This window comes from Helianthus annuus, chromosome 9 (genome assembly GCF_002127325.2).
Source record: "Helianthus annuus cultivar XRQ/B chromosome 9, HanXRQr2.0-SUNRISE, whole genome shotgun sequence".
Lineage (NCBI taxonomy): Eukaryota > Viridiplantae > Streptophyta > Magnoliopsida > Asterales > Asteraceae > Helianthus > Helianthus annuus.
The window spans coordinates 49,719,699-49,863,877 of NC_035441.2; the positions used below are offsets into that span (position 1 = coordinate 49,719,699).

At 36.9% G+C, this 144,179-nt stretch overlaps 2 protein-coding genes and 2 long non-coding RNA genes across 4 annotated transcripts; 1 reads left to right on the top strand and 3 right to left on the bottom strand.

Moving 5' to 3' along the window:
- Positions 1-5,835: 5,835 nt before the first annotated feature.
- Positions 5,836-8,246, bottom strand: LOC110877581. Its single transcript, XR_002557146.2, has 3 exons — positions 7,737-8,246; positions 6,715-6,866; positions 5,836-6,368 (listed from the first exon to the last, which is right to left on the bottom strand). It is a non-coding gene; the product is annotated as an uncharacterized LOC110877581 (long non-coding RNA).
- Positions 8,247-13,125: 4,879 nt separating this feature from the next.
- Positions 13,126-71,260, bottom strand: LOC118481715. Its single transcript, XM_035976926.1, has 13 exons — positions 71,120-71,260; positions 70,769-71,036; positions 70,588-70,684; positions 70,506-70,512; positions 70,106-70,232; positions 69,914-69,998; positions 69,673-69,811; positions 69,436-69,603; positions 69,001-69,261; positions 68,796-68,873; positions 68,592-68,700; positions 13,410-13,477; positions 13,126-13,329 (listed from the first exon to the last, which is right to left on the bottom strand). Exons 1-13 carry the CDS (start codon positions 71,258-71,260, stop codon positions 13,126-13,128), a joined length of 1,752 nt encoding a protein of 583 aa, XP_035832819.1.
- A 51,106-nt stretch (positions 71,261-122,366) lies between these two features.
- On the top strand, positions 122,367-123,006 carry LOC118481882. The gene is made up of 3 exons (XR_004866218.1): positions 122,367-122,453; positions 122,545-122,685; positions 122,944-123,006. It is a non-coding gene; the product is annotated as an uncharacterized LOC118481882 (long non-coding RNA).
- A 9,621-nt stretch (positions 123,007-132,627) lies between these two features.
- LOC110877582 lies at positions 132,628-136,242 on the bottom strand. Its single transcript, XM_022125743.2, has 5 exons — positions 135,458-136,242; positions 135,297-135,353; positions 134,526-134,602; positions 133,603-133,672; positions 132,628-133,517 (listed from the first exon to the last, which is right to left on the bottom strand). The coding sequence occupies exons 1-5, from the start codon at positions 135,676-135,678 to the stop codon at positions 133,343-133,345; spliced, it is 600 nt and encodes a 199-aa protein (XP_021981435.1). The 5' UTR covers positions 135,679-136,242; the 3' UTR covers positions 132,628-133,342.
- Between the last annotated feature and the right edge of the window lie 7,937 nt (positions 136,243-144,179).

A 144,179-nucleotide genomic window follows, 5' to 3' on the forward strand; every position in this document is an offset into this window, starting at 1 on the left:
AAAGATGGAATTATGAGACAAGAAGATGCTTTAATTGTCAAATCAGAGGCCACATTGCCAGAGATTGCCCAAGGAGATCGATGGGAAGATCGAGGGTTGAATCTTAAAGAACGGCAAAGAAGACAGTCAATGTTAAGCCCAAAGAACAGAAGGTTCAAGAACCTAAAGTTCAGGAAGCAAAAGTAAAACTTTCTCAGGGGCAAAAAGACAGACTGCGAAAGAAGAGGAAGAAGGCCAGAGAATATCTGGAAAGGATTTTGTCCTCGGGTTCACCGAACAGATTGAATAAGAGTTCTGATGAATCAACTTCTTCGACTGCAAAGTCAAGCAAGTCAAGTTTGTCAGATGCAAATCTGAGGACAAAAGAGAAGATAAAGAAGAAGGTAAAATTTGGTGGCAATGATTCTGTTTCTTCGGAAACAAAGGAGCCACATGTCGGCGATGAATCTGATAGATCAAAGTCAGACAAGCCACACTCAGGCAATGATTCTGGTGTGTCAAAACCAGAAGAGCCTTTTGTTGAGGTAAAAACCGTCAAACCCAAGGCTGGTCAGGCTTGGGTGGATCTTTTCAAATGAAAAATCCTGACTTGCCGGAGTTCCCAGGTTGGTAAGTGTGGAACAGGTATCGACATCTTTCTTGAGAAATTCACAGGTTGGTAACTGTGATATTTCGAATTACAAAAGACTAATCAAGGATATTAAGTTGTACTTGATTTCTCTTTCCGACAAGTGATAAAATATGGGGTTCTTTCATTGTAAAAATAAAATAAAAAAAAAGAATGTAACAAAGTGATGATCTTGCCCCTACCCGAATTTGTGAAATGACACACAAAACTAATTTTCCGGAAAAACCATTTTGATTAAAACAAACTTAAGTGTTTTGAAATCTAAATGGGAAAATAGTTTGTTGTCAGGGGGAGTTCTGATTGTTTATGCCAAATGAATGGCGAATTGAAGTGATTCGATATCAGTTTGTCATTTTATTTGTACAGTTTTCAAATTTTCCTTGAAAATCAAAATTGAAATATATTTTGATTTTAGGGGGAGAAAAAATTTAAAAAAAAAAATTAGAAAATTTGAAAATTTCAAAAACATTGAAAAAGCAAAAATGAGTTTTGTAGAGAAAAGAGGAAATGATAGAAAATCAGTGGACTATCACAGCATGCTAAGGAAATGAATTGTCAAATGTGATAAACGGTTTCACTGATGATGTGTCGATAGGTTTTCGCACATTTAGTAAATTTATTCAGGATATAAACCTAAAATTTCAAACTTGTGAAATTCGTGGGGAACACTACTTGGATATATAGGTAACCCCTGAAATCTCGTTTGAAAGGTCTCGTATTCTGATATACTAGGTTTTTATACTTAATGATGTCTGGGGTATTATTCCGGGACTTCTGCTGAACGGAAGTTCTGACCTAGTCCTTGGATAATGCTTTGCCTGAAATGCTTGAAACATAGCATTATAGCCCTCAGATTGATTAGACAATAAAATTGATAATCATCTGTTGTAGCTAAAAGATCCTCTAAAGGGGACACACTGCAAAGTCGAAACTGATATCTCTTTGCTGAACGGAAGTTCTGACCTGAGATCCCTCAGTTCTCGCATTTAACTCCTAATTTATGTACAAACATCATTGTAGTGTTCTTGCCTGTAAGACTGAATATTGGGATTTTGGATACGGGAGTATATTCAAGAGGTGGGACACATGAATTGATCTAAGTTCTTAAGACACTTAAACGGTATCCTGAATAAATTGAAAATTGTGTGAAATTTTAAGAGGACGACTATATCGTCAATCGAGGTGAATCGTTTAGAACTTAAAATGATTAAAGCTTAACGGTGCTAGTGACCTGTCTCAAGAACTGATATGATCCTCTTACACAAACTCACAAAAATATTGTTTGTCTATATTTCTTTACTATTTATCATTCAAAAACAAAAATTCAAAAAGATTTTCGACAACTAATAGTGAAGAGCTGATATTCAAAATTCTAAGTGCTAAACATGATGAATTGGATTGGGAAATTTTGTTGAAAATTCTTTGAATGTTATACATAAATGGTTTGAAAGATTGTGTGTTTAGTTAATCAAGGTCATTCATTTGAACTTGATGTAACTAATATGTTTGTTGAAAATGTTGTCTACCAGTAGGTTTACTAAATGAAATTGTTATAAATTTGTGAAACTTATGTTGGAGTAGAGAGTGTGCAGGTTAAGCAGGTTTGGATTTCATTATTCCCGACGGTAGCTAACAGTTAAAGTTTGAACCAGATATCTCAGATTCCAGCATATTGAGAGGGGGAGTCAATGAAAGGGGGAGTCTGGATCAACAATCAAAGGGAAGAAAGAAGTCAGAGCTAGGTTGTGATCTGAAAACCTGTGAAGAATGCTTACGAGGAAAAGACAGAGAGTTGAAGAAAAGACCAAGACCGAAGACTCAGGAGCTGAAGACTGCTGAAGACAACGTCAACATCCAAGGGGGAGTCTGTTGATGCACGGAATGTCTGTTGACTTCGTCTACATCAAGTCTTAGGTCAATATAGGTCAACATAGGGTTTAGAATGTCAAGATCATGAAAAATGTTGATTAGGTTCGCTTTTGTGTCAACCTGTTAGGTCCGCTTTTATGTCAGTCCTTATAAGCGAACCTCTAGCAATATATATACCTGATGATGTTGTTCATTAGAGGGGACCTGAATGATTGCTTGTGGAACGGAACTCTGTCAAATTGTAATCAGAAAGCAATAAAAGAGAAGAAATTAGAAAGGACAAGCTGTTGTAACGTCATATGTACTGATTCCGCCTTTATATGTGATGATGAGCTACTTTGACTGACTTTTCGGGTCAAAACAACGGTCCAACAGGGAGGACTATGACTAGGACCATCCTCCATACCCTCTAGTTTTGGGGGGATGGACCATCCTTGGGAGGACTATGACGTGGCGCCTACGTGGCGGATCATCCTCCCTTAGAGGACCATCACCATACCCTCTAACCTAATATACCTAAAGAGTTAAAACAATGAATAAATATGAGTTTGACAATAAATTGAATGTTATTGATTCAATTTGGTATAATATCAATTGTTGGTCCCGATTAAACATCAATGAGAGTTATAAACCATTTTAAATAAAGGGTTATTAGATTTTATCACCCTCAGCTATTGGCTATTGGCCGCTGCCACATTCAACTATCATTTTGACGCCCGTCACCCCCCAACTTAACACTTAGTCTGTTCTGTCACTACATCGTTAACTGATCACTAACTTTTGATCATGTTGCTACACTTTTTTGGGTGCCATAGAGATCTTGGGAAGGTTTTAGTGATCTTAAAGTATAGTAACATGATCAAAAGTTAGTGATCTGGTGATAGAACACACTTAGTGTTAAGTTGGAGGTGACGGACGTCAAAGTGATAGTTGGGAGTGGCAACGATCAATGACCAATAATTAAGGGTAATAAAATCCAATAACCCTTAAATAAATAAAAATCTCACGGAAGTGTATTTATAACTATCAAGATGTAATTGTGACCATATTATATTGAACTTTGAATAAATCCATTACTATACCGACGTTAATCAAAAGAAACATATGAAGAACAAAAGAGAATCTATAAATGATTAACTTTAAGTGATTTAAGCAACATTTTTTTACGGATAACGAATATATGACTTATCAAAAGATTTTTCGTTGTAACAACTTTAATATTGTACAAACTAGTCAAGTTGTGGGCCACCAATTATCATTTTGTTTTCTTTCACGGTTCATAGAAGCAGTGGCGGATCTAGAAAATCCGCCAAGCCGTAACGTTTTATAAATAAGCGGTAACGAAATCGAAAAAACGTCAAATTTTTCCAAAATTTACACTAATTTTACACTACCGCCGGAACGCCAAGCCGTAGCGGAGGTTGCCCCTACTTACACTGTATGTCCGCCACTGCATAGAAGTTTTGGCTAAGTATTAACTTTGAAGAGTTAAAGCCCTTCAAACAAGTGTTCAAGGTCTCCTTCCTTATAAAATAAAAGACTTTTGGTCCCTTTTGGTCAACACTTTGCTTGCATATACTTCTAACAAAGTATTAAGGTGGGACCTGACAAATCGTTAACAAATATTTCTTCCAGATTCTTTTGTGTTTGATTCACATTTATAAAACTTTCAATTCCTTTACAAATGTTTTGGTTTTTTTTTTTTTTTAAATTGTAGTAACTTTTATAAATAAACATAAGATTGGTTAACTTATTTGGTAACTAATTTCAATTACTAAAATAAATAAACATAAGATTGGTTAACTTCTATCGGAACTAATTTCAATTACTAAAGGTAATTTGTTAGAGTTAAGTTATTTTATAAAGACTCCTAAAAATAAGAAGTGTAAGAAGGCATTATAGAGTAACAAGTGTCCAATAGCCTAAAACCTGAACTCACTACACCACCACACAAAACCTCTCCCCCCCTTCCGCAAAAAAAAAAAAAAAAAAAAAAAGAAGAAACTAACTAAACACCCCCTCCGCCCACGCTCAAACTAATTGCTAAAAACTAAAACATAAAGCGAAAGCCACAACTAAATACTAAAAAAATCTAAAAAAAAATTAATATTTTTTTTTAAAAAAAAAATCGCTACTTTTCATCACCCATTTTTTTGGGTAAGTGGGGGGGGGGGGTGGGGGGTTTAGGTTTTGGGTCGTGGTGGGTGTTTAATTTTTTTTTTTTTTTTTTTTTTTTTTGTAGTGGGTTCATTTTTATGAGCCTTTGTACACTTCTTATTTTTAGGAGCCTTTGTATTTGATCCTAAACCTATAAACATATGATTATGTGTAGAATGTAATCAAAACACTCTTTATAATTTATATCATCATAAGAGATATCAGTAAAACGTTTAAAATTTAGGGTCTGTTTGGTATAGGGTAATGGAAAGGATAAGGGAATAGGATGATCGAGGTAATGGAATGGACAACGGAATGAAATGGATCATTCCATTCCATTATGATGTTTGGTTACTCATATGTGAATAGAATGAATTATTACTTTGTACAATTGATAGACAAAAAAAGACGAAGTAACGAAACACAATTGTATTAAAAATGACTAAAAATATAATTGCCTCAATAATATATAATGTAAGTATCTATAGAAAACCCACTTTAATTTAGAAAACCCGGAAAACTCAAAGCTCCCGATGTTTTTTTTTCTTGAAAAAATTTACACATGTTATACATGTTTTTAAGGGTTTTGGGCAAAAAAAATCAAAAAAGCGCCAAGTATATATTTTTTAAAAAAATAAACAAGTTTTGGTGTAACACATGTTACAAATATGTCAGATGAATGTAACATGTGTTACACCAAAACTTGTTTATTTTTTTTAAAATATCTATTCGGCGCTTTTTGGATTTTTTTTGCCCAAAACCCTTAAAAACATGTATATAACATGTGTAAATTTTTTCAAGAAAAAAAACATCAGGAGCTTTGAGTTTCCCGGGTTTTCTAAATTAAAGTGGGTTTTCTATACATCATTCCCCTATATATATATATTAGTGGTAAAAAAATTAATAATAAATTTTTTGATATATATATCAATATTAGTATTAACTAGAAAAGTAACCCGCCGCAATGCGGCGGGGGCTAGATTTATATTTCCATCAAGTTAGATACATGAGCTGCAACCAAGAGTTTATGCCTAGATTTGTATATGTATTATGGTCGCAACTTAGGTTGTTAACACCAGCCGCTAATACGAAACGGATAGTAGCTAGATTCAGAACAGAGACCACAAAGAGATTTTTGTACAAAAGGGCTAATACTTGTAAGATTATTAACGCTTGGCACGGAACAACAATAAACTGTTTGTTTTATTGATCATCAATACTTGCAATACAATACATTTTGAACAACACAGGACTCAAATGTACATATATTTATAACTTTAGCCATTGTTTTATCTAAACAACCCTACAATCTAAACACTGGTGGTAGGCAACCTTAGCACCCAAATCATGCCAGGGCCAAAAAATATAAACTAATGAATACAAAACTTAATTCATTCCACAACTTAGGCTTCTTCATCAGATAGCTTTCGTCTCTTCAGTTCTGGTTCACTCAACTGCAAGCTTTTCTTCCGACCTGTTTCTTAACGACGACCGGTGAATCTGCAAATTTGAGTTTTCATACGTCCCCATTTGATGTGAAGGAAAGCTTGATATGAATTGATGTTCAAAGTTAGGAGCTGCATCGATACCACTTTCCACATGAACTTCAGAGGGGCAAATTGGTCATTTAAATTAAACGATAGATGATTTTCTTCTGTTCTTTATGCTAGTATACACTTGTAAGAAGATGATTCGCCAACTGGACAATCAAGCCCTGCTGATGTTGATTCATTATTTTGTTCTTGCAGTGCAACTAAGTTGATAAAGAATCGACTAAGAAAGACAGAACTGGTGCTAATAAATAAAGACAAAATTGAAATACGAAACACATACTAATCACACTTAGTTAATATTTGTTACAAAGAAGGGGAAAAAGGTTAAGAAAGTCTTACGAAAAGTATCATGATCATCCCATAACATCATACTATATCAAAGAATGAATTCACATTACATGCTCTAAATGTATGATATCAAGTCTGCCACCAAGTTCGCATTTTACCTCTTACAATAACATTTGATGATAATTTCAAAAAATATAATAATAAAGACGTAAGTATCACCTGTCGTTATGGGACTTGATTCTGATGGCTTCTCGGTTGCTTCGACGTCCATTGCCATAACATCGTGGACGTTAGTTAGCATCCACCTTTGTCATAATTTCATCCTTGTTTGCTGCCATTGCCACGGGTGAGGCTCCATTCTCCACCATTAGCTTTGAACAATAAAAGAAGTTTATATAATAACAAATGTTGATAACCCTTAGCAACAGTTTAGGTTTCCATGTTTTCCATAACCAGCATTTGCCGGTCTTCAAGAATTATTTTCCACGCTGAAGACACCTACTCCCATCGTTTCAATTATGAATGATGCATTTCTTGCTTAGAGGCCAAGGTTTAAGAAATGTTTTTTTTCTCTTCACATTTTAACTATTTTCAAATAAATTATATAAATGATCCTTTAAGAATTATTACTCTCCGTATATAAAGGTGTGTTCATCTAGACCCCTTGAATATATTTTTGTGAATAAGCCTTTAAGGTATTAACCTTAACCGGCCTTATAACCTTATTATGACCCAGGTGTCAAGTTAAAACCAGGTTATGAATCAAGTTTCAGTGGTTGATATTTATATATATTAAAAACTAATATAGGTTGTATGTCAACATGATAAATTAAATTTATAACCTGGCCTAGTTGAAAAAAAAGCCAAACACTCTACAATAAAAAAAACACATGAAGACCACTAAATAAGCATTGCCAACTGGAAAACAAAAATATGATAAACAAAACAACTTTCTATTCAAGAGGATCTAACCCAACTTAAACATGAGCAAAAGTATATCCACAAAATAAACCATCTATACGAAACATATACACAACACCAACATACACAATACTTCAGCACTATAGACATAAAGCAATTTCAAGAATTCTGAGAACAGAAATTAAACAACTTTTTAACTAAATTAGAAGATTAACTTTTTTAAAACTCCCTAAAGACAGTAGATCAATGTTGCTATACGAGCTTTAAAACTTAATAAGTGAAGGTTAGGGAAAATAAGAAGAAATGGAGTAAGAAGATACCTAAATCAATGCAAACAGTTGATTGAGAAAGATGATGTTCATGTGGTGAATGAATAAGGTTGCTAACACTCCAACTTTCACCAAGCATCACCATCTTCCATCATTTACCCGGCAGCCGGTGGCCATGTGCGTCGCCGATATTCGAGAACCATTTAGGGCCAATAAAACTTCAGTTGAAGATTTGATTCTTGAGCGACTTTGGCAACGGCGAAATGAGTCATGAATTGTTAATTCCGGATGCGTGTTTCAAAACCCCTAAACTGGACAACCAGATTGCAGACGTCCTCAACACCTTGACGATCTGGTTTCAAAACCCCCAAACTGGAACCCTAGCCGCCATCGCTGCTTGTCGGAGTCGTCGCTATCATCACCTTCATCGGGTTGGGGTGATCCGCTTCCTCTTCCTTTCATCGGTTTCTCTCTCACGTCATTCTCTCTCCGTCTCTCTTTCTCTATCTAAATGTGTGAGTATGAGTTTAGGGTAAAGTGAGTAAAAATGAGAAACTGCTAGAAGACCAGAGAACAACGTGGCAAACAATGTATCCACAAGTTATAAAGAAATACCAATTAAGCATAGGGTACAACCTCTAATGCAACAAAATGTTGCAAATTAGAGTATTATATAATAACAATAATATATTTATTTCCATTCCTTGAAGGAATGAAAAAAAAAACATTCCCTTACCAATGAATGAAAATTGTTATATTTGAAAGGAGTTACATTCATTTGGAATGCTTCATTCCATTATCACATGATAATCAAACATGTTTCTTTTCATTCAATTTCACCTTCTATTCTTTCACATCAAGCGTTACCTTAGATACTTTATTGATGACACATTTGACAATTATAAAGTTATTTTGGAAGAAGAAAAATCCAACTTAGGATGTACGCACATTTGAACTTAAAAGGATTTTTGGCATAATGTTAAGAAGGTATTGGATACTTTAGTTTGACATGGTCATGTTTTTCGATTTCGTTATGTTTCATAGTTATTTTGCCTGTTGATTTATATCCGAGGGGTTATGTGTGACCCAATTAACTATTTTTATCCAAATTTGACGTGTTTTAGTTGTTTATCTTGAATGGAGATCCTTAAAGTGTGTATACTTTACGTGTTGTAACTTGCCTTCGTTAACTTTTCTATACTAAAGGTGAGCATCTATGCATTCCGCAAGATATGATATATGCACTTAGCCAACCACAAAGACATCATTATCATATTAATGTTATTGTTAATTTGTAAACTCTTTATATTAATTAGCAACCTAACATTAGGACGATGGCAACTATGTTTTAGACCACTTATCCCCTTTGAATAACACAATTTTGTTTTTCTTTTATTTATTGTATGAGACAAAACAAGTTGTTTAACATGTATATTTTATATGTTAGAAATTTGCTTTCGTTAATTTTTCTATAAAAGTTTATGTGTTATGGGCGTTAACCATGCCACCTTAGTAGGGTGTGGGGCGCGAACACCATCATGGAGGGGCAATAGAGGGGGCACATGGCGGGTTGGCTAGAGTGGGTGGCGTGGGGCAAGTATTCTACTTTTTTTTAATCTTTTTTAGTAATTAATGTATAAGCTGATGATTTGAAGACATCTAAATTTACAATTTTACATAAACCCCAATAAAACCTTTTAATACACCGTAGTGATGGTGTGAATGATAGAAAAAGATTCGTCTATGTGATACCACTTATTTTTCTGATAAAGCCCTTAAACCATGCAGTGTGAGCGTTTAACGCCGGCATGGTTGCAGTCAACGCACACCAAGCCACCCCGTGGCCAGCCTTTTGAACAGCATTGTGATTTGGGCTTCAAGTTCTCCACCGACGTTGAGGGCAAACGGCTAACGACGTGTTGGCTTGTTATTGGTGGTTTCAAACTAGTCGTTCAACGACTAGTTTGACCTAATTAATTAATTTTTTTTAAAATAACACTATATATATCACATACTCACCCCATTTTTAAAAAACCACACACCCAAACATCCATTTATCTCTTCCCAAACATATATTTTCTTCCAATTTTTATAAATTTTTATAAAAAATGGAAGGATCAAATTCCACGTGTTCTTCTTCTTCTTCGCCGTCGTCGTCTGAGCTTGAGAACTTTATTTTATTCTCGAACGACAAGGGACCGACACTTTTCATTAAAGCGGTTTAAAAAGTAATTGAAACTATAATGGAAGACGAAGGGTGCTCCTCAGCACCAAAGCACCAAAGAGGGGGAAATACATAGTACGCGACAGTCACCGCACACGATTTATTGGTAAGTGACTATTTTTCACCCAACCCGACTTATGATAATAGCACTTTTAGGCGTCGCTTTTGTATAAGCCGTGAATTGTTTCTTAGGATATCAAACGATTTATCAAATAAATATGAGTTAAACTTTCGTATAAGCCGTGAATTATTATGAGGATGCGAGTTAACCAAACACCGTAGAATTAAGTGATCAAGAGAAAGAAGAGAACTTACAAGAAATTAAAGATAATACAACACATCACAACATTCAAGCGGATTAGGTTGAACACATCTAGCGCGTTCCACGGCACGACCTTGACGAAGACGATGATTAAAGTTTATGTAATTTTATTTTAATTTTATGTAATTTTTTAATGTTATGTAATTTTAAATTTATATTGTTTATGCAATTTATATTAATGTTCATATTTAAATTTAATTGTTTTTTAATTTTAATACTAGCAATAAGACACGTGTGCAAACACGGGTCGTTTCTTAGAAACCATGCATAACATATATTGAAAGAGAGTAAAAAAAATAATTAGTGCAGACTTATAAAATTGATATACACTAATGGTCAATAGGTTTATTCAACAGCAATTCCATTATGTTGATAGCAAACCACTGTTGACTATTAACTGTTAAAAACTTCTGTTGCTTTCCAACAGACTTTCCTAAAAACTGTCATCCATTATCTCCAACAGAGCTTGCCAGATGGATAGATAGTAAGTATCAGATGTTAGAAAACCATGCATAACACAGATGATAGAACATATAGATATGTGTATAGATATTGTACCAAAATGTGTTATCTATTATAACCAAAAGACAACTATAAATATGCATCATCAGTTAATATAGAAAATACATATGAGTATTTCCATTGTCCTATCCACAAAAAAAAGTAGCACCCACCCATTGACAATGAAAGCTGTTTATAGACATAACTACATATAGAACATGTCTAAGAAGCAAAATTAGTACCACCGACGAACCAAATGTACAACCACAAACAATCATGATATGAAACTAAGAGGACTTAATCTTTGTCACGGTATGCACAACTTTTGTTAAATTCAGCAATTGAGTAGACTTGTGAAACTCTAACGAAAGTTAATCACCAAAAGCAATATTGCAAGATCTCAGATAAGAAGACCATCCAACAACAGCGTAGTTGAATCCAGTATTGGTTTTTTGAGATGTTGTAAACAGTTCCTTGACTTCACATTTGAGATTGTGGATCTTGATAGGCTTAGGATTATCAGTATGCAGATCCAACGCAGAAGATACATATGATGGCAGATGCTAAAAAACAGAAAATTGAATAGTGAATTTTATAAAATATTGATATATAACTGAAATTGTTGAAATAACGAAACAAAGCAATGACTGCGAAAGCTTACAAGTCTGTCTTCAGCATGTATGGTGAAATGTAAGACTGATTCTGAAGTGGATGATACTAAACGAACCTTTTGAACTTTACACGGTCTATCAACAGCTTGGTTATCCTCTACAATTGTCTTGCCACAAAGTTTGTGCATCTTATCCACCTAAGTAAATTAATTTAGAATATAACAACTCTAAATTCTTTGAAATTTTATAACTTTCTTTATCAACACAAACTATCTTCTCAACTCTGCTTTGAAGTTTAAAACTCAATCATACAGAAGAATATCAATATATTGAGACAATAATAAAATAGATAGTATAAAACTAATAAACGCTTACATTAGATACAACACTTGAAGAGGCAGAAATGTCACGAACAGGAAAATCTTTATACTGTAGTTGAGGATCGTTAACATCATCAGCTATTTTTACAGAATGATCTTCAGGCTACAACAAAGTTTAAAAAAAACCCTTCTTATACTTATTATAAAGTAAAATATATGCGTAGAAAATTATAAATTTACAACATTTTTAACATCTTACTCGTCAACCAGATGCGCAATCTTTGAATCAAATAGCCCATCATCAGCAAACTATATTTATAAGAAAGATCATATATAAGAAACTATATCTTAAATCATAATAATATATAAATATTACATGTGTATATATACATTAAAAATATCCTCAAAACTCGTAAACTGCTTAGAATTACCAACCGAAGCTCCAGTATCCTCATCATCCAAAGCAACTTCCCCGGAATCCAGAAGCTGTTTGTGTTTAGCCTACAAAATGAGATTTCAAAAGTTATTAGCATAATATAATAAAAGTTACTTATCACCGTCATGTTATCAAACAATGTATTTTATCATCAAAATTTTATACCGCAGCCAATAAATCAAACCCATCATCTCCATAAACTGAATCATCCAAAATAACTACTTCAGCTTTCTTGAAGGAAACCTCAGTTCCAGTCTCGGAATGGAAAACAGAAAGCTCAAACGCTTTAGATGCAATCATGGTGAAAACCAACCAAGATTCAACTGCTATGGGAACTTCTTAAATCAATTTTAACCATCCCTTAGTAAATCCACATCCATCAGTCCATCCTTTCATCATCACATTCCAAAACCTTTCGCCAACATAGATAGTTGTCATCCCATAGTCGTAATTTTTACCATAGAATTGTTTCCAAAATTTGTCAGCAATTAGCTATAGAAGAAGCAAAGGAATATTTAGCGCAGACTTACAAATTTAATATGAACTAATGAGCAACAGAAGTTACAACGGATTAGTCAACAAAAGTTAAAATGAGAATTACTCAACAGGGTTAGTCAACAGTAGTTACAGTATTTACACACAACCTAACCACTGTTTGGCTATCAACTATTAAATACCTCTATTGCTATCCAACAGAGGTTTGGTAACAACTGTCATCCATTATGTCCAGCAGAGGTTGCAACATGGACAGATCTTAAATATCAGATGTTAGTCAACCGAGGTTAAAAGACTTAGTCAACAGAAGTTAAAAAGGTTAGTCAACAGATGTTAAGATTATAAGGAAACAGACGTTAAAAGGGCAAACAGATGTTAGCAAGCTGTTGAGCTAGCAAAAAATGTTTACAGTAAGTAACAAAATAATATATCGTTACTTACAATCATGCCAACTTCAGGGCTAATATTTGCTGAAATGTAAGAGTTCTCGTAGACATTTTCTTTAAAACATGAGACAACGAATGACAAACGTCAAATAACTTTCACCAATACAACATCTTTCGTTTTCAAACAACAATCTCTAACAAACTTTGTCCATCCATCCGTAAATATACAATGATCATCTCTCTTCCTTACTCTTACTAACCATGATTTGTCACCATCAAGTAACTCTACAATTTGCCCATACGGGACCTCCTTGCCCCACAACAGAGTCTGAAAATCAAGTGGTATATTCTGCAACAGTAGTTAACAAACATCTTACATAAAAAATTAACGTAGAATCCTATTAGTAGCAAAAAAGTTAAAAAACATACCAAAAATATAAAATCATCTTCATTGAGGAATTGTAAAAAGGATGGTGTTTGATTGGATAGATTCATATCTGCAACAATTTAAACTTACAAGTTATAAAGATGAACAACATCCAACAAAAGTCATAGACAAACAACATTATAAAATAGACATCACTAACATCCCTTAAACTAAATCAGCACTTAAAAAACAAAAGTACCAAATATTAACCGGACTATTTATATAATCACACACTTAAGGTATTATAAAAACAAAGCACAAAACGAAAATCATCATCTCTCACAACAGTTAAGCAAATGAGCATCAACCAAAAATTATATGGTTGATTTATCAATCGTAATGTAGAAGACAACATCACGAAGATGCATGCACAAATTGTGACAGAGAATGCTATCAGTGACTTCATTTAAGTTAATGCAGTACTTAATCAATAAAAATACACCGGATTACAGCAACTATTATTTGCTTCAAGAGAGAATATGAAACGCCGTCAATGACAAACACATACTCATAACATCAAATAATGATTAATCTAACATATATAATACAAACAATAAATTCAAAGAAACAATACTTGATTTTATAGCGTGTAATCTATATTATGCAATAGAACCTTGCCGATTTTGATAAGAAAGTTATTTGAGAAAACTTCCGAATATGTTTTCTGGAGCTTATATTCAATAATGGGGATGAAAAGTATATTAAATGGAGTTAATACAGATGTTAAATTTACACTGGTTGGTTGAATTAAGTTTTGTAAAATTTATACTTTACCCCCTTTTACATTAAAACAGTGCAATTTTTGCACAGCAATAACCACTGTTTGACTATAAATTTAAAATGTTAAATACGAAAAAACTTATCTATTAATTTAATATATATTTATATATTTATATTTATATAATTAAAAATAGTTTTTAAATCCTGATATTAAAGATTATTATAAGTTAAATAAATAAACAATTACAAGTTAATAGATAAATATCTTATTTTCAACAATCCCAATACAATCTCACCTCTTCTTCTCCAGCGAAAAAACTCTACAGTTTCTTCTTCTTCTTCAGACTTGACGATCAGAAGTTTAAAGTTTTGGATCACGTATTTTTTTTGTTCTCTTGTGTATTTTATAGGTATGCTTTGACATGTTCCTTTCAGTTTCCTCATTTCAAATTATATAAACATCAAAATCATAATCTACTGATGTTAAAATAGATAAACTTATATGAACTTGATACAAACATGCATATATGAAAACTTTATTGCCATATAATACTTCTTTATTATACAAGAATATAAATTTGATCTTACACAGTGTTAGATTCATATAGTTGGTTGTAGGGACCATATTTGTCACACCCCAACCACATAAAACAACAAATCGTGGCGGAAATTTCGGAGAGTGTCGTAACAGAATCATTGTTTCATAACACATGGAAATTGAAGTTTTGTTTTATTAAATTTCAAGAGGTTACAAAGTGTTAAAAACAAAGATACATAACATAATCAACTTGTCTTGCATCTTTTATTGTCACTAAGGCCCTCGTCCAATCCTATGTTTGCATCATAATCATCTAACAACATCACCTGAAACACATGTGAAAATAGGTACGTTAGCATAAAAATGCCTGTGAGATACATAGGTTTTATTATAATAGGTTTCATTACTTGTAAGTTTAAAGAAAAATATTTAACAAAAATAGTCATGAACCTTAAAATATTTTCTTTTAGAAATCATACGAAAATTGATATGAAAACAGATGATATAAAAGAATAATGCATGATTAAATAAATAATCAAGTAAAAATGAGTTTGTAAAAAATATGTTGTTTGTAAAACAATGTTTTGTAAAGATATGATAATTGAGTAAAATGTTATATGTCAAAATTGAAATGGTTTAAATAACGCTACGATATGTAATATCATAAAAGCACTTATATATAGGAAGTACTAGCGGCGTATCCACCATGCTTTTATCATATTACACACGCCTCGTTATTTAAATCACTTACCCAAACAAACCACCAATGTAAAAATGTTCATGTATAATCAGTTTATACTTTGATTTTGTAAATAACATATCAAATTATGCTTTGGTTTTGAAAATAACATATCAACTGTGTTTTAATTTGAAAATAACATATCAACTACGTTTTGGTTTGAAAATAGCATATCAACTATGCTTTAGTAAATAACAAAATATATGTTGGTTTTGTACATAATATATCAAATTATACTTTGGTAAACAATATCACATATGGGAGCATATCAAACTATACTTTGGTAGTATATCAAAATATACAAAAGAAAATGTGATTTAGTATTCATTCAAACCTTAGTGCATCAAACTTCACCTTGGAGACTATAGAAATACCACAAAGGCAATTTCTATTTGGTAAAAATTTGGTTTCTGACATTCCATACAAAGGAATGGGGTGTCTAGTCCTATAACGCTATATCGTACTACCAATCGGTTTGGTGAATGTATAAAATAAGTACAACCCAACAATTAATTTTATAATCTTTGAAAATTAGTGTTTGAACCATAGATAATCATACAATTTGTCAAAATATATGTACTAGCATGTATAATCATATAGTCGAAATCATGAAAATAACGAATAGGCACACATGTTTCACCCCAAAATATTTGAAAACAGTAAAAGAGGGGACTATGTACTCACCTGAGAATGCTTAGAAGTCTTGAATAACAACCAAGCAAAGCTCGAGGGATCACGGAAATCAATCGGCACCTAATATAAGTAACTACGTAAATAAACCGGACGTAAATCGGAAGATCAGATAGGATGAGGTTTCGTAAACCAAATGAGTATTGGAACTCATATGATATGGTTTAACAAAGCCTACATACTAAATTGAAACCTTACCTAAGTGCTTACGGCCCATTACGACCCGCTTAGGTAGCTTACGATACTTTAACGCGTCGTTCGCGTAAAACGCGTTCGGACCGCCTAAGTAGTCCTGTGACATTTGTGCTTGTAATCATTGTGAACAGTTCAGTTATCAATAAAACAATGCTATTTTATCCCAATGTTTGTTTGGTTGTGTTTTACATTTTTCATGTTTTGACTTTTGTTCAATATCAAACTCTACATTGCTTTCTGGAGGGTTATACGCTAACTGGTGCTTAAACGTACTCAGTTTAATGCGACAAATACTCCGGAACATCAACATATACTCAACATACCTTAAATAACCTTTACATAACTTAGAAATAAGTTTTGAAGGCTTTGGTATGGCAAAAACAAGTTAATTCGCTTACAGGGACTAAACTTGACAAACTGCGAAAGTATGCCAATACGAACTGTAACGAACATTCCGGAACATGTCCATAAGTTAAACATACCATAAATATCCTTTACATAGCTTAGAAATAGGCTTTGAGGGGTTTGGTATGCTAAAATAAACTTTTGGATCATTCAGGGACTAAAAGTGTCAAAAAGTGCACAAGTTTGCACTTCCGCGCATAACTTAGGTTCTGAATACATCCGGACATCCAAAAATTTATGTAAGCATCCTTATATTATGCCTTAGTGTATGGCATGAGAAAAATCCATTCGTCGCGCAATTTGGATCGTCTTTCGCGCTTATGCGCATTCCGTCGTAATTAACCGAACATCGCGACCGTACGGCCAAACGAACCGACATCCGACATATTTTTGAGCACATTTTAAGTTCCCTATACTTTAAATTCATTTTAGAGCTTTGAAATGAGGTTAACGGGGCTTAAACGTGCCAAAAACGCATCAAATACCAAGTTTTGGAGCTGCAGGGACCAAAACTGTAAATCTGCCAAACTAGGGGCTTACGGACCGTAAGCCAAATCCCATACGGTCCGTAAGGGGTCCGCAGTACAGCAGATTCAATGAACCCAGCTGCTTGCCCCTTCAAATGATGAATGGTCCAAATGCCCTTTCACCCAATCAAAGGCCAAGGGCCATATTCAGTGACCATAACATTGTGACATGTGTACGCACAAGATCGTGGCACGTTATTCGAGAAACGATCCTAACGGTTCCACTTTTCCTATAAATACCCCCCCCCTTGTTGCCAAAAACCCACACAATCTGATCTAAAAAGCTCTAAGTTGAAGTATTGCTTCATACCTGAGTTTCTTTGATCTAGATTAGCTTTCGGGGATCCTTTGTAAGTGTTCCTTCGTTGTTTTATCGCTTTTCGAGTCCGAAAGTCGAAATATGTTTGACTTTCTGCATTGACCAGTGGTACGTGCGTGACTACACATATTTTTACAAGGAAATTACACACGAATTGGTTTTAAATTTATAAAAGTGATTATTACTTTTACATCAAAACACACACGAAAGGGCAAGTGTACCCCGTCATATATGTAGTAAAGTATCGGTAAGAACCAAGTATCGATCCATGGAAATGGGCGGAGAAATAATACTAGACCTTTGCCACTAAATTACCGGTAAAAACATAAATGGTATTGGTTTTAATTAAACTAAAGTAAGCATAAATAAAAACTTATAAAACATAGTAGATTATATATAAATAGCCTTGCTTAATACACAACCACAGCATGTTAACTAAGTCAGTTTTGGCACTAGAAGCATTCGGTCAATTTTCCATTTCGAGACAATTAGTATCCCTTTCGGGAATCCTAACATGACAACCATTCGGAAAGTTAAAACGATAAACACACTTTAACCACCTAAAATTGTTCTTTAACGTGCAATTGATAAATGTCTATGAAAATCTCCTAAAAATAAGTTAGTCATCCGTTAGGAGTTTTCTAACCTCACTTAATCAAGGAAAGCAACACCGATAAACACAATGCAACCACCGAGACAAGCATAAACTAGATTAAATCACAACCGAGTTCATTTTACAAATCTTGCACATAAATTCACCAAGATAGCAATTTTGGCCGAAACTACTAACTAAGCTAACAAATCATGGCAAGAATTCATAACAACACCATCTAACCCATTAGAGTCCTTCCGTGAAGGCAAGCTTTCTTGATTAACAATAATTACATTTTATTAAACCACTAACCCGTTAGAGTATCATGGTGCCCACATTTTAACCAAGTTAAACAAGTTAACCAAATTAAAAGTTTACTAATACATGATTAAATAAGCTTCATTTTGCAACTATCTTACCTAACCAAGCACCAATCATCCAACACAATTACTTATAATCAAGAAATCAATATCAATAACAAGGTTGCAAACTAATCATCAAAGATAATCATAGAAAACACTTCCAAATTTCATTACAAACACAGATTAACATACTAATGGTTATAATCAAGCAAGGGATTGTTGTGTTTTTGCCCAAAGGCTACAATAATACATAAATATTAATCTAAATGCTTGAAACATTAACAAAATTCTGGAAAGGGTAGAAATCCAAACCATAAACAAGCACAAGATTAAGAATCCGGATAGTAAACGAGCAAAACCGGGCAATGTGGCTTGAATCCGAGTGAAAGCAGAAGCCTTCAGAGCCTCAAAATCGCCTGCAGAGCTCTCCAAAATTCCAGAGTTACTACTAAAATGGTTCTGTTCTGTTTAAATGCTTTTTCGAAGTTGCACGGCCGTTCTCCCGATCGCACGACCGTGCACTTTAAGCATTATTGGTGGTGGGCCACCATATTGCATGACGTCACAGATCGTTGACTGGTCTTCGGTCACGCACGGGCGTTCCTCATTTGGCACGGGCGTTCCTTACCAAGGTCTGAGTTGCACGCTTGGTTCCTTGGTCGTTCAGTTCCGAGGTTATGTTTGATCTCGGATCCGCACGACCGTTCTTCACTTGGAATGACCGTGCCGTTTCGGGTTTGGCCTTTATCTTGGAGTTGCACCCTCGTTCACCGCTGGTCTTCATGGGTCATCGGATATGCACGGTCGTGCATATGGCCGCATGACCGTGCCAAACGCCCAGGTCAGTTTTCTTCACAGAATCTTCGCAGCCTTGTCGTTTTGTCCGGAAAGTCCTCGTTTTCGCTATCATCTTGTCTGGTATGCTGTTTTAGGCCTGTAAACAAAAATGTAGATAATTAAGTATCCGAATGACGGTTTTACGGCCGAAAACACATAAAATGGGGGTAAAACGGGGGACTAAAATATGTGTAAATTAGCGAATATCAACCAGTTTATGGTCGATGCGAAGTTCGTTGGAACTTCATAACGTGAGCGTAATCACGATGGTTATAGTCCTTGGCGACTATACCTACTGATTACCACGTTATCTAGGCTCAGTGACGAGTCGTAGTTTCGGCCAAAATGTGCATTCTTGCATATTTTGTAACCAAACTACTCGTGAGCATCAAAGCCGTTTGTTTTGATGCCAAACCTGTTTTCTAAACTTAGTTAAGCATGTTCTAACATGCTTAGCTCGTCACTTTTAGTATAGTGCTTATATAGGGTCGTAAGGTAAGCGATCTAAACCATCGCTTATACTTTCGAACCCGACCCATTTGGTCGATCGTTAGGATCCGACCAAACACATTAGGTGACCATAGCTATAACCTTCCGAGGTTATACCTTGTGGTCACAATGTTAGGCGTTCCAAACGCGTTCTACGCGAACGACGCGTTAAGGTAGCATAAGCTACCTAAACGGGTCGTAATGGGTCGCAAGCACTTAGGTTAAGTTTCATTTTAGTATGTAGGCTTTGTTAAACCATATTTCACGAGCCTCCATACTCGTTTGGTTTACGAACCCGCATACTATCCGATCCTTCCGTTTTGGTCCGGTATATTAACATAGCTACCTATTAGGTGCCGTTTGATATCCCGTGATCTTTAGCATTATCTGGTTATTATACAAGGAATTCAAAGCAATCTCAGGTGAGTACATTGAACCCCTCTTTTACTGTTTTCCAAACTGTTTTGGGGTGAAACACATGTGCCTATCTGTTACTTTCATGCTTTCCATGTTTTCACATCGTATATCTGCTATGCTCATTAGTACATTATAGTACATGATTTCATTACATTTTATGCTATGTATGCCCATTGTGTGCGTACTTAGTACATTGATTTACATTACATTTCTGTTGCATATGTTTACTCAGCATATGGACACATTGATTTACATGAACATTTCTGTTGCATATGTTTACTCAGCATATGGACACATTGATTTACATGAACATTTCTGTTGCATATGTTTACTCAGCATATGGACACATTGATTTACATGAACATTTCTGCTGCATATGTTTACTCAGCATATGGGCACATTGATTTACATGAGTACTTCTGCTTCGTATGTTTACTCAGCATACTTAGTACAATTGTTTACATCACATGCCTTCATTTTGTTATGACATTTGGTTTGTTTAACATGGGACAATACATTCATTAACATTGATCACGCCGTTCGTTAGTAGGTAGTGGTACCATAGGAATTGACAACTCCCGTTTCTGAAATCCTGGGTTTGATAGGATTGGAAGGAATGACCGAATTCGATATACATAACTTAGATAAACCTTTAATTTGTTTAAGGGTTTATCGCCACAGTCTCAAGGCTTGGATGTATGCATATTTTACAATACCGCATAAATGTTAATATCAATAGAGCATGCATTTTTCCACAGAACATAACGTTGATTTAAACCACGTTTTACTTCAACGACTTGTTTTGTGCATTTTACATATGGTTTAAGTTGATACATTTCGCTTACCATACATGATACATTTTGGGATACACATTACATGATTTACATTGAACATAAACACGTTAACATTGACATACACATTTGGTGGTTTACATTGAACATAAACATTTGACATGGTTTACACAATAACACTTGACATTTGGTTTATACATGAACAATTTACATGGTGGATTGGTTTGGGTAAATGGTTGGAGTAACGTGCCGTATGTAATATGATACAAACATGGTGGATACGCCGCTGGTACTTCCTATATATAAATGCTTGTATAGTATTACATATCGTAGCGTTATCTAAGTCATTTCAGTTTAGACACATTACATTTTACACAAATAACATATTCTTCGCAAGACATTATTTTCACAAACAACTTATCTTATTCAACTCATTTTACTTGGTTACTCGTTTAACCTTACACTTATCTATACATATCATCTTATGTTATCGTTTTTCAAATGGTTTACAAAGCAAGACAAATTACAAGGTTCATGACTGACTGTTATTAAAACATTTCTTTAAACTCAAGTCATGAATCCCACTTTCACAAAACCTATGTATCTCACAGGCATTTTTATGCTGACGTGCCTACTTTCACATGTGTTTTCAGGAGCTGTTCCATAAGATGTTGATCACGATACTAGGGCGGACCTGTGCCTTAGAGCCTAAAAATGAAGATAGGCTAGTTTAAATATGTTATGAACTTTGTATTTCTTGTTTTGGAACAATGTAGCACTCTTGTTTATAAATAAAATACAACTTTGTATGCCATGGTTATGAAACAATTAATTCTGTCCGCAACACTCCCCGACTTTTTCCGCCGCGGTTGCATGTTACACGCGGTCGGGGTGTGACAGAAGAGTTGGTATCAGAGCTATTGGTTATAGGGAATTAGGTTATTAGTAATGCTTTGACCTAGACTATAACTTTCTAGGACCCTAACACAAGTTATCTTGTGTTTAGAGTTTAAAACATGCACATCACCTATCCTTAGGTGATAACCACAACGGGAACTTCGGTTCCGAATCCGCTTTGAAAATTAATCATCTGTTCTAGGATGATTGCTTACTAGGTTTTGAACCCTCTGTTATAAGGTTTTGAACCCTCTGTTATATGGTTTTGAACCTCTTTGGATTTCAAAAATCCCGTCAAAGTTTTGGGTTAATAGTGTGAACACGTGCGAACTGGAAGAGTGAATGCCTGTACCCTGGGTTTTCTGTCTAAGGCTAGAGTGTTCGTACAAATCCACATAATCGGACCAGTCACTCTTACCTGGGAACTCTTGGGGTGAGTGTTCACTTATAGGCGAGCATGTCTTCGCGATACACTAATTCTGACCCATTTACTTTGACTAGACATTTCGTGTCGCTTGTTTGCTTTGCGATGCGTAACCACCATCTTTGCTTTTGTTAATTTTGCTTCATCTCATTCTCTTCATCCAATCATCTCACTCGTTTCATTTCATGTTTTTCTCTTCTAGAATGCCTCCTCGACGCGACAACCAGATAGCTGCTGCCGAGCTGGCAGAAATAATTGCGCAGCAGATGGCTGCTCAATTCCCAAATCTCTTTGCTCAATGGAACCAGGCCAACAACAACAACAATGGTACATGCAAATACAAGGATTTTAACTCGGCTAAGCCACTCAAGTTTAGTGGTTCTGAGGGAGCAACTGGGCTTCTTCAGTGGTTCGAGAGCATCGAGAACACTTTTCGCCACGTGCAGTGTCCGGATAATCGCAAGGTCGAGTTTTCTTCAAGCGTGTTTCAGAAGAGGGCTCTTACATGGTGGAATGGGGTTATGAGAGATCAAGATGCAGAAGTTGCTCTAGCTCAGACATGGGCTGAACTAAGAGCTCTTATGATGAGGGAGTTTTGTCCTCGTCATGAACAACGAGCGTTGGAGAAGGAATTTGATGTTTTGAAGCAAGATAGTGGCGAGCACAGGGCTTATACTGATAGGTTTGAGGAGTTGAGTCTGCTTTGCCCGACTATGGTTACCCCACTCGATAAGGCCATCGAAAGGTACATCGACGACCTACCTGACTCAGTACAAGACATCCTCACTGGTAGCAACCCTACCACACTCCGTCAGGCAATCGAGTTATCAGCGACACTGACTGAGTCGCAGATTCGAAAGAATAAGCTACACAGGAAGGGCGACAAGGGCAAGAAACAGTCGGCTGACAAGGAAGATAGCAAGAAAGGTCAAAACAAGAAGGGAAAGGATTCTGGTTCCTCAAGGGGGTCAAGGAAGCGTAAGGCTTCCCAAAACTATGCTGTCACTGCCCAAGCTAACCAGGCAGCTCCCAACCAGCCTCCAGCAAAGAAGCCCTATTCAGGAAGTGCACCTTTGTGAAATCAATGCAACAGTCACCATCAGCCGCAATATCAGTGCCGTTTCTGTACTAACTGTGGGAAGTCGGGTCATCTTGCCGATGTTTGTCGGTTTGCTCAGAATCGTGTAGTTCAGAACCCTGCTCAACAAGTTGCTCAGCAACAGGATCAGGCTGCACGACCAAACTACCCACCAGGTGCTTGTTATAACTGTGGGGATCTGACCCACTACAAAAATCGGTGTCCAAGACTAGTCAACCAGAACCAGAATGCAAACCAGAATCAGGCACAGGCTCGAGGTCGAGTCTTCAACATGAATGCACAAGAAGCACAAGCAGACAACGAGGTGGTAAACGGTACGTTCTTTATTAATAATCAGCCAGCATCTGTTCTTTTTGATTCGGGTGCCGACAAGAGCTTTGTGTCATTGTCTTTTGAGACAATGCTTCGCGTGTCTAGAACGAAACTAGGTAAACCTTTGACAGTAGAGGTTGCCAGTGGTGAACCCATTGTTCTTAATTCTGTCCTACGCAACTGCCAGTTGAACCTTAACGACCATATTTTTCCTATTGACCTCACGCCAATGCAACTTGGAAGCTTTGACGTTATTGTGGGAATGGATTGGTTATCTAAGCATCGTGCAGAGATAGTTTGTTCTGAGAAGATTGTTCGTGTGCCGCTGTCGACAGGCGAGATCCTACAGGTTCGTGGTGAGAAGCCTGCCAGTGGTCTCAGACTTATGTCTTGTTTTAAAGCTCGGAAGTATCTGCGAAAGCACTATGTGGCTTTCTTAGCACATGTTACAGCAGATAAAGGCAAGGGTAAGACCATTTCAGATATTCCTGTCGTTCGGGATTATTCTGAAGTTTTCCCTGAAGAGTTACCTGGTCTACCTCCAGCACGCCAAGTCGAGTTCCGTATTGATCTCGTACCTGGTGCAAATCCTATTGCCAGAGCTCCATACCGTCTTGCGCCGTCTGAGATGCAAGAATTATCTAAACAGCTTCAGGAGCTCTCCGACAAAGGTTTTATCCGTCCTAGTTTTTCACCTTGGGGTGCTCCCATTCTCTTTGTAAAGAAGAAGGATGGATCTTTTAGGATGTGTATCGATTATCGTGAGCTTAACAAGCTCACCATCAAGAATCGATATCCCCTACCTCGCATTGATGATCTCTTTGATCAATTGCAAGGCGCTTCTTATTTTTCAAAGATTGATCTGCGATCCGGATATCATCAACTTCGGGTGCATGAAGAGGACATCCCCAAGACAGCGTTCCGCACTCGTTATGGACATTATGAGTTCACAGTCATGCCATTCGGTTTGACTAATGCTCCTGCTGTTTTCATGGACTTGATGAATAGGGTCTGCAAGCCTTATTTAGATAAGTTCATCATCGTTTTCATCGATGACATTTTGATATATTCTAAGACGCGAGCTGATCATGAACAACATCTTCGTCTTACGTTGGAACTCCTAAAGAAAGAGCAGCTTTTCGCCAAATTCTCCAAGTGTGAATTCTGGCTTAAAGAGGTTCAATTATTGGGTCACATTGTCAACGAACAAGGTATTCATGTAGATCCCTCCAAGATCAGTGCGATTAAGGATTGGGATACACCTACTACTCCTACTGAAGTTTGTTCTTTTCTTGGCCTAGCGGGTTATTACCGCCGCTTCATTGAGAATTTCTCAAAGATTGCAGTTCCTCTAACTGCTCTAACTCAGAAGAACAAGCCATTTGATTGGGGAGTCAAACAAGAGGAAGCGTTTCTGACTTTGAAACAAAAGCTTTGCGACGCGCCTGTCCTAACATTGCCTGAGGGCAATGATGATTTCGTCGTTTATTGCGACGCATCTAAATTAGGTCTTGGCTGCGTCCTGATGCAAAGAAACAAAGTCATAGCATACGCATCAAGGCAGTTGAAGATACATGAGAAAAACTACACCACTCATGATCTTGAGTTGGGTGCAGTTGTCTTCGCTCTCAAAATCTGGAGACACTATTTGTACGGTATAAAATGTGTGGTTTTCATAGACCACAAAAGTCTTCAACATATCTTCAATCAGAAAGAACTCAACATGAGACAACGACGTTGGGTTGAACTTCTAAACGACTACGACTGCGAGATTCGCTACCATCCCGGTAAGGCGAATGTCGTAGCTGATGCATTGAGTCGCAAGGAACGTACTAAGCTTCATTGTGTACGTGTCCAATCTGTTATTCAAACCGATATCCAAGCTCGTATTTCTCAGGCTCAACAAGCTTGTGTTTCACAAGGTTTGATGGATAAGGAATTTCCTTATCACATAACACCTGCTCTTGAACTGAAGGACAATGGATCGTATTACTTCATGGACCGTTTGTGGGTCCCGAGCCAAGATAATCTTCGTACCTTGCTTATGGATGAAGCCCATAAGTCTCGTTATTCTATTCATCCTGGCTCAGATAAGATGTATAAGGATCTTCGTATACAGTATTGGTGGCCTGGTATGAAGAAAGACATTGCCTTATACGTATCAAAATGCCTTACTTGTCTTAAGGTTAAGGCTGAACATCAGCGTCCTTCTGGTTTATTGGAGCAACCAGAAATCCCAGTTTGGAAATGGGAAAACATTACTATGGATCTCATTACTAAACTCCCGCGCACAAAGAAAGGTCACGATGCCATCTGGGTAGTCGTTGATCGTCTTACCAAGTCAGCGCATTTCTTGCCAATCCGTGAGGATTTTTCTGCTGACAAACTTGCTCAAATCTACGTAGATGAAATTGTAGCTCGACATGGTGTTCCTTTGAACATCATTTCTGACAGAGATGCTCGTTTCACTTCTCATTTTTGGAGAACCATGCAATCTGCTATGGGGTCCCAACTTAATCTGAGCACAGCTTATCATCCGCAAACGGATGGTCAATCTGAAAGAACAATCCAGACACTGGAGGATATGCTTAGAGCTTGTGTTATCGATTTTGGTGGTAGTTGGGATTCACATCTTCCGTTGATTGAATTCTCCTACAACAACAGTTATCACTCCAGCATCAACATGGCTCCTTTCGAGGCTCTCTATGGTCGAAAATGTCGTTCACCAGTCTGCTGGAATGAGATCAGTGAGGCTCAACTTACTGGGCCTGCCCTCATTTTAGAGACAACAGAAAAGGTAAAGAAAGTTCGTGATAACCTTCAGACAGCTAGAAGCCGTCAGAAGAGTTACGCGGACCTAAAACGCAAACCCTTGGATTTTCAAGTCGGTGATCGTGTATTACTTAAGGTCTCACCTTGGAAAGGTGTGATCAGATTTGGAAAGAAAGGAAAACTTGCACCTAGATACGTTGGACCATTCAAGATCGTCGAAAGAATCGGTAAGGAAGCCTATAGACTTGAGTTACCTCCTGAACTTGGAAATGTTCATCCAACCATTCACGTGTCCAATCTCAAGAGGTGTTTAGCTGATGAGAACCTCCACATACCGCTTGACGAATTCGTGTTGATAAAACACTGAAATTTGTTGAGAAACCGGTAGAAATCATGGAACGTGAAGTCAAGTGGCTTAAACGCAAGCGCATTCCTTTGGTCAAGGTTCGATGGGAATCTAAACGTGGACCCGAGTTTACTTGGGAACGTGAAGATCAAATGAAGGCAAAATATCCACATCTTTTTCCACGAGTTTCCTCTAAATAAATTTCGGGACGAAATTTCCACAAGTAGGGGAGACTGTGACATTTGTGCTTGTAATCATTGTGAACAGTTCAGTTATCAATAAAACAATGTTATTTTATCCCAATGTTTGTTTGGTTGTGTTTTACATTTTTCATGTTTTGACTTTTGTTCAATATCAAACTCTACATTGCTTTCTGGAGGGTTATACGCTAACTGGTGCTTAAACGTACTCAGTTTAATGCGACAAATACTCCGGAACATCAACATATACTCAACATACCTTAAATAACCTTTACATAACTTAGAAATAAGTTTTGAAGGCTTTGGTATGGCAAAAACAAGTTAATTCGCTTACAGGGACTAAACTTGACAAACTGCGAAAGTATGCCAATACGAACTGTAACGAACATTCCGGAACATGTCCATAAGTTAAACATACCATAAATATCCTTTACATAGCTTAGAAATAGGCTTTGAGGGGTTTGGTATGCTAAAATAAACTTTTGGATCATTCAGGGACTAAAAGTGTCAAAAAGTGCACAAGTTTGCACTTTCGCGCATAACTTAGGTTCTGAATACATCCGGACATCCAAAAATTTATGTAAGCATCCTTATATTATGCCTTAGTGTATGGCATGAGAAAAATCCATTCGTCGCGCAATTTGGATCGTCTTTCGCGCTTATGCGCATTCCGTCGTAATTAACCGAACATCGCGACCGTACGGCCAAACGAACCGACATCCGACATATTTTTGAGCACATTTTAAGTTCCCTATACTTTAAATTCATTTTAGAGCTTTGAAATGAGGTTAACGGGGCTTAAATGTGCCAAAAAACGCATCAAATACCAAGTTTTGGAGCTGCAGGGACCAAAACTGTAAATCTGCCAAACTAGGGGCTTACGGACCGTAAGCCAAATCCCATACGGTCCGTAAGGGGTCCGCAGTACAGCAGATTCAATGAACCCAGCTGCTTGCCCCTTCAAATGATGAAAGGTCCAGATGCCCTTTCACCCAATCAAAGGCCAATGGCCATATTCAGTGACCATAACATTGTGACATGTGTACGCACAAGATCGTGGCACGTTATTCGAGAAACGATCCTAACGGTTCCACTTTTCCTATAAATACCCCCCTTGTTGCCAAAAACCCACACAATCTGATCTAAAAAGCTCTAAGTTGAAGTATTGCTTCATACCTGAGTTTCTTTGATCTAGATTAGCTTTCGGGGATCCTTTGTAAGTGTTCCTTCGTTGTTTTATCGCTTTTCGAGTCCGAAAGTCGAACTATGTTGGACTTTCTGCATTGACTAGTTTATGGTCGATGCGAAGTTCGTTGGAACTTCATAACGTGAGCGTGATCACGATGGTTATAGTCCTTGGCGACTATACCTACTGATTACCACGTTATCTAGGCTCAGTGACGAGTCGTAGTTTCGGCCAAAATGTGCATTCTTGCATATTTTGTAACCAAACTACTCGTGAGCATCAAAGTCGTTTGTTTTGATGCCAAACCTGTTTTCTAAACTTAGTTAAGCATGTTCTAACATGCTTAGCTCGTCACTTTTAGTATAGTGCTTATATAGGGTCGTAAGGTAAGCGATCTAAACCATCGCTTATACTTTCGAACCCGACCCATTTGGTCGATCGTTAGGATCCGACCAAACACATTAGGTGACCATAGCTATAACCTTCCGAGGTTATACCTTGTGGTCACAATGTTAGGCGTTCCAAACGCGTTCTACGCGAACGACGCGTTAAGGTAGCATAAGCTACCTAAACGGGTCGTAATGGGTCGCAAGCACTTAGGTTAAGTTTCATTTTAGTATGTAGGCTTTGTTAAACCATATTTCACGAGCCTCCATACTCGTTTGGTTTACGAACCCGCATACTATCCGATCCTTCCGTTTTGGTCCGGTATATTAACATAGCTACCTATTAGGTGCCGTTTGATATCCCGTGATCTTTAGCATTATCTGGTTATTATACAAGGAATTCAAAGCAATCTCAGGTGAGTACATTGAACCCCTCTTTTACTGTTTTCCAAACTGTTTTGGGGTGAAACACATGTGCCTATCTGTTACTTTCATGCTTTCCATGTTTTCACATTGTATATCTGCTATGCTCATTAGTACATTATAGTACATGATTTCATTACATTTTATGCTATGTATGCCCATTGTGTACGTACTTAGTACATTGATTTACATTACATTTCTGTTGCATATGTTTACTCAGCATATGGACACATTAATTTACATGAACATTTCTGTTGCATATGTTTACTCAGCATATGGACACATTGATTTACATGAACATTTCTGTTGCATATGTTTACTCGGCATATGGACACATTGATTTACATGAACATTTCTGTTGCATATGTTTACTCAGCATATGGACACATTGATTTACATGAACATTTCTGCTGCATATGTTTACTCTGCATATGGGCGCATTGATTTACATGAGCACTTCTGCTTCGTATGTTTACTCAGCATACTTAGTACAATTGTTTACATCACATGCCTTCATTTTGTTATGACATTTGGTTTGTTTAACATGGGACAATACATTCATTAACATTGATCACGCCGTTCGTTAGTAGGTAGTGGTACCATAGGAATTGACAACTCCCGTTTCTGAAATCCTGGGTTTGATAGGATTGGAAGGAATGACCGAATTCGATATACATAACTTAGATAAACCTTTAATTTGTTTAAGGGTTTATCGCCACAGTCTCAAGGCTTGGATGTATGCATATTTTACAATACCGCATAAATGTTAATATCAATAGAGCATGCATTTTTCCACAGAACATAACGTTGATTTAAACCACGTTTTACTTCAACGACTTGTTTTGTGCATTTTACATATGGTTTAAGTTGATACATTTCGCTTACCATACATGATACATTTTGGGATACACATTACATGATTTACATTGAACATAAACACGTTAACATTGACATACACATTTGGTGGTTTACATTGAACATAAACATTTGACATGGTTTACACAATAACACTTGACATTTGGTTTATACATGAACAATTTACATGGTGGATTGGTTTGGGTAAATAGTTGGAGTAACGTGCCGTATGTAATATGATACAAACATGGTGGATACGCCGCTGGTACTTCCTATATATAAATGCTTGTATAGTATTACATATCGTAGCGTTATCTAAGTCATTTCAGTTTAGACACCAAATAACATATTCTTCGCAAGACATTATTTTCACAAACAACTTATCTTATTCAACTCATTTTACTTGGTTACTCGTTTAACCTTACACTTATCTATACATATCATCTGATGTTATCGTTTTTCAAATGGTTTACAAAGCAAGACAAATTACAAGGTTCATGACTGACTGTTATTAAAACATTTCTTTAAACTCAAGTCATGAATCCCACTTTCACAAAACCTATGTATCTCACAGGCATTTTTATGCTGACGTACCTACTTTCACATGTGTTTTCAGGAGCTGTTCCATAAGATGTTGATCACGATACTAGGGCGGACCTGTGCCTTAGAGCCTAAAAATGAAGATAGGCTAGTTTAAATATGTTATGAACTTTGTATTTCTTGTTTTGGAACAATGTAGCACTCTTGTTTATAAATAAAATACAACTTTGTATGCCATGGTTATGAAACAATTAATTCTGTCCACAACACTCCCCGACGTTTTCCGCCGCGGTTGCATGTTACACGCAGTCGGGGTGTCACAAGTCCTATGACAAGTATTATATGCCTTAACATATCTAATAATGTTACCTAATCAGTTTAGATGTCAAAATTTAGGTTACATATGCTTAAAATGAATTTATGCGTAAAAAGTGCATTTTGGTCATTTTCTTAAGGCATATAGATTACCTATCATACAACTAACTAAACGAAATGACCATAAGGTATAACCTTGGAAGGTTATTCCCTATACAACTATGATCACAAAATATGTTTGGTCGAATCCTAATGATCGACCAAACGGGTCGGGTTCGAAAGTCTAAGCGGTTGTTTAGACCGCTTATCTTACGACCCTATACAAGCACTAAACTAAAAGTGACGAGTTAAACATGTTAAAACATGTTTAACAAAGTTAGAAAACAAGTTTGATATCAAAACAAATGGTTTTGATACCCAAGAATAGTTTGGTTGCAAAATACACATGAATACGCATTTTGGCCGAAACTATGACTCGTCACTATACCTAATCAACGTGGTAATCAGTAGTTATAGTCACAAGGGACTTTGACCATCGTGATTACGCTCAAACGAACTTCATGTTGACCATTGACCGGTCAAAGCAGAAAGTCAAACACTGTTTAACTTTCGTGCTTGAAAACGCGTAGAAGAATGAAAGAATACTTACAAAAGGTCCAAGCTTGAAGATTTTAACTCAATTTGCTCAGGTATGAAACTTGAGAGCTTCAACTTAGAGCAAGAATGAGAACAAATATGAGGATTGCAAATGTGGAAGGTGGGTATTTATAGACAGTGAAGAACCGTTAGGATCGTTCCTCAATAATTGAGCTTCGATCTGGACCTTACACATAAGACACATGGTTTTGGAATACTAGGGGTGCCCAAAACCTTAACACGGTATTGAGAAAAGTTACACAAAAGACCCCTAAGTTCAACCTGGTTGTCAAAATGAAGTTTCTGCCCAGATGAGGCCATGGCGTAGTGCCACGGCAAAACCATATATAGTGGTGGCGCAACGCCACCACCTACCAGCGACCAGAAACTTTGATAAATTGTCAGGTTTCGTCCCTGCAACACTTTTGAGCCATTTTCGATGCGTTTAAACCCTGTTAACCCCATTTCAAGGCTCTAAAATGAAGTTAAAGTATAGGGAACATGAAATATGCTCAAAAACATCTCGGATGTCCGTTCGTTTGGTCGTACGGTTGCGTTGTTCGGTTAATTATGACGAAACACGAACGGACGCGAAAAATGATCCAATTACGCGACGAATGGAATTTTATCATGCCATTCACTAAAACAAAATATTTTAATGATTACATAAATTTTTGGATGCCCGGATATACTCAGAACGTGAGATATGCGCGAAATAGCAAACTTATGCACTTTTTGACGCTTTTAGGCCCTGTTGATCAAATAAGTTTATTTTTGCGCACCAAACACCTCAAAGCCTATTTCTAAGCTATGTAAAGGATATTTAAGGCATGTTTAAATTATTATCATGTTCCGGAATGTTCGTTACAGTACGAATCGGCATACTTTCGCAGCTTGTCCAAATTAGTCCCTGTAAGCGAATAAACTTGATTTCGACACACCAAACCTTCCAAATCTTATTTCTAAGTTATGTAAAGGTTATTTAAGGTATGTTAAGCCCATGTCACTATTCCGGAGTGTTTGTTGCATTAAACTGATTACGTTTACGCACCAGTTCGCGTATAACTTTCCAGAAAGCGATTTAGAGCTCGAAATTGAACAAGAATTGATATGTGCACATGATACACATATTTATATAAATCCAAGTATGAAACACAATATTTCATTGATTTGGTATTTGTTTGATGGATGTGGAGGTACATATGTCACAATATTGAAGTACACAACATATAAGTTTGGTCCTACAGAGTGTTGGCTTTTTTTTATACCTTAAATAGAATGCTTTTCAGATTCAATTGATTTTATGTTTTAGTATTTAACTGTTATTGTATTTTTTACTTTCAGATGGAGTTTATGATAATTATCAACGTCTCTGAACTGGCAGACCTAAATGAGGGATTGATAAGCTATATTCTTAGAACAAATTAGCTCAAATCACAACTGTATGCTAAAAACTGTATTTATAAAATTAAAGATATATTAAATGTTTGTATTTTATATACATAGGTACTTCCAAGGATAATGTGTAACCAATTACCAAGAAAGTGTGAAGTAATAAAGTTGGTTGATTATACGGGTTTTAAGTATAAGATTGCAGTACAGAGCATCGGTCAGAAAAGTAAGAGGATAAATGGGCCAGAATGGACTCGGTTTGTTGAAACTTATAGAAATAACAACATAGACAAGCTGTGTTTAAAAAAATTGAAGGAAAAAAAATTTGAGATAAATATTTTGAACAATGAGGGATTGGAGATTAGAAACCATAGCTCGAATAGAGATTATGTTCATGGTTGCTTGATACAGGCTGAAGAAGAAACATGCTGCAAACAGGTTAAAAATTGCTGCCTTATTTTTTATATATTGGTAGTGTATCTTTTGGACTGTTAGAAAAACTTCTAACTTATTTTTTGTATCCTATATAAAATATAATATGACATTTCTGAAATGTATGAAAATTATAGCATTTACCACACGATTTGTTGAAGCTGTTGTCAGAGAGGAGATTAAAAATTGATAACTTGGTTGCAAAAGTACATGGACCAAAGCAGAGCAGTAAAGTTGATGTGTATTATGTTTTCCCTCCTAAAAACAAAAAGGGATTGGCTGCTGGTTTTATGGGACCAGGATGGACAACATTTTGCATCGAAAATGACATTGAGGAAATCTGCCAACTGCTGCTTCAATGGATGGGAAGTACTCCTGAAGACGACTTTAACTTCACTGTGAAGGTTTTTAACAAAGATGGGATTGGACTTCACAGGGAGACTAAACATCACTGCAGCCGTACTGTCACACCCCCGAAATCCACCATGCGAAGTATCACCGCTTGGAGGCGTGACATGACCAGGATCAAGCCACCAAACATATTGAACAACGTATCTAAGTAAATAAAACCAACCACAATACAATTGGTGACCAAAAGGAAGTTACCCAAGTTCAATATAAACAGCGGAAGCATATGACGTTAAACCAAAACATGAGTTCGTAGTTTAAAAGTTTAAAGACCCAAAACATAAGTTTCATAAGTTCCTAAAGTTTATTTATTAAGTACGGGACATAACAGTTCGCATTCCACAACGACCACCTCCTTGTGCAAGCCCCATGGTATCTAGCGACCTGCAAAGCATGTAACAACGAGTCAACAACAAAGTTGAGTGAGTTCACGGTTGGTTGTCCATTTTAGAGTTGTTTCCAAAAACGTAGTTTAATCTCGTTCGGCTATCCAGCCGTGGGGGTTACCCCATAATTCGAAAATGTTTATTAGTTAACCATCCCATGTCCACCTTCCCTGGCTATCCAGCCTGGCACTCCGGCCGTGGGGGCTACCCCATTATCTAAACCACCAGACTCGTTTATCATATCGACCACTAACGAAAATTACTTGTGCCCTAGCGTCGGTGTCTATCATCACCAACGTTCCATAGTCCATTAGTACACGCCCGTCCGACTGGCACGGTGTGAGGTTTGTTAAACTTAATAGCGCTATTAAATAATGACCCGCTCGCCATAGCCTCGGCGATTAAGTCGATATAAAGGGAGAGACTTCGCTGATAGAGTTCTAGTCTAGTAAGTCTAATTCTGTCCCAACTGGACGAGGAATTCTCATTCCTGAACACGTCCCAAGGACGAGGAATCCCTATTCCTGAACCCATTCCCATTCCCACCGGGAATTACCATGCTTTGTAGAAAAGTGTGAACTCACCACGGTTTGCTCGGTTAGGCTCTCAAAAATAGCTAACAGTCAAGGTCGGTCAATCACGTCCTAATATGATTACCAGTTAGTCATTTAGTGGTTTCAAATAGAGCACAAGTTCCTACACGTATCTACTACATAACATGCATTCACTTTAATAGTTCACGCTCATATAAACATTCCACCTATAGCTACTCAAGAACAAGCATACGATATTGCACATATTACTTTCATTGACATATAACATGTTAGATCATCCTCAGATAACATACTCGACATTTAGACACGCAATTTACTACTTATGTCATTTCAGCTTTAATATCCAAAACTGGGCTGTTTTCGGGCATTTTAATAAAATAGTTATCTTACTCCAAAAATTCCCAACTTTTTACAGAAGGTGCTAAACTATCGAAATATTACTGTGTAAAAATCTCGGGATCCAATACTGTGACAACTGTGCTCTTTAATCGATGAACAATGTGAAACAAAGTCAATTATCAATAATACAGTGTGTTTTGATCCCAATGTTTGTCATTTATGTTTGGTTTTGTGCCCATGTTGATTTTTGATCGATTTCAAACTCTATATCGTTTCTGGAAAGTTATACGCGAACTGATGCGTAAACACAGTCAGTTTAACACGACAAACACTCCGGAACATCATCATAGACTTAACATACCTTAAATAACCTTTATATAACTTAGAAATAAGTTTTAAAGGCTTTGGTATGACAAAAACAAGTTTATTCGCTCTCAGGGACTATTTGCGTCAACTTGCAAAAGTCTACAGATTCGTAAGGTAACGAACAGTCCGGAACTTGATCATAAGTTAAACATACCATATATAACCTAAACATGGCTTAGAAATAAGCTTTGATAGGTTCGGTGTGCGAAAACATGCTTACATGATCTTACAGGGACTAAAAGTGTCAAAAACGGCGTAAGTTTGCATTTTCGCGCATATCTTACGTTCTGGACACATCTGGACATCCAAAATTTTTGTACACACTAAAATATTTTTATTTTAGTGATTCGGATGCGAAAACGCCATTCGTCGCGCATTTTGGATCGTACACACGTCCGTTTGAGTTCCGTTGTAATTAACCGAACAACGCGATCGTACGACCAAACGAACCGACATCTGAGATGTTTTCGAGCATGTTTTGAGTCCCCTATACTTTAACTTCATTTTAGAGCCTTGAAATGAGGTTAACGGGGTTTAAACGCATCGAAAAAGGCTTTAAACACGTGCAGGGACAAAACTGTAATTATTTGAAACTTGCTGAATCAGACACATGGTAGCGTAGCGCGACCAACCCCTGCCTATGCCGTCGCGCTACGCGACGATCACATCTGGGCAGAAAGTTTGTTTTCAGCATCAGTTTGTAAATTCAGGGGCCAATCTTGCAATTTCTTTGTGTGGTAGCCAAGTTACCACCTCTCCAAGGCTTTGCACCTGCTCCTAACACTTGTATGGTTGTGATTCATTGCTTAATGGCTAAACAAACCACTTGGCATGATCTTGTTGATCACCAACAAGTATAAATAGTTGGCCAAACTCCTCAATTCTTTGCTCATTCCTCTCATTTCTCATCTTTTATCTGATTTGGGAGCTTTCTAATCTGCTTGGAACTTTATTCTTTGTAGAAAAGATAGCTAGGACCCTTTGTAAGTCTTCTTTCATGCTTGTTCTTTATGTTTAAGCAGAAAGTCAAACAGTTTGGCCAACAGTTTGACTTTCGGTTTTGACCATCAATTGGTCAAGTCAAAGTTCAATTGAACTTTGAAACGTGATTGTAATCACAATAGTTATAATCCTTCGTGATTATAGCCGCTGATTACCACGTTAGCTAGTTATAGTGTCGAGTCAAAGTTTCGGTCAAAATGCGTTTTAGCACGCATTTTGCCTCGGAACTACTTTAGGGTATCAAAACACTTTGTTTTGATACCAAATCAGTAGGTTAGACATGTTTTGACATGTCTAACTCGACACTATTAGTTTGTGCTTGTTTAGGGTCGTAAGGTAAGCGGTCTAAACAACCGCTTTTATACTTCCGAACCCGACCCATTTGGTCGATCTTTAGGATCCGACCAAGCTTAGTTAGTGATCATAGTTACATAGGTAATAACCACTGAGGTTATACCTTATGATCACATAGGATTGGTTAGTCATATGCTTGTTAGCTTGTATGCCCATAGGAAATGACCAAAATGCCCTTTTGAAGCATAAATCCGTATTTTGACTATGTGAACATAATTTTGACATATAACCTAATTTAGTAACATGTTTAGGGATTATTGGGCATGTAAGACTTGGCATAGCACATAGTTAACCATCCGAACATAGTTTTACGCTAACGACGTCTTATAGTAGCTTATGTTACCATAATGTGTCGAAACGGGTCAAAAGCACTTAGGTAGGCTTTCTAATCAGAATGTTGGGCCTATTAAATCATGCCATATGAGTTCAATTACTCATTTGATTTATAGAACCTCATTCTATCCTATCTCCCGATTTAGGAGCCGATTTATTAACATAGTTACCTATACTAGGTGCCGGTTGATTCCGTGACCCTTGGAGCTTAAATTGGTCTTATTCTCAAGACTAATTAGCAATCCCAAGTGAGTACATAGTTCCCCTATTTTACTGTTTTCAATTGTTTTGGGGTGATTCATATGTACAAAACGAATTTCAAGGTTTAAACGATAATTTCAAAAACGATGGTTTATACTAAACTAATAACGATTTCAATAAGGTGAACAAGACTTGTTGGTTGTGATTACATAACGAATGACATTCATTAGCTTTGGCCGAGCCGACCAGTATTAGGTTATGGTACCATAGGATCTGACAAATCCCGTTATCAGACTACACCCATGGTTATGTGTGGGGGTTATGTAGGTAACGACTGAACCTGATGATTGTTAACTTACCCTTTGGTGGTTTGTTAATACGAAACGAGAAACGAGTTGACGAGTCACGAAGGTTTGAATGTTGTTAACGAGACGACCAAAAGTAGTTTCACTATTAAAACGAATACGATTTTGGGACGAGTTAAACGATTTGAAACGAGATACACGATTTGAAACGAGTTAAACGAATTAAACAATTGGTTTTGGGTAGTGATTAGATAATGGGACGGGTGTAGTATGATAGAATCATGGTAGATACGCCGCTGGTACATCTTATATATAAGTGCTTCTATCATGTTACATTGCGTGTCATTATTTAGTTCACTGGGGAAACGATTTTGAAACGATGTCACACAACGAGGTTTTCGAAACGATATAAACCATACGAGTTTTATTAACGAGTTTTTACGAGATGTTTACAAGTTATTATACTAAAGCAAATGTTTTTGGGTTAAGAGTCATGGCTACGAGATTTTATAAACTATAACCAATTAGATTTGTGTTGGTTATTTATGTTGCAATACACTTTTCAAAACAAGGTTTGTATTTTGACTCTTGTAGTCTAACGAGATACTGCAACATATAAACGAGCCATGAATCCGATACTCCCATAAAACCTATGTACTCACCAGCATTTCTTTGCTGACTTTAATTTTACATATGTTTCAGGTGGTATTGCTTGATGTTGCTTGCTGATGTGTGTAAAATGCAACATATAAAACACATCAATTAAGGCATAAAACTAACCCTTTTTAAGTACTAATGTTGGAAAAAGAGTGTTTTTGTCTTCCTTTTGTATTTTCAGGATGAAATGAGCTCAAAATCACAAAAGAAGCAAAAAGACCACTAATTCTACCATAAATACAAGAAAAGGAACAAAAGTAAACTGCCCGGACCCTCAACGGCACCTCCCAAGACAAAGAGAAGAGAACAGAAGTCTGAACACGCCCCGTGTCCAGTGAACACGGGGGCGTGCCCAGGAAGCAGCAGAAAAGACAAACCAGTAGAAGCTTCCATTGCTCACCACGGGGCCGTGCCCAGCGGACACGGGGGCGTGTTGAAAGTACAGCAGGCGCATTAATTGTAATTCGCAATTACAATTAATGAAGAGAGAGAATGTCAGACGGGCACGGGGCCGTGTCCAGCGGACACGGGGCCGTGTCCAGCGTTCTGTTCAGCCTATAAATAGAGGAGCTTGGTTTCATTCTCTCTCATCCCTTGGCACACCACCTCTCTCACACTTCATCCACCACCCATCATCACCATAACACCATCATCCACCACCATCATCCATTGTCGATCATAGAGTGTGTGAGTCGTCTCGGGATCCAAGATTGATCGTAAGAGTTCTTGACAATCAAGGCCATGTTTGCCTAAGTCTCTTACATCACTTGGTGAAGACAAGTGTTTAGTATAATACTTTTTATTTTTAATCTTTTGCACTTTTTATTTGGTTTTGTATTAATGACTTTAATAACTAGTTACTTATGTTGAAGGTGATCTTTCCTTATCGTTTGTCCGTGGTGTCTTGGCATTATTTTACTGTCTATATAAAATAAAAGATTTTCACCATTCATATCTCCACGGTCTATATGGAGGTATGTTGGCTACCTGGTCGGGGGTTAAGGGAACGGTTTGGTAAAGGTCTTGCCCTTGTTCAGCGTTTAGAGGTCCTGCTTGGGACCTGGGTCAAATTTAGTAGGATCTCCTTCAATGCCCATAGGTATTGGATGGCGGGGATCCAAACTCTTTGACCCCCTCATAAGCTAACTACTATTAATACTATAACCCGGCTATTTAGGACTGTATCCCTGCTGACTCAGACTACTTAGCCGAGGGTAACGTCACCGCCAAAAGCGGGGCCTACCATAATTTGCATTAATAACTTAATTCATTATCTTTCAATAATCCGACCCTTTAGGATTGTATCCTTGCTGACTCAAACTACTGGGTTGAGGGTAACGTCGCCTTCAAAAGAGGGGCCTACTACAATAACTAAGATAATCTCTTAAACAAGTGCAAAAGTGCGAAAATAATCAAAGGTTATACTAATATACGTGTCGGATCCAAGTGATTCATCTTGTCTATCTGTTTTTATTTATTTTATTTTTCAGCATTTAGTTAGTTTTTATTTTTCTTAGTTTAAAATATTTTTCTAACTTTTTGATTTGATTAGACGTTGAGGATAAACCGGTATTAAAAGCTCTTGTGTCCTTGGACGACCTCGGTATCTTACCAACACTATACTACGTCCACGATGGGTGCACTTGCCCATATGTGTGCTTAGTGTTAGTAAATATCGTGTTTTATAAATTTAAAACTTGGCTAAAAGTGTAAAAAGGGCTTAAATAAACATCTAAAAACATATATACACTAACACGCATCAAGTTTTTGGCGCCGCTGCCGGGGACACAAGGATTTTAAGAAAGTTAGGAATCAACGGCCTAATCATCTTTTTATTTTTCTTTAATTTTTAGGATTTTTTTTTAGATTTTTCAGCTTCTGCAGAGCTCAGCACGGGGCCGTGCCCGCTGAACACGCCCCCGTGCCCAATCATTGGAACTGGCAATCCTGTTTTATATCAGACAGTAGGCTGAACACGGGGCCGTGTCCACTCAACACGCCCCCGTGCCCAAGATTCAGTTACTGAAAACAGAACCGTTTGATCCCGGCGGTTGGTAACTTCTGATACAAACATGAGTAATAGTGATTCTTTTTACTTTCGGCACTCTTATGGTTTGTGGTGTCAAATATGTGGAGGCGAACACGAGGAATTAAAATGTTTCTTCCTCACTTATAGGCCACACTATATAGACCCACCAATTCCTTGTAGCCTTAAGAGGGGCGAAAGTAAAAATAAACATTATTTCTCCCTCGAATGCGCCCAACCGGATATTCTAGGAGATATGCTCCTTGACGAGCTATTTCAACTAGAAGAACTACTTCTAAATTGGTCAAAAGAACTTAGGAAGGATTTCTTAGATCCATCCCAGGATGATGACCATGAGGAAATGTTGGAACCGCATTCTGACAACCTCGTTGCTCCCAAAAATACCTTTCTTCCTAGACAAAACGTGGACGATAGTCGTCCCTGTGCCGATTGTGCCGTGAAGGACTCCCCATCGACCTCGTTCGGTGCATACATAGACCTGAGCGATTCGGCACACACCTTCTTTAACGAGAGCCCGGGAAAGGGTTGGACTTGTCCACCTAGAATGAAAATAGGAATTACCCTCACCGACAACCTCTTGCGTTCTCGCCTTAGTATAGGACAATTAAGGTATCTTAGGCACTATGGGGTTGTTCCAACAAGTCAGGAGCCACCCGATAAGAATTAGCTCCTTAATAAAGACAAAACTTCATAAATCAGCTTTCCGACACGGGGCCGTGCTCGGCCAACACGCCCCCGTGTCCATCAAAAGATTCCCTTCTGATCATGACGTCAGAATACGGACAAACTGTGTCAGAATTTTCTCTGCACACGGGGCCGTGTCCAGCGGACACGGGGCCGTGTTCAGAGGGCTGTCATTTTCTATAAATGCAGCCAAAAATCCTGCACATTTGGACCAACTTGGAGGCAGAGATTTGAAGGAATCTTCTCTCAAACAATCCTAGGTAAGTCTAAAAGAAGTTTCCAACAAACCATCTTGTCTTTTCCTCTTCTAGACATTTCCTTCTTCTTCATCTTTCTTCAAAAACCACCATGAGAAATTTGAATTTTCAATCTTCATGGTAGGAAACAAGGAATTTTGGTCATGGAATCTTGGTAAAAACATGTTATGTAACATTGTTTAGAGTTATTTACCGTCAAAAAGCTTGCATAAACCCAGAAAATAACTTAGAAAACCAAAATTCCTTGCTCCAAAAATTCTGCAGAAAGATGAACACGGGGCCGTGCTCAGTGAGCACGGGGCCGTGTCCAGAAGCTGTTTAGTCTTATAAACTATTTTTGGTTTATTTTTCGTAGAATGGCGAGTGAAAACAGCGAAACATCATCCGTTCATTCCTCAAACAGCCGAAGGGGAAGGAGGCCCTCCGTTGAAGCCACACTTGTGCACTACGTGATAGCACTAAGAGAGGCTCTCGACGAAATGACGTCCGTAGAGGAGGTCCTCATTGACCGTATCAACGATCTTACGATGGGATTGGAAAGCAGCTTCCAAGAGATTAACCTTTTGCACCAAAGGTTAAACATTTTGGTGGCACCTCCCATGGAACCAGTCCTTCCACAACAAGACTGGAACTTAGCACTCGGTATTAACAACCCTACCGGGTGGGGAGACATCCCCGCGGAACCTCCTATGGAAATCCCACAAGAAGTCCCGGCGGAAGTTGAAACTCCTCAAACAAATGCAAACGAGCCTTCCTTCCTCCTTCCAAGGGAGGTAGAGGAGTGGCTTGCCGACATATGAGGAGAAACGTGTCCGAAAGGTGGAGCTCTACAATGCCTTATCTAACCAAGATCAGTAGATTCTTGGAAATTTTGCTAGCATTAAAATAAAACATAGGGCTAGAACTCCATAAGTTTACTATCTATGTAACTTTTTTTATGTATTATCTCTCTATCAGCAATGTTATGATGGTTTTTATGATTTATGGACTCATGGTGGTAATGGATGAAAAAGGGAACGAGAAAAAATGGAACCATGCAGAAGAACAGAACAAACCGACAAAAATCTCCATAACAGAAGGCTCCACACGGGCCGTGCCCAACCAACACGGCCCCGTGCTGAGCCCCCTGCAAGAAATCACCCAGTTCAGGTAACTGGACACGGGCCGTGTTTAGCGAACACGCCCCCGTGTCCAGGCTTCTGTTTCATTTCTATAATTTTTGTTACTGGCACTTGACCACGGGGCCGTGCCCGGTCAACACGGGGCCGTGTCCAGAGCGCCAGTAACACAAATCTTTGTTTTTAAACACACTTTTACATATTCTAATCAACCAAAAACTTTATTTTTGGACACATTGAGGACAATGTGTAATTTAAGTGTGGGGGGGATGCTAAAACCTTGGAATTTTGCAAAATCCTAAAACAAGCCTTACACAAAACTCTATTGGAACCGCTAAACACCCCAAATTTTTTCAAAAACTTTTTCATTTTTTTTATTTACTTGTCTTAGTTTAAGTTGGGAATAACAAGTTATAAAAGGGTTATATTTTTACAAACTTACAACCGATAGCGTCGTGATAAAAAGAACTAACATAAGAAAATTATGAACCGGTATAACAAGTCTAGCTAAAATTCGATTATATATGCTTGGTCACATTAAAAACCCATTCCCACAAAAAGTGAGTTTTGAGCCTTTATTGAGCATAAAAATACACATATTTAGATTAAATGCTCATTTTTCGTTTCTTGTGTGAATAGCCGCTCGGTCTTTACAAATCTAGAACTTGCCACGACGATACATTCCCGGTCCTTACCAACTTAAACCCAAGTAAGTAAATGATGGAGGCATTAGGACTAACTATTTTCTTTCAAAACCATTATTTTTCAATTTTTTTTTACCTACCCAAAACCCCCCTAGAAAACCCCTTTGAGCCTAAACTTTTCATTTCATTACCCCCAAAACAATTTTTTTTTACCCACCAAAAACCTTTTTCATTTTTTCACCTTTATTTTAGTAACAAACTCGGTTTTTCATAAACATACCCTTTACGTGAAAAAAAAAAAAATGAATGAAGTCAAAAACAAACATAAGCTACAAAAAGCTTGTTTGGAGAAATACTTCAAAAATAAATGTCACCAAAAATAAGGTATTTCACGAAAACCGACACTTGTTACGATTTTCGCCCTTTTTACTAACCACTAACCAACCACCCACCTTTAAACCCAAGCCTTCACCCCAAAAGACCTCTTGATATTTACAAAGGTAAAAAGTTAAAAAGGAGGAGGATTGATCGCTTGGCAAGCATATGGAGAATGTAAATCCGTGCCGCTCTCGAGCGATTCACTTAAATATACACCTTCGGCCGAGTGATTGAGTGATCTCCCGTGAGGTATGTGAACTTGTATATAAATGGAATTTTAATAAGGCATGCTATGCCCAAATAAGTAGTTTATCTTATGAAAAGTTCAAAATAAGCCATGACGAATAAGATTGTAAATAAAATAAAAATAGAACCTATACAAACCTTGGATTCCCGACACTCTAGGACAAGTTAAAAAACTTCTCTTCTACCTATTCCATTTGGTAGTGTAAGCCACATTAAAAGAGTTTTGCTTGAGGACAAGCAAAAGTTCAAGTGTGGGGGTATTTGATGTGTGTAAAATGCAACATATAAAACACATCAATTAAGGCATAAAACTAACCCTTTTTAAGTACTAATGTTGGAAAAAGAGTGTTTTTGTCTTCCTTTTGTATTTTCAGGATGAAATGAGCTCAAAATCACAAAAGAAGCAAAAAGACCACTAATTCTACCATAAATACAAGAAAAGGAACAAAAGTAAACTGCCCGGACCCTCAACGGCACCTCCCAAGACAAAGAGAAGAGAACATAAGTCTGAACACGCCCCGTGTCCAGTGAACACGGGGGCGTGCCCAGGAAGCAGCAGAAAAGACAAACCAGTAGAAGCTTCCATTGCTCACCACGGGGCCGTGCCCAGCGGACACGGGGGCGTGTTGAAAGTACAGCAGGCGCATTAATTGTAATTCGCAATTACAATTAATGAAGAGAGAGAATGTCAGACGGGCACGGGGCCGTGTCCAGCGGACACGGGGCCGTGTCCAGCGTTCTGTTCAGCCTATAAATAGAGGAGCTTGGTTTCATTCTCTCTCATCCCTTGGCACACCACCTCTCTCACACTTCATCCACCACCCATCATCACCATAACACCATCATCCACCACCATCATCCATTGTCGATCATAGAGTGTGTGAGTCGTCTCGGGATCCAAGATTGATCGTAAGAGTTCTTGACAATCAAGGCCATGTTTGCCTAAGTCTCTTACATCACTTGGTGAAGACAAGTGTTTAGTATAATACTTTTTATTTTTAATCTTTTGCACTTTTTATTTGGTTTTGTATTAATGACTTTAATAACTAGTTACTTATGTTGAAGGTGATCTTTCCTTATCGTTTGTCCGTGGTGTCTTGGCATTATTTTACTGTCTATATAAAATAAAAGATTTTCACCATTCATATCTCCACGGTCTATATGGAGGTATGTTGGCTACCTGGTCGGGGGTTAAGGGAACGGTTTGGTAAAGGTCTTGCCCTTGTTCAGCGTTTAGAGGTCCTGCTTGGGACCTGGGTCAAATTTAGTAGGATCTCCTTCAATGCCCATAGGTATTGGATGGCGGGGATCCAAACTCTTTGACCCCCTCATAAGCTAACTACTATTAATACTATAACCCGGCTATTTAGGACTGTATCCCTGCTGACTCAGACTACTTAGCCGAGGGTAACGTCACCGCCAAAAGCGGGGCCTACCATAATTTGCATTAATAACTTAATTCATTATCTTTCAATAATCCGACCCTTTAGGATTGTATCCTTGCTGACTCAAACTACTGGGTTGAGGGTAACGTCGCCTTCAAAAGAGGGGCCTACTACAATAACTAAGATAATCTCTTAAACAAGTGCAAAAGTGCGAAAATAATCAAAGGTTATACTAATATACGTGTCGGATCCAAGTGATTCATCTTGTCTATCTGTTTTTATTTATTTTATTTTTCAGCATTTAGTTAGTTTTTATTTTTCTTAGTTTAAAACATTTTTCTAACTTTTTGATTTGATTAGACGTTGAGGATAAACCGGTATTAAAAGCTCTTGTGTCCTTGGACGACCTCGGTATCTTACCAACACTATACTACGTCCACGATGGGTGCACTTGCCCATATGTGTGCTTAGTGTTAGTAAATATCGTGTTTTATAAATTTAAAACTTGGCTAAAAGTGTAAAAAGGGCTTAAATAAACATCTAAAAACATATATACACTAACACGCATCAAGTTTTTGGCGCCGTTGCCGGGGACACAAGGATTTTAAGAAAGTTAGGAATCAACGGCCTAATCATCTTTTTATTTTTCTTTAATTTTTAGGATTTTTTTTAGATTTTTCAGCTTCTGCAGAGCTCAGCACGGGGCCGTGCCCGCTGAACACGCCCCCGTGCCCAATCATTGGAACTGGCAATCCTGTTTTATATCAGACAGTAGGCTGAACACGGGGCCGTGTCCACTCAACACGCCCCCGTGCCCAAGATTCAGTTACTGAAAACAGAACCGTTTGATCCCGGCGGTTGGTAACTTCTGATACAAACATGAGTAATAGTGATTCTTTTTACTTTCGGCACTCTTATGGTTTGTGGTGTCAAATATGTGGAGGCGAACACGAGGAATTAAAATGTTTCTTCCTCACTTATAGGCCACACTATATAGACCCACCAATTCCTTGTAGCCTTAAGAGGGGCGAAAGTAAAAATAAACATTATTTCTCCCTCGAATGCGCCCAACCGGATATTCTAGGAGATATGCTCCTTGACGAGCTATTTCAACTAGAAGAACTACTTCTAAATTGGTCAAAAGAACTTAGGAAGGATTTCTTAGATCCATCCCAGGATGATGACCATGAGGAAATGTTGGAACCGCATTCTGACAACCTCGTTGCTCCCAAAAATACCTTTCTTCCTAGACAAAACGTGGACGATAGTCGTCCCTGTGCCGATTGTGCCGTGAAGGACTCCCCATCGACCTCGTTCGGTGCATACATAGACCTGAGCGATTCGGCACACACCTTCTTTAACGAGAGCCCGGGAAAGGGTTGGACTTGTCCACCTAGAATGAAAATAGGAATTACCCTCACCGACAACCTCTTGCGTTCTCGCCTTAGTATAGGACAATTAAGGTATCTTAGGCACTATGGGGTTGTTCCAACAAGTCAGGAGCCACCCGATAAGAATTAGCTCCTTAATAAAGACAAAACTTCATAAATCAGCTTTCCGACACGGGGCCGTGCTCGGCCAACACGCCCCCGTGTCCATCAAAAGATTCCCTTCTGATCATGACGTCAGAATACGGACAAACTGTGTCAGAATTTTCTCTGCACACGGGGCCGTGTCCAGCGGACACGGGGCCGTGTTCAGAGGGCTGTCATTTTCTATAAATGCAGCCAAAAATCCTGCACATTTGGACCAACTTGGAGGCAGAGATTTGAAGGAATCTTCTCTCAAACAATCCTAGGTAAGTCTAAAAGAAGTTTCCAACAAACCATCTTGTCTTTTCCTCTTCTAGACATTTCCTTCTTCTTCATCTTTCTTCAAAAACCACCATGAGAAATTTGAATTTTCAATCTTCATGGTAGGAAACAAGGAATTTTGGTCATGGAATCTTGGTAAAAACATGTTATGTAACATTGTTTAGAGTTATTTACCGTCAAAAAGCTTGCATAAACCCAGAAAATAACTTAGAAAACCAAAATTCCTTGCTCCAAAAATTCTGCAGAAAGATGAACACGGGGCCGTGCTCAGTGAGCACGGGGCCGTGTCCAGAAGCTGTTTAGTCTTATAAACTATTTTTGGTTTATTTTTCGTAGAATGGCGAGTGAAAACAGCGAAACATCATCCGTTCATTCCTCAAACAGCCGAAGGGGAAGGAGGCCCTCCGTTGAAGCCACACTTGTGCACTACGTGATAGCACTAAGAGAGGCTCTCGACGAAATGACGTCCGTAGAGGAGGTCCTCATTGACCGTATCAACGATCTTACGATGGGATTGGAAAGCAGCTTCCAAGAGATTAACCTTTTGCACCAAAGGTTAAACATTTTGGTGGCACCTCCCATGGAACCAGTCCTTCCACAACAAGACTGGAACTTAGCACTCGGTATTAACAACCCTACCGGGTGGGGAGACATCCCCGCGGAACCTCCTATGGAAATCCCACAAGAAGTCCCGGCGGAAGTTGAAACTCCTCAAACAAATGCAAACGAGCCTTCCTTCCTCCTTCCAAGGGAGGTAGAGGAGTGGCTTGCCGACATATGAGGAGAAACGTGTCCGAAAGGTGGAGCTCTACAATGCCTTATCTAACCAAGATCAGTAGATTCTTGGAAATTTTGCTAGCATTAAAATAAAACATAGGGCTAGAACTCCATAAGTTTACTATCTATGTAACTTTTTTTATGTATTATCTCTCTATCAGCAATGTTATGATGGTTTTTATGATTTATGGACTCATGGTGGTAATGGATGAAAAAGGGAACGAGAAAAAATGGAACCATGCAGAAGAACAGAACAAACCGACAAAAATCTCCATAACAGAAGGCTCCACACGGGCCGTGCCCAACCAACACGGCCCCGTGCTGAGCCCCCTGCAAGAAATCACCCAGTTCAGGTAACTGGACACGGGCCGTGTTTAGCGAACACGCCCCCGTGTCCAGGCTTCTGTTTCATTTCTATAATTTTTGTTACTGGCACTTGACCACGGGGCCGTGCCCGGTCAACACGGGGCCGTGTCCAGAGCGCCAGTAACACAAATCTTTGTTTTTAAACACACTTTTACATATTCTAATCAACCAAAAACTTTATTTTTGGACACATTGAGGACAATGTGTAATTTAAGTGTGGGGGGGATGCTAAAACCTTGGAATTTTGCAAAATCCTAAAACAAGCCTTACACAAAACTCTATTGGAACCGCTAAACACCCCAAATTTTTTCAAAAACTTTTTCATTTTTTTTATTTACTTGTCTTAGTTTAAGTTGGGAATAACAAGTTATAAAAGGGTTATATTTTTACAAACTTACAACCGATAGCGTCGTGATAAAAAGAACTAACATAAGAAAATTATGAACCGGTATAACAAGTCTAGCTAAAATTCGATTATATATGCTTGGTCACATTAAAAACCCATTCCCACAAAAAGTGAGTTTTGAGCCTTTATTGAGCATAAAAATACACATATTTAGATTAAATGCTCATTTTTCGTTTCTTGTGTGAATAGCCGCTCGGTCTTTACAAATCTAGAACTTGCCACGACGATACATTCCCGGTCCTTACCAACTTAAACCCAAGTAAGTAAATGATGGAGGCATTAGGACTAACTATTTTCTTTCAAAACCATTATTTTTCAATTTTTTTTTACCTACCCAAAACCCCCCTAGAAAACCCCTTTGAGCCTAAACTTTTCATTTCATTACCCCCAAAACAATTTTTTTTTTACCCACCAAAAACCTTTTTCATTTTTTCACCTTTATTTTAGTAACAAACTCGGTTTTTCATAAACATACCCTTTACGTGAAAAAAAAAAAAAAATGAATGAAGTCAAAAACAAACATAAGCTACAAAAAGCTTGTTTGGAGAAATACTTCAAAAATAAATGTCACCAAAAATAAGGTATTTCACGAAAACCGACACTTGTTACGATTTTCGCCCTTTTTACTAACCACTAACCAACCACCCACCTTTAAACCCAAGCCTTCACCCCAAAAGACCTCTTGATATTTACAAAGGTAAAAAGTTAAAAAGGAGGAGGATTGATCGCTTGGCAAGCATATGGAGAATGTAAATCCGTGCCGCTCTCGAGCGATTCACTTAAATATACACCTTCGGCCGAGTGATTGAGTGATCTCCCGTGAGGTATGTGAACTTGTATATAAATGGAATTTTAATAAGGCATGCTATGCCCAAATAAGTAGTTTATCTTATGAAAAGTTCAAAATAAGCCATGACGAATAAGATTGTAAATAAAATAAAAATAGAACCTATACAAACCTTGGATTCCCGACACTCTAGGACAAGTTAAAAAACTTCTCTTCTACCTATTCCATTTGGTAGTGTAAGCCACATTAAAAGAGTTTTGCTTGAGGACAAGCAAAAGTTCAAGTGTGGGGGTATTTGATGTGTGTAAAATGCAACATATAAAACACATCAATTAAGGCATAAAACTAACCCTTTTTAAGTACTAATGTTGGAAAAAGAGTGTTTTTGTCTTCCTTTTGTATTTTCAGGATGAAATGAGCTCAAAATCACAAAAGAAGCAAAAAGACCACTAATTCTACCATAAATACAAGAAAAGGAACAAAAGTAAACTGCCCGGACCCTCAACGGCACCTCCCAAGACAAAGAGAAGAGAACATAAGTCTGAACACGCCCCGTGTCCAGTGAACACGGGGGCGTGCCCAGGAAGCAGCAGAAAAGACAAACCAGTAGAAGCTTCCATTGCTCACCACGGGGCCGTGCCCAGCGGACACGGGGGCGTGTTGAAAGTACAGCAGGCGCATTAATTGTAATTCGCAATTACAATTAATGAAGAGAGAGAATGTCAGACGGGCACGGGGCCGTGTCCAGCGGACACGGGGCCGTGTCCAGCGTTCTGTTCAGCCTATAAATAGAGGAGCTTGGTTTCATTCTCTCTCATCCCTTGGCACACCACCTCTCTCACACTTCATCCACCACCCATCATCACCATAACACCATCATCCACCACCATCATCCATTGTCGATCATAGAGTGTGTGAGTCGTCTCGGGATCCAAGATTGATCGTAAGAGTTCTTGACAATCAAGGCCATGTTTGCCTAAGTCTCTTACATCACTTGGTGAAGACAAGTGTTTAGTATAATACTTTTTATTTTTAATCTTTTGCACTTTTTATTTGGTTTTGTATTAATGACTTTAATAACTAGTTACTTATGTTGAAGGTGATCTTTCCTTATCGTTTGTCCGTGGTGTCTTGGCATTATTTTACTGTCTATATAAAATAAAAGATTTTCACCATTCATATCTCCACGGTCTATATGGAGGTATGTTGGCTACCTGGTCGGGGGTTAAGGGAACGGTTTGGTAAAGGTCTTGCCCTTGTTCAGCGTTTAGAGGTCCTGCTTGGGACCTGGGTCAAATTTAGTAGGATCTCCTTCAATGCCCATAGGTATTGGATGGCGGGGATCCAAACTCTTTGACCCCCTCATAAGCTAACTACTATTAATACTATAACCCGGCTATTTAGGACTGTATCCCTGCTGACTCAGACTACTTAGCCGAGGGTAACGTCACCGCCAAAAGCGGGGCCTACCATAATTTGCATTAATAACTTAATTCATTATCTTTCAATAATCCGACCCTTTAGGATTGTATCCTTGCTGACTCAAACTACTGGGTTGAGGGTAACGTCGCCTTCAAAAGAGGGGCCTACTACAATAACTAAGATAATCTCTTAAACAAGTGCAAAAGTGCGAAAATAATCAAAGGTTATACTAATATACGTGTCGGATCCAAGTGATTCATCTTGTCTATCTGTTTTTATTTATTTTATTTTTCAGCATTTAGTTAGTTTTTATTTTTCTTAGTTTAAAATATTTTTCTAACTTTTTGATTTGATTAGACGTTGAGGATAAACCGGTATTAAAAGCTCTTGTGTCCTTGGACGACCTCGGTATCTTACCAACACTATACTACGTCCACGATGGGTGCACTTGCCCATATGTGTGCTTAGTGTTAGTAAATATCGTGTTTTATAAATTTAAAACTTGGCTAAAAGTGTAAAAAGGGCTTAAATAAACATCTAAAAACATATATACACTAACACGCATCACTTGCTAGGAAGCGAGTTCACTTAGGATCTGGACAAGGCCTTAGTGACTTAAAAACAATTATAAACAATATGTAGTTTGTTTATTTGGTTTAATGACAATGAACATTTCATAATATTTCAATAAAACAAAACCTTTAACTACCATGGTTGTGGAACAATAATTCTGTCGCCTCACTCCCCGGCGTTTCCGCCGCGGTTTGTTGTTTTAACGCGGCCGGGGTGTGACAGAAGAGTTGGTATCAGAGCTAATGGTTATAGGGAATTAGGTTATTAGCAATGCTTTGACCTAGACTATAACTATCTAGGACCCCAACACAAGTTTACTTGTGTTTAGATTTTAAAACAATACCGTCACCTATCCTTAGGTGATAACCACAACGAGAACACAATAACGAATCCGCTTCGAAAATTAATCATCTATCCTTGGATGATTGATTACTAGGTTTTGAACCTTCTGTTATGAGGTTTTGAACCCTTTGTTATATGGTTTTGAACCCTTCTAGTTTGATCCATCTTTGGCTTAGTGCCTTTTGAGTTTTCTAAATCCCGTCAAAGTTTGGGTCTAAATAATGTGAACATGTGCAAACTGGAAGAGTGAATGCCTGTACCCTGAGTTTTCTGTCTAAGGCTAGAGTGTTCGTACAAATCCGCATTATCGGACCAGTCACTCTTACCTGGGAACTCTTGGGGTGAGTGTTCACTTATAGGCGAGCATGTCTTCGGTGATACATTATTATGACCTATTTACTTTGATTTGTCACTGCGTGTCATTTGTTTGTTCGAGGTAACGAACGAATGATCGCCTTCCTTGTGTTTTGTCGGTGTTTTCATTGCCTCTTTTGTTCCTCCAATTGTCAACCTCACTCGTTTCCCATGTTTCCTTGTTAGACAATGCCTCCTCGACGTAATGCTCAAACTTTTACTGCTGAGGAAGTCGCAGCCCTTGTCTCTCAGCAAATGGCTGCTGTACTTCCAGGCATCGTGACCCAAATCCACGAGTTATACAACAATAACAATAATAACAACAACAATGCACCATGTAATTTCAAGAATTTCAATTCTGCGAAACCGCTTAAGTTTTCTGGGTCACAAGGAGCAACCGCGCTCCTGCAATGGTTTGAGAGTATCGAGAGCACATTCAGACATGTGCAGTGTCCGAATGCGCGCAAAGTTGAGTTTGCATCTAGCGTGTTTGAGAAGCGAGCTCTTACATGGTGGAACGGAGTGATGCGTGATAGGGGTGCCGAAGTGGCACTAGCACAAACTTGGGAAGAACTCCGAGCTCTCATGATGAGAGAGTTCTGTCCTCGACACGAGATTCGAGTGTTGGAACGAGAATTTGACGATTTGAAACAAGTCGAGGGAGAACACCGTGCTTATACGGATCGATTTGAGGAGCTTAGTTTGTTGTGTCCCACGATGGTTACCCCGTTGGATAAGGCAATCGAGAGGTATATCGATGGTTTACCCGATTCCATTCAGGACATCCTGACTGGCGTTAATCCTACTACAGTTCGTCAAGCAATCGAGTTGTCTGCTACCCTGACTGAGTCCCAAGTCAGGAAGGGTAAACTCACCCGCAAGGGTGATAAAAAGGAGTCAACTGATTCTGATAAGGAAAAGGGTAAGGGTAAGCAGCAGGGTGAGTCTTCGAAAAAGTCAAGGAAACGCAAGGCTTCCCAAAACTTTGCTGTCACCAATCAAACTGCTCAGAACCCACCAACTCAACCTCCTGCGAAGAAAGCATATGCTAGTACCGCACCTCACTGCACTCGATGTAATGGTCACCAAGTTTCCCAACAGGCCTGTAAACAGTGTGCTACGTGTGGTAGGCTTGGGCATTTGGCCAATACTTGTCGTTTTGGTCAAAATCAGGCTGCCCAGGTTCCAGCTCAAGCTCAAGGGAATGTTGCGAGATTCCCACCTGGTTCGTGTTTCAATTGTGGAGAAATGGGTCATTTCCGCAACAATTGCCCGAGATTGGTAAATGCGAATGCGAATGCGAATGCAAATGTTAACCCAAATCCGAACGCGAACGTGAATCCCGCTCGTGGACGAGTGTTTAACATCAACGAGGCGATCGATGATGCAGCTATAAACAATTAGGGTTTTGTATTTCTTTTGGTAATTATCTTTTAACATTTAAAGACAATGCGGTTGTTATATAAATAAAATTTGTGATTTTATTTTAAACTACTGCAATTGTATGAATGTTTGATGCAACCTTGTAATGTCAACACAAAGACAAACTGCTCGTGTGGTTCTGTCATTCCCATGATCACTTGTGATCTTCCCTAAAAACCTTAAACGATCTTTTCGAATGTGTATCGATTTTCATGAGCTTGATAAGCTTACCATCAAGAATCGATAGTTCCTACCTCGAATCGATGATCTCTTTGATCAGCTGCAAGGTGCTACCTATTTTTCCAAGATCGACCTGCGTTCTGGGTATCATCAGCTTCGTGTATTCGAAGAAGATATTCTCAAAACTGCTTTCTGCATGAGATATGGACACTATGAGTTTACTGTCATGCCTTTGGTTTGACAAATGCTCCAGCTATCTTTATGGACTTAATGAATAGGGTATGTAAACCTTATTTAGACAAGTTCATTATTGTGTTCAATGACGACATTCTTAATTATTCAAGTCTCGAGCCGAGCATGAGCAACACCTTCGTTTGACTCTCGAACTCCTAAAGAAGGAACAACTTTTTGCTAAATTCTCCAAGTGTGAATTTTGGCTTAAAAAAGTTCAGTTCTTGGGACATATAGTCAACGAGCAGGGTATTCATATGGACCCATCCAAAATTGTTACAATTAAGGATTGGATTACACCTTTGACACCCACAGAAGTTCGTTCTTTTCTTGGTCTCGCTGGTTATTATCATCGTTTCATTACGAACTTCTCTAAGATTGCGATTCGCGAGGATCTATCTGCTGATAAACTTGCAAAGATTTACGTTAATGAGATTGTATCACGACATGGTATTCCTTTGGATATCATTTCCGATCGTGATGCTCGACTTTCATCCCATTTTTGGAGAACCATACAATCTGCTATGGGAACCCAACTAAATCTAAGCACTGCTTATCATCCCCTAATAGATGGACAATTTGAGAGAAACGATTTAAACTTTGAAGGATATGCTTAGAGCATGCGTGATAGACTTTGGTGGTAATTGGGATTCTCATCTGCCATTTGATCGAGTTCTCTTACAACAATAGTTATCATGCTAGCATCAATATGGCACCATTCGAAGCTCTTTACGGTCAAAAATGTCGTTCACCTGTCTGTTGGAATGAGCTCGGTGAGGTTCAGCTTACTTGACCTGAGCTCGTTCTAGAAACGACAGACAAAATCAAGAAAATTCACGATAATCTTGTGACAGCTAGAAGCCGTCAAAAGAATTATGCGGATTTACGACGCAAGCGCTTAGAATTTCAAGTCAGAAACCATGTCCTACTCAAGGTGTCACCTTGGAAGGGAGTGGTGAGATTTGGAAAGTAAGGAAAACTTGCACCTCGATACGTTGGACCATTTAAGATTGTTGAAAAGAGTTGGAAAGGTTGCCTATCGACTAGAGCTACCTTCAGAGCTTGGATATATCTATCCGACTTTTCACATGTCCAATTTGCGAAAGTGTTTATCTGACGCTGATCTTCACATTCCTCTCGACGAGATCCGAATCGATGAAACGATGCACTTTGTCGAGAAACCTGTGGAGATAGTAGACCGTACACTCAAACAGTTGATGAACAAACGGATTAAATTAGTCAATGTTTATTGGGAGTCGAAACGTGGCCCAGAGTTTACTTGGGAACGTGAGGACCAAATGAAGGCGAAATATCCGCAATTGTTCTCACAAGTTTCCTCTAGTAAAAATTTCGGGACGAAATTTCCTAAAGTAGGGGAGACTGTGACAACTGTGCTCTTTAATCAATGAACAATGCGAAACAAAGTCAATTATCAATAATACAGTGTGTTTTGATCCCAATGTTTGTCATTTATGTTTGGTTTTGTGCCCATGTTGATTTTTGATCGATTTCAAACTCTATATCGTTTCTGGAAAGTTATACGCGACTGATGCGTAAACACAGTCAGTTTAACACGACAAACACTCCGGAACATCATCATAGACTTAACATACCTTAAATAACCTTTATATAACTTAGAAATAAGTTTTAAAGGCTTTGGTATGACAAAAACAAGTTTATTCGCTCTCAGGGACTATTTGCGTCAACTTGCAAAAGTCTACCGATTCGTAAGGTAACGAACAGTCCGGAACTTGATCATAAGTTAAACATACCATATATAACCTAAACATGGCTTAGAAATAAGCTTTGATAGGTTCGGTGTGCGAAAACATGCTTACATGATCTTACAGGGACTAAAAGTGTCAAAAACGGCGTAAGTTTGCATTTTCGCGCATATCTTACGTTCTGGACACACCTGGACATCCAAAATTTTTGTACACACTAAAATATTTTTATTTTAGTGATTCGGATGCGAAAACGCCATTCGTCGCGCATTTTGGATCGTACACGCGTCCGTTTGAGTTCCGTCGTAATTAACCGAACAACGCGATCGTACGACCAAACGAACCGACATCTGAGATGTTTTCGAGCATGTTTTGAGTCCCCTATACTTTAAATTCATTTTAGAGCCTTGAAATGAGGTTAACGGGGTTTAAACGCATCGAAAAAGGCTTTAAACACGTGCAGGGACAAAACTGTAATTATTTGAAACTTGCTGAATCAGACACATGGTAGCGTAGCGCGACCAACCCCTGCCTATGCCGTCGCGCTACGCGACGATCACATCTGGGCAGAAAGTTTGTTTTCAGCATCAGTTTGTAAATTCAGGGGCCAATCTTGCAATTTCTTTGTGTGGTAGCCAAGTTACCACCTCTCCAAGGCTTTGCACCTGCTCCTAACACTTGTATGGTTGTGATTCATTGCTTAATGGCTAAACAAACCACTTGTCATGATCTTGTTGATCACCAACAAGTATAAATAGTTGGCCAAACTCCTCAATTCTTTGCTCATTCCTCTCATTTCTCATCTCTTATCTGATTTGGGAGCTTTCTAATCTGCTTGGAACTTTATTCTTTGTAGAAAAGATAGCTAGGACCCATTGTAAGTCTTCTTTCATGCTTGTTCTTTATGTTTAAGCAGAAAGTCAAACAGTTTGGCCAACAGTTTGACTTTCGGTTTTGACCATCAATTGGTCAAGTCAAAGTTCAATTGAACTTTGAAACGTGATTGTAATCACAATAGTTATAATCCTTCGTGATTATAGCCGCTGATTACCACGTTAGCTAGTTATAGTGTCGAGTCAAAGTTTCGGTCAAAATGCGTTTTAGCACGCATTTTGCCTCGGAACTACTTTAGGGTATCAAAACACTTTGTTTTGATACCAAATCAGTAGGTTAGACATGTTTTGACATGTTTAACTCGACACTATTAGTTTGTGCTTGTTTAGGGTCGTAAAGTAAGCGGTCTAAACAACCGCTTTTATACTTCCGAACCCGACCCACTTGGTCGATCTTTAGGATCCGACCAAGCTTAGTTAGTGATCATAGTTACATAGGTAATAACCACTGAGGTTATACCTTATGATCACATAGGATTGGTTAGTCATATGCTTGTTAGCTTGTATGCCCATAGGAAATGACCAAAATGCCCTTTTGAAGCATAAATCCGTATTTTGACTATGTGAACATAATTTTGACATATAACCTAATTTAGTAACATGTTTAGGGATTATTGGGCATGTAAGACTTGGCATAGCACATAGTTAACCATCCGAACATAGTTTTACGCTAACGACGTCTTATAGTAGCTTATGTTACCATAATGTGTCGAAACGGGTCAAAAGCACTTAGGTAGGCTTTCTAATCAAAATGTTGGGCCTATTAAATCATACCATATGAGTTCAATTACTCATTTGATTTATAGAACCTCATTCTATCCTATCTCCCGATTTAGGAGCCGATTTATTAACATAGTTACCTATACTAGGTGCCGGTTGATTCCGTGACCCTTGGAGCTTAAATTGGTCTTATTCTCAAGACTAATTAGCAATCCCAAGTGAGTACATAGTTCCCCTATTTTACTGTTTTCAATTGTTTTGGGGTGATTCATATGTACAAAACAAATTTCAAGGTTTAAACGATAATTTCAAAAACGATGGTTTATACTAAACTAATAACGATTTCAATAAGGTGAACAAGACTTGTTGGTTGTGATTACATAACGAATGACATTCATTAGCTTTGGCCGAGCCGACCAGTATTAGGTTATGGTACCATAGGATCTGACAAATCCCGTTATCAGACACACCCATGGTTATGTGTGGGGGTTATGTAGGTAACGACTGAACCTGATGATTGTTAACTTACCCTTTGGTGGTTTGTTAATACGAAACGAGAAACGAGTTGACGAGTCACGAAGGTTTGAATGTTGTTAACGAGACGACCAAAAGTAATTTTATTCAGGTTTTTAGTTATGACTAAAAATACAACACATATTTTCTGCAGTAAAAACACAGCTTGAGCTGCTGTCCAAAAACAGTGCTTTAAAAATAGTGAACGACCTCGAAAAATTACGATTCCAGTGCCATTTGATCCGTTTTTCGAAAATGCATAACTTAGGCTTCCGAAAATCAGTTTTTCGATTAATAATGATCCAGTTATAGCCAGTTGAAATTGGCTGAAAATGCTAATCAGCATGCTTTTTATAGTGTAAATGTTACTGAAAACGCATCAACAAGTGTCTTAACAACGGGTTTATCAATAAATTAATGATCAAACAACATGCATGCCTATACCAACTTAATCCAACCAGATTTAATGTAAGTTTATGTCCATTTTCTAGTTCATTCTCTTTTATGTTCTTGTTTTACACATCAACTACAATCTTTCGAATAATCAACGTAAAAGTGACCAAAAGTTAAGTCGAGGACTTACAACTAGCACAAGGGCTAGGGATGAACTTGTGAACAAAGAGAAATGATGATGAAAATGGCGTGAAAAAGCAAGATGTGATGTTTCTTGAAGACTCCAAGCTCCAAGCTTCACAAGACTTCTTCTAGCACTTGTTTTGGACTTGATAATGGATCAAATGAGTGAGCGTTGATGTGATGGTGGTGGTGGCGGATATATGCAGCCGAGAGGGAGAGAGGGAGTGAGAAAAATGGTGGAGTGAACTTGTTGGTGAAGGTGAAATGATGAGATTAAGCTCTAACCCAACCTATTTGTAATGATTGTGATATCTTGGCAATTGTAGTGAATAAAAGAGGTCCAATAAAAAATAGAAGGAATATTTGGTAGGGGATTTGTAATGATTAAGGGTGGGTCCCCTTGCTTGAGCTGAAAATTAGAGAGGGGGGGGGGGTTAATTGTAAGTTTTTATTATAAGTAGGTGATTATTTAGAAGGTTTAGGGTATTTTCTAAAGTAGTAAGTGTATGACATATTTATATAGTGTGTTGGGATTTTTGAGACCATAATTAGTTAAAAATAATAAAATAATGTTTCTGACAAAATTTTGGTGTCCTGGGTAATGTCCGGTTGTTCGGTTAAGTATCGTTCCATTAATGTGTTAAATTGTATCGTATAGTGTCTTTTATGCATCTTTTGTAACACAATTAATTCTCAACACATAGAAAAGTGTACAGGATCATTTAGTCAATTTTTCTGCACAATCAATAAGCACAATTTAATATTAATTAGTCGTACGGATACATGTAATTATGAGGGTTGTCACATTCTCCCCATGTTTAGAAAATTTCGTCCCGAAATTTAGCACGTGGTTACTGAGGAAGCTAGTTAAGTTGCGTGGTTTACTGGTTTTCCTGGGGTGTCACATCATTCCCCCGTTGGCTTGGAATTTCGTCCTGAAATTCTGCAGTAGCTTCGGTCTCAGTAGTGGTTGCACTTTTCTTAAACAGCTGGGGGTACTTGAGTTTCATTTGGTCTTCTCATTCCCAGGTATACTCTGGGCCACGACGGGAATCCCAACGAACTCGGACAAGAGGTATTATGGTACGCTTGAGAATCTTAACATCTCGATCAGTAATCTCTACTGGTTCCTCGACGAATCGCAGCTGGTCGTCGATAGTGAGCTCCTTTAAGGGAACTATGAGGGTCTCATCTGACAGACACTTCTTCAGATTCGACACATGGAAGACATTGTGAACTCCACTGAGTTCTTCAGGTAGATTCAACCTGTAAGCGACTTTGCCAATTTTCTCAATGATTTCGAATGGTCCGACATAACGCGGATTGAGCTTGCCTCGTTTGCCAAAACGAACTACACCCTTCCAAGGTGAGACTTTGAGTAGCACTCGATCCCCAACCTGGAACTCGAGTGGCTTTCTTCGCTTATCAGCATAGCTTTTCTGACGGTCACGAGCTGCCGCCATTCGTTGTCGTATCTGAGCAATCTTCTCGGTTGTATCTACTACGAGTTCTGGGCCAGTGATCTGACTGTTGTCAACTTCTGCCCAACAGAGAGATGACCGGCACTTCCGTCCGTACAATGCCTCGAACGGAGCGGCCTGGATGCTGGTGTGGTAACTGTTGTTATATGAAAACTCCACTAACGGGAGGTGCTTCTCCCAACCATTACCAAAGTCGATTACACATGCCCTAATCATGTCTTCAAGGTTCTGGATGGTGCTCTCAGTTTGCCCATCCGTCTGCAGGTGATAAGCGGTGCTCATATCTAAACGTGAGCCAAAAGACTTGTGCATAGCTTGCCACAGTTCAGATGTAAAACGCGCATCACAATCAGATATAATAGAGGTTGGCACTCCGTGCCTTGATACCACTTCCTTTAGGTAAATGTCTGCTAGAGTAGAAAACTTATCCGTTTCCTTGATAGCCAGAAAATGTGCAGACTTGGTCAGTCGATCCATGATCACCCAAATGGTATCGTTTCCGCGTTGAGATATGGGGAGGCCAGTAACGAAATCCATGGAAATTTGCTCCAATTTCCATTTAGGTATCTCTGGTTGTTGAAGTGGGCCTGATGGTTTCTGGTATTCGACCTTGACCCTAGCACAAGTCATGCATTTATTGACGTAGGTTGCTATGCTGGCTTTCATACCAGGCCACCGGTATGTAGACTTTAGGTCGCGGTACATCTTATCCGAACCAGGATGTACTGAATAACGAGACTTATGTGCTTCATCCATCACAAGCTCGCGTAAGTCTCCATAAAGTGGAACCTAGATGCGTCCGTTAACATAGTAGGCGCTGTTTTCCTTTCGTTTTAGCCGCTGTCTCGATCCTCGTAAGGACTCGGCACTGATGTTCTCTGCTTTCAATGCTTCAACCTGAGCATCGCGAATCTGAGCGGGAAGGTTAGATTGGATGGTAAGCTGTAACACACGTACATGCTTAGGTATAGTATCCTTTCGGCTGAGGGCGTCGGCCACAACATTGGCCTTGCCCGGGTGGTATTTGATAGCGCATTCATAATCATTCAAGAGCTCGACCCATCGGCGGTGACGCATGTTTAACTCCTTTTGCTTGAAGATATGCTCGAGACTCCTGTGATCGGTGTAAATGGTGCACTTGGTACCGTACAGGTAGTGTCTCCATATCTTAAGTGCAAAAACAACTGCTCCCAATTCCAAGTCGTGCGTAGTGTAGTTCCTTTCGTGAACCTTAAGTTGGCGCGATGCGTAGGCAATGACCTTGTCACGCTGCATCAATACGCAACCAAGCCCTTGGATGGAAGCGTCGCAATAAACCACAAAATCATCTGTGCCTTCGGGCAATGAGAGGATAGGCGCGCTACAAAGTCAATCTTTCAAGTGTTGAAATGCGGACTCCTGTGCATCACCCCAACGATAGGTGACACCCTTCTGAGTCAGTGAAGTGAGAGGTTGCGCAATCTTGGAGAAATCCTTGATGAATCTTCTATAATATCCGGCCAAACCCAAGAATTGGCGGATTTCTGTTGGTGTGCGGGGTGCAGGCTAGTTCTTGATCGAGTCAACCTTGGATGGATCAACATGAATCCCATCCTTGTTTACTACGTGGCCTAGAAAATGGACTTCGCGAAGCCAGAAGTCACATTTCGAAAATTTGGCATACAACTGCTCTGTTCAAAGAAGTTCCAAAATAAGCCCCAGGCGTTGCTTGTGTTCTTCCTGACTCTTAGAATAGATCAGGATGTCGTCGATGAATACAATGATAAACTTATCCAGGTAGGGCTTGCACACTCTGTTCATGAGATCCATGAAGATCGCAGGTGCATTCGTTAATCCGAAAGGCATAACCAGAAACTCATAATGGCCGTAACGAGTTCTGAACGCTGTTTTGGAGACGTCCTCCTCTCGGACTCTCAGCTGATGGTATCCTGATCTCAAATCAATCTTAGAGTAATAACTCGACCCTTGCAACTAGTCGAATAAGTCATCAATGCGTGGAAGAGGATAACAATTATTCACAGTCACCTTGTTGAGTTCGCGGTAATCAATACACATTCTGAAGGTACCGTCTTTCTTCTTCACGAATAACACTAGAGCTCCCCAGGGCGAAGAGCTAGGATGTATGAAACCCTTTTCCAAGAGTTCCTATAGTTGCGTGGACAGTTCTTCAAGTTCTGATGGAGCTAGACGATAAGGTGCTCGAGCTATGGGCGCTGCTCCAGGAGCTAGCTCGATTTGAAATTCGACTTGGCGATGAGGCGGAAGACCAGGTAATTCCTCAGGAAATACCTCAGGAAAATCACGTACAATAGATGTGTCTTCTATCGTCCTTTCTTCCGCGGATGAATCAGAAACGAGGGCTAGAATAGCGGTGTGGCCCTTTCGCAAACACTTCTGGGCCTTAAGGAAAGAGATGATGCCTACAACAGCACCACCCTTGTCGCCACGGATCACGAGGGGTTCTTTTCCAAAACGAGGGATACGGACGATTTTCTCTTTGCAAATAATCTCCGCTTGGTGTTGAGATAACTAATCCATCCCAATGACAACGTCAAAACTACCCAGAACGATAGGAATGAGGTCGATAGAAAAGGTCTGATCGGCAAGGACAAGCTTGCAACCCTTAACTACATGTGTAGCCTCTAAACTTTTACCATTTGCTAACTCTATGATGTGCTTGGTGTTCAAAAGTGTTGGAGTACGCTTAAGCATCTGACTAACTTTTAAGGATACGTAGCTAGTATCGGCACCCAAATCAAATAAAATAGTAACAAAGAAATCATCTAGAAGAAACTTACCCATCACAACGTTGGGATCGTTCCTTGCATCACCCTGACCAATCACGAATGCACGACCCCTTGCCCCATTACCATTGTTGTTCCCCCATTGCCGTTTCCATTCCCCTGATTGTTGTTGTTCTGGTTCTGATTTAGCTGGGGGCAGTCTTTCTTGAAATGACCTTCAGCACCACATTGATAGCACCCTTTGTTGTTACCTTGTTGTTGCTGCTGCTGGCGCTGATTTGGTGGGGCTTGCTGATGCTGCCGGTTCTGATTCACCGGACGCTGACTCCTGCAATCCCTTGCAATGTGACCAGGCTTGTTGCATCGATGACAGTTGCGTTTACTACATGGCCCGCTGTGGTGCAAGTTACAGCGATTACATTTGGGGTGATTTCCCTTGTACCCACCCTGACCTTGATTCCCAGAAGACTGCTGACTGGTGCTCCTGTACTCATCTGTCTATCGCTGCTGGGACTGAGCTGAAGTAGAACCCTTGCCCAAATTTCCATCCCACTTGCGCTTATTATCATTGGGAGCATCAGACATAGTAGCGCTAATGCGCTTGGGCAGCCTGTTCTGCTCAACTGCCTGATCGGTGAGACGATGAGCCAACTTGTTGATTTGTTGAATGGTGCCAAGATTAGCTGAGGTTACGTGACTCTGAATCTCTGGTACAAGACCCTTGAGGTACAGCTCAATACGTTTGATGGGAGGGTCCACCATTGTAGGACACAAGATGGCCAGCTCGTTTGACCTCTTCGTCTATGCCTCGATCTCAGACCCCGTCATCTTCAAATTGAAAAATTCCACCTACAGCTTGTGGATGTAGTCACGACTGCACTACTCTTCCTTGATCAGTTCTTTGAAGTCGTTCCATGGGGTGGCATTAGCAACCACCAGCCCTAACAGTTGAACCTGTGCTTTCCACCAGGTTAACGCAGCACCTTCGAGCGTTCCAGTAGCAAATTTCACCCTACGATCCTCGGGGCATTCACACATCTCAAAAACAGACTCAAGCTTCTCGAACCAGTGGAGAGACCTACGGCTCCTTCTGTGCCGCTGAAAGTACTGGGTCGGCCATCCATGAATGTTTTGAACGTGCACACGGGAGGCTGTGCAGGTTGACCTGTTGTGAGAGTAAGGAAGGACAAGGTTAAGCACGAGGGTTGGTTTGCGAAGGTAGGATCTAAACGTCCTAAGATGAGTTGATATGGCAGGTTATACCTCCTGCAGGGACAGCTGCGAGTGCCTCAGCAACTCGTTCATTGATCAAGGTCGTCAACTGGGCTTGAGTGAGGTTGATACGTCCACCGTGTCCACTCATGATCTTCACAACGAAGCAACGTATGTGAGAAAAGTGTCGCGAAAGTGCGTAAGTGTGGGACGACAGTAGAGAGTAAGCACACAGGGTTCAAATAGCAATTATCATGTTAACTAATACACAGTGTGAACTATCTAACCGACAATATAACATAAATCATACCACCTATTGTGTCGAGTCTTGCACGTGGAGCGAAGCGACGTTGTGGATCGTTGAGCACGGTACAGGTTATAGTCTGGTTTTATAAAAAAACTTTTCCCTTTTTAAAACCAAGTTCATTATAACCAATGGCTCTGATACCAATCTGTCACACCCCCGAAATCCACCATGCGGAGTATCACCGCTTGGAGGCGTGACATGACCAGGATCAAGCCACCAAACATATTGAACAACGTATTTAAGTAAATAAAACCAACCACAATACAATTGGTGACCAAAAGGAAGTTACCCAAGTTCAATGTAAACAGCGGAAGCATAAGACGTTAAACCAAAACATGAGTTCGTAGTTTAAAAGTTTAAAGACCCAAAACATAAGTTTCATAAGTTCATAAAGTTTATTTATTAAGTACGGGACATAACAGTTCGCATTCCACAACGACCACCTCCTTGTGCAGGCCCCATGGTATCTAGCGACCTGCAAAGCGTGTAACAACGAGTCAACAACAAAGTTGAGTGAGTTCACGGTTGGTTGTCCATTTTAGAGTTGTTTCCAAAAACGTAGTTTAATCTCGTTCGGCTATCCAGCCGTGGGGGTTACCCCATAGTTCGAAAACGTTTATTAGTTAACCATCCCATGTCCACCTTCCCTGGCTATCCAGCCTGGCACTCCGGCCGTGGGGGTTACCCCATTATCTAAACCACCAGACTCGTTAATCATATCGACTACTAACGAAAATTACTTGTGCCCTAGCGTCGGTGTCTATCATCACCGACGTGCCATAGTCCATTAGTACATGCCCGTCCGACTGGCATGGTGTGAGGTTTGTTAAACCTAATAGCGCTATTAACTAATGACCTGCTCGCCATAGCCTCGGCGATTAAGTCGATATAAAGGGAGGGACTTCGCTGATAGAGTTCTAGTCTAGTAAGTCTAATTCCGTCCCAACAGGACGAGGAATTCTCATTCCTGAACACGTCCCAAGGACGAGGAATCCCTATTCCTGAACCCATTCCCATTCCCACCGGGAATTACCATGCTTTGTAGAAAAGTGTGAACTCACCTCGGTTTGCTCGGTTAGGCTCTCAAAAATAGCTAACAGTCAAGGTCGGTCAATCACGTCCTAATATGATTACCAGTTAGTCATTTAGTGGTTTCAAATAGAGCACAAAGTTCCTACACGTATCTACTACATAACATGCATTCACTTTAATAGTTCACGCTCATATAAACATTCCACCTATAGCTACTCAAGAACAAGCATACGATATTGCACATATTACTTTCATTGACATATAACATGTTAGATCATCCTCAGATAACATACTCGACATTTAGACACGCAATTTACTACTTATGTCATTTCAGCTTTAATATCCAAAACTGGGCTGTTTTCTGGAATTTTAATAAAATAGTTATCTTACTGCAAAAATTCCCACTTTTTACAGAAGGTGCTAAACTATCAAAATATTACTGTGTAAAAATATCGGGATCCAATTCATTACCAATCTTTTAAATAAAATCATTTACCAAACTGAAATCAGATTTGTCACTTTCTGAGTGCAGTCTGCGGAATAATTCGCTTAAAATTCATCATAGGTCCGATTAACGAAATTCCAGTTGGAGAATCACCGCCGTAACAGTGATCATCTACATTAAAAATTCCATGAGCTAATTCTACTCAGGTTTTAAGTTATGACTAAAAATACAACACACATTTTCTGCTGTAAAAATAAAGCTTGAGCTGCTGTCCAAAAACAGTGCTTTAAAAATAGTGAACAACCTCGAAAAATTACGATTCCAGTGCCATTTGATCCGTTTTTCAATAATGCATAATTTAGGCTTCAGAAAATCAGTTTTTCGATTTATAATGATCCAGTTACAGCCAGTTGAAGTTGGCTGAAAATGCTAATCAGCATGCTTTTTATAGTGTAAATGTTACTAAAAACACATCAACAAGTGTCCTAACAACGGGTTTATCAATAAATTAATGATCAAACAACATGCATGCATATACCAACTTAATCCATCCAGATTTTATGTAAGTTTATGTTCATTTTTTAGTTCATTCTCTTTTATGTTCTTGTGTTACACATCAACTACAATCTTTCGAATAATCAACGTAGAAGTGACCAAAAGTTAAATCGAGGACTTACAACTAGCACAAGGGCTAGGGATGAACTTGTGAACAAAGAAAAATGATGATGAAAATGGCGTGAAAAAGCGAGGTGTGATGTTTCTTCAAGACTCCAAGCTCCAAGCTTCACAAGACTTCTTCTAGCACTTGTTTTGGACTTGATAATGGATCAAATGAGTGAGTGTTGATGTGATGGTGGTGGTGGCGGATATATGCAGCCGAGAGGGGGAGAGGGAGTGAGAAAAATGGTGGAGTGAACTTGTTGGTGAAGGTGAAATGATGAGATTAAGCTCTAGCCCAACCTATTTGTAATGATTGTGATATCTTGGCAATTGTAGTGAATAAAAGAGGTCCAATAAAAAATAGAAGGAATATTTGGTAGGGGATTTGTAATGATTAAGGGTGGGTCCCCTTGCTTGAGCCGAAAATTAGAGAGGGGGGGGGGGGTTAATTGTAAGTTTTTATTATAAGTATGTGATTATTTAGAAGGTTTAGGGTATTTTCTCAAGTAGTAAGTGTATGACATATTTATATAGTGTATTGGGATTTTTGGGACCATAATTAGTTAAAAATAATAAAATAATGCTTCTGAAAAAATTTTGGTGTCCTGGGTAATGTCCGGTTGTTCGGTTAAGTACCGTTCCGTTAATGTGTTAAATTGTATCGTATAGTGTCTTTTATGCATCTTTTGTAACACAATTAATTCTCAACACATAGAAAAGCGTACAAGATCATTTAGTCAATTTTTCTGCACAATCAATAAGCACAATTTAATATTAATTAGTCGTACGGATACATGTAATTATGAGGGTTGTCACATTCTCTCCATGTTAAGAAAATTTCGTCCCGAATTTAGCACGTGGTTACTGAGGAAGCTAGTTAAGTTGCGTGGTTTACTGGTTTTCCTGGGGTGTCACACGTACCAATCACCAACACCGCAAAAAGCGTCCACACTATAAAAAACAGTTTGAATACCATGTTTTAGAGACACATATCTTGGTATTTACATATCTACTTTTAATATGGTTGATTTTACTTATAATGTTGGATCTATCTTTTATTACTTAAAGTATATGTTGTTTAGAATGAATAACCAAAGAAAGAATTTTCCTTTACAGGAAATACCGAGGAACTTTGTTCAAGAACACCAGCTAAATGATTACCGTAGAGCTGTGTTGTCATTTGGTCATGTGAAATTTTTGGTACAACTGGTTGTTAGGAGAGATCCTAGAAGACCTGACGACAACAACCATCTAGTGATGCATACAAACTGGCAGCGTATCATGGATGAAACGGGAATATCTGTGGGGGAAAAGCTGAGGTTTGAGATAGTCGAAGAAAAAAGTGTAACAGGAGATAAAATACACTTTGAAGTTTGTTGACATAGTCTTTGAACATCTTTTCAGCCTTTAATAATTTATGTTTTAGTTGACATGTTTGATGGACAAATTTCTTCTTTGAAAACTAACTTAAGAATGAAGTTATGTAGTCTTAGTATATACTTTCAAAACTGTGGTTTTACCTTTTTATATTTTTCAAGTAAACATTACTATATTTTGCATCTAAACATTACTATTTCGATTACATTTCCCGGTCACTCAACAAAAAGAAATATAAGACTCAAAATTAATAAAATAGTATACAACTTGTAATTACAAATAACAGTGTTTTTAAAAACTGCTCCTACCAAAGGGACAAACTCAACATCTGTTTCGCTAAACTTTGCTAACCAAAACGTCTGTTGAAGACAACCACTATTGAAAGAAAAGTTTGTTACTTAAACCAAACAACCTCAGCTCATGAGCCAAACAAACTCTGATGATGAACCAAAAGGTCTGTTAACACAAAGACTGCTGAAACAAAGGTCTGCTACAGAGAACCTCTGCCGATGAAGCAAAATGTATGATGAACCTAAGTTCTGCTGTGCACCAACAGATATTACACAATTCAACAAAAGATCTATAATATAAGATCTTTAACAGATGATGATCAACAGCTCATAAGGTCTGTTGAAGCACGCTATAACAGTGCTTAGCCTTTAACAAATCTTTAACAGTGCTTAGGGGTTAACAGATGTTAGCACGCTATAACCTCTGCTGATGAAGCAAAATGTATGATGAACCTAAGTTCTGCTATGCACCAACAGATATTACACAATTCAAGAAAAGATCTATAATATAAGATCTTTAACAGATGATGATCAATAGCTCATAAGGTCTGTTGAAGCACGCTATAACAGTGCTTAGCCTTTAACAGATCTTTGACAGTGCTTAGGGGTTAACAGATGTTAGCACACTATAACAGTGCTTAGCCTCTAACAGATGTTAATGTATCTCAGACCCCAACAGTTTTTCGACTAACCAATTGATTAAATTTTCATTCATCAATCTAACAATAATATACAACCCTACTACTTATCCAGTCCATCAATATCACCAAAAATGTATAAAAAAGGTTAACCTTACTTGATATTCAACCCATAGACATTACATACCATATTCATCATTGTAGCCCTTACAAACCAAACTTTTAACCACAGTTTGTTAAAACAACAGTTAACAGACATAAATATAAACCACAAGGATTCTTCAAAAATAAGTGGTTTCTACTTATCTCTCATAAGAATTGTTTTTTAGAAGGCTGCATCTAATTGTTAAGCTTACTCAGCTTCTTCCGAGTTCTTCTCACATTAGTGGATAGCTCACCAACGTTGACAACATCAGCATCTTGAGCCATCCGCTTTCCATTGGGACTTGATCCAGAATCCTTTTCAACTTCAACGGCTGAAGAGTCGGCCGTAACAGAGACAACATCCTTGCAACAGATCACAAAACAACTATTGATCTCATTTAATAAAATAATGAACTCTTTTTAAACATACTAAACATACTTTAAAAATAAATACTCACCCTTAAAGTTCGTTCAGCAGACACCTGGGAATATTCTGAAAGGTTAACATCTTTAACGTCAGCTACCTCTTGAGTAACCTAAAGGATCATAATATATGATATCATATAAAAAGTGCAGAATCTAGTGTTTAAAACTCAAAAGAAAAATAAATAGATTGAAAGAGTATTTTATATGCTACCTCATCAGTATTTTCATCACCATTACCATCTCCACAACCAACTCAGAAATTATTACTGGATCATCACATGTTTTTTGCACCGTATAAACACGATAGTCATTTTTAAGATTGAACTCTAAAACATCAATCTTAAAAGCAGCCTTCTTATCAACCAATCGAAATATCTCATGAGGGAATCCAATATCATTGGCTTTAACCTGCCTCTCTCTTATGTCACTCGCCGCCAATCCAAGAAGCTTCTGAACATCTCTATCAAACATAACAAAAGATACACTACCACTCTCATCCTACACCCGCACTTGCACCTTGAACCTAAAATATACACAAATAACTAAGTAAACTGCAAAACTATATTCAAATATCAGTCTTAGAATGTTACTTATATAAATATAACACTAAATAATCATCATTGCTTACTTTGTTGTGATCGATGTACATTCACTACGACATCTGAGACAAACCAAAGAAGTCGCAGGCAATCGAACAATATCATCTGAAACATTTTCAACATTCTCCAAGTATTCACTTTTACCCATCACCTTCTTGAAACACTTACGACAGGCAGCATAAAACCAACCATACTCTTCTTGCACAATCTTAATTGTCGCAACGACAACACAAGACATTTCCTGTAAAAACAATATATGAACTTGCGAACATGCAGGTGACAAACCAAACTATATACAAAGATGTGAAACCTTTTCTATCTCGCTAATCTCATCAACATGTTTCTTCACACCTTCAGTTACAAATTCTTTATGTAATGGAAAAACACTCTGTGACGATAGTATCGTTTGAGAAGTAGGACCACTCCCTTGTCCAAACTTCAGTATATGCCTTTTGAATACCACAAATGATTAGAATTAGTGTACAAATTACATGAAACCAAGTATTTGACTTGAACATCTATATACAATAGAAATTACATTGAGAAATTACCTCCTTCTTAGCTTATCAACTTCATCAATTTCTTCATTCAGAAAAATTCGTGTGGCAAACTTATCACTTTGAACAGTATATTCACCTACATGAAAAAATATATAGATATTTAATGTATAATAGTCATCACATGCTCATGAGGTAACAAAAATAAACAGTATAGTTATGTTTTGCAGGAAGTAACAAAAATACCTTTCCATTCCTTACACTTTCCATGCTGTATAACAGCCATCACATGCTCATGAGGTGGGATTTTAGAAATGAAGTCCTTAATTTGCAGAGCATAAGCATTCCACACAGTACAACGCAAAACCTTACCCTTACATGAAAAGAATATTCATATGACGATATACTAAAGACTAATTTATGACCATTTCTTTAAAAATCCCTAATATCAAAACCACATTGAATGAATAAAAAAAGAAAATCAAAGGAAAATTATGACATTTATTAAAGTAGCAAATGAGCCATCAATTAACTAACAAATTCACTAAGAATAAACTATAGACCTCATTTTTTACCATGATTCAGCATTAGATACAAACACTGTAGATCTCATTTATTACCATTACCATGATCCCACATTAAATACCAACATTCTTCATCTTATTTATTAACATCATTAAATACAAACAATGATCAGTACATGACTGCACATGTAAACAACAACTTACTCCAAGTCTTCAATATCAAAATTCATTTTCTTAGTCTCCTTTGGAGGTCGACAAAAGATTTCAAGATCTCCACAAGAAATCACAGATCCAACAACATCTATATGATCACATTATACAAGAATATAAGTAAAACTCTCTAATATTATACAAGCAATACATGATTACAAAAATTATACAATACCAACACTCAAAGCGTTTAACGCCTCTCCTTGAAGAATATCTTCATAAGCTCTGAAGTTGAAACCATACTCAACACCTTGCCAATATCTCACACGAGTAACAGTTGTGCGTCTATAAAAGTTGATTTTATAAGGCTGCACTACTAGTTTATATAAATCTTTATTCTCACCAACACCAAACTTTGACAGAATCACAACAGCATCTTCTTGAAGCTGTCCATCAAAAACAGGTATCAAATGACTCTTAATACCTGCTTGAATCTTAGCACCCTGAAGAACATTTAAAGAAAGTATCTTCTTAGCATACACCACTACATTCTCTAATAAAACGGAAAAGCAGAGATACAAATTACCTTTTCATCAATGAAGATGAGATCCATCTTGTAACCCTGATTCCATTTTCGAATAATTCTTGCTTTCATATTCCACATATCTTTTCCAGGATTCAAATCGTTAACAAAACTAAGATTGTTACTGTCAACTGATATTGACATGCTTCTAATTCGGAATTCGGATTGTGATTAAATTTCAAATTTCAAAATCAGAGAAGATGAAAAGCGTGATGAAATATGAAGAGGGGAATGAGAAGAAAAGTCTTATATAAGAAGGATGATTGACATGAGTTTCTGAGTGATATGCATTAATTGCTAATTACTTATTCCCATGCATTTTTGAATTTGAATTTCCCAGTAATTAGCCTTAAACATCTGCTGATCTAAAAGCATTACGGAAGATAATAACAACTGCTCCTAGGTATTAAAGTAAACTCACATATAAATGAGCAGATGTTTGCCCTGGCAGAGGCTTAGGCCGAATTTTAAACTGATTTATATATTAGGCTTTATGTGGGCAGACCTTTCCTCAACAGACGTTTGGATTTTGAACGTGGGCCAACATTGAATTTTAAAGTGATTTATATATTAGGCTTTATGATGTAATAATGACATAAGAAAAGCCTTGTTGGACAGCCTCTCCTGCTGACACATCAGCTTTTCTTATGTCATTGGGATTTCTCCTTTTATAGAAAGTATAGATAAAATAATAACAAAAACTAGGTGCCATGTGTCGAATAACGTCACTCTTTCACGCCCTTTCCAGGGGTGCAACTTTCAAGGGGCAAGGGGCGCCGGACCCCTCGAACTTTTCGATGCGTAGTGTTATGTATGTACGTCTCGTATAAATTTTTTTTAGGTATATACGTTTTCGACCCCCGGTTTTATAAAAAAATTACTTATATAGAATTTTAGGTCTGATGACTTCCGACCCCTGGTGGAAAATTTCAAGCTTCTTCACATGCCCCTTCCCACCAGGGCCGTCTTCGAAAATAAAAAAGAATTTGGCCCTATGCAAAATAAAAATTTGGGCCCTATTCGCAAAGCCCTTGATTCGATGTTCCAAAAAATTCCTGCACCGATGATGATGATGATATCCTGGTTAACCCTCAATTTCGCCCTTAAACAAAACCCTTTACGTCGATGATGATGATCACCTGGTCTGGTCACACAGCGTCACAGCGAACACAACGTCTGATGGTCTTCTTTTCCCACACAGTCGCACAATGCCCTGCGCCCACTAATGGGTTTGATTTGAAATATGTTTGTTTATTAACCTGGGCCTATTAAACTGTTATACTAAGGCAGACCCATTTCAATTGGGTTTATTCATTTCTTGTGCACACACCCGTACACTAGTTCATTTAAACACAGGCCTATTTAAACTTAATAAACAGACCCTGTAACACTTAAACACAGGCCTAGTAGTTTTGGTGTTCCTGCACTAGAAATCGTTTCAGGAAGGAGTAATATGAAATATCGGCCAATTGAAGAATCTATTTGTCTTGTTGATTGGGTAAAAGCGCTTTGATTGAAACTACAGTTTTATATTATCCTACCCACAAATCCCAGCTAACTCACAATCTTATTATCTTTATATTTCTTCCATTCTTAAGGTTATTAATCTAAAACAATAAGGGGAGTTTTATGAACTTGGTGGATCCAAGACTGGATTCTGATTTTAACAAAAGGAGAGTTTGATGGACTTGGTGGATCCAAGACTAGTTCATTAACACATGCCCATTTGAACTTAATAATCAGGCCATGCAACATTTAAACACATGCCTAATAATTTTTTTTATAAAAACATACAGAATTTTTTTAAATATATATATAAAAAAAGATTTTGGGCCCTATATTGGTTTGGGCCCTGTACACAGGCCCATTCTGCACTTGGCCATAGACGACCCTGCTTCCCACACCCACTGTGTTTGCACCTTGTCCCGTTTCTAACGCGCACTGATGTGACGTCCATGTATCAAATAACACCCCAAATTCAAGCCCCTCTATACCTAAGGGTCAACGTCTATGGAGGGGCGCATCATTTAAGGGGCGGGGAGGGGCGCCCGACCCCCCGAACTTTTCGGTTAGTAGTGTTATATGTACTTTTCGTATAGGATTTTGTAGGTATATACATTTCCGACCCCCGGTTTTAATATCTTTTATTTATATACCGAATCAAATCACCGACGTTCGACCCGAACATACACCTAGAAACTACACAATAGAAATTTTTTTAAGTCCGTTACCTTCTCACCCCCGATGAAAATTTTCAAGCTTCGTGATAGCATCTATGCATTCCATAGGATATCAATGCACGTAGCCAGTCACAAAAACATCATCATTATTCTACCTCTGAAAACAAATTGAATTTATTTAATTGTATCAACAAATTTCTTTGTTTCTAACCAGTTCATTCATATTTAAGTTAATTCAACTCTTATAAGGTGTTTTTTATGTTCAACTTTAACTAATATAATCTAACAATTTCCCAACTTTTTCCTCAATATTTAACCAATATTTTTAAATATTTAGCTATATAATTATTACTGTTGAGCTTTAAAGGTTTAGGTAACTAAATATGTTTTAAGGTATTTTTTCTGATAATTATTATTAATTGAACATATATTTATATTGATGTTTATTAGTTGTACACGTAGACACATTACTTAATTTTATCTATGTTTGATACAATGCATTTTTACTTTTCTCTATCTACATTTCGATGTTTACAATCCAAGTCGTCGCAACGCGCAGTCAAAACCTACTAGTTTATATTAACGAGTTTTTTTGACCCGTGTATTGCGACGAGACTGTCAAATTTAAACCAAAACTTAGATAAGTAAGCAAAAACCATAAGAATTAAACCAGTTCACCGTGCTTAACCGCCAACTTTCACCACCAAATATCACCGAATAAAACGGTCCTTCACCATCTAATGTTTCTGATTTCTAGCGTTTACTTAATATAGGTTGCTGCCAAAAAATACTACCAAATAATCCATCACCCATGTTCTAACATCACCATAATATACCTTCATTGGGCACTGTTTAGCCGCTGAAAATTCTATCGTATCACTTTCCTTCTATAAGACCACCCGTAGTGGGGGGTTGTTTTGGCAAAAAAAGGCCCAACAACGGCGCATGACCGCCCCCGAGGCATTTTTTTTGAAAAAAATGGAGGAGCGTGCTTTTTTAAACGCCTTCTTTTTTTTGTTTGGCCAATAAAACCGTTGCTAATGGTCCAAAATAACGGCTAGGTTAATTTTTTTTATTTCATTTTTATATATATACTTACCTTACACCCCAATTTATACAAACCAAAACCAAAAGACCTACACATACAACCTCAAACTACAAACCATTTCTATAAAAAATGGTTTCCCCCACTTCCTTGTCGTCCGTTGCAAATTTTTATTACAAAGAGTTTTTGGCGGATGAGGGTGACTCGACCGATGAGGAGGTCGAGCAAGAGGCGGTTAAGAGTGCGTGCGAACTCACGTCATGGTATATGAAGCATTGTAGCCGGCCTCAATGTGAAATTTTACCAAGAGAATATATTGAACGAGACCGACGTGCGGCAAACGGTCGGTTGATGAAAGATTACTTCGATGAAGCGCCTACTTACCCAAACCCAGAAGTTTTAGGCTTCGTTTCCGGATGAGTAAACGTTTATGGAAGCCCACACGGTACGACCTTCAACAACTTTACGAGGTCCATTCTAATCTCCATGGTTTACCGGGCATGATCGGGAGCTTGGATTGTCGTCATTGGCACTGGTATAATTGTCCGACCGCATGGCGAGGTCAACACACACGAGGTGACCAAGATGGACCATCTGTTATTTTTCAAGCGGTTGCCTCACAGGACCTTTGGGTTTGGTCAGCTTACTTTGGTGTGGTAGGGACATGCAATGATATAAACATTTTCGAACAATCTCCATTGGTAGAGAACTATATTTTTGGTAGAGCTGCAAAAGCATCTTTTTATGCAAACGGAAACTACTACCCGCACGGATACTATTTGTGCGATGGAATTTTTTCTAGGTATTCGACTGTCGTGAAGACGTTTAGGGACCCGTACGATGAAAAAAAAAACTTACTTTAAAAAAGTTCAAGAGTTTTTGCGAAAGGACATTGAGAGATGCTTTGGGGTTCTTCAACAACGGTGTCATTATTTGAGAAATCCTTGTCGTGCATGGATGAAAGGCCCCTAAACTGGGCACCTCATAGTCGGGTCACATCACAATGTACTGTTTAAAAACAACTAGTTTCTCTAAAATATGCAGCGGAATTTTCGATTAAAAAATAATACAAAGTTATTTTAAAAACTACATTTGTTTACAAGTCTCTAAACGTAACGAATGCCTTTCCACCACTATCATGAGTAATCCCTTCCGCTAGCCAAGAGCAACACCGACTCAAGTTACACATCTGCAAAACAATCTACCATACATGCAAACGTCAGCTACACTGTGTGAGTTCTAATAGTTTAAGTTGAAGCATTTAAAATCGGTCGTAAATAGTTTATTTGAAAACCAAACACCATCGTTGTAAAATCACCAACTTGAAAACCAAACACCATCGTTGTAAAATCACCAACGTTTATTAAAATATAGTAATTCTCGTTTAAAGTTAGTTGACGTCACACATTAATCGTATCCATATTACCAATATACAAACCGAACGCATAAGAGAAATTCAGGGCATTACAATGGACTAAAGAAAAAAATGAGAGATGCTATGTACGCTTGTATAATGATGCATAATATGATATTGGAAGACGAAGGAAAAGCAATATGCCAAAACTATGTAACCGAAAGCTGTTCAAGAATATCCCCAAGCAACAATGGAAGACAGAGTGAAGAATGTACATGAAATGCGGTCTTGTTGGACCTTTCTATGACCCGAAAAGTCAGTTAAGGCAGTTCATCTTTGCGTATAAAGGCGGAATCAATGTACACTAAGTAACAACAGCTTTTCCTCTTTAATTCCTTCTCTATTGATGCTTTCTGAATTGATTTTGACAGAGTTTCGTTACACCAAGCATGACATGATTTCGCTCCACGTTACAAATGAAATCACACACTAAGGTATATATAGTTGACTGATTTCGCTCATATGGTTGTCCATATAAGCGAAACCCCATGTGACGAATAAGCTAAATCACCTAAAGACCCTAAGAGCGAAACCCCTATGTCCTAATAAGCGAAATCACCTCTAAACATGTACATAAAAGCGAAATCTCAGTATTAAACCTAATTTTGACTTTCAAGCTCCAATCTAATCTATCTTGACCTAAGACTTAATGCAGACGTAGTCAACAGACATTCCGAGCACCAACAGACTCCCCCTTGGATGTTGACGAAGTCTTCAGCTCCGATTCTTCAGTCTTGGTCTTTTCTCCAACTCTGTCTTTTCATCATAAACATTCTATCTTCATAGGTTTATGATCTTGTCCTGGCTCCATCTTCAAACTTCCCTTTGACTGTTGATCCAGACTCCCCCTTTCACAGACACCCCCTCTCAATATGCTAGAATCTGACATTTCGTCTGATAAATGAAAATTCCCCCAGGTAGTTGTTCAACTTGTAGTCCCAGAAAGAATTTCATCTCCCCCATTGATGACATTTCGAATTTTTGCTTCATCACCTGTTCGAAATCTTTGCATAGATTTTCATTCGTCGACCCAAAGATTATATCATCCACATAAATCTGAACTATCAGAAGATGGCCGTCGACCTCTTTAGTGAAGAGAGTGGCATCCACTTTTCCACGTATGAAACTGTTGGCTAGTAGGTGTTGAGACAAAGTCTCGTACCAAGCTCTCGGGGCCTGGTGTAAACCATACAGCGCTTTGTCCAATAAATAGACCTTGTTTTTGTGGATTGGGTCAGTAAAGCCCGGCGGCTGACCAACATAAACCTCCTCTTTAACCTTCCCATAAAGAAACGCCGATTTTACATCTAACTGATATACTTTGAAGTTCTTCTAAGACGCAAATGCAAGGAAAATTCTGATTGCCTCTAGTCGTGCCACAGGAGCATAGACTTCTGTAAAATCAATCCCCTCCTGTTGACTAAAGCCCTGAACAACGAGTCGAGCTTTGTTCCTTACAACAACTCCTCTGTCGTCTCTCTTACACTTGAATACCCATTTCGTATTGATTTTCCTTTGACCATCCGGCAAATCCACTAACTTCCACACTCCCAACTTTTCAAACTGACTCAACTCTTCTTGCATCGCAATGACCCAAGAGTCTTCAGTAAGCGCCTCTTTATACGTTCTCGGTTCGATCTGCAAGATAAAACAACTTAATGAAAATTCAGCTTGTAGAGGTGCTACTGTAGAATAAAAACATGTTAAGCCCTGGTCTATTTGACATCTTGTGCGAACGCCTGAATGCAATTCTCCTATGATCAACTCCTCTGGATGATATGAAAGAGTTCGCGGCATTGCTTCGCTTGGAACATCCACATCACCTTCCAGATTAGTAAATTTTTATTTGCACTTTGTTCACCAACTTGGTTTATTTGACTTAAATCCTGAATCTGCTCCCCCTCAGAATCTGAATCTCCATGATCAAAGATCGGCATGTTCTCAGATTCTTGATTATCATTCTGATCCGACTGATTATCTTGAGCAACTTCATTCTGTTAGACATCATCGTGTTCACCAGCATTACTCGGACCTGCTTCATCGTCATTTGAAGTTTCATGTGGTCTTCTAGAATACTCAGCTGGGAACCTTTGCTGTGACTCGTATTCGCGCAAAATATCCAACTCATCAAAGAAATCTTCTTCTTCTTCTTCCATCATGTCAAATGATTCCCACAACTTATCATAATGATATCGCCATGAATCTCCTGGACTTTGTGGCGGCATAGTATAACCTTGACATTCAACATTCGCAGCTTCAATAATCCGCTTCTCTCTTGGAACGAAGACACGTCGTGTAGGACTTGAATATCCAACAAATATACCCTCAATGCACTTTGTTGGACCGTGTTCTGACCCTAAACAGTCAGTTGAGAACGTTCATCTTCACGTACGAAAGCGGAATCAACGTAAATGAAGTTACAACAACCATTCCTTTCAATTCCTTCTTTATTAAAGCTTTCTGATTACAATTTGACAGAGTTTCAACACCAAAAGCTCTCAACAGTTTCGCTCCTACATACATGAACCACTGATATAGTTTCGCTCATCTATGCTATATATAGTCCCTGGGGTTTCGCTTATTCGTCATGACAGATAAGCGAAACTACCACTTTACCATATAAGCGAAACCTATAAATGACATAAGAACGGAACTATTTCTAACTTATGACACATAAGCGAAACTATTTCATAAAACATAATTTTGACTTTTAAGCTCCTATACTGACCTATCTTGTCCTAAGACGTAATGTAGACGTAGTCAATAGACATTCCATGCATTAACAGACTCCCCCTTGGATGTTGACGAAGTCTTCAGCTCCGAGTCTTCAGTCTTGGTCTTTTCTCCAACTCTCTGTCTCCTCATTATAAGCACTCTATCTTCACAGGCTTCAGGATCATTGCCTGACTCTAACTTTCATCTTCCCTTCGACTATTGATCCAGACTCCCCCTTTCACTGACTCCCCCTCTCGATATGCTAGAATGTGAGAAATCTTGTTCAAGCTTTGACATTTAGCTTCCATTGGGAATAATGAAGTCCAAACCTATTACTCAACCAATAACATTACAATCTATCTTTTCAAAAAAAATAAATCACAAACTTAACCAGCTTTAGAAATCCACTCAAGTACTCAGGTCTAAATTAATGACCCTGATTACTCAATTAATCTGCCAAGTTCAACTCAATGACCTTGGTTGATCATTTGACGAATCAAACTGATTTTTTAAAAACATTTTCACATTTTCTAAAAAACAATGTCACAAGCATCAACTTAATGAACTTGTTTTAACTTTGAAAACATCTCAATCTTTGACAAAGTAAGCTCTCCTCATTCTTCAGCTTAGAACTTTCCTGCATCTGCTTCAATCTCCAAGAATCTAACGATCAACTCTCCACTTTTGGATTTTAATAACGTGTTCTAAACTACGAAATTAAATGCAGAAAACTTAAATTGCAGAAAATAAAGAAATTGAACTATATACAAACTTATTTTTGGCGAGCGTGTCAGGGAATCATATCAGCTTTTTCACACAAATTACTAGTACCGTTAAGCTTCATTTCATGCTCAGACTTAAACAATTCACTTCGATTGTTGATATACTGATCCATCTTAAATTCTCACACAGATTTCAATCTATTCAGGATACGATTTAGGTGTTTTATGAACTTAGCTCAATTCATGTGTCCCACCTCTTGAATATACTCCCGTATCCAGAATCCCAGATATTCAGTCTTAGAGGTGAGTATACCACAAATGATATCTGTAAGGGGTTAAATGCGAAGGCCGTGAGAGCTCAGGTCGATACTTCCGTATACGCAGAGAGATGACGGCTTCGACTTTCTGGTGTGTCCCCTTTAGAAGATCTTTTAGTTACAACAGCAGCGACTATCAATTTTATTGTTTCATCAGCTTGCTGAGGGCGATACTATGTTTCAAGCATTTGCAGAAAGTATTATTCGGGGACTAGGTCAGTACTTCCATACAGCAGAAGTCCCGGAATAATACCCCAGATATCACTGAGTATAAAGACCTAGTATCTTAGAATATGGGACCTTTCAAACGAGATTTCAGGGGTTACCTATATATCCAAGTAGTGTTCCCCACGAATTTCACAAGTTTGAAATTTTAGGTTTCTATCCCGAATAAATCTACTAAATGTGCGAAAACCTATCGACACATCATTAGTGAGACTGTTTAACTCATTTAATCTTTACAAATCTTTAGCATACTGCAATTGTCTAGCCGATGTACTATCATTTTCCCTATATACACAAGCTCTTTTTCAATTTTATCATGTTTTTGTATTTTTGTATTTTTTACTGTTTTTGTATTTTCTGAAAATATAAACTATATACATCTATCTATCTACTCCCCCTAAATACCAAAACAAGTAAAAAATCGACAAACCATTGCAGATTGTTTCTCATCTTCATCCGCAACAGTACTCTCATCAACGCCAATAATGCCATCTGACACCGAAAGAAGCTTCATACCATTCAGTTTTAACAAATATTTAAACCGATTTTTATCAAAAGCTTTGGTATGTAAATCAGCTTTCTGTTCGTCAGTGTGGATTTTCTCAATTCGTATCAACTTTTTCTCGAAGCAATCGCGAATAAAGTGATGACGAATTTCTATACGTTTAGTTTTAGCGTGATGTACTGGATTCTTTGTTATATTTATTGCGGCCTCGTTATCAACAAACAGAGGTGTGTTAAGAAACTGCAAACCGTAGTCGCGCATCTGTTGCTGTATCCATAGGATCTGAGAGCAGCAACTGCTAGCAGAAACGTACTCCGCTTTACATGTAGATAACGCCACAGACGTTTGTTTCTTACGCTGCCAGGTAACCAATCTAGGTCCAAAAAACTGGCATCCTGCAGTTGTTGATTAGGTATTGACTTTGCAGCATCCGAAATCCGAATCGGAATACCCTTCGAGCGTAAAGTTTCCTTTTCTAGGATACCACAACCCCAATGTGGGTGTTCCTTTCAAGTAACGTAATATCCTTTTGACAATAATCATGTGCGAAGCTCTCGGGTTAGATTGATATCTTGCTGCGAGGCACGTTGGGTACATGATATCAGGACGTGAAGCAGTTAGATACATCAAAGAACTTATCATGGAACGGTAGAATGTTTCATCAGCCCTGTCTCCGGTGAGATCTGGGTGAATCCCGTGATTTGTTGCAAGTGGGGTAGCAGCTGGAGTAGAACTTGACATTCCAAATTTCTTTAGAATATCATGCACGTACTTCGTCTGGTGAATGAAAATTCCCTCAGGTAGTTGTTCAACTTGTAGACCCAGAAAGAATTTCATCTCCCCCATTGATGACATTTCGAATTTTTGCTTCATCACCTGTTCGAAATCTTTGCACAATTTCTCATTCGTTGACCCAAAAATTATATCGTCTACATAAATCTGAACTATCAGAAGATGTCCGTCGACCTCTTTAGTGAAGAGAGTGGCATCCACTTTTCCTCATATGAATTTGTTGGCTAGTAGGTGTTGAGAGAAAGTCTCGTACCAAGCTCTCGGGGCCTGGTGTAAACCATACAGCGGCTTGTCCAATAGGTAGACCTTGTTTTTGTGGATTGGGTTAGTAAAGCCCGGCGGCTGACCGACATAAACCTCCTCTTTGACCTTCCCATAAAGAAACGCCGATTTTACATCTAGCTGATATACTTTGAAGTTCTTCCAAGACGCAAATGCTAGGAAAATTCTGATTGCCTCTAGTCGTGCCACAGGAGCATAGACTTCTGTAAAATTAATCCCTTCCTGTTGACTAAATCCCTGAACAACGAGTCGAGCTTTGTTCCTTACAACCACTCCTCTGTCGTCTCTCTTACACTTGAATACCCATTTTGTATTGATTTTCCTTTGACCATCTGGTAAATCCACTAACTTCCACACCCCCAATTTTTCAAACTGACTTAACTCTTCTTGCATTGCAATGACCCAAGAGTCTTCAGTAAGCGCCTCTTTATACGTTCTCGGTTCGATCTGCGAGATAAAACAACTTAATGAAAATTCAGTTTGTAAAGGTGCTACTGTAGAATAAAAACATGTTAAGCCCTGGTCTATTTGACGTCTTGTGCGAACGCCTGAATGCAATTCTCCTATGATCAACTCCTCTGGATGATAAGAAAGAGTTCGCGCCATCACTTCGCTTGGAACATCCACATCACCTTCCAGATTAGTAACATTTTGATTTGCACTTTGTTCACCAACTTGGTTTATTTGACTTGAATCCTGAATCTGCTCCCCCTCAGAATCTGAATCTCCATGATCAAAGATCGGCATGTTCTCTGATTCTTGATTATCATTCTGATCTGACTGATTATCTTGAGCAACTTCATTCTGTTGGACATCATCTTGTTCACCAGCATTACTCGGACCTGCTTCATCATCATTTGAAGTTTCCCATGGTCGTCTTGAATACTCAGCTGGGAACCTTAGCTGTGACTCATACTCACGCAAAATATCCAATTCATCAAATAAATCTTCATCATCTTCTTCTTCCATCATGTCAAACGATTCCCATAACTTGTCGTAATGATATCGCCATGAATCTCCTGGACTTTGTGGCGGCATTGTATAACCTTGACATTCAACATTTGCAGCTTCAATAATCCGCTTCTCACTTGGAACGAAGACACGGCGTGTAGGACTTGAATATCCAACAAATATACCCTCAATGCACTTCGGACCAAACTTTCCAAAAGGCTCTATAACTGTACAGGGTGACCCGAACGGTTCTAGATACTTCTAATTCGGTTTGCGATTATTGATCAGATCAAAGCATGTTTTGTTGAACTTTTTGACAGTGAGAACCCTGTTGAGCGTATAGCATGCGGCGGAAACAGCTCAAGCCCAAAAATTGATTGGTAACTTTGAATCTGCAAGCATCGTTCTAGCCGTCTCGATTAGCGTCCGGTTTTTGCGTTCTGCGACTCCATTCTGCTGCAGAGTGTACGGAGCACTAAACTCATGCAATATACCTCTTTCATCACAAAATTCTTCCATTCTGCTGTTCTTGAATTCAGTACCATTATCACTTCGAATTCTTTTGATACGCCTCTGGTACAGATTCTCAATCTTCTTGAACAACGCCATTAAACTGTCAAACGTTTCGTCTTTCGTCTTCAAGAAAGAAACCCACGAAAATCTGGAATAATCATCAGTAACCACAAGACAATATTTATCTCCCGTAATACTCTTGACATTCACCGGACCAAACAAATCCATGTGAAGTCTTTCCAAGGGTCTTGAGACTGAATTGACTTGCTTTGTAGGGTGTGACTTTTTCTTCTGCTTGCCTTTTACACAACTAATGCACTCCCCTTCCAGATGAAAACCTTTGACATGAACTCCTGTCACCAGATCATTATGCACCAAAATATTCATTTTTCTAAGATGTATATGCCCCATCTTCCGGTGCCACAATATCGATTCTTTCTCTGTTGCTTTGGACACGGAACAATGAGCCTGACCCGTGGATGTAGTAGCTACGCTCATATCCAACACGTACAGAACATTAACTCTCGGTGCCCTCATGATAATCCATTCCTCAGGGATAACAAATCCTGGTTTCAAGATCAAACATTCTTTATCAGTGAAGTGAGTGGTGTACATCCTGTCACAGATCTGCGAGATACTCAGCAAATTGTTCTCCAGCTCAGCAATGTAGTTAACTCTTTCAAACATCACAATCCCGTTGGATATCGTTCCTTCACCAATAATCCTTCCTCCTTGATTACCCGCAAAACGTACGTATGCTCCATTTATGTTTCTCACGTCATACAGCAACGCGGTCTTCCCTGTCATATGTCGAGATGCTCCACTATCCATGATCCATCTAGATACAAGTTTTGGAAGGTCCTGCACATAACAAACATTGACTTAACCAACTTCAATCAAGATGTCGATTCCTGCTTCGCGATCAAGGAAGCTCCGGCAATTCAAACTGCTTAGTCAAACATAGTGTCCACCCAGCCCTCATCAGCCTTAGGTGTAGCCTTGACTGTTTTAACTCTTGCAACTTGAATTTTAAAGTTTTCAGCCTTCAGAGGTGGAAAATTCGCATCATAATCAACTTGAATTGATTCCTCAGAAGGTGAAACCTTTTTCTCGGTTTTCGGTTTCCAAACTTGTTGAGATAATGCAACCCGTTTGTAAAATTTGTCATTTTTAATTACCGACTTCTTTACGGGTTCATTTTTCACTTTGATGTTATCATTTTTCAAACTCTTTTTCTCAACAACGATTGGTGTTTTACCCTTCACATCAACTTTCTTTTGTTGAGTCTTCACAGTTTCAGTCTTAGGCTTCATGTTGGTACACTTTCGTGCAATGTGACCAACTTGATTACTCTGAAGCAAGTTCGAGTGTCAGCCATTCGACTTGTGCCTTCAGACTGAGACTGAGAAGCTCTTTTCTCAAAGAACTCTTTGTTTGATTTTGAAAAAATTTCTTTTTCCTCATCAGCAAGTGAACTTGAACTATTCACAAACTTTTTCTTCTCAACAAACCTCTTGTTTGGAACATTTCTTTTCTGATATGGCTTACCCCCCTGATAACCACCCGACCAATTGTTTATGTTGTTATTATAAACACGTGGTGGGTTAACAGTTTTCTTGTTGTAACCTTTTTCTTTCTCAAACCTCATTTTACTTTTCTTTTGACTCAGATTGTTCACTTCTGACAATTCAACTTCAACCAATTTGAAAACATTAGTTAATTTGTTCATGTTTACATTCTCGATCGGAAACTCTGAATCCGAAAACAACTTATCCGAACCCAACATCTTGTACATGACAAGATTTGATTCTTCATTTAAGTTGTTCTTGGACTTTTGTTTCGGAATGTATTTGTCCAAGAAACACCCATCTTCCTCAGTAGTGTCACTATCCGTTTTTAGCACATTTTCAACAACACCTTTTACAATATCATTATGGACACTATCGTCATTGGAAGACGTGAACGTGACATCAATGTTCTCCGGAAGTTTAACTTCACTTTCTTCCTCAATTTCAACCAACCCCGATTGCTTTTTAGTGTAGTTATCAAGAACAGGTGGTGGAACTCTATGAAAACCCACCCCGGTTCCATCAGAATACACATCTTCGCCAGCTTTGTTTTTCCCTATGGGTTTGGGAACAATGTATTGCAAAACAAAACTTGCGGAGCTGTAACTGTTAAGCTTCAACTGGATTCGCTCATTTTCAATTTCAGCCTCTTGAAATTTAAGTTTCAATTTAGCGATTTCATCCAGTTGTTTGTTGATTGATTCTTCTTTTACTCTCAGCACTGCTTTTAAATGCTCGTTTTCTTTAAAAGTTTTACCATTTCGATCATCACTATCTTTCACTGTGCTTTTGAGTTTTTCAAACTTTTCAGAAATCTGACGGTTTTCAAGAATTAACCTTTCATTTTCTTGTTTAACTTTTTCATGTTCAATTTTATCAGTTTCAATTTGAGCAGTTAATTCTTTAATCCATTCAGTTGAAGCTTTAACTGTTTTGTCACGATTGAGAATTTGATTCTCAACACTTCTGACCTTTGCTGTCAGATCATCAACTTTCTTTCCGTTGAGATACGTGACTGTATTACAAAATTTGCACTCTTTGTTGCAATTTTTGCAATCAACATTTCCATCAATTTTCTTACTTGACGCATTTGTTGACACGTTTGAACTGACCTGGCTTTTTGACTCAGACACGGAGTTAGAGTCTACCTCAAGTGCCTTAGCAGCCAGCACTTTATCAGCCATTTTTCCCAAGTTCTCAGCAGTCAACTCCTGCGTTGTATCAATAACCCCAGTATCAATCTTCTTTAATTTTTCCATTTCTTCTTTCTCCTTTTTCTCTTTCTCTTCTTTCTCTTTTTCGTCTCCAGTTCCCCACCATTTATTCTGCCAACACTCATCTTCTTCTTTTAACTCCTTGATTATGGCTTCGATATCAAGCATTTTGTCATCGATCGCAATGTTTCCATATGGGTCAAGATAACACTCTCTGTCCGGATCCCATCTTCTCGCTCTCCTTGCTTCTACATAAACGCCAGAAATTCTAATGATTCTGTTTTCAGCAATCATTTTTCTGTATCTATACTTCTGCTCTTCAGTTCGGTTATCTTTCCAAGGAATAGGTTCGTTGTTTTTGCCATGAATGCGTAACCAATCGCATCTTCTTCTGGTAGAACCTCTTGACTCCAATCATACCCCTCATCATCATAAATCACCGCAAGAGCTCTAGATTTCTCTTTGTTGTCTTCAACCTGCTTCAATCTAGGCGGCTCGGATTTATTCTGGTGATAAATCGCCTTCTTGTAGTAATCATCTCTGAAAGGGTTCTCGGATTCATCAGCATATGCGTTTCTGCATTCTCGCTTGAAATGACCTTTCTGCTTACACTTGAAGCATGTCACTTTGGATTTATCGAACCCCAGCTTGGTAGATGGACCACCAATTGTCTTCCTGCCGGTGATTTCCATAAAACGCTGTGCTCGACGAACAGCACTTGCCATAGCCCAACGAATATCGATTAACTCCATTTCTTCAGGATCTATTTGATCATAGTCCTCTTTCGTTAGGTTGGTGTTGCCTATCTTCCCAGCTACTAACCCTTCATATGATTCCAATACCGATGCTAGGAAGATCATCTGCTGTTAGGCCGACTCCTCATCAAAATTCTGAGCATTCTTCAAGTCTATTGCAATATTGCATTGAAAACGATTCTTTGCATCAGAATGACTTGCAGATGATGAAGATCCACTATGATAACCACTGTGATTTCCACTGCTTTGACCACTTTGACTTTCTTTGTTTGATGTAGACACATTCTCAGCAGAAAACGCAGTTTTGGGAGAAGTTTCTTTTGGCATCATGCTTTTTGGAGAATACAAATCCAAATTCTGCTGATAGGATGAGTGATTGACTTTGTACGTCTTCTTCAGTTCCAGCTCGTGACTTTCAAGTCTCTCAATCACCAAATCCACAATCAACTTTTTAGGCTCAATAGTGTTTTTCAGCATCTGCGCATAATATCTCCAATCCATCTCGTCTGGTAATGAATCGAACAGTTTGTCGACAAGATCTTCATCAGAAAATCTGATATCATGTCTTGCTAATTCCAGCTTCAGATGACCAAACCTTTCTATCATTTTACAGACTGACTCATTCTTTAGACAACCAAACATATCAAACTCTTTCCTAAGAAGTTTCTTTTTACTTTTCACAATTTCAGTACTTCCTAGACATTTCTTTTCTAGCTTTTGCCAAAGATCTTTTGCATTTAAATAATCGATCAAAGAGATTATGTCCTCCCGAACAGACTGAAATAACAATGCCACACATTTTTGCTCAGCTACAAATGCATCAATCTCTTCAGCTGATCTTAACGTTTCACCATTTTTGTTTCCATTTTCATAACCGTTTTTCAAACTTTTCCAGCTGGGAAATGCGAATGCCATCAACCAATCTTCAAACTTTCTAGACCACCGACTGTATTCCTCGATAGCCATTAGCTTTGGAGGTTTATTGAAGGTTCCAAAAGCACTTTCTGATTCCCAAGCTTCCTTTTTCTTTTCTTTTGGCGGATTCTCATTTTCTTTGCTTGATGAAGTATCATCGTTTCTGGAATTTCCCGTGAACGCGTACATGTCGCTGAACGGATTCAAGAATATATCATCCATCTTGAGTATACCTGCACAATCAGCCAACAATTAGAAAAATTTTCGAATTTTTGAAAAATGTGACAAATGAGCGAAACTATATTTGACCGAATGAGCGAAACTATAAGTTGTCCTTATGAGCGAAAGTGAAATGTCTGTATAAGCGAAACTCTCAAGTCCGTATGAGCGGAAGTCAGTTGTTCTTTCAAGCGAAAGTCAATTATCCGTTCGAGCGGAACTATAATGTTCGTATGAGCGAAACAATCAAGATATTACGAGCGAAAGTACCGTAAAAGCGAAATTAACAGGTTGTTTTTGAGCGAAACTAATGTATTACGAGCGAAACCTTCGATGTACGTAAAAGCGGAACCAAGTTTTTAACTGATTTTAACCATTTTTAAGCCGTGTTTTAACCTGAAACTTTCTAGGGTTTGTTAATTGTATGTTTCGCACGTTATACTAAAAAATCAGGCCATTTCAACCGTAGAAACCAGTTCAAATCAAAAACAGTATGAGAGAAAGTGAGTAGAAATCAGAGAATTCGGTAGAATCAAGCTGTAGTAGTATGAACTCCTCGTCCTGAGCTCTGATACCACTTGTTAGACCGTCTTCCGACCCTAAACAGTCAGTTGAGAACGTTCATCTTCACGTACGAAGGCGGAATCAACGTAAATGAAGTTACAACAGCTATTCCATTCAATTCCTTCTTTATTAAAGCTTTCTGATTACAATTTGACAGAGTTTCAACACCAAAAGCTCTCAACAGTTTCGCTCCAACATACATGAACCACTGATATAGTTTCGCTCATCTATGCTATATATAGTCCCTGGGGTTTCGCTTATTCGTCATGACAGATAAGCGAAACTACCACTTTACCATATAAGCCCAAACCTATAAATGACATAAGAACGGAACTATTTCTAACTTATGACACATAAGCGAAACTATTTCATAAAACATAATTTTGACTTTTAAGCTCCTATATTGACCTATCTTGACCTAAGACGTAATACAGACGTAGTCAACAGACATTCCATGCATTAACACACTTCGGACCAAACTTTCCATAAGGCTCTGTAACTGTACAGGGTGACCCGAATGGTTCTAGATATTTCAAATTCGGTTTGCGGTTATTGATTAGCTCTAAGCATGTTTTGTTGAACTTCTTGACAGTGAGAACTCTGTTGAGCGTATAGCATGCGGCGGAAACAGCTTCAGCCCAAAAATTAATTGGTAACTTTGAATCTGCGAGCATCGTTCTAGCCGTCTCGATTAGTGTCCGGTTTTTGCGTTCTGAGACTCCATTCTGCTGCGGAGTGTACGGAGCACTAAACTCATGCAAAATACCTCTTTCATCACAAAATTCTTCCATCTTGCTGTTCTTGAATTCAGTACCATTATCACTTCGAATTCTTTTGATACGCCTTTGGTACAGATTCTCAATCTTCTTGAACAACGCCATCAAACTGTCAAATGTTTCGTCTTTCGTCTTCAAGAAAGAAACCCACGAAAATCTGGAATAATCATCAGTAACCACAAGACAATATTTATCTCCCGTAATACTCTTGACATTCACCAGACCAAACAAATCCATGTGAAGTCTCTCTAGGGGTCTTGAGACTGAATTGACTTGCTTTGTAGGGTGTGACTTTTTCTTTTGCTTGCCTTTAACACAACTAATGCACTCCCCTTCCAGATGAAAACCTTTGACATGAACTCCTGTAACCAAATCATTGTGCACCAAATGATTCATTTTTCTAAGATGTATATGTCCCATCTTCCGATGCCACAATCTCGATTCTTTTTCAGTTGCTCTGGGCACGAAACAATGAGCCTGACCCGTGGTTGTAGTAGCTACGCTCATATCCAACACGTACAGATCATTAACTCTCGGTGCCCTCATGATAATCCATTCCTCAGGGATAACAAATCCTGGTTTCAAGATCAAACATTCTTTATCAGTGAAGTGAGTGGTATACATCCTGTCACAGATCTGCGAGATACTCAGCAGATTGTTCTCCAGCTCAGCAATGTAGTTCACTCTTTCAAACGTCACAATTCCGTTGGATAACGTTCCTTCACCAATAATCCTTCCTCCTTGATTACCCGCAAAACCAACATATCCTCCATTGATATTCTTCACATCATACAACAATGCAGTCTTTCCTGTCATATGTCGAGACGCTCCATTGTCCATAATCTATCGTGAAACTAATCTCGGAAGATCCTGCACATATAATAACATGATTCAAAACTTCAATAAGGATGCCGATTCATGCTTCGCGATCAAGGAAGCTCCGGCAATTCAAACTGCTTAGTCAAACATTGTGTCCACCCAAGCCTCATCAGCCTTGGGTGTAACCTTAACAGTTTTAACTCTCGCAACTTGAATTTTAAAGTTTTCAGCCTTCAAAGGTGGAAAATTTGCATCATAATTAATTTGAATTGAATCCTCAGAAGGTGAAATCTTTTTCTCAGTTTTCGGTTTCCAAACTTGTTGAGATAATGCAACCCGTTTGTAAAATTTGTCATTTTTAGTTACCGACTTCTTTACGGGTTCATTTTTCACTTTGATGTTGTCATGTTTCACACTCTTTTTCTCAACAACCATTGGTGCTTTACCCTTCACCTTAACTTTCTTCTGTTGAATCTTCACAGTTTCAGTCTTAGGCTTCACGTTGGTACACTTTCGTGCAATGTGCCCAACTTGATTACATCTAAAGCATGTTCGAGTATCAGTTACCCGACTCGAGCCTTCAGACTGAGCCTGTGAAGCTCTCTTCTCAAAGAACTCTTCATTTGATTTTGAAAAAATCTCTTTCTCTTCATCAGCAAGTGAACTCGAACTGTTCACAAATTTTTTCTTCTCAACAAACCTTTTGTTTTGAACATTTCTCTTTTGATAACTCTTACCACCCTGATAACCACCCGACCAATTGTTTCGATTTTTTTATTATAAAAACGCGGTGGAACAACAGGTTTCTTGTATTTTGTTAGTATGATTTATCTTTTCAAAATTCATTTGTCTCTTTGTTCGACTCAAACTGTCCACTTCTGACAAATCAACTTCAACCAACTTGAAAACATTTGTCAATTTGTTCATGTTTACATTCTCAATTGGAAACTCAGAATCCGAAAACAACTTATCAGATCCCGACATCTTGTACATGACAAGAGTAGATTCATCATTTAAGTTGTTTTTGGACTTTTGTTTCGGAATGTATTTGTCCAAGAAACATCCATCTTCCTCAGTAGTGTCACTATCCATTTTTAGCACATTTTCAACAACACTTTTTACAACATCATGTTGGACACTATCGTCATCGGAAGATGTGAACGTGACATCAATTGAATCCGGAAGTTTCATTTCACTTTCTTCTCCAATTTCAACCAACCCAGATTGCTTTTTCGAATAATTGTCCAGAATCGGTGGTGGAACTTGGTGAAAACCCACCCCAGTTCCATCAGAATAAACATCTTCGCCAGCTTTGTTTTTTCCGATGGGTTTGGGAACAATGTGTTGCAAAACAAAGCTTGCGGAGCTGTAACTGTTAAGCTTCAACTGGATTCACTCGTTTTCGATTACAGCCTCTTGAACTTTAAGTTTCAGTTTAGCGATTTCATCCAGTTCTTGGTTGATTGATTCTTATTTTACTCTAAGCACTGCTTTTAGTTGAATGTTTTCTTTATAAGTTTTACCATTTCGATCATCATTATCTTTCATTGTGCTTTTGAGTTTTTCAAACTTCTCAGAAATCTGACGGTTTTCAAGAGTTAACTTTTCATTTTCTTGTTTAATTCTTTCATGATCAATTTTATCATTTTCAATTTGGTTAGTTAATTCTTTTATCCGTTCAGTTGAAGCTTTAACCCTTTTGTCACGATCAAGAATTTGATTCTCAACGTTTCTGACTTTTGCTGTCAGATCATCAACTTTCTTTCCGTTGAGATACGTGACTGTATTACAAAATTTGCACTCTTTGATGCAATTTTTGCAATCAACATTTCCATCAATTTGCTTACCTGACACATTTGTTGACAAGTTTGAACTGACCTGGCTTTTTAACTCAGACACGGAGTTAGAGTCTACCTCAAGTGCCTTAGCAGCCAGCACTTTGTCAGCCATTTTTCCAAGGTTTTCAGCAGTTAACTCCTGCGTTGTGTCAATAACCCAGTATCAATTTTCTTTGACTTCTCTTTCTCCTTCTTCTCTTTCTCTTCTTTCTCTTTCTCGTTTCCAGTTCCCCACCATTTATTCTGCCAATAATCATCCTCATCTTTGAACTCCTTGATTATGGCTTCCAGATCAAAAGTTTTGTCATCAACCGCAATATTTCCATCTTGATCAAGATAACACTCCCTGTCCGGATCCCATCTTCTTGCTCTCTTCGCTTCTAAATAGATACCAGATATTCTAATTATTCTGTTTTCAGCCAACATTTTTCTGTATTTATACTTCTCCTCTTCAGTTCGGTTATCTTTCCAAGGAATAGGTTTGTTTTTCGCCATGAACGCATAACCAACCGCATCTTCCTCTAGTAGAACCTCTTCATTCCAATCATACCCCTCATCATCATAAATCACCGCAAGAGCTCTAGATTTCTCTTTGTTGTCTTCAACCTGCTTCAATCTAGGCGGCTCGGATTTATTCTGGTGATAAATCGCCTTCTTGTAGTAATCATCTCTGAAAGGGTTCTCGGATTCATCAGCATATGCGTTTCTGCATTCTCGCTTGAAGTGACCTTTCTGCTTACACTTGAAGCATGTCACTTTGGATTTATCGAACCCCAGCTTGGTAGATGGACCACCAATTGTCTTCCTGCCGGTGATTTCCATAAAACGCTGTGCTCGACGAACAGCACTTGCCATAGCCCAACGAATATCGATTAACTCCATTTCTTCAGGATCTATTTGATCATAGTCCTCTTTCGTTAGGTTGGTGTTGCCTATCTTCCCAGCTACTAACCCTTCATATGATTCCAATACCGATGCTAGGAAGATCATCTGCTGTTAGGCCGACTCCTCATCAAAATTCTGAGCATTCTTCAAGTCTATTGCAATATTGCATTGAAAACGATTCTTTGCATCAGAATGACTTGCAGATGATGAAGATCCACTATGATAACCACTGTGATTTCCACTGCTTTGACCGCTTTGACTTTCTTTGCTAGTTGTGGACACATTCTCAACAAAAAACGCAGTCTTGGGAGAAGTTGCTTTTGGCATCATGCTTTTTGGATAATACAAATCCAAATTCTGCTGGTAGGATGAATGATTGACTTTGAATGTCTTCTTCAATTCCAGCTCATGACTTTCAAGTCTCTCAATCAACAAATCAACAGTCAACTTTTCAGGCTCGATAGTATTTTTCAGCATCAGCGCATAATATCGCCAACCCATTTCGTCTAGCAATGAATCGAACAATTTGTCTACTAGCCCATCTTTTGAATACGTAATTTCATGTCTAGCTAGCTCCAGTTTCAAATGCCCAAACCTCTCGATCATCTTTGACACTGATTCATTCTTTAAACAGCCAAATAAATCAAATTCTTTCCTAAGAAGTTTCTTTTTACTTTTCACGATTTCAGCACTTCCTAGACATTTTGTTTCTAGCTTTTTCCAGAGATCTTTTGCATTTGAATAATCGATCAATGAGATTATGTCTTCCCGGACGGACTGAAATAACAATGCCACACATTTTCGCTCAGCCACAAATGATTCAATATCCTCAGCTGATGTTAAAGTTTCACCATTTTTGTTTCCATTGTGATAACCGTTTTTCAAACTCTTCCAGCTGGGAAATGCGAATGCCATCAACCAATCTTCAAACTTTCTTGACCACCGACTATATTCCTCGATAGCCATTAGCTTTGGAGATTTATTGAAGGTTCCAAAAGCACTTTCAGATTCCCAAGCTTCCGTTAACCTTTTCTTCGACGGGTTCTCATTCTCATTGCTTGACGAAGTATCATCGTTTCCAGAATTTCCAGAGAATGCGTACATGTCACTAAACGGGTTCAAGAATATGTCATCCATCTTGAATGTACCTGAAAAATCAGCAAACACTTAGAAAAATTTTTGAAATTTTGAAAAACTGTGACTAATAAGCAAAATCAGCTTTGATGACACACAAGCGAAATCAGTAACTGACTAATAAGCGAAATCAGTGTCCTTATCAGCGAAATTACCAACTTGTGTCCCTATGAGCGAAATTAGATGTATCTATAAGCGAAATCAGATAATTCAAGTCCCTAAGAGCGAAATCTGATTTTGTCTAAATGAGCGAAATCTGATTTTGTTTATATGAGCGAAATCAGATGTTCAAATGAGCGAAATCAAGCAATATTGTGTCCGTATGAGCGAAATTAGGGTTATTTCAAGCGAAACCCTTCGATTGACCAAAAAAGCGAAATCATATTTTAGCCAATTTTTATCATTTTTAAGCCGTATTTTAACCTGATTCTTTCTAGGGTTTGTTATTACTATGTTTCACACGTTATATTCAAAATTCAGGCCATTTCAACCATAGGAACTAGATCAAATCAGAAAAGTATGAGAGAAAGTGAGTAGAAGTAAGAGAATTTGGTAGAATCAAGCTGTAGTAGTATGAACTCCTCGTCCTGAGCTCTGATACCACTTGTTGGACCGTTCTATGACGCGAAAAGTCAGTTAAGGCAGTTCATCTTTGCGTATAAAGGCGGAATCAATGTACACAAAATAACAACAGCTTTTCCTCTTTAATTCCTTCTCTATTGATGCTTTCTGAATTGATTTTGATAGAGTTTCGTTACACCAAGCATGACATGATTTCGCTCCACGTTACAAATGAAATCACACTCTAAGGTATATATAGTTGACTGATTTCGCTCATATGGCTGTCTATATAAGCGAAACCCCATGTGACGAATAAGCTAAATCACCTAAAGACCCTAAGAGCGAAACCCCTATGTCCTAATAAGCGAAATCACCTCTAAACACGTACATATAAGCGAAATCTCAGTATTAAACCTAATTTTGACTTTCAAGCTCCAATCTAATCTATCTTGACCTAAGACTTAATGCAGACGTAATCAACAGACATTCCGAGCACCAACAGGCCTGAAGCCGCACATACTGTGTTAGTGGTTGATTTGGTTGAACATGCATGGTCGGTTCGGTGTATTCCAAACGAGGGTGAGGAAGAAGTGGATGACGAGGAAGATGAAGATGACGAGAATGACGAAAGCGAATACGAAAATTATGACGACTAGTGTTATGTGTTTGTATTTTATGATTTAATGTAATTTTTATTTAATTAATAAAATATTATTTGTTTTAGTTTGAAAAAATAATAATAATTAGGTAATGATTGGTTGAGGTATTATGGGGCATTATTCCACTACACCCCTTTTAACATCATGTCCACATGCTGACTGTACCGTCACATAACGCAAAACACTCAAGGATAGAGGCATCATCTTCCCCTCCCACTATACATAGTCTAACCACCAAATAATCTGTCACACCCCAACCGATGGCAGAATCATCGGGGCGCGGCACTAGGCGAATCAGATTGCTCAAGAGAATCCATAACAACTATAAAGCGACAATATTTATTACATTTGTTATCCCATACTAACAAACAATACAATCACATAAGTTATCACAGATTTCTTGCCCTCTCGAACAATACAAATCCGACAACCTAGATTTTAGGTGAGTTTCTAGACTTCCTAGCTTGATTTGATGTAGACCGCGACTAAACCTGCAACATACGTTAAAACAATGTCAATACAAAAGTATTGGCGAGTATACAAGTTTTGATAGAATAGCGTAAATAGATAAAAAGGGTTGCGAGTTACCATATACATAAACGAGATACCTCAACATATATAAATAAGACAGATACTACCAGCTAAGTCACTCGAGCTGCGTTTTTGATTGCTATTCATCCTAACTAGAACCCGTCGGGTACTATAGTACTATACTAGTTAAGGCGGGACCTCGCGAGTAAAAGTCCTAACACATATGTAACTAGCATCATGTGTTAATATGCATAACAGTTATTCGCAAGTGATAAACAGTTTGATTGAATAATTTGTTTTGATAAATTCGATTTGGTAGGAACGTATGTTACACCCAAAATGCGATAAAAAAGGTTCGAGTATACTCACAGTCGGTGTTTAACAAGTAAACACAACTTGGTTGGATTAAAGGGAGCGCTGAGAGATTAGCCTGAACAGTTAACGATAGCATAAGCGATGAACGGCGCGTTAAAAGGGGAAAAGTGACTAAGTGTCGAGTGGTAATCCGATCGGATGTCAATCCGTTCGGATGGTCATCCGATCGGATGGCCATTCGGTTGGATTGACATTCGTTTGGGATGGATGTGTTTGTGTATGATGGCTTTGAAGTTTTCATTGTAGCATTGTAAAATCAGAGAAGTATCTCTACCTTTCAGGTCGATCGATCGAACGGTCGATCGATCGAACGGTCGATCGATCGAACGGTCGTCCGATCGGATAGCGATCCGATTGGTGAGACATTTCAGTTGAGAACAAGTTCAGCAGGATGGTCATTTGATCGGATAGCAATCCGATCGGATGGTAATCCGTTAGAAACTAATGATCTTTGAAAGTTACGAAAAATGTTTAAGTGTTGGAGATCCAAACGTCAACTGATCGGATTGTCGTTCGATCGGATGGCAATCCGATCGGACGACAATCCTTTCGACATTCGGATCCTTTGAAGTTTGAAAATTGTTTAAGTGTGGAAGCTCAAGTGCAATCAGATCGGTTTGTTGTTCGATCGGATGGCAATCCGACATCCGATCAAACAACAAACCATCACAACGATCTGATCGTCTTGAAACTTGATCATTTTGAAAAGTTTGCGGTTTGATCGAGACGGTATGACAACATATTAAACAATGGAACTCCACCAAGGCCAAGTCATCAGATCGGATGGGAATCACCCCGTCCGTTCAGTTAACTGTCCTTGACGGTTGTTCGTGTTCAACCCGTTAACCGGTTATCTCGTCGATAGAAATCAGTTCTGAAACCGACACTTCACTAGAGAATGAGTAGAAGGCCTGAACGAGCTCCGATTCTATCGGTTTTGAGTAAAAAGTTAAGAAAGTTTGAAGAAAGCTTGAAATACTTAGACTCGGCTTAGATCTAGGCGAGATCAGTGCTTACACACCGTGGAATCCATTAGATCTGAACTGTTCTTGATAAGATGAGGTCAAACTTCATTGTCCCTAAGAACTCCATGATGACATCACCTTAGAATGGCCCAAATTAGAGGATTTTAAGGTGAAAAGTGAGATTTGGTGGTGGAAAAGATGAAGGAGTGCGTGTAGTCCATAGAAGTACAAGATTTGAGGTAGAAACTTACAAGAATCGCGAGGAATCGAGAGGAAATAGCCCCAAAGAGTGCTGGTCGAACGAGAGCTGTCACATCACTGTTTAAGTGATGTGACAGGTGCTATTGAAAGGTGAAGAGGAGAGAAGGTGATGGAGTGCAGTGGATCGGATGGCCCTTCGATCGGTGGTCTCCGGCGAGTTGCGTTTCGATGTTTTGTTTTGTTCGTTAGGCGTTGCGATAGTTTGTTTACACATTTTCATACACACAAATATATACATTTATTATGATTAGTCAGAATACGTCGTATATAAATATCCACATTTTCAAATCTGCGTTGCGATAATCAAGTTGCGCGTTCCGAATACGCGTTGCTTTGCGACATATCCAGCTATCGAGGAGGGTAGAATAGGTACTCACTCAACGTCATCGTGAGTGTTAGTGAGTGCGATGTGATGTATTATAGCGATAAAGTATGCGTAATATGCGGGTATACTGCGAAGTAGCAATGTAAGCGATATAGTTATATTTTGATCCGAATCTCTGGTTCTTAGGCGTAACGAGTGTAACGAGTAGTAACAACACACGAACGTGCGGGTTGTTTCATAATCCATCAAGTCTCTTCTCGCTTTTCTAGCAAAAGAAAAAGGAAATTTAAGTGAGGGTGTGATGAAGTAGTGATGTGGACCAATCAAAACTAAGAAAATTGAACAGTGTAGAAACTTGTTAATTAATATAGAGAAAATTAGCAACCTAACCTTAGCACTATCATAACTTTGTTTTATACTACCATTATCCCTTTAAATCATACCTTATGTTTGTCTTTATAAATTAAAGTGTGTGTGGACAAAACAAGAAGAAAAAAATGTATTATTATAAGAGATCTTAAGTTAAAAATAACACATTATTAATATGTATGCCAACAAATGTCATAGAATTAAATTTATAGTTTAATGAAATTGGATCAAATTAGGGATGATAATTCATATGGAATTCATGTTATGCGGTCGGTGACATTCAAGTATTCAACCCTGGTAACAACCAATTAGTTAACAGTATTGAAAAATTAAAACAAAATATCAACACACCTAACCCATGTTCGACCATGATTCATTTATTAAGTTTAACTAACGTGTAAATTAAACGGGTTATGACGAGATGGTGAAACTAAAGGATTTTTTTTTTGAGAAATATCCTTGGTTTTGGAAACCGGATCGGACTGACCGGTCAAACTGGGGACCGGTGGTTTGACCAGTCCAGTCCACCCTATCAGACCGGATTTGAGTCGGACAGGGGAACCGGGTGGTCCTACTGGATTTTGTTATTTTGTTTTTCATTTTTATCCTATTTATTTTTATAATATTTACGGCATATCCCAGTTCTTACATCCGATTCGACTGACCTAACCAGTGAACTGGTGATGAGACTGGTTCAACTACCCCCCCCCCCCCCCCGGTCATGAAAACATTGGAAATATCAAAGTACATGTAGTTTCTCTTTTTTTTTTTTGTTCAAAAAAAAAACATAAAGTGTCTGTTTAAAAATATACTATTGGCTTATGCCTGTGCATTGGAGAAACATGGTTTGAGATAGAATTTATTTTAAAATGTAGATAAAAAATAAGTATATACTTAAAATAAAACTTATATAAAAATAAGAACAATTTAATAGAATTTAAATATTAGAAAGCAAGGAGCATAAAGTTGAATGTCACAGTTTTGCAAACACAGATAGATTGGCAATAATAATATTAATAATAGCAATAATAATAATAATAATAAACAAAACTAACATTAATTAAAGCAAAAGTAGTAATAATTAAAATATAAAACTATAACATGCCCAAAAAGATATCATAACGTGCTTTATATCGACAACTAGTAGATAACACCCGCGCTTCGCGGCGGGTATATTTTTATGTTAACAATAAGGAAATGCCGTAAATATAGAGGGCTGAAAGTTGTAATAAGCTTATCGGTCACTGTTGAAGTCGTTGCTTTCAAGGCAAATTTGAGTTTCAGAATGCCTTCTATACACAAGGTATAGGCAATTTGTGAAAGTTAGTGGTGTATTGAGGCAATGTGCTTTCATTCGTTCATGGTATATATGTTCATGGTATATATGAATATATATTGACTGAAAAGTTGATGTTCAATGAATGTGTAGAAATTTATGTGAATCAAGACCATGTAAACAAAAAGAAGCTTTGGCATGCATATCAAATAGGATATCTATAGCAAATCAGAAAACAACCGACCTCGGAGTTTTATTCAATGTGACACTTTGACGCTAGTCAGTCCAAGTAGTTCCTTGTTTCACTTTCGATCTTTGCTTCTTCTTCTCTACACAATGACAAACTATCCAAATGGTTGTTTAGCAAGTAAAGAAATGCAACACAGAAACAATTGCATACTTGTTTTACTTTACGCTCGTTCATACTTTTTATACTTTACGCTTGCTGTTAAGATTTGTTTTTCTTGACTTAGCACACGGGTATTTAGTAAAAGGTTGGCCAGTTTCAATACCTTACATTAAAAGGCAACATTTTATCAAATACGTAACATGAATAAAACTAAAAAAAAAGCTCCACCGAGCACCACCAGAATCCAGACCGCCTATAACCACTTCTGATCAGCATGCATTACCTTTCACCAGTGGTGGAGACACGCCGGTAATCACCACACGACCATCATTACTTCCACTCTTAATCAACAACTATCACCATTGAAACACCACTATCTACCGCCACTATCCACCATCTGAACACCACCTGTCGTTTATCATCATCACCTATACACCACCATCTCAAAATCAATGTTCACATAAAAGTAAAACAACCACAACCCACAAACACAGACAATTGCACCTATAATACATTCAGTTAACCCTCAACTTCTAAGTAAGTAGAGCAACTAAAGTCATAAAAACTGAACTCAGTACCGGAATCTTAGAAAAAGTCTCGCTAACGCGTGTTGTCGTCGCCTGTCACCTATCCGGCTGGTTACGGAAGAGGACAGGACAAGTGCCGGATGGGGTTGTCGCCAAAGCACTGTCGTTCCTCTTCCGTACGCCGCTGAAACTTGATCGTAATCCTACTTCATCTTCGTCACTGTTTGAGCTATGGCAGTCTTCGATCTAAAATCCTTCGATAATTTCTACTCGTGTACCATCACAACCTGCTCGTAGCCACCATGGACCACCGTGAAAAGTGAAAACCTAATCTACCTCTTGAACCACCATCACCATAATCATTCCGATGACTGACGAATTTCTGATCGCTGGTTGTGTAGAATCTCTCCCTGATGATAGTGATGCCTATGTCTAGGTCTTTTCAAACTTAGGGGAAAATTGTAGGAGGTAGGAGTGGCAAAAGAAAAAATCAAAAAAAGTTGGTGGTCAATATGAAAAGGCACAAAAAGCCCCTGGCGTACTGTAGCACTGCTATAGTGAACTTGAGTTGTTTTTTAATATATATAATAAATTACAAAACTATTGAATATTGAACATTAAAATGAAAAATACCAAACACTAAGGAAATGCTAAATATATAGTAACTTTTTTTTTGAAAGATAAATATATAGTAACTTAATAATTCAATTGGGTCTTTATGTATCATATCAAATATTTATATCTAAATTGTTATAAATGCAAGTTTATATATTAAATAACAACATTGAGAAATAAAATTTTAAATTATTAAATATCATTAAGAATATAGTAGTTTTTAGTTTTTTTTAAATTAAATTTAAACCACTTCTAATATACAAAATATCCATACATAAATAAATACTATAAAAAGTAAGAAATGTATATACACATGCATAAAATATAATATAAAAAGAAAATAGAACTTAATATTATGAAATAAGAAAACAAATATTAGTTAACTATGTTAGAACCCCGTGTATTACACGGGTTGAATAAATGTAATTTTATATATTAAATAATAAAAAGTTATATCTTTATGAACCTCGTATATTGTACGGGTTAAATAAATGTAATTTTATATATCAAATAACAAAAAGAGTTATATCTTTGAAAACCATGTGTATTACACAGATTAAATAAATGTAATTTTGTATACTAAATACTAAAAACGTCGTATCTTTAAAAAACTCGTGTGTATTCGGGTTGAATAAATCTACCAAATAATAAAAAATTACAACCTTAAAAACCCCGTATATTACACGTGTTGAATAAATCTAAAAAAGAGTTATATCTTTAAAAACCATGTCTATACACGGATTAAATAAATGTAATTTGTATTAAATACTAAAAACGTCATATCTTTAAAAACTCATGTATAGTCGGGTTGAAAAATCTACCAAATAATCTCAACTATTCGTTGTTGGCCGCCAACAGTCCCAACTTCAAAAATAACCACTGGCGGTACCAGCTATTAACATATTGGCCACCAATGGACCCTGACAAACAGAACCCTAACGCCGTTAGTCTCCTGTGGCCGGAAAACCGTTTTTGTCTAGAAAAAAGTTTCTAAAGATCCGATCTAAGGTTACAAAGAGGTTTGGGACGAAAATATTGAGTTTTTCGGCCAAAAAGAAGTTTTCCGGCGACTTTAATAATTGGGGCTTTTACTAGAAGAAAAGGTTCCCAAATGTCCACAATAAGGTTACAAAGAGGTTCGGGACGAAAATGTTGAGTTTTCCTGCCAAAAATGAGTTTTATGGCCAGAAAACGTTTTTCGAGCCACCGGAGACTAATGACGTTAGGGTTCTGTCAGTCAGGGTCCATTGGAGGCCAATATGTTAAAAGTTAGGACTGCTAGTGGTTATTTTTAAAGTTGGGACTGTTGGCGATTAACGACGAATAGTTTGAATTATTAAAAGGGTGTGCCTATTGGCACACTAATGTGCCTATTGGCACACCAAACCCTAGCAAAACTAGGGTTTATATACGCAGCGTATAGGTCAATACGCAGCGTATAGGGTTAACCCTCTACGCTGCGTATTGACCTATATGTTGCGTATATAAACCATGGATCTCAGTGCCTAATAACCAATCATTGCACAAAAAACAAGGTTTATATACGCTGCGTATAGGTCTCTAAGCAGCGTATATAAACCATCTGAAAATTTGGGGTCATTTTGGTAGGTTTGAAGCATCAGTTTTTTACAAAGTTTGTATACGCTGCATACAGACCTATACGCATCGTATATATTTTTTTTATAATTCATAATTATGTATTATTTTTTATTTTTATAATTCATAATATTTTTATTATTTTTAATTTTTATAATTCATAATATTTGTATTATTTTTAATATTTATAATTTATATTTGTATTACCAATAATATTATTTTTTTTATAAATAATTTTCTTTTTTTTATAAATAAACAAGGGAATACACAAAAAAATACAAAAATGGAGCTTTATATACGCTGCGTATAGATCCCTACGCAGCGTATGAAACAAAAATGACACAATTACCCTTGTATTTGGCTTCGTATAGCCTCAACACAAGGGTATAAAGGACATTTTCAGACCTTTATATACGCTGCGTGTAGGTCTATACGCAACGTATATACACTATAAGGGTTAAAAAGATAATTTTACCACAGGTTTGGGGTTAAAAATAAAAAACTACCCTTTATATACGCTGAGTATAGACCTATACGCAGCGTATATAAAGGTCAGAAAATGTCCTTTATACACTTGTGTTGAGGCTATACGAAGCCAAATACAAGGGTAGTTGTGTCATTTTCGTCTCATACGCTGCGTAGGGATCTATATGCAGCGTATATAAAGCTCCATTTTGTATTTTTTTGTGTATTCCTTTGTTTATTTATAAAAAAAAGAAAATTATTTATAAAAAACAATATTATTGGTAAATAATACAAATATAAATTATAAATATTAAAAATAATATAAATATTATAAATTATAAAAATAAAAAATAATACAAATATTATGAATTACAAGACCTACAGGGAACCTATACGAGACTTATACGATATGATATAACACCCATATAGGCCTATAGGTGTGGTTTAGGTCCCGTATTGACATCGTATAAGCCTATAAGTGTGATATCGTATCGTATAGGTGTGGTATAGGTCTCGTATTGACCTCGTATAAGCCTATAAGTGTGATATCGTATCGTATAGCGTAGTATTGGTCCCGTATTGACCTCGTATAAGCCTATAAGTGTGATATCGTATCGTATAAGTGTAGTATAGGTCACGTATAGACCTATAGGTGTGGTTTAGGTCCCGTACTGGCCTATAGGTGTGGTTTAGGTCCCGTACAGGCCTATAGGTGTGGTTTAGGTCCCGTATAGGCCTATATGCATATACAAGACCTATAGGAAACCTATACGAGACTTATACTATACACTATATGATACGATACGATACGATACAAAACTATACTATACAATAACACCCGTATAGGCCTATAGGTGTGGTTTAGGTCCTGTATAGGCCTATACGGGACCTAAACCACACCTATAGGCCTATACGGGACATATACTATGCTATACGATACGATATCATACTTGTAGGCTTATACGAGGTCAATATGTGACCTATACTACACCTATACGATACGATATCACACTTATAGGCTTATACGAGGTGAATACGTGACCTATACTACGCCATACGATACGATATCACAGTTATATGCTTAGACGAGGTGTAGTATAGGTCACGTATAGGTGTAGTATAGGTCACGCATTGACCTCGTTTAAGCCTATAAGTGTGATATCGTATCGTATAGGTGTAGTATAGGTCACGTATTGACCTCGTATAAGCCTATAAGTGTGATATCGTATCGTATAGCGTAGTATAGGTCAAGTATTTACCTCGTATAAGCGTATAACTGTGATGTCGTATCGTATAGCGTAGTATAGGTCACGTATTAACCTCGTATAATCCTATAAGTGTGATATCATATCGTATAGGTGTACCTCGTACAAGCCTATAAGTGTGATATCGTATCGTATAGCGTAGTATATGTCTCGTATAGGCCTATAGGTGTGGTTTAGATCCCATATAGGCCTATAAGTGTGGTTTAGGCCCCGTATAGGCCTATTGGCACACTAGTGTGCCTATTGGCACACCTAAACCACAACTATAGGGCTATACGGGTGTTATTGTATAGTATAGTATCGTATCATATAGTGTATAATATAAGTCTCGTATAGGTTTCCTATAGGTCTTGTATATGCATATAGGCCTACACGGGACCTAAACCACACCTATAGGCCTATACGGTACCTAAACCACACCTATAGGCCTATACGTGACCTATACTGCACTTATACGATACGATATCACACTTATAGGCTTATACGAGGTCAATACGGGACCTATACTACGTTATACGATACGATATCACACTTATAGGCTTATACGAGGTCAATACGGGACCTATACCACACCTATACGATACGATATCACACTTATAGGCTTATACGAGGTCAATACGGGACCTAACCCACACCTATAGGCCTATACGGGTGTTATATCGTATCGTATCGTATCGTATAAGTTTCGTATAGATTCCCTGTAGGTCTTGTAATTCATAATGTTTGTATTATTTTTAATATTTATAATTTATATTTGTATTATTTACCAATAATATTGTTTTTTTTATAAATAATTTTCTTTTTTTATAAATAAACAAAGGAATACACAAAAAAAAAATACAAAATGGAGCTTTATATACGCTGCGCATAGCTCTATACGCAACGTATATAAATCCTTGTTTTCTGTGCAATGATTGCTGATAAGGCTTTGAAATCCATGGTTTATATACGCTGAGTATAGCCCTATACGCAGCGTATAGGGTTAACCATATACGCTGCGTATAGACCTATACGCGGTGTAGGTAAACCCTAAGTGTGCAGATAGCCAACCAAGATGTGCAGATAGTTTGGCCCTATTAAAATCCAATATTCCATAAAAAATTATATCCTTAAAAAGCCATGTGTATTACATGTGTTGAATAAATCTAATTTTACATAGCAAATGATAAAAAGTTTTATTTTTAAAAACTTTGTGTATTACACGGGTTATATAAATGTAACTTTGTATAGAAATAATAAAAAAATTTATATTTATAGTAAATAATAAAAAAATATATTTTTAAAAAGCCTCGCATTTAACACGAGTTGAATAAATATAATTTTGTATACCAAATAATAAAAAAAATTTTTTTTAATAAATTAGGATAACATTTAATATTAATTTATTAATTATATATTTAATATAAGATAAGTAGGAAAGAGAGGTATTTATTTTAAAAATACATTAAATTAACAATTTAGATTTGAGGATAATATTTTATTAAAGTACGGTAAGATTTAATACTAATTTATTATTTATTTATTTATTTAATTAATATAAAATAAGTATAAATTTGAGGACAACTTTAATGAATGAGATGTTTAATTATAGTAGATAGAAGATTTAATAGGATACGTAGTTAATTTATATAATACAAACTTTGGTCTGTTGAGGTAGTTACTAATTCGATAATTCAACTAACCCATTATCAGCTTGCATTATTACCATTTTACCTCAATCACATTTTCAATTGAAATTAACAATTTAGGGATGGCAAAAAAAATCCGAGTTGGTGAGAACACCTGAAACATCTAGGCCTAGTATTGGGACGGTATCCGGATGTAGGATTGAAAAAAATATAACTATACTGGCATGGAACGGGTATAAGATTAGGTGATACCAAGTCATCTACTTAAATATATGTACTCATTTACCCGTTCCATATACATGAATCATATACCCAAAAAATTAGTAATCTTGTTTAGCATTGCAGCCAGGAGAAGTAAGAAAATATAGCATTATAATTACACCATGACTAGGGGTGCAAACGAGCCGAGCCGAGCCCGAGCTCGACCAGGCTCGAGCTCGAGCTCGTTTAACATATGAAAGCTCGAGCTCGGCTCGTTTAACATATGAAAGCTCGAGCTCGGCTCGATTCGAGCTTTATTTCTAAAGCTCTAGCTCAGCTCGAAGGTAATTTTTCAAACTCGAGCTCAGCTCGGGCTCGACTCGTTTAGTATTTATTAATTAATTTATATTAATTATAATTATTATACATATAATTACGTTATTTTTTTATATTTATATAAATGATAATTATTATTATATAAATATATGTTTAGTATATTAATAAAAAATCTATAAACAGAAAGCTTGTTTAGGCTCGCGAGCCGGCTCGAGCTTGATAAACGAAGCTCGAGCTCGTTCACTAAAAGAGTTTGTTTTTTAGGCTCGGACTCGAGCTCGTTTAAGCTCGTTTAAGCTCGGCTCGTTCGAGTTTTTTTTCGAGCCGAGCTCTAGTAGCTCGGCTCGTTTGCACCCCTAACCATGACTATATGCACTGGAGTAAATTGCCATTTTAGTCCCTGAGGTTTGTCCAAATTTTTCATTTTAGTCTAAATAGTTTTTTTCTACTCTGGGTACCTGTCTTTTCCCTTTTGTTGCCATTTTGATTACATTACCTAACTTCGTCCAAAAACCTCATTTTTAACCAGGGGTATTTTGGTGATTTTCAATTTAAATCTTTCCAGATGACATTTTGATCACTTTTCATCTGGAAAGATTTAAATTGAAATGGAATCTGAAAAGATTTAAATTGAAAATCCCTAAAATACCCCTGGTTAAAAATGGGGGTTTTGGACGGAGTTAGGCAGTGTGATCAAAATGGTAACAAGAGGGAAAAGTCAGGGACCCAGAAGAGAAAAAACAACTATTTGGATTAAAATGGAAAATTTAGACAAACCTCAGGGATTAAAATGGTAATTTACTCATATGCATTGGTTCATCAACATATCTTTGTTTCCCATATGGACATGGCGATTGATTGTAAGCCTCGAGAAGCATACAATCAAATATGAGTCATGATCTTCCTCACTTACAACATCATCAAACTAACTGGTACATTAACGGGTCAAATAAATGAAAAAAATCCATATATTCGGTTGTTCAAACGACAAGTTGGTGGCTTTGGAGGTGTCGAAACAAGTTTATATTCCAACAGGAGCAAGTGTATTTCTAAAAGATCATGGAAGACATTAAAACCTTCGGCTTCTTGTGGCTCAAAAACTGCTCAAAAGTGATGAACCTTACCGAGAAGTGGGTGGAATTTGATTTAACAAGTCTGGGTGTGTAATGTTTGGTGTCCCACTGTTTTTTTTCTTTGGCTTGTTGTACAGTTGGGGTAATTTCCGAGTTAATATTACAACTACTAGGCTATCACGCCTATAAGTGTCTTTTTAAATATACACTATTAGTATTGGCTTATGCCTGTGCATTGGATAGGCATGGTTTTGAGATAGAATTATAATTATAAACTATAAATTAGCAACTATATCTTGCTTTATGAAGTTGTACCTATGTATGGGAGTTTTCAAAAAAAAATATTTATTTTTTTATTTCTAACCCAATTCTTTTCATCTTTTTGCAATTTAATCTTAATACTTTTTTATTTTAGTCTTTGGCCTCTCATAATTTTCAACTTTCACAAGTTATTCGTTTTACGTTTCGTTTTAAATTTTGCAACACACGCCGCAACATGCGCACCATTTTTTGGTAAATCTTTTCCCATTTGACAGGCCCTCGTAACACGCTTATTTTCCCCGTTCAACTTAGTTATTCTTTTCTATGTTTTACGTTTCGGTCTAATTTTTCGCATTAACGCACCGCAACGGGCGTGCGTGGTTCAACGATTTTACGTCTGCTTTTCGTTTGGTGTTATTTTTTCCTTTTTTATTTATTTTATTTTTACGAACTTTTCCAATGTTGGGGTCGCTAACAGTGGTGTGGCATTGGTGCCACTTGGCACGGTTTTACGAACGTTTTTAACCTATTAAGTTTTTACTAATACTTCGTTTCGAGTTTACCCCTATATACTTCCTTGACTTAAAAAACTATTTTTACGTGCATATTTTTATTTACGTGGCGGTATAAATATGATTTGCTCTACGTTTCAACGTAAACTTTTTCTGGAAAACGAGTCAGATCAAATATAATATATGTTCCATTATAAAAAAACATTTTTACGTGCATATTTTTATGTACTATAAATTTGAATTGGTTTACGTTTTGATTTGGGAGTGAGTCAGGACAAATATCATATGTATTCGTTCGTATTTTATGTATGTTACGTAAATTATGTTTCGAACCGTGTGGAGTCAAATTGTAATTTCTTTTCTATTTATGAGTTGGATCACAAATAAATTCTATTTACTTTACATTTTGATCAAATCGCAATTCTTATATAGGTTATATCAAGTAGGGGTGTTCGGGATTCGATTCGAGTTCGAAAAATTCGAAATTCGTCTCGATTCGAATTCGATTAAAAAGGTTCGAATTCGAGTTGATTCGTATTCGAGTCCAGTAATCGAATTAGAATCGAATACGAATTTATGATTTTGAATTCGATTCGATTCGAAATTCGAATTCAGTTTATATATAATTTTTTGATATATGTATATACACACACAAACATATATACACACATATAACTTCTAAACTTGGCCAAAATATGAACTACCTCCATAAGTGATAAGTTTATTATTCATAACAGTACCAAACTTGCTAACAAATAGTCCATGCTACTTATTTCTAATTTTTTACCTAACTTAATCGCTACTGGTAACCTACCTATCTCTAATTTTTGGTGTTTTCACATATTGATAGTTAATTAATTTTGCAGATTATTGTATTTTATGTTGAATATAATTAGTTTGTAGTATTTTAAAAAATGAAAGTAAAATAATTTATTGTTTAGGGTGAATTTGAATTAAATCGAATTTATTCGAATTCGGTTCGAATTCGATTCGAATTCGAGTTTCAAATATTAATCGAATCGAATCGAATACGAATTCAGGTAAAAATAATAAAAATTCGAAAAATTCAATTCGAATAATTCGAAAATTCGTTATTCGATTCGATGAACACCCCTAATATCAAGTTCAATCGAATACGTCAAACCGCGTGTTTTCGTATGGTTAACGCATCACACAACGTTTGGACTAATCCATTCGATGTTTGCGATGTTCTCGCGCCGCAACGCGCGCGGGTCTTATTGCTAGTTTATTTTAAAATATAGATAAAAATAAGTATATACTTAAAAAACTTATATAAAAATAAGAACAATGTAATAGAATTTAAATATTAGAAAGCAAGGAGCATAAAGTTGAATGTCACAGTTTTGCAAACATACATAGATTGGCAATAATAATATTAATAATATCAATAATAATAATAACAACAAAACTAACATTAATTAGAGCAAAAGTAGTAATAACAAAAATTATAATAATTAAAATATAAAACTATAACATGCCCAAAAAGATATCATAACGTGCTTTATATCGACAATAACAAAACTATTGAATATTGAACAATAAAATGAAAAATACCAAACACTGAAGAAATGCTAAATATATATAGTAACTTAATAATTCAATTGGGTCTTTATGTATTATATCAAATATTTATCTCTAAATTGTTATAAATGCAAGTTTATATATTAAATAACAACATTGAGAAATAAAATTTTAAATTATCAAATATCATTAAGAATATAGTAGTTATTAGTTTTTTTTTTTAAATTAAATTTAAACCACTTCTAATATGCAAAATATCCATACATAAATAAATACTATAAAAAGTAAGAAATATATATACACATGCATAAAATATAATATATAAAGATAATAGAACTTAATATTATGAAATAAGAAAACAAATATTAGTTAACTATGTTAGAACCCCGTGTATTACACGGGTTGAATAAATGTAATTTTATATATTAAATAATAAAAAGTTATAACTTTATAAACCACGTATATTGTACGAGTTAAATAAATGTAATTTTATATATCAAATAATAAAAAAAGTTATATCTTTGAAAACCATGTGTATTACACAGATTAAATAAATGTAATTTTATATACTAAATACTAAAAACGTTGTATCTTTAAAAAAATCCGTGTATAATCGAGCTGAATAAATCTACCAAAAAATAAAAAATTACATCATTAAAAACCCCATATATTACACGTATTGAATAGATCTAAAAAAGAGTTATATCTTTCAAAACCATGTCACAGATTAAATAAATGTAAGAGTAAACTGCCATTTTGGTCCCTGTGGTTTGGACACTTTTGCCATTTTAGTCCAAATCTCAAACTTATTACATCTGAGTCCCTATGGTTTGCATTTTCGTTCCATTTTAGTCCAAAACTCAAAATCTCTGAATTTTGACTGTTTTAATGAACTTTTTTGTCCTTATCTGAAGGGGTAGTTTGGGCATTTAATTTTCATTTAATGTAATTCAATTATTAGAAAAACCACATAATATAAAAACTCTAAACTAAAGCAGCCGTCATCCTCTTGTCTATCTCCTCCCCTGTTCGCTCCTCCATCTTCTAAACCTAAAAAACAAACAGCCGACAGACAGATCTTCTTTCATTCTACGATTCAGCAGGGAAGGTAAGGTTCGATCAGCAGGTAAGCTTCGATTAGCCACCATTTCTTCTCTATCACGATTGAATTCTTTATCACCAGCAATTCAATATCATCCATTAATTTTTTAGGACCATCCGTGCAATTAAATAAGCTTAGCCAAACACCCCCTAACTATAATAATAATAATAACTGTTATCTTTGAAAGATGAAGGGTTGTTGATTTATGAAGAAAATCATGGGCTTCAAAGAACGGATATTGAAAGAGGAGGGCAACCACCCTTAAAAACCTTCTCCTCTGAAAAAGCCTCATTTCGTCTGAGTCAAATTAATATTCGACAACAATCTGTGTTTTCTTGGCTCAGATCTGCAAATATGAAAGTGGGTCGGACACCGCCATGGCTGCATCACAACCCGTGTTGCCCCGCCAAGATATACGGGCCCACTTTCACACAATGTCCGCTAACTTATTATTCTTATGTTCGGAATAATATACTATATGCAGAACAAAATCTTCATCATCGGGGTACAGATAGATATATACATATAGAGAGAGAGAAAGAAAGAAAGAGAAGAAAGGGCTAATTTGGTCATTTTCTCACAAGATGTTTGTTGTTCTGGATGTTGATGAAGGGCTTTTGATAAAGGGTGAATAATGGGGAACGAATAAGTCATGGGCTCAACATCAGAATATGATTATGATGATGATGATGCAGTGGCAAGAAAGAAAGGTGGACCTACCGTCCCTTTTCGCTGGAGCCTCCTTCCTTCCGAGCATTGTGAAAAATTAGCATTGTGGACGGCGGCTGCTTTAGTTTAGGGTTTTTTCGATGGGGATGATTTTAGCTGAAGGGGTTTTTATATTATGTAGTTTTTTAATAATTGAATTACATTAATGAAAATTAAATGTCCAAACTACCCCTTCAGATAAAGACAAAAAAGGGTCATTAAAACAGTCAAAATTCAGAGATTTTGAGTTTTGGACTAAAATGGCAACAAAATGCAAACCACAGGGACCCAGATGTAATAAGTTTGAGATTTGAACTAAAATGGCAAAAGAGCCCAAACCATAGGGACCAAAATGGCAGTTTACTCTAAATGTAATTTTGTATGTTAAATACTAAAAACGTCATATCTTTAAAAACCCATGTATAGTCGGGTTGAAAAATCTACCAAATAATCCCAACTATTCGTCGTTGGCCGCCAACAATCACAACTTCAAAAATAACCACTGGCGGTACCAACTATTGACATATTGGCCACCAATGGACCCTGACTAACAGGACCCTAACGCCGTTAGTCTCTAGTCGTCGGAAAACCGTTTTTGTCTAGAAAAAAGGTTTCTAAAGGTCTGATCTAAGGTTACAAAGATGTTTGGGACGAAAATGTAAAGTACGATAAGATTTAATATTAATTTATTGTTTACTAGGTTAGAACCCCGTGTATTACACGGGTTGAATAAATGTACTTTTATATATTAAATAATAAAAAGTTATATCTTTATGAACCCCGTATTTTGTACGGGTTAAATAAATGTAATTTTATATATCAAATAATAAAAAATAGTTATATCTTTAAAAACCATGTGTATTACACAGATTAAATAAATGTAATTTTGTATACTAAATATTAAAAACGTCTTATCTTTAGAAAAACCCATGTATAATCGAGTTGAATAAATCTACCGAATAATAAAAATATTACATCCTTAAAAACCACGTATGTTACACGTGTTGAATATATCTAAGAAAGAGTTATATCTTTAAAAAACCATGTGTATTACACATATTAAATAAATGTAATTTTGTATATTAAATACTAAAAATGTCGTATCTTTAAAAAACCCGTGTATAATCGGGTTGAAAATCTACCAAATAATAAAAAAATTGTATCCTTAAAAACCCCGTGTATTACACGTGTTGAATAAATCTAATTTTACATAGCAAATGATAAGTTATATCTTTAAAAACTTCGTGTATTACACGTGTTATATAAATGTAACTTTGTATAGTAAATAATAATAAAAGTTATATTTTTAAGAACCTCGCGTTTTACACAGGTTGAATAAATATAATTTTGTATACCAATTAATAAAAAAATTTATATTTTTAATAAATTAGGATAACATTTAATATTAATTTATTATTTATATATTTAATATAAGATAAGTATGAAAGAGAGGTATTTATTTTAAAAATATTTTAAATTAACAAGTTAGATTTGATGATAATATTTTATTAAAGTATGATAAGATTTAATATTAATTTATTATTTATTTATTTAGTTAATATAAGATAAGTATAGATTTGAGGATACCTTCTATGAATGACACGTGTCCAAAACTTGGTTTCTTTTATTATAGTAGATAGATAGATTTATTTAACTAATATAAGATAAATATAAATTTGAGGACAACTTCAATGAATGACACTGTCCAAAACTTGATTTCTTTAATTATGGTAGATAGAAGATTTAATAGGATACGTAGTTAATTTATATAATACAAACTTTGGTTTGTTGAGGTAGTTACTAATTCGATAATTCAACTAACCCATTATCAGCTTGCATTATTACCATTTTACCCTGAATCACATTTTCAATTGAAATTATAAATTTAGGGATGGCAAAAAATCCGAGTTGGTGAGAACACCTAAAACATCTAGGCCTAGTATTGGGACGGTATCCGGATGTAGGATTGAAAAAAAATATAACTATACGGGTTTGGGACGGGTATAAGATTAGGTGATACCAAGTCATGTACTTAAAAATATGTACTCATTTACCCGTTCCATATACATGAATCATATACCCAAAAAAAATTATTAATCTTGTTTAGTAATACTTCATTGCAGCCAAGAGAAGTAAGAAATTAAAATTTTTATTTTGTAACTTTATTTTTCTTTTAACTCTTGTTTAGTATTACTTCTTTCCAATTTGTTGCTGCAGGTCATACAACTCAGCTCATGAACTCTTGCAAAAATGAACATTCAGACACCTGAGTCAGGTTCGGTTTTGGAGCATTGCAGCCAGGAGAAGTAAGAAAATATAGCATTATAATTACACCATGACTATATGCACTGGAGTAAATTGCCATTTTAGTCCCTGAGGTTTGTCCAAATTTGCCATTATAGTCTGAATAGTTTTTTTCTCCTCTGGGTACCTGACTTTTCCCTTTTGTTGCCATTTTGTTCACATTACCTAACTCCGTCTAAAAACCTCATTTTTAACCAAGGGTATTTTGGGGATTTTCAATTTAAATCTTTCCAGATGACATTTTGATCAATTCTCATCTGGAAAGATTTAAATTGAAATGGCATCTGGAAAGATTTAAATTGAAAATTCCCAAAATATCCCTGGTTAAAAATGGGGTTTTTGGACGGAGTTAGGCAATGTGATCAAAATGGCAACAAGAGGGAAAAATCAGAGACCCAGAAGAGAAAAAAAACTATTTGAATTAAAATGAAAAATCTGGACAAACCTCAGGACTAAAATGACAACTTACTCATATGCATTGGTTCACCAACATATCTTTGTTTCCCAGATGGACATGGCGATTGATTGTAAGCCTCGAGAAGCATACAATCAGGTATGACTCATCATCTTCCTCACTTACAACATCATCAAACTAACTGGTACATTAACGGGTCAAATAAATGAAAAAATCCATATATTCGGTTGTTCAAACGACTGGTTGGTGGCTTTGGAGGTGTCGAAATAAGTTTATATTCCAACAGGAGCAAGCGAATTTCTAAAAGATCATGGAATACATTAAAGCCTTCGGCTTCTTGTGGCTCAAAAACTGCTCAAAAGCGATGAACCTTACCGAGAAGTGGGTGGAATTTGATTTAACAAGTTTGGGTGTGTGATGTTTGGTGTCCCACTGTTTTTTTCCTTGGCTTGTTGTACTGTTGTGGTAATTTCCGAGTTAACATTACAACTACTAGGCTATCACGCCTATAACTGTTTTTTTCTTTGTCTTGTTGTACTTTTGTTTATTGGGGGTTCTCACCGTTTTCACACTACTCGCCCACTACGTTCGTTGGCGAAGATGACCGATCTCGTCTGTATCTCTATCTTCTGCTTCTTCTTCTCTCTCTCATTTCTCTTTCTAGCTCTTTGATCTTCAACGTAGTGGTGATTGATGGTTTTACAAAACCATCTATGATGGTTGATGGTTTTGATGATTTTGTTTTTTTTGTTATGTTATTTTAAGAAATTTACATAAATAGTCTCTAAAGTTATAAAGGGTGTTTTGGTTATTTCATTAAAACTTAACAGCAAAATAAACATTTGTTAATCTTAGACCGTTCGTAGTGGGGCGTTTTTTTTTTTTAATTTTTTTAAAAATAACGCCGTATAACGCCCCGGTTGCCGTTACACCCGGCGTTACCGGGCGTTATTTTCGAAAAAAAATCAACGCGGCGTTTTAATTAAAACGCTTAAAATGTATAGGGGGCGAGATTTTGTACCGTTGACAAATGGTCATATTTAATATATTTTTTTTTAATGTTTCAATGTTTCGACAGGCGCTGTCCTTTAACTTTAAAAATTACATTGTATGTCCTTTATGTTTGCAATCATTAACAGGCGGTGTCCTTTCAGCTAAACCCAGTTAACTTTTTTATGTTAAAACCCCTTACGTGTAACTTTGTAAAACTCCTTAATAGCAGGGACCATATATGCAATACCCAAATCCTGTTGGACCTAATTTAAAGAACATCAACATCCTCCTCCCCTGTTACACCCACCACCATCGTAACCTTACAAAACCCTAGCTTCAACAACCTTGCAACAAGAGATCTGCCAACAAAGCTTCTGCCGCCGAGAACGATGCAGGCTTTCGATTGATCGTCGACCATCGTCATTTCCTCTCTCCACTTTCAACAGCGACCGCTCCGGCGATATTGAATTTATCATTGTGTGATGAGAATAAAGAGTTGTTAGCTACTTCCGGTGCAATCCGGCCGTTAGTAATATGTTAATTGATTGAAAATCATTTGGCTATATAGTAAGGTCACCGGAGATTGAGTTTCGATAAATTTTGGACTGAATCATTTGGCAATATGTAAGGTCACCGGAGATTGAGTTTCGATAAATTTTGGACTGAAACAGTTGATTTTCGGTGTGTTTTCATTGATTTTCAGTGAATTTCGGACATTTTCGGTGTGTCGTTTGTGTTTTACAGACTGATTTGGTGTATTTTGGAACAAATTTTGTTCATACCAATCTGTTTCAGTGAAATTAACTGAATTTTGATGATTTTCGATTAAACTTTTGAAGTCTTTGAACATTATAAATCGGAATTCATGGTGAGTTCTTGATGGGTTAGGGTTTGCTGAAGGCGGCGGCAGTGGTGGCTACTGTCATTAGTCAACAGCTATGAGGGGAATTGGGGGAAATTGTATCAAGTTCAGGTTTCGAGTTGATTGTCGTGGCAGGTTGATGAAGAAGACGGTGAAGGAACGGTGCACGGTGGTCGATGTAGAAGGTAGTCGCCGGAGGTGGTGGTTATCGGAGGTAACTGTGATGATGATTGGGGATATGTGGTGGGTTGATCGGAAAGGTGATGATAGGTTTGCTTTTTGTACAAGAAACATGGTTAAACAGTCGGAACTTGAAGTAGTTGTTGCCGGAAATTTGGGATAGGGTTTCGTATGGTGGCAATAATTTGACTTGACAGAGAAGGGTTTTTTTTTGGATCATAACAACCCTTTTAATTTTGAGTATTGCACATATGGTCCCTGTTGTTATAGACACATATGGTCCCTGTTGTTATAGAGTTTTACAAAGAGAGGTTTTAACAAAAAAAATTAACTGAGTTTATGAGAAAGGACACCGCCCGTTATAGGTTGCAAACATAAAGGAGATAGAGTGTAATTTTTAAACTTAAAGGACAGCGCCTGCAGAAACTCTAAAACATAAAGGACGAAAAGTGCAATTTAGCCTTTAAAATATTACCCACTATATATATATCAACCCACATTCTCACATTTTTTCTAAAAAAAACCCACTTTCTCTCCTACTTTCTCTCCCACTTTCTTCTATTTTTTATAAAAAAAACCCACTTCCTCCTATTTTTTATACAATCATGCATCCATACCGACCCCCTTTTGGTGTCCCCGCAAGACCCACGAACCCGAACACAACGCAACCGCAAAACCCGTATAACCTTCAAGACATGGACCCGAGCTTTTTAACGTACGCAGCTTACTTGAGTGGTGCCACTCCGTTTGTGCCTCCCCCTTTCGGCTATGGTCAAGCCGGCGGATCGCAACCGTCACAACCCGAATCCGAACCCGATGTCGATGTCGTGCCGGAGACGCAACCCGAACCGGTGCAAGATAAATCGAAACGCGGTAAAAGGTCGCATAAGAAGAAGGAAAAAGACGAACCTCGGTGTACAAAAAATATCATTAAATGGACGAAGGAAGAGGAATTCACGTTGACTCGGGCGTGGCTCGACATTTCGGAGGACGAAGAAACCGGTAATTATTTTATATATATATTATTTTACTTATTTTGTTACTTTAATTTTTAACATATAACTTATAATTTTTTTTTTTAATTTGTAGCAAACTTTCAAACGGGCCCCGTTTTTGGGGATAGGGTTCGTGCACTCTTTTTTAGCACGTGGGGTCAAGGCGAACATCGGGACAAAGATTCCATTTCTAGCAAATGGACCGACATCAACAACAAGTCTCACGCGTTCCAAGAAGTTTACCAACGTAACTACGATACTCGCCCGAGCGGTGAAAGTGACATCGGGTTTTAACGAGGACTTTGGAGGAGTTCGAGAGGACGAAATGCCCTTTCACGTACTATAAGTATTGGGAGCTACTACGAAAAAGTCCAAAATGGGCGGTAGTTAATCCAATGACGTCTAGTAGTAGACGTCGAGCTAAAAGGTCAAAAACATCATCCTCCGTTGACCCGTCAACTCCGACATCGGATGCCCGCAATGTTGATTTAAATGAGGCGGTGGACGTTGACGAGGAAATTCAAGAAGAGTTGGTCCGACCTACCGGTAGAAGAAAGGGAACCGGGAAAAAAGCGGTCGAGTCGTCTTCCGATCTCGAGTTAAAGGAAGATTTCGAGGAGATGAACCGTCGTCTCCAAGACATTCGCGACCTCGGCCACCAACGTTATGAGATTATGAAAGAACGAGTGGCCGAAACCAAAAGTTTAACGAGATGCAAGAGGCGAGGCAAATGGAAAAGGACATTGAGTTTTTGTCCAAACCTATCGACCACCTACAAGGCGATGCGTTGATCCTTGCGCAAATGCGTCGCCAAAAAATTAGAGAAAAATATGGACTCTAGATGATGTCCTTTTTTTTAACTTTATTTTATTTTTTCGGTTTTTTTTTATGTTTTTTTATTTTCTGTTTTTTTTCAGTTTTTTTTTTAATTTCAACTAGTGTAATTTTTTTTAAATTAATGAAGTTTTTTATGTTTTGCTATAATGCCCAAGTGTGACTAGGATGCCACGTGTCGGATAATGCCCCATGGTGGGGGCATTATAACAACTTACCACTACACATGGTCTTAGTACGTTATATTGTTACAAAATCAAAAGTTGAAACCTCATATTGTTACTTTAAACTATTAGTACATAAGATTGTTATTTTCCACAAACTATAAGGACTAACGGTGTAATTAACTCTTATTATTATTATTATTATTATTACGTTATATTTTATTCAACTCGTGTAATACACGTGTTTATTCAACCCGTGTAACACACGAGTTTTTAAAAAATATAATTGTTTTTTTTATAACATGACATTTATGCTACCTGTATAATTTACGAGATTCTAACCTTTCCTTGTAATAAACTAAGATAATCTGGTAGACACGATCATTCAGCTAGTATTTCTAGTCAAATCCTAAAAACATACACGAGATTTATATATTGTTACATTTGGTATGTTTTTTTTTCAATCAAGTATTCAATGTGCGGCTAGTCTACTTGATAGAGACATATGCCTCTTAAAGATGAGGTGTGAGGTTCAAACATGAGCAAAGTCAATTAATTTAGGATTATTGGAGCAGTAGAAAAGAATAAGCGTTCTAACTAAAAAAATCCACTAAAAATGAAAATTTTATAATGGTAATTACACATTATGGTTAAAAGATTTAAACTAGGCGTGCTCCGAATAACAACAAGGAAGATATGAAAAGAATTGTTTAGTGGAAGCCTCGTGTGAAACTTTTATTTAAAGGCGAGAAGAAAGTGCTATCTTTTGTATTATTGAATCATAATGTTGATTTTTCAATAGTCAATATTATATGGTTAATTTAATCAGGGAAGATTGAGAAACACATGATTTTATGGGGTTTTCTTTAATTAAGATATCATATCTGAAATTTGTTAATTGCATTAACTAGAGTTTGGCCCGTCGTGATTTTGTACGTGTATTTTGCATTCTAACCTATTATTGACATGAGATTTTACTCGTGCGATTTATCAAAAGATATGTATATTACCTTACATATTTACACATGATAAACAAGTATACAAGAAAAAAAAATTCATAAAATGTTATATTTGCTAAACATAAGCATAAAATACAAATAATATATATATATATATATATATATATATATATATATATAGAGAGAGAGAGAGAGAGAGAGAGAAAATGTAAAATACAATTAGGTTTAACGCACGTTGCATACACTGTGGAATTATAACATGCGGATTCTTGGTATACAACATGTGCTTTTCTGGAAGGGAGAAAAACAAAATCCCGCATGTTAAAAAAATTTAGACACATGTTGAAAATTGGTCAAACTTTATGAAGAAGTGTCAGAGTTTGTGAAAATTTAGACGCATGTTGGAAATTAGTCAAAGTTTATGAAAGAGTGTCCGAGTTTGTGAAATCCGCATGTTGTAATCGTCTGGGTTTGTGAAGCCGCATGATGAATCGTCCAGGTTTGTTCAATTCCGCATGTTATATTTCACAGCGTACACATCGTACGTTAAGACCAATTGTACGTTAACCAACCCATATATATATATATATATATATATATATATATAGGGTTAGGATCGTGTGAGAAGCACAATGCTAATTGAGAAACTTGAGAAGCATTCTGGACCACACATTTTCCCTAAGCTTTTCGTAATATACACATATGTATAGTTTAAAATTGACTATAAACATATGTGTATAATTCAAGATTTAACAATATACATATATGTATATAGTCAATTTTAAACTATACATATGCGTATATTACGAAAAGCTTAGAAAATGTGTGGTCCAGAATGCTTCTCAAGTTTCTCAAATAAGGTGGACTTCTCTTAAGATCCCTACCCTACATATATATATATATATATATATATATATATATATATATATATATATAGAGTGGGGATCCTACGGAAAGTGTGTTTTTCCTAAAAAGTATAAAAAGTCATAAAACACAATAATTTAAGACATAAAACACACCTAAAACTCACAAATAATAGAAATATTACTAAAACACCATATTCAAACTCTAATAGTCCATAAAAACTTCAAACACACCATTGTAGAACTATGAATATAAAACACACAATGCTAAACAACATAAAACACAATAATATTTGTCATTCCACAATCAGAGCCTTAACATCTAAAACACAACACAAAACCCACATACATGATGTTTTAGTAATCTTCATCATATTATTTGTGGGTTTTTGGTGTGTTTTATGGTTGACATTATGGTGTTTTATGACTTTTTACACTTTTTAGGAAATTTGGACTTTCTGGCCAACTCCTATCCATATATATATATATATATATATATATATATATATATATATATATATATATATATATATATATATATATATATCATTCATCATTGTCGGGTAGTCAGGGGGCAATGATGTGAAATGGTACTAACTTTAACGTTATTTTACTAATTTCGTAAAAATAACGTTAAAAGTGGCGGATGGTTAATCACGCATCATGTGCTGACGTTGATAGCTGAAAGACACGAGAGTACATGCACCAATCAGTCTCTGTCCCGATTGTTTGAGTGTTATGTGTCTTAAGTCCAAGGCTTGATACAAAACTACAATCGAGCCGGGGGTCTCACTGGAAGCAGCCACTCTATTCCTACGGGGTAGAGGTAAGGCCATCTACCATCCTCAGACCCTACCTTAACTTTGCTATTGGTGGGATTTACCGAGTGTGATGATGATCATCATTGTCGGGTAGTCGTAATGTGTAATCATATTTGGAAAGTCGTTTACGATATAAAAAACTTTATTTAACCAGACATAAACATAATACAAAAAAAGTATATACCATTCATTGTCATCGGGTAGTCGAAGTGCATAATTATATTCCGTTGAGATTACTGGTCCAAACATAGGTGAATAAACATAAACATAAACTACAAAAGAAATTAAATATATACTCTTCATTGTTGTCGGATAGTTGAAGCACGTAACCATATTATGCTAAAGTTACTAATCCAAGTATGTATGAGAACCGTTTACAATACTAAAAAATACGTTACTTTAAATACAACTTTGCTTTCAATAAAATTTCTACCGGATTGTTGACCAGAAAAGTTAAACATAGCTCTCTATGTAATTTTTTTAAAAGTTTAACGAATACAATTTATTAGAAAATAAAAGTTCAATTAAATTATAAATAATTTATTATTAAAAATAAAATAACTTTTCAAGCATGAGATGGCTTAAGAGGAGTGGTTGAGACTTGAGTGGAATTGAAACTATTTATCTAAGTTGATTTTAATAAGAAAAAAATCTATTATATATAATAAACAAGAAGATTTGGGCTGATGTGGCATGATATTAGAGCCTCTTGGATACCTTTTTGGCAGGAAAATGAGCTGGGTATTAACATTGAACGCGGATCCCCGTTTTATTATATTCCGACCCGTTTTATGACCCAAGTATATAAATCACCTAAAAACCTAAATTCTTGGAGCCTCATTATTTTCCTTCACTGGTTCACACCGAAACCCTAGCCTCCGTCTTCCTTTCTCTTGAAGCTTCTACCTTCTACCATCTGAGAGAGGTTCTACAATCGTTTCTTTGCTAAAACCCTAGATATCTCTACTACTGCGCTTCCTCAGATCATATTGGATCAACAATTTCTTTTCATCTCAATCCACTTCGTCGCTTCCTTCATTCTCGAAGATCAATTGCGTCAATACTTCTTTCCATCATCATCATCATCATCAATGGCAGTCACATCTTCTTCTTCTTCAATTGATCGCTTTGGTTTTGATTATCTGCACTCAAAAGTCCAATCTTCTTCAAATCTATTTAGAAATTAGGGTGATCATTTTTACGGTGGTCGTTTCTGTAAAGGAAACAGAGAAGGCGAGCGATTGATGAATCGACAGGGAATCGCTTCTTGTCTATTGAAGAACATATTATGTGTATCAGGTTTTCTTCTCTAATCTTTAATTTATTATAATTAAAAAAGATTAGTTTTAATACTAAAACACGAAACCACATCCTTCTTTGTATTTTGTTTCTGTCAGTAATGGTGATCGGTAATGATTGGCAGACGACGAGGTGTTGTGGTTGTGGCCGGTGGCGTTTGATGTTGGACAGTTTATAGTGGTCGGTTGTTGCATTGTATTTGTATAAAAAGTGGTAGCTCTGATTGAATCAGGTATAAATATAAAATAAGGGCTTTTATGTGCATTTTGATTATCATTTCTTGATTCTAGGAAGGAAAAATTAGGAAACTTTAAACATGATGAGTTAGGCTTGAACTTCGGTGAAGAGGATTATGGTATATGATGGTTATGGCGATGGTTTTCTTCATATGTCATATTTAGTTAATCTGATTACTATTTATTATTTTGATTCATGTTAATCTGAATTCGCGTTTCGTTTCGATCTTTGATGCTTTGATTGATTTGATGTCGGTAGATGTTTTTTTCAATGATTTTGTGGTATGTTGTTATTAATTTTATGATGATGAAATTGGGTATTGTTCATAAGCATTTTATTTATTCAGGATTAACAATTTGAATATAATGTAATGTAATGTATTAGTCGGTGTATATTTCAAATTTTGAAGTGTTTATGTGTAATATTTCATCTAGCATACAGATTGTTTAATCCAATAATATGTAGTGTATATCAGTTTCAGAGAGAGATAGAACATATTTGATCGCCGGTGAGGGACCTCTGACCAACGAATGTAATCTTCAAACTCAAGTTGCCGCCATGGTAATCTTCAAATTCTCTCACATCACTATATTATTGTTAAATTCACAATCTCATATTCTATTTTTATATATGTTGATGTTATAAATTGAAGGTTTTTGGTCAGAGTTTGGTAGCAAATGAAGAGTTTTTACATGACCTTTTACATGTTTGGCAGATCAAATCCTTTACAGGCTGGTTCTCAAGCTGAGTTTTTCCGTTAGTTATGTGAAGTGCACAATGTTGTTAACATGAGGTAATTAATATATCTTCTAAATTATATAAAATTTTAGATCTATTCAGTCCTATTTCCCCTTCAATTTACAAAGTTGATTCGGATTAGTCATGACATGTTGCCTGTTTCGTTAATCATAACATCCTATTTGATTCTGCAGTTAATGGCTGTGTTTGTGTCTTTCATACAGAGCCTGTTAAGGAACAGCTTCTAGCTTGGAATTTTGTGCAACTACTTTATGATGCCAATATGCTTAATTTTTTTTTTTTTTTGTAGTAGTTGGCTGGTGGTGTTGCTGTCAAAGTTGTCAGTCGTGATGTTCCCTTCCAACCATGAAAGGAGGTTAGGTTTTTTTACTTCGTTTTACTAATGAACTTTTTTTTCCTTTGATTGATTCCCATAATGATCCGAATTACTTTATGTTAATAGATTGATGGAATGAATAGTGTTCACTGTTCAGGGGTATTCAGGGATTTTACCATCTAACACGTGGTAGCCTCCTCACACTCCACCGCTTTCTGTTTATTCATAAATATTTTTGGGCTTACATTTTTTTTGTATTACATTTTTACCAGCTGCCATTTTGAAGTCTTTATCATTTTGTGGCGTTTGAGAAAGATGTGGTTCCGAGTTAAGCGGGAAAACTGAAATTACTGTTCATTGCAAATTGAGTTCGCGGCAACAAGCTTTTTATCAAGCTATAAAGAACAAGATATCTTTGCTGAGTCGTTTGACAATAATCGTGGTCTTATTGAAAAAAAAAGTTTATTAGTTTCATTAATATAGTCATTCAAATGCGAAAGGTAATTTTCATATATTCATTGATTAACATTTTACCAATCTTTATGTAATTTGTTATATTTTCTTTTTTTATTTTTGTATAGGTTTGCAACCATCCACCGAATCCGCTTATTTCGCCTCCTTTTGAGAATCATGGGATATTTACTACTCTGGAAATCAAAATCCTACTACATACAATGTTATATATATACATAGTTATCGATAGCGGCCATAGCGACCGCTATAGCGAATAGCGTCGCGTTGCGCCAAACCCTCACTATACGCTGTGTAGCGGCTCCATAGCGCGATTATAGCGAATTCCGATGGCGAATTCCGGCTGGAAACCTGCAATTTCTGCTGGAAAGTTGCTGGAAACTAGGAAGAAGAAGAGCGGTTGCGTTTTGTTACGTTTGAGGCTTTTAAGGGTTAAATAACTTTATAGATTTTAACATTTAACCCCTCTATGTCTTTCGATTTCAGTAGCATCTGGTAAGTCAATCAATCTATTCTTATTTTCCTATGATTTTTTTATATTTTTCATCGATGATTTCGTTCAGTTTCTTATGATTTCTTTTATCCTTCATTGATGATTCGTTTGGTTACATCTAACTTGCATATGATATAGGTTTTTCGATTTCATCCGCTACGATTTAAGACTTGCGTTTTTTTTTTCTGAGTTTAATCTTATCTAGGTCATTCTCAAGTGTATGCCTGGCGAGTCTCAATTTTTGAAACCGTAAGGTGAGTTGCCGGAGAATACTAGGTCGAATGAAGGTGCTTGAATAGTCCATCTCCAACTTTATACGTCTTTCTTCACATTAAAAGGTGGATAAAAATGTCCTATATTATTAGTGCGGCACATATTTGAAAAGTGATAAACAAGACTAATTCAACATGTATGTTAGATTTTTATTATTAATTTATATTTATGAAACTCTCTGCTGTTTTTTTCCTCATGAAGGCCTTTGTTTATTTGTTAATAGCTGGCTGTTTAGGTACTTTGTGAGGCTTAAATCTAAATTCGACAAGGTCTAACTATTTACCACTCTTTGCAAAACAAGTTTTCATCTCAGGTTCTTATTCCTTTTATTATTATTTTTCGTACTCCAATGAGCATGGACCTACATGTACTTAAAATGGGCAATTTATTATATTAGTTTTCATCTAACTTGCATATGATATAGGTTTTTCGATTTCATCCGCTACGATTTAAGACTTGCGTTTTTTTTTCTGAGTTTAATCTTATCTAGGTCATTCTCAAGTGTATGCCTGGCGAGTCTCAATTTTTGAAACCGTAAGGTGAGTTGCCGGAGAATACTAGGTCGAATGAAGGTGCTTGAATAGTCCATCTCCAACTTTATACGTCTTTCTTCACATTAAAAGGTGGATAAAAATGTCCTATATTATTAGTGCGGCACATATTTGAAAAGTGATAAACAAGACTAATTCAACATGTATGTTAGATTTTTATTATTAATTTATATTTATGAAACTCTCTGCTGTTTTTTTCCTCATGAAGGCCTTTGTTTATTTGTTAATAGCTGGCTGTTTAGGTACTTTGTGAGGCTTAAATCTAAATTCGACAAGGTCTAACTATTTACCACTCTTTGCAAAACAAGTTTTCATCTCAGGTTCTTATTCCTTTTATTATTATTTTTCGTACTCCAATGAGCATGGACCTACATGTACTTAAAATGGGCAATTTATTATATTTTTTGAACATTTTAGAGTGTAAAAATTTGCCCAGTTAAGTTTTAATGTACGGGTCTCATTTTCTGGTGTGAGGAGAACTTAAGATGTGATTATGGGTTCTTTTTGCTTGATGTATGGGCAAATTTATACATGATCTGCAAAATGGAGAACTAAAAAAATGGTACAATTGCCAATGATCTCTAGATCAAGTGGTGGAGGGCTTGCATTTCTCTTGAGAGATGCACGTTCGACTCCCACTTGGTGCAGAGTGAGGCAATGGTGGGCAATGATAGGAGACCCAGGGAAACCTGGGTTGGATCTTTGAGTCAAACGGGTTTTACTGGTAATTTCACTGTTGTGCCTACGGGCGGGTGGGTTACGGGGTTTTTCCAGGAATTGGTGGGGGACTCGGGTTACTCTCGGAGTACTCCGTTTGTCCAGTGGGTGCCCCGAGAGTGCTCGGGATTGAGTTTGTTGGCTGTTCAAAAAAAATGGTACAATTAAATAGAATGTAACATGTTATTTGGTATTGTCTTTGTTTTAGAATAATTTGAAAAGAATGAACTTTGCAAAGAAAATACTTGTATTTTTATAATACGAAAACCATTTACATTACTATTGTATTGTGAGCTTGGCAGTTAATTTTTTTTTTTTTTTTTTTTTTTTTTTTTGTAGTTTGGTAGATTTCTACTTCTGTCATTAGTTTTGTTTGTTTGTCTGTTGGGTTGATTTGGGCAATGATAATTTGTATATGGATTAATTCGGCTCACCTCAAATTAGTGAATGAGTCGATTTGGGTTGGCTCGAATTAAACAATGGGTCAATTTGGGTCACATTAAATTTGTTAACCGGTCAACTTAGGTCATCTAAAATTTGTCAATGGGTCAAAACTAACATGTACTATATGTTGTCGCCCCGCCCCCAACACCACCACAACACCATGCTGCCCACTGCCTTACCCGCCGCTACGCTACCCCACTGTATTACCAGAAGCAAAATGAATCGTTAGAAATGATAGTTTTTTAAAATGACTCAAATTCACGCTACCCCACTGTATTGACCCACATTCACTTCGCTCCCAACCCGTTTTGACCCGAAATCATTTTGCTCTCTACCCGTTTTGACCTGAAGCCATTATGACTGAGCCTATCACAAGGAAATCGCTGGAAGATGGACCTCATATTTGTTTTCTTATAATATGATTAACTTTGGCAAGGTGGTCATGTGATTAAGCTCATGTGGACACGATAGGGAATTGCTTTGCAATATTCGTAATAGTACACAACAATAATATTACTTTTCATTTGATTTGGTATAACTTTATGAAGGTTGGGCAATGATAATTTGTGTATGGATTAATTCGGCTCACCTCAAATTAGTGAATGAGTCGATTTGGGTTGGCTCGAATTAAACAATGGGTCAATTTGGGTCACATTAAATTTGTTAACCGGTCAACTTAGGTCATCTAAAATTTGTCAATGGGTCAAAACTAACATGTACTATATGTTGTCGCCCCGCCCCCAACACCACCACAACACCATGCTGCCCACTGCCTTACCCGCCGCTACGCTACCCCACTGTATTACCAGAAGCAAAATGAATCGTTAGAAATGATAGTTTTTTAAAATGACTCAAATTCACGCTACCCCACTGTATTGACCCAAATTCACTTCGCTCCCAACCCGTTTTGACCCGAAATCATTTTGCTCTCTACCCGTTTTGACCTGAAGCCATTATGACTGAGCCTATCACAAGGAAATCGCTGGAAGATGGACCTCATATTTGTTTTCTTATAATATGATTAACTTTGGCAAGGTGGTCATGTGATTAAGCTCATGTGGACACGATAGGGAATTGCTTTGCAATATTCGTAATAGTACACAACAATAATATTACTTTTCATTTGATTTGGTATAACTTTATGAAGGTTGGGGAAATAGTAATGCTATGTTACTTAAGTTCAACCCTACAACCTTCGGGCTGCTTAATCACCCTTAGGTACGCCATGTTTTTCTTTCTTTACTTATTTAATATGCACGTTGGGCCTGATGCCATCCCTGTTTGAATACTATTTTAACTTTGTTTTACATTATGAAGGTGGTGAAGAAACCTGGTGTGAGACTATTTGAGGATGCAAAAACAGGAGCATCAAAATTGAAGGTTCTATGGATTGATGGAAAAAGTATGGATGTTTGGTCCTTAGAAGACGAAATATGTTTGGGTTCTTCACCTACTACTGCAGTTGTTGAGTATCCTAAGTAAGTAATCGTACTAATGGGTTTGAATATTTCTTAAAAATTAAAGCAATGGAGTAGGAGCAGCAAGGTGTTGATGCCGTGGATGCAAAATGTCCTCAACCTTTCTCTTTCAATAGATGTATGAACTCTCAATGGAACTAGGTAGACTTTAATCTTTGTATTTATTCAAATCAATTCATTGTAATTTAATCCTTACATATGTTATGAAACATTTCGTTCATTTCAAAATTTTATTTAAGTACTTATAAACAATATAATTGACTTGTGATTTTTTCGTATCAATAATTTAATATTTACCTAAGCAATGAAATGTTTCCTTCATTTAAAAGTTTATGCCAACACCGTTAAATAATATAATTTATGTTGGTAATCATAGGTTTGTTGATTGCTTCTTAACGGGTCAATATTTCCAAACCAATTATAAAACAAAACAATGTTTGAAAACATGTCTTTTTTGTTTTATTTAACGACATAACTCGATTAAGGTAAAATTCTTTTAGCCATTAATAACTAATTATCAGATACTTTCACTAAGGTAAGCCGATAATTTATGGGCAATAGGCCCCTTTGGCTATTCATCCACCATGGCGTGTCTTCTTAGGCGTATCGGTTTCGAAAACTTCTTATACAGAGATCTCATTATGAATTAAAAGGGAATTAGTTTTACATGGAAACTTTGAATACATATGGATGCAAAGTTGGGATACTTATGAAATCGAACTAAAAATTTGTGGTGGAGAAGGGAAAGATGATACTTTAGAGGTTCAAAGTGTCAGTCAATCTCTGACTCGCACGCTGCGACAGACCTATCAAAGGGGGAAAAATAGACGCACTGTGACGGACATGTCAAACAGGAAAAAAATAGATGAAAAAACGTTGAACCCCACACGCACGTTGCGGCGTGTTAAGTCGGAAATTTAGAACGACACGTTAAACGGAGAACTTATGAAAGATGAAAAGTATATAAGAGACTAAAGTTGAAAGTAAAAAAAGTGTCGAGATTAAATTGCAAAAGATGAAAAGCTTTGGGTTGAAAGTAAAAAATTTAAAGGGGTTAAATTGCAAAAGATGAAAACTTTTGAATTAGAAGTGAAAAATCAAATTAATCAAAGGGGTTAATGTGACAACTCGAACTTTAGACTTACTTTGTGTAACGTTACGTGCTTATGTGAGCTAGATTATGTGATTTAATGAATGATGTGTTACGTGTGTTGTGTATATATTATATGTATGTATGTTAATGGCCCGATCGCACAACACCTAATCAACCGCACAAGCCCACCTTGGGCCGCACCTTTTGTATTCGGAAACATAGACAACCCATTAAGGGGATTCGGCCCACTACACCCATACGAATAACATTAGGGGTTAGAGTATACTCCTCACTTGTTTTGCAACACATACACACACCAAAACCCTAGCTTCTCTCTCTCTCTCTCTCGCTCAAACTCGACGGCAACAACCCTTGGCAACCGAAGATCTTCCTGTTTTCGAATCACTCTATCTTCGTTGGATTCTAACCGGTTAGTAATTACCTTTGTTGCTTCCGTAGTGATTGATACCTAATGTGTTGTTTACGCATATGCTTGTTCTATGATATGATTCTATGCTTAGACTAAACCGGTTAGGGTTACATTAGTGATGTTATGCTAAGAACCGTATGTGATGTTTGTAAATAGTGTTGCACGGTTGTTAATTAAAATGATGTTATACTATATGCTTTCGGATTGATCGAATGTTAGGATAAATTGTTATTCATGATCTTGATTGTCTTAGGGTTCATGTGAATTGGATGCTAGATTGCTTGTTTGATCGATAATAGTTTTGGTTTAGAAACTGTTACTGTTGATTGATTTCAAATATGGGAACTATTGAATTGATTTGCAAATATTGATTGTAACCGATAAGCATAAAAGTCGGGATTTATCAACCTATCGCACAAGACATCATAGTTGCATAAGTCTTGTCAGTCGCACAAGATGTCCACACGCACAAGCAGGTCAGTCGCACAACTGACCTGGTCGCACAAGAGGATCAGACCGCACAAGAGGTCCTCAGTCGCACAAGGACCTCTGAATCGCACAAGATGTTGTTCGTTTGTGTTCGGGTCGTATGTTAATTATTGGGCTGTAGATATGGGCTGGGTATTAGAGTTGATCGCACAACCCAAGTTGGACCGCACAATGTTACTTAAGTGATAAATAATTGGGCCGAATACATTGGGCTTATATCTTTAGTCGCACAAGACTTTATGTTGGGCCGGGTATACTTATGGGGCCGAACAGACTATTTAGTTACTAATGTTATTTGGGCCGGGTTAGTGACCAATCGCACGACCCATTGTGGATCGCACAAGCCTTGCAGATCGCACAAGGGGTTGGGCCGATTGTTAATGAGCCCAATTGTTTAGTCGCACATGTTTGAATATGTTAAACACCTGATTAACTGGAAAATGCTGCCATGATCTATACGTGTTTGAAAACGTGTTACTTGTGTGAAACCTACGTGCATTACTTGAGTCAAAACCTGACTTGTGTGGTAACCCTGTTAGGACGTGGTTGACCACCCTTAATTCAAGAACCTCTTTGTGTATCTGCCGAGCAACCCAAGGTGAGTTCACACTCTTACCAAGGCATGGGATTCTCGGGGTGTTGGGAATGGGATTGATAAGGATAAAGTTGAATAGATTCATACTAACACTATGACTAGACTACCATATTACTATCCTCGGATGTGAAGGATACTTATACATATTACCATCCTCGGTTGTGAAGGATACTTATACATATTACTATCCTCGGTTGTGAAGGATACTCAGACTGATCACTATCCTCGGTTGTGAAGGATACTTATACTGATCACTATCCTCGGTTGTGAAGGATACTTATACTCATTACTATCCTCGGATGTGAAGGATACTCACGTAAAACCTGCGTGAACTTATACCTACTACTGTTCTCGGATTGTGAAGAACACTTATGGTTATGAATAGTCTAGACAATAGAACGTACTAACGGCCCAGTAGAGCCACCTGATACTCATGAACTTACTATTACGCAATTACTTTCTGTGAACTCGCTCAACTAGTTGTTGACTCTCTGCTGCATGCCTTGCAGGACCTTAGGTACTAATGGAGCTTGCACAAGGAGGAGCAGGTCGTTGTGGGCAAATGGATCGTGATTACTTATTAAACACTTATTACTTTTCATGCAACAATACTTATGTTTGGGTTTTACATTATGCTTCCGCAATACTTAACTATGTTGGTTTTGATAAACACCTTTCGTATTGATGGATAACTAATACTACTTTACATGTTCAATATGATTGAGCCTTGCGGATTAGTTTTTACTAGTCAGATTGTACTTACATAATGATTTCAAACCAACATGATTTTGATGCAGAAGAAATATGTAGAATAATAGAGTAATTATCAAAAGTAGAGTAATAATGTTTTATAACTAGAATAACTATGCTATTATTAGAGAAATCATGCTAGAATAATTATACTAGAGTCATTATTCTATAAGTAGAGTAATTATACATAGTGCATCAAATACTAGTCATTCAAAATTACTCTACAAGTGCATCAAATAACATAAAATTCAAAATTACTCTACAAGTGCATCATAATTACTCTACTAGTTCACCATTAATCTAATCTAACTTATAATAAAAGACTCCAAATAATGCCACATGACATTCTCTCCTTCAACCTCTAAATTTTATTTATATACGTTTAATTCTTTTAATATTAATATTAATTAATAACCAATATATAGATATCACTTATTTTTATCCTTATCTTTATCTAAAATTAATAAATAACTTCAATTTTGCAATTTAGACCTTTTTTTTACTTTTACCCAAAGTTTTTCATCTTTTACTATTTAATCCCAACTCTTTTTTATTTTCAATTTTGGTCCACCATACTTTTCATTTTTCTCAAGTTTTTCATTTCGTTCTAAATTTTGTGAGTTAATGCACCGCATCATGCGTGTGGGGGTCAACATTTTTTCATGTATTTTCCCGTTTGACTGTCCCGTCACGCCACATCTATTTTTCTGCGTTTGACAAGTTCGTCCAACACGCGGGTCCTGGATGGACTTAGTTATTTTTTTCTATGTTTTAAGAAATTTTCCGGTGTTATTTTTCGTCTGCTTTTCGCTCGGCGTTATTTTTCCCGTTTTTATTTATTTATTTTGTTTTACGAGATTTTCCGGTGTTGGTGGTCGCTGACAATGGTATAGTATTGCTACTACTTAACACAGTTTTATGACAACAGCTGCAACGCAGGGGCTTAATACTAGTACACTAATACAAGATATTCAAAATTACTTTACAAGCGCATCAAACAACTAGTCATTCAAAATTACTCTACAAGTACGTCAAACAACTAGTCATTCAAAATTACTCTACAAGTAGTATCATAACTACTCCACAAGTTCATCATTAAAACACTACTACAATATATTATTCAAATTACTCTACAAGTACATGAAACAACTAGTCATTCAAAATTACTCTACAAGTGCATCATAACTAATCTATTAGTTCATAAAAAACATAACATACACAATTACTCTACAAGTTTCTCGAACAACGTACAATACAAAATTACTCTACAAATGTATCATAGTTACACTACAAGTTCATCAAAAAAATATAATATATTGTAAGGCCCTAATACGTATTTGACAAAAAGTCGCAGCGGAAATTCGTGTCAAAAAATTTCTTTCATTACAAACGTCTTAATTTACTTGAAAGGTCGTTTTAAATATGTATTTTTTTTTACAAAAAGTATAAGTCCTGTTTGCTAAAGTACATACTCAATCATTCCCGTACAATCTATCTTGTGACTCGGTCTTCGATCTCTACTCCTTGTGATAACCACCCGTAATTCGTACAACCTGCACTCACCACATACATTCATAACATTAGTACACAATATATAAACAAGATTCATTCTTGTACAACTTCCCATTTCGTTATCTTTCATAATCTTTAAGCATTTCATCTGCGTAATCCATATCCTGGTGAGGCTCCAGTAACGTACCTGCATTACTTTTCATTCTCAAAGCACACTATTAATAACGTATTACTCATACATTCTTACATGCATACATACATTCTTACATGCATACATACATACATACACATCTACATACATTCATACCTTCCTATATCTCTACATACATGCATACACTCATACGCACATTCATTACTACGTCTCTACATACATACATATACACATACGTATCTTCACATATACATAAATACACATCTACTTACGCCCATACATTCCACGTACACGTTCAAGATCTTACATACCTCTTATATACCGATACATTAGTTACATGGTACTTAGACTTAGATTTATAGTCCATAAACGTCAAAGGAACGATCAATTGCCCGTAGCCCTTGACCTCCGTAGGGCGTCGGCGACGGCCAAAAACTGACTTACCAGAGGGCGTCGGCGACGGCCCCTAGGGCGTCAGCGACGGCCTCTAGAAAATGGGTTTTTCCTGCTGTGTTGTTTCGTCGTTCGTACGCACTAAAACTCGCATAAATTTTGAACCGTTTACCCGTTTAACCTCCCGTTTCTTCATACATGACCGTAAATTGGCCCTCTATCGACTCAAGATCTCACATCCGGATTAAGGAAATCCTTAACTTACACACTATCGGCTTATTATTCAATTACGATTTATTCGACCCGTTCATGATTTCACCAAACTACTCATTTGTTTTTAACCCAAAACTTATATGAACATTATAACCATAATACTTTTACATTATCCGGAGTTCCGTACCTGGGGTTTACGCACTCGACCCCCGGTATTCGTTAAACTCATATATTTCATTCAAATCTACGAACCGAACTTTGTTACTAAAATTTCCACTCACATAATTGCTTATCTATTAAACCAAGCTCACATCCGAGTCTGTTATCTATTACACCGCCTCTTTGATTTCCGGATTGCGTGCTTATATGAAATTCTACCCAATAACCGGTTATACTTCCGTAGCCATTTTCCATGAAATATTTCAATATAATCATAAGGCCTCATCTTGACCCGTTTGGTTTCCTTAGCGAACGTCATCAATTTCATACTACAAAATCTATAATTGACTTCAACATCAGGTTTAATTAATTAAACGCTACATTACTTAAACCAACTAAGAAGTGATTACGGAAATCACTTACCTATTTGTGTCCGTATTCGCGTTTGCTTCCTTGTGTCCCTTTGACCCGTGAGCCTTCCGTGCTTGCGTCACTTTGACCAAATGGTTATGCATACATGTCACCGCATTTACATTCTTGTTAGCATACGAGATATTACATATCAACGATCATAACAAATGCATATCTCACATTTGACCTTCATTAGTCAATTCTAACATACATAAGGCTATATTCAAAATCACATTCTTTTAAACTCATATAATTCATCATGTCATTCTATATAACACATATTGACATAACATATACCATATGACTTTCTAAAATCTTACAATTATGAAAACAAGTCTAGTTATGCTTCTTATGTTTAGTTGACATTCAGAAGTCAACGGTTTGTCAAGTCAACTTACGACTTAACCTCCTATATCCGTGTTGTCACACCCCAACCGATGGCGGAAACATCGGGATGAGACGAACAAATTGCTCAAAACAACATAACACTAAAGGTGACAATATGAATTAATTCGTTTTATTAAAACTAAGAAAGTAATACAATGTCTCAAATACTAAACATAAATTCAAACATGGTTTAATTGCTAAAATGGGTATCTAAAGCCATCCTAGCTTGTTTCTTGAATCTTGAACAAATCAACTAGGTATGTTGGCGAGTATACAAGTTTGATACATAGTATAATAAAAAGTTTGAAGTTGCTCATATCCAACGTGAATAACAAGATTACACATTAACAGTATATACTCGAAACGATGTTACTCTATATGTCCAAACCAAAGTTTAATGCAATTAAAGTGTATAACATGAATCAAATGTATCACGTGCAATTTGGATAGACTGTGCATAAAGCTGTTTGAAGTGAATAATGTGATTGATATAGAATACATATTGCACCCAAAAGTGTTAAAATGGAAAATGGGTCATGTATACTCACATTGATTGCGTCGCGATTTCTTGTAAGAACGTACGACTAAGATTGGAACAATCCAAGAGAATGAGCAAGCAATTATCCTAGATATTAAAATATTAACGACTAGTTAATATATATATATATATATATATATATATATATTAAAATTCCTAATATTTAAGGTTTACGAATCGACTAATTTAACATTAATAATTATTTCATTAATAACTTTAAATGTTCTAAATGAATAGGCATTTATGTTAACGTTTCTTTTTAAGAAATAAATGTTGATTAGTTGTTTTTATGGTTAGATTTATAAAAATGAATTTTACCTTACTAATATCTTATGTTGTAAAAGATTAAAATAATACATTTACTTTACATTAGAAGGTGTATCATTTGTGCTTAGTTTAATTACATATGACTGTAACGTTGCATGCTTAATATATATATATATATATATATTAGTACTAAGTGAACGTAAAAAAATCGAATGAGTCTAATTTAGAATATTTGATATTAACAACTATCTTTCAAAGAGTTAAAAATATTATTTATTTTCTATTTTGTCAAGAGTTTATTAGAAACAAAATACTAATTTAGATTATTTGATATTAACAACTATCTTTCTTTCAGTACACTATTAACATCTTCATTTTCAAATAAAAACATCATCATCTTCAATTTAAAAGTTATACGTACTGTTTCTTATGAAATGCATGATTTGTAGTTGTTTGAACATTATAAAAGAGAGGTGAGTATCCACTGGAATTAAAATGGACAAGAAGATTATACCAAAACAGTGGAGGTGCGAGGTGTTCCCGGCCACTTGCAGGTCCTCTCCGGTAACGTCTTTAAAGGGAGCGGGGTTTCGAGTGATGTCCGATTAAAACATGACAACAGTTATAAACGTCAAACAAAAACAAATGAAATTAAATGTTGGGAGGATGGTATACCGCAACAGGAACGGAGTGGAGTTCCATCGAACTCTGGTCGTCTTCTCTGGCGGTACGAGTTCCTGACGACATACTTGATTCTCCGGTGGGTTTCTCCAATCTGTGGCAGCGCCTCTGTGTCTTAGGTGATGTCTCCCTTGAACTCCGACAAACTTGGTTACGAATCCGAGAAGGGTGAGGGTGTCGAGTAGTAGTGGTGTCGAGATGGGGAATAGAACCATGATGATGGTTCGGTTTTATAGTGTTCGCGAGTCTCATATATTTAGAAAAGATTTGTGATTGATTCGTATGCGAGTTATGAACGAGTCCAGGTTCAAGATTGATGCCGAAAAGGAAAACGCGGAAAGATTGAGCTATGAATCCGGAAACACGGAAATACTCAAATCACCGAAAATCAGCGAAAGCTCAAAAGGAAATATGGTTGTCAACGTTTCTGTTTTAGAAAGGAAATTTCAATCACTTTAGTTCCTATCGAAAAATAAAAAAGGTTTAAAAGAGAAACCATGTTTTAGAAAGAAAGGAAATGACAATTAGGGGGTGTTTGTTTTTTCTTCAAACATCTTCAAGGGAACTATTGTCTGCAGCCGCGCAGACGTTTCCCTTGAAGACTGTTTTTTTTTTTTAACAGATCTGAAAATGGCTTATTTCATCTTAAAACAAAAGCTATAAACCCTTGCTTCAAACATCTTCACACAACTCCTTCAAACATCATGCTACCAACATCTCCAGCATACTCCTCTTCTTCTCAATTCCACACAAAACCATGAAGGCCTTTTTCAGAGGAAGCTACGACGCCGGCCGTCACCTCCGTCTGCCACCACCACCGCACCTTCACCCACCACCGCTCCCTCTCCTTTCACCCCCTCAACCACCACCACCCATTGATTAGAATAAACTCATTTCTGTTGTGTGAACCAGCAATCAGTCTTCCATGGGTATCCATTGAACACACACTAATTCACACACTCATACAAAACATGAACCCACTTGAAACCTTGAATGCAATCTGCAAAAACCCTTGAAGGCGTAACCCACATTGAAAAAAAAAACACAATAGAATAAAACCCCAAATTGTTATTAGTATTATTATAACAAAGTGGTGAGATTATTATAATAATGAAACGAAGATTTGGGTACCAGTAAAGATTGAAGGCGTAAGATTTGTAAGTGGTGGCCAGCTGGATGTACGGCGGTGGTTTACAGTGGGGAGAGGGGTAAAATCAATCATCATGGTATTTTTGGTTGAATCTTGAAGATGACGGTGGTGGGGCTTCAGACCGGTATCAACTTATAAAAACAAACAGTCTTATATTTTCAGCTTGTAGATCTTCAGACCACATCTTCAGTTGCAGACATAAAAACAGATGAAATCAGCTTGCAGACAATTTATGTCTGCAAAAACAAACAACACCTTAGTTGCTGTGCTTCTTTTATGGGCGGCACCTTCATGTTTCAAAAGAAATTATTATTATTATTTTTTTATTTTAATTTGTCATATTCTATAGAAACAACTTTTAGTTAATTGCACTTATGCTCTTTAACTTTGAAGACCAAATAACTAGATGATTAACTTGGTTACCAACTAGGTTGATTTAAACTAACTTTAAACTCTAACAAAACTAACTATATAAGTTAACTTGGTTAGGTTATGCAACCTTATTAAGTAACTAGTTTATTTATATATATAAACTTTTAAATTAGTTAATTTAATTAAATTAAACCACTATATTGATAATTTAGATTAAAAGCATAGAATTTCTCAATCAGTTGAATAAATTCGCCAAAATTTCTGACATTCAAAATTTAGGTTTTCGGGTTTCAAAACGGGTCGGATTTTGGATATCCGTTTTTGACGGACGTTACACGTGTCATCATATTAGGCTATAACAATGACATTATATACACTTCATATTCATGATGTAATATGCTTAGTACCACATGATCAATCAATTACATATATATTATCAATACAACATATACTAAAGCTTTCGGGATCCCGTAATGGACGACTATATTTGGAGTAAATAATCAACATGGTTTTACCATCCTTACTTGCTATACATTAACACCAATTTCGTTTCGAAATCCCAACTAAACCATCAACTAAGCACATAATGTGTACCATACAATGTGAGTGAACAATGAGAGACACTAGTGCACATTTCTACCTAAACAAGATATCAACAAAACCTCCACATGGATTCAATCTTACACATGTTCCTTGTGTAAGTTTACTAACAATTTAGTCATTTACACATTATATGTATGTTCATCCACTACTTGCATACATTTTCATATAATATCGTCGCTTAGTCATTTCATCAAACACTTGGCGTGCGTACTACTATCTAAGCATAATGTACAACTAATTCATGCATAAATCTTTTAAATTCATACATAACTCATCAAATCCTACTCCTAATCAACATGTATCATTCACACATAAACATCAAACATATCAACACCACATTTCATTCCATTCATTTAACAACAATTTATCATACCCACAAAATACATAAGTCTTTCAACAAGAATTGGACATAGGTCGTGATTCAAGGCATCATCATCACCATGACTAATGGGTTTCACCCCTAAACATCAAATTAACACAAACCATACATAACCTATGTTCTATATGATGATTCTAGCATATACTCATGCTCAATTTCACTTAATTTCATGGATTAGAACATAACCCACTTTACACATGATCACCAATCCTAAATTTAAAACATATTTTATGGTCCCCTCGGGAAGGTGATCACTAATTCACGTTCGGTTGTGAATTTGAGCTTCGATTCACCCTTTAATTTGATGAATATTGTTGAGTTAGGGTTTGGCTCCCTTGGGGAGCTCTGGAACGATCCAGAACACATACACACATGAAGTGTGTGTGGTGTGTGTTGATATTTTCTTTTAAGTTGATAATTCAACTTTCATTTACCCCACTTTAGTCCCTCGTGTATACCACTAAAACATAATTGACACAACCTTCGTCATTTAATACTTTTGACCATACCCTTAACTAGTTTAAATAGCCTAGTTATTTATTTCATGACGTGTCTCATAGGAACACACGGCAAATATTAACATTCGGATTTTGGGGCGTTACATATATACATTTACTCTATAAGTTCATCGAACAACATAAATTTAAAATTATTTTAAAAATGCATCATAATTACTTTATTAGTTCTTAGAGAACATAAGAAACACATTTACTCTACAAGTTCATAAAAAACAATCATGTTTAATTTCGATAATTTTAGAACTTGATAGGATGTTTTTGAAACTGAACCCAATGATTATGGAAATGAATTGGATTTTTGGAACTAAATAAAATGATTCTGGAGTGGAATCAGATGATTTGGAAGTTAATCTGATGATTTTGGAACTGAATTTGATTAGTTTTGGGAGAATTTGGCGTTTGATTACTTTGAGAACTGAATGTGTATTGATTTTAGGGGGTAAAAATGGTTGAGACTACTTCCACCGCCTTAATTAAAAAAATCCTTTATTCATATGTTTTGTACGATATTCGTATTTGTACGGGATCTTAACTCTGCATATATATATAATACAAAGTTCTGTATTTTTTTTTCATGACCCTTCCCACACATATGTATTTCTGTTTTTTAACGGAAAATGTTACTCCTTTACATCAATAATTCTATTTTTTTCCTTGGAAACTTGGATTTAAATAATACCAGCTTTCTCAATTAGGTCGATAATAATCTCAACTCAGTTATTGCCCGATAATAATCCGAACTGGTCCACTTTTGACCAATAATAGTCCGCCGTTAAAAATAGATTAACGGAGTTAAGATTTTTTTTCCAAATTACAAACGAATGTTTTATGGATTTTGATTAAAACGAGGATACGAGTCAATTTATGTAACACTTACGTCGAAACGATGCTTCAAACGACGTGATTTTTGTTAATTGGAAGTTTAAAGACCCGAATTGAAGCACCGTTTTCGTCATTTGGGGTAGTATTTGGAGGTAAATTTTACATCAATCAACTCGTATCCTCGTTCTAATCAAAGGCCCTAAAACATCAGTTTGTAATTTTAATTTGGAAAAAAAACTTAACTCCGATAAGCTATATTTAATGCAGACTATTATCGGTCAAAAGTGTACCAGTTCAGATTATTATCGGCCAATAACTGAGTTAAGATTATTATCGGCCAAATTGAGAAAGCTGGGATTATTTAAATTCAATTTGCCTTTTTTCCTTTGACATGTTTGAAATCAAGGCTGACCCGTTAGGCTTTCCACCCTAGGCACGTGCCTAGGGCCACCAAAGAATAAGTGCCTACATTTTTTTAATAAGTTATTATATATATATATTATATGTGTGTTAACGCCCAGATTAACAAATTAATTGCAAAATAAAACCAATTTTCTATTTAAAAAAAACGGCCCACTTTTTAATTAAAAACTCCAGCTAAGCTAATATATAAAATTGCATACATCGACGTATTAGTTATTCATTATAAAATCCCTCAATTAGAGCTGCCATTATCTTTCTTATTCCCATCTATCTGCTGCCAACGAATCACTGACCATTACGATTTATGGTGATTTTAGTTTATATTTTTAGATGCATGTTCTTTTTTGTGAAATCTCACAAATTTAACGCTTAGGACCTCTAAAAATGTTGGAGCGACCCGATTTAAACCCGAGATATTGCCTCTACCAAGTGGATTGATTACCCCTCCCACACGTATGTATGTCTGTTTTTTTTTTCAAATTTTTATAACTTCACTTTTACTCTAACTAGTTAAATTTCCGCCCGCGCGTTGCGGCGGGGACTCAATGACTGCAAAACGCGTGTGAGTAACGGCAAGCAGATACCGAATATCAAAACATAAATAAAAATATCGTGAAAAGAATAGTCAATCCGTCCTAAAAAAACGATTTTAAATAACCTAATATATAATAATAGGACCCACACGTTCTACACGTTGGAAATTCGGTTGTTTTCAGTTCAGTTATTATGGTGCTAACACGTTAAAATATGGATGAGCTCGGTACCTTTAACGGCACCGACAGTACCGATCCGGAAAATTATCGAAATTAGGTACCGGCACCGAAAATGCTCGGTACAATACGGTATGGTATTTGAAGGTAAAACTCAATAAATATAGGTATGGTGCTAAACCAGTGTCGAACCGAAAGTAACGATTCTGAAAACTCCAAAATGTGGGTACCAAATTGGTACTGAAAATGATTTGGTATAGTAAATTTGGTACCGATACGATATCAGTTTGATTACAGGATTTGATACGATTTTCTCATCAATAATCTAAATATCCAACTTAATTTTACATGCTACAGTTCATTCATTACGTAAAAAGACAAAAAATAAAGCAAAATAAGTTGTTGTGTATATAAAACCTCATTCAAATGAAATACAGTTTACTTACTGTGTGTATGAAAAGTAATCTAAACTGTGTAATTACTTGCATTGCTACGTTGCTACAGGATTTGATGAGCTCAGTACCAACCGGTACTGAAAATACGGTTACCGAAATCCCAAAAAATGGGTACCGGTACCGAATATACCTGGTACAGTACGACTTTTACGGTCGGTACTGGTACGACACCGGTATTTGAGGGTAAAACCCGATGAATACCGGTGCCGAACGAATACCAAAAATATACCCAGTTTAGTAAATTTGATACCGATACCCAATACTATTCATTCATTTCAATTATTATTACTTTTCATTAAAGACACTTTTTAATATTTATTTATTGATTGTTATTGTAATATTGTTCAATCACTTCTATTTTTAATATATAGGTGAATTTATTATACTCTTTTTTTTTTTTTGAAAGGTGAATTTCTTTAATCCCTGTCGTCTGTGGGACTTGAATCCAAGACCTTCCCATTCCCCACCTAAGTGTTTTAAAAGCTTTGCCTTTACCAATGGACCACCACCCCATTAGTAATTTATTATACTCTTAGAAAACTTATCCCTACAAGACTTTTCATCGTCGTAACCAACTCCATCATCTATTCATTTATTTTAGTATTTATGATCATCAAATATAATAGTTTTAGTATTTATGATCATCAAATATAATAGTTATTGACAGTATTCATTTGTCTTAGTACTTATGAATTACTGACAATTGTCTTCAGCCTTTTCGTGTTCTTAGTTACTCTAATATATGAATTTAAATTTGGGATCTGGGATCGGCTACAAGGTATTTTTGTCTAAAAAGTATAAAAATATATTTTTGTCTAAAAAGTATAAAAATATATTTTTGTCTAAAAAGTATAAAAATATATTTAACCCATGGTGTTTAAAATTTAAGCAAAGTGTTTTAACTTTTTTAGGCATGATATTATACAAAAATACCATATAAAAACAGAACCAAAACACATATGTTAATTTCCTTTAACAAAATCTCCTTTTTATTATAACTCAACCCTAAAAACATGTATGTGCAATTTTTATTGTCAAAGTTAATGGTAAAACGCTTTGTTAAAAATAAAGAGTAAAATGCACGGATAGTCCATGTGGTTTGTCAAAGTAACACGTTTAGTCCTCAACTTTTAAAAATTACACGCGTGCTCCCTGTGGTTTGCTCGGTTGTTACTCGGATGGTCCCTAGAGTGGAAGACCGTTAGTTTGTGGCGTTAAGTAGATATGAATTGAGAAAATTACCCTTACTAATTAAAAAACAATTAAAAATTTGAGGAAATATAATTAATATATAACTAGCGGTAAGACCCGTGTGCAAACACAGGTCGTTTCTTAGAAAACCATGCATAACACATATTGACAGAACATATAGATATGTGTATAGATATTGTAACAAAACGTGTTATCTATTATAGCTAAGAAACAACTATAAGTAAATATAAAAGATATTTAACAAACTTAATAAAAAATGTCTAAAGGATGTCTAACAAACTTAATAAAATTCATCAGTTACATATGATTATTTCAATTCTCTTATTCAAAAAAGAGAGTACATATGAAAGATGTCTAACAAACTTAATAAAATTCAAATACAACTTAACTTTAACAAACATTAACTAAGAACATACGATCACCTGCCCAAAAAAACACAAATCAAACCTCATTCAAGAATTTGTTACGCAACAACATGTCCTTCGCTACATGTTGTGATCTGGTTAAATATACTACTGCAAACAATGTAACAGATGCTGATTCAACAATCTCCCTATACAACAGATGATATGAAAACCCTTCTTTATTACTGATTTTTATTTCTCATCAACATCTCCCTAATTTGTCCTTTGAATTGTAGTTCAAAGTCCAGGGAGAACATGTCTTCTTCATCATCCCTCTCAAGTTGAAGGTCCAACAAATCTTGGAGATCGTATGCATTCAGATTATATGCACTATCCATTTTAATCTCTTCAACACTACCATCTGATCTGATCAAAGTCAATACTTGGGTTTTTGAACATGACTTCCAATTTAATATTTTTGGATCAGTTGGTTTTCTTGGGCAAAGAATTATTAAAGATGAGTTTGGTGATTGTGGTATGCTAACTAAATTTACAATTATTCAGACAAATCAGATGATGAGAGAAGGTTTTTTGGAGTACCGATTTTTGGAGACAGAGCAGCAGTTGTAGGATAGACTGACTTTTGAAGAACATTTGAATGTTCAGCTCTATCTTCTTCCAGCTTTTTGTAGGTCTCAACAATTTTCAGTTTAGACCATCTGGCAATGGATCTAACTGGACCATAATCAGCAGCCACAAGCTCTGCTCTCATTCTTTTAAACTGCAATACCTCATCTGAATCCACTGTTTTGACTTTCTTCCAATTAGATTGAGTTGGCTTTACCAGAGAATCATTGTTCATTTTTGTGATTCTATCGATATGAGTTTTTCTCTTACGTGTGGAGATGATTTCTGGTGAAGGATAATGTTTTGGTAGTGAAGATGAATGTATGGGAAATCTTTGTGACGTTGGAGATGCTTGGATTGTGGTTGGTGTAGTAAAAATGATCATGGCAGATGTTTGAGAAACTTCTGCTGAAACAACTGGTGTCTCAGCAGCTGTTTGGTAAACATCTGCTGATACTTTTGTGTTCCCAACATCTATTGACAAAACGGGCGATGATGGGGTGGAAGGTATTTTCTCCTTCTTTTGTAGTGGTTTTTTTTGGAGAAGGTTGGGATTTAGGTTGAGCAGGCAATACAATTTCTGTAGGATTAGCTTTTGAATCTTGTGGCAACTTTCTCAATGAATCTTTCTCCCCCTTTTTGGCATCATTATCATCATCATCATCTTCTTCTTTCTCAAAGATTGATGTAGAAGTGGAGCCAGTAAGTTCCAACAGATGTTCCTTAATGTTCATAATGTCTGCTTGTGTGTCTTTATACCTGGCATCAACCAAATTTCTGATAAATTCCAAACTGAAATTGCGGTTACTTTCAGCCAAATTCCTCTGAACTTGAAAGATGAGTTGCATAGAATTCCAAAGCTCATTGGCAATTTCCTGTCTGCTAGGTTGACTTTTAAAAAGCTCTATCATCTGCTTAATCAATTCCTTCATTTCAGCAACATCTGTTTCAATGTTAGACACTCTAACCGTCAAATCCTTATAAGTAAATTCATCACCTACTTTAATAGGATCATCTGAATTGCCACCTGTAGTGATTGTTTTTATTTTGATAATAGGAGAAGTCTCCATATCATCAGAAACAGATGCATCTTTTTCTTCG

Bases quoted from the DNA above. Each gene is read 5' to 3' on its own strand.
- LOC110877582 (XM_022125743.2), bottom strand. From the start codon at position 135,678: ATGGTTCTATTCCCCATCTCGACACCACTACTACTCGACACCCTCACC. The intron at 135,354-135,457 runs GTATACCATCCT...CTCCCTTTAAAG, and splicing joins TCCACTCCGTTCCTGTTGCG to ACGTTACCGGAGAGGACCTG. The intron at 133,518-133,602 runs GTAAGTGATTTC...AGTCAATTATAG, and splicing joins GCGAATACGGACACAAATAG to ATTTTGTAGTATGAAATTGA.
- LOC118481715 (XM_035976926.1), bottom strand. From the start codon at position 71,260: ATGTCAATATCAGTTGACAGTAACAATCTTAGTTTTGTTAACGATTTG. The intron at 69,604-69,672 runs GTTTCACATCTT...TTGTTTTTACAG, and splicing joins AGATTAGCGAGATAGAAAAG to GAAATGTCTTGTGTTGTCGT. The intron at 69,262-69,435 runs GTTTGTCTCAGA...GTGCGGGTGTAG, and splicing joins GATTGCCTGCGACTTCTTTG to GATGAGAGTGGTAGTGTATC.